Consider the following 144,179-nt stretch of genomic DNA (forward strand, 5'->3'; position numbering starts at 1 on the left):
TATTGGTTGTCTTAGGGAAATAGAAGAAATTCTGCCTTCTGTTTTCTGTCTCATACAGAGGAACTTAAAATCTGGGTGAATCAGCTAGGACCCCCATTTTTAATTCACTATGTCTGTACTTTAGCTGATACTGTATCTACACAAATATAACATATAGCATGTCTGATTCACCAAAGAAAAAAACATTGAAGTCATTTGGTAAGCACGTTAACGTTTATTTTTAATAATGTATGAATTCTTCCTTGTCTGTAATGGTGAACAAGTAATGTTTTTGAAACCTGGATCAGTGTTGACTAACAATCAAAAACTGAAGTGTATTGTAATTTATATGAAAAATTGGCACGTTTTATTTTTTAGAAAAATAAAGTTTAACTGCTGATTATTTGAAAGTCTGTTAAATTATCTGACACTGAAAATAGTCAGCAGCAATTAAACTAAATCTCTATCAGAAGTAACAAAATCATCATCTCCTATTCTTAATACTATGTACACAGATTTCATATATAATATATATAACTGCTTAAAAATCCAAAAGACATAATTTAAAAGGTCATTTATACAAATCTTTTTTTTTTTTTTTTTAATTTTTTTTTAAGGAATGCTTCAAACTTTGCTTCTTCTTCAAAGATTTGTATGAAACAGTTTATTTTAAGCAGCTAATCATCAAAACTAATCTTCTCTCTTGTTTTTCGTGTCTATGGTACACAAAAAGAGGAAAGAAATTAATTGCCTATTATGTACATTTCAGATTCCTTACAAGCTGTCTCTGTAAATAGCTTCACGTACACATAAGGCCTCTTTCTATGCTGTTATGTCAATGTAAAGGAGCATTTTAATGAATAAAAAATTAATTGGCTTCCATGTGAAGGTCCTCCATACTATGTGCATCATACAACTGGATTTCAATGCATGCTATTTATAGTAGGTCTGTTAAGAATGGGATGAAACTACCCCCCCCTACCCCCCCTCACCCCTCCCCCAAAAAATAATAATAATAAAAAAATCCCAACAACAACAACAACAACAAGAACTTGAAAAAAAATGCCCACCAAAAGCCATTTTGATTCAAGTATTTTGAAACTTTTCGAAAATTACTACTTTACAATTTTCTTCCAGACTTATTTATAGCTTTATTTTATCTTTTGTGATTTCTTGTAAACTTTCTAACAGTAGGCAACATATGTTGAGCTGCAACTATTTTGTTTTTTTAATTTCCAAACTCAAAGCAGCCTGCCAGTAGCAGTTACAGGGAAAATTACTGTATCTGTAAAATGTTCAAAAGACTCCAGTCTTTAGCTGTAGGATGACAATTGCCAACACAAGCAAATTTCTCTTTTGCTCCTTCCCCATGAACCTAACAGCAGAGATATTTTGAGATGACAGACCACTGTAAACAATTAACTTGGTAAATTAAAAGATTATATTTTTTTTCAGAATTTGAATAGCAAAGAAGACATTATTTTTTTCTCTATAACCTTGTAAGAACCAAGTAGCCAGAAACAAATTACTGATGTGTTTTTAGTTTGATATGTTGGCAAGAAAAGTACAAAAATGAGAAAATGAAATAAGATTACAGTTACACGTGATCCTCAAGAAAACATAACTTTACTCCTTCTTTTAAAGTAATTCAGTCAGTTGGTTGTGATTCATTTTTTATGGACAAACTTAGCCTTTTTCTTTGCTATTGTTTTCCGCTATTGTTTAGATGAAAAGCAGAACTATATATAATCTTTCAACTATGTTAATGTATGTTCAAATTTTATGACTGTGAAATCAAATAAATCAATATTTAGGAAGCTCAGAACAAAAGCTATCTATAATAACTTGCATTAAGCAATTTACTTTGTGCTTAGTATTGTTTAGATAAGCTAATCATGGAAGATTAACCTTTAAATTTTTATATTCTAAAGTACATTGATCCCATTCTTGGTTCATAATCATTTTAGCTCTGTCAAACAACATTTGACATTTACCAATAGTAATGTCAGAACAAATGTCCTCCATCTCACAGGTAATAAAGATTTGAATAATTATCTGTTGATTTTTGTTGTTGTTGTTGTTGCTGTTGTTGGATTTTTATTATTATTATTATTATTTTTTCCATGAGAACATGTTGAGGATTGGTAGCTATGCAGTCTAACTTTTTCTAATGTTGAATTGAATAATATTACTGTAGAAATCATTACTTGGGAGAAAAATGCTTAACATTGAAACTATTAGATAACCAGTAAGATTTATTTTTTAAATAATGGCTACTGCTCTACTTTATTTAAAAGAAACAAAAACACTGTAAGGAATGAACTTAAGAAAAGACAGTTCTCAGATGTTTTCTGATCCTGAATCATAGAGGAACTCAATTACATGCACAAATATGGAACTCCAAGAAATTCTATTGTTATTGCTGCAATGCCTCTAATATTTATACATACTTCCAATATTTGTCTCTTCATGTGCTCTAATCAAGGTATTCAACACTGAGAATTAAACAAATAACAATAATTCAAAATAGATTTAATGTTTACCATTCAAGTTTTCCAGTACCTTTCTTAGAACAAAGCCTGAGGAAGAAAGAAGTCCTAACTCAGATTTTCGAATATATTTTTGTAATCTATGGGCTGCCCCATCATCCTGCTCAATAAATTTCTTTGAAGAATCTACAAGAGACAATTAAGAAAAAATATTTAAACATATTACTCAACAAATTGCAGACATGAAATTCAGAATAAAACTGGTAACCACTTAACTAGAGGAGAATTTACAGGACAGGTTCTGTAGCAGTACTAACCTTTATTAGTGTTACAGAAGTGCTAGAGATTTTTTATGTGTAATACAAAAGCTAGATGAAATAGCAGAACACTGATTATATATAATGGAGCTGGAATATGTTTCTTCCATTTTCATAAGACATAACAGTTCAACATGTGTACAGTGTTTAGGTGGTATATTCCTTGAAATACAAAACTGTTTCATACTCACCATCCTTAACTCTTCTATCAAAAACATAAACTGCTGGAAAAATCTGAAGAAAGTCACATACAGGGTGAGGTCTTGAGGACACCAAGAAACAAACATGAATAAAGTAAATGACTCCTCAAAAATAGACTTTTTATTTAATTAATTAATTATTTAGTAGAAAGATTAAGGACATTGGCTTTTGAAAGGTTCATATTAAACATAAGTTGATGATTTCAAATACCTAACTCAGTGGAACTTGTAACTATATAATTAAACTTTTCAATCTCTATTTATTTATTTATTTTACTTATTTTCTGTTAGTGTTAAACCCAAAATGAAACTTTGGCCATGGAAGAAAATGATATTAGTTCTATTGCTACATCAAATGTTCCTAACCTGTATGTTCCTGTATGTAAAGACAAGATAGTATTTTCCCTTAGCATCTCATACAAGATTCAAAGGCTTTTTGAAAGTCCAACTGTTCTTCCATCATTCTTCTCTTTATCCATTTTTATGCTGACACCACGAAGAAAAATAGCAAGATCAAATTGCAGCACTTACCCTGGTGATGTCTTCTAAACTGTTATATCACACTAGTCTGAGCAGTTTAGAATCCTGCTTTTAATTTCAGTTGGTTCTTTCATCTCACTTCCTAGTATATGGTAATTTTTATCTAACATTAAACAAAACACAGTATCAAGTTAACATAATAATCAGAAGCTAAATTTAATAATGTGTGGCTAAACTACTTATGAAAAATGTCATATATAAAGCTATTTTTTTCACTGAGGGTTTCCTGCATGAATATGTGCATACCAGAATATTCATACAATATATGTAATTTTATTTATACAAAATATTTATGATATTAAGCATTTCTTTGCTATTGAGATTCGTGGAAACTTACGTTGCCAAACTCCACATGGGAGATTCTCAGAGCATCATTTCATAGATATCTACTGCACAGGGAAAATGTGATGGCTCTGAAAGTTTGGTTCAGAACTTGATGTATTCAGAGAAAGAAACATCAACCAGCTCTGGCTCTTTATTATTATTATTATTATTATTTATTTATTTATTTGTTTGTTTGTTTGTTTTCCTTTTTGTCTTCAGTTTGAACAGGGATTGATTCAACTTTATCAGTAGGCTAATAAACTGTTGTTAAAATCAGGATGACCTACTGTATGCACAATATTCTTAATGAGTCATTAATTTTGTGCTGAAATAAAACAACTTTGTCCATTTCCTTCTTCTAGCAGTTATTTCTGTTTGTCTCTATTAGTTCATAATTTCAGTCTCTATGAAGGCTAAGATTTTTTGTAAAACTGACAACTTATTATTCTGTCAAGCTTATAGTACTGAAGATATGGTGAAGGTAAATTAGATATACACAAATGTGTTACCCTCTTCCAAAGCATTAGTGTGTTACTCTTCGATTCTGCATTACATTTAGTTGCTTTTTTTTCTCCTATGAAACTAATGGGGAAGACTTAGGAATGCTCAAGAATGGGTCCTTATGGACATTCTGAAATAAAATTGTAGGACTGTAAACCATAGACTGGGGAGATACTAAACATAATTTTTACTTTTTCTTAGTTTTACTTCAAAAACTGGATCACACAGCTGACCACTCTGCAGCTGCTTAACTCTGTTGTAAACAGATCATAATAAGCGTATGGTGTACGTGATTGTCTGGGCTGATAAATGGCAGTGTCTGGATTGTTCAGCATCAGTGGAAGGAGGGAACAAGAAAAAAAAAAATCATTCCTGCTTACAGCTGCAAATGGAAGCAATTTTCTTTCCTGCATTAATTAATGCAATACATGTAATGCATATTGCTACAGTCAACAGCAAAATTTTCATGTTCAGTTCACAGACATAAAGTATTTTAATCAAGAATATCAATGAGCAATGACAATTTACTTCCAGAAAAAGCAAAGAAAGATGACTCTTTGGCCATGGAAAAGGAGTTGTTCTGTGAATACAGTTTATCAGTGTAATAAATTCACTCTCCTAACAGTCTTTGATGAAAGAATATCCTTTAAGCCATATTCTGTTTTATTTTTCTGTTTTCCTTTTCTAACCTTACTTTGCATGCAGTATTTGACATCAAGTCTGCATTTTACAGTCTCTAGTGATAAAATCACTTCATTTGCTATAAACATCAGAAATTAAAAGAGCTTTCAGCAACTGAAATCCAGTACAACATACACAAAACTAAAGTAATTCATTGTCTAGAGACCATAACAAATTTTAATGTGCATTTACAGAGAAAACAGAGGGTTGAAAGGTGTCAAACCAGTGGAAGTGAAGGTAGGTATTACAAAATCCACACAGTACAGAATTACAAATTAAAAAGAGATGGATTGTCAAAAAGAAAAGAAAAAAATAGAGATAGAAAGATGTCTGTTGATGGCACAACATACAGATAATATTAAAAACTGGCTTGCAGGAGGACCAAAGTATACCTACTTGGAAGTTATATCACACAGACTGTAAGCAATTTACAGAATTTGAGTTAGTTTTGCATATACATAAGTTGCAAAATAAGAGAAAACACATTGAAGTACAGAACATACACAAAAAGAAAGGTGTATATATATAAACCTCCACACAGTCATCAGGGGTTGGCCTAAGTCAGCAATTACCACCGTTGAACAAGAAAGAAAAAAAAAAAAAAATGATAAAGAAAAACGACAGATGAAAAAGAATAACAACATTAGCAACAAAATATTGACATTTGTTTTCCAGAAAAAAATATCCTCTGGTCTGCATAGATGCAGAATTTCTTTTCTCCTTCCTATTCCTCAGGAAGGGGGAAAGAAAAAGAAAAAAAGAAAAAAAAAAGGAAAAAAATAAAAGAGAAAAAAAGAAAAAATAAAAAAAAAAAAAGAAAAAAGAAAGAGAAAGAAAGTAAAAGGAAAAATAAACACACTTTTTGGCACAACTTGTGGAGTGGGCTTGGGAGTCGATGTTGAATCACTATCTCATTATTTAGCTTCTGCTTGCTTCTAGGCTGGAACTATTCTTTTATCGTAGGAAGCCAAATGTCATCCATGATTAATTCTACAATACTGATGACTCACAGACCAACCCCTGAGAAGTCAAGGATGAGGTTTCTCCTTGCCGAAAGAAAAGGTAACTAGATCTTGCTGTTACGAAACATTTGATTACATCACACCAGTTCTCTTCAAATAAAAGATCAGCGATACGCCAAAGAAAATAAGATATGTCAAGAAAACGTGGTATCCTCTTCCTTTTATAATATGTATGTATGTATTTATTTATTTATTATTTTTGTTTGTACTTCCTGAAGAAGGTGCTCCTTGTGTAGAGATTTAGAGTACATTGGGTGCAGAGTGGTGGTTGGAGGTTAGGGTCAACTTTGCTGTCCGCTCCGTGGATTTTACAGGCGATTTGCTCTTTGCTTTAAGAAGAGAAAGTGATATTGGAAAAAGTCAGCACTTTTAGATTAAAGCAAAGCACCCTTCACAAAGCCACAAACAAGAAGCAGGACAGAAAGTCCATGGCTTGTAGCTATCCTCGCACCTGCGGAAGAAGTTATAAGATATTCGCTCATCTTGCAGATTTCCAATGCTCCTTATAAGGCTGTTTTAAACATACACATTTATATATTTAATTAGCTCGCCAGGTTGGCTCTGGTGCCCATGAATGTCTTGGCATGCACTGCAAATAACAACACATACAAGTATTTCAGTCCCAGGAGGTTTTCTGCTTTGTTTTGTTTTGCTTTTGTTTCTTGTTTACTTTTTTTTTTTTTTTTAAGAGAAAACAATGTTATGCAGAAGAACAATATACCAAGAGGTACAAATCCAAACACCTTCCACTTCAGAGCATTCTTTACAAAGTCATTTATCATTTCCAGCATCAGATCATTGTCTAGTAACAAAAAAAAAAAAAAAAAAAAAAAAACTAATAAATAAATTAAAAAAAAAAATCTACTAGCTATAGAGCATTCCCTTGTAAAACAGAAAAGACAGTGGACAATGGCTGTGTTATTTATAAGGGGAAAGAGAATGCTAAAATATTTGAAGTGTTTATTTTGAGAATCTGTATTTTCCTTGACTATATATATTTTTCAAGAAAGCTATGAAAACGATGTATATTAGTTTTCTAAACTTAGCTTTACATTTTAAGCATGTTACCAAAATAAAAACAAAACAAACAAAAAAATATAGTGTCAGAGCTACTCTAATTGAAATGCTATCACATTAAGTTGAGTTTTATTTCTAGTTTGTGTTTTATTGTGGCATGGCTTTATTCTGACTTTTATTTAAGGCGAAAAATGTGCCATCTGACAGACTTTCTAAAAGCTATTATTTCCCTAATTAGGTTAGTAGAGCATAGTTACAGAATCTTTTTTAGTGTAAGATGGTTTCACATCATATTATTTTCATTCACTTCATTGGCATTCAAATATCTTTTTGATTGAATTAGAGAAATACTCTGCTTAAGACAATTCCAATGCATCTCGTAAGTCTCAAATTAGGGGTCAAATATTGCAGACACATTATAATTTTTTTCTTTATGTTGTTCAATCATTGCATAAATCACGAACTCTCCACAAACTATGACATTCTATATGTATGTTCTTCTGTAAACAAGTTTGTTTTTCTTCATATTGGAAAGAACTTAGAGTACACACAGTAAGTGCAAGCTAAACACAGGTCACAGGAGAAAATGCTGGGGTTATACGAACATTAATTCTGCTTCTAAGTGAAGAAAAGTTAGGACTGTTGAAAAACAATTTAGACATATCTTAAACTGTGTGTTTTGTATGGCTTTGGGAACTAGTTATTGTCACAGCTGAACAGAATTTACTGGTTTAGTAGTTTTCAAAATGTTGTCAAATCCAAACTAATACACATAAGTAGCATATCACCCTCAATGAAATTGATTTGTAATTTCCAGTGACAAATGAGATTGCTAGGTGGACTCTCATCTTTTCAGTGATGTTTTACAGAATGCAACTGGCTTTAAAAATCATAGAATCATAGAAACATAGAAACATTAAGATCAAGAAAGACCTCTAAGATCATACACAGGTTTGATTTATTATTATTTTTTTCACCACAGATGCACAAAATAACTTAATAGGTTCTCTTATGAACACAAGAATTTCTTTAGATTTTGGAAGGGTGGAAGCTCCAAATGTAGAATAATAATATAGCAAAACTCAAAGCAGCCTTTCTAGAATTATTCTTTTTCTAGTCTTTCACATTAGTTCATATTCTATTATTCTGCTTTCCATCTTGATAGAGGATGAGAAAAAAGAAATACTTAGAAATTCCCATTTTGATTGCAAATACATAGTCTTAAAGTAGATAAACCAGAGATTTTATTGCACTATTTTTAAATGTAAGCCATAATAAAATTAAAGATTGAAATCCAAATGTCACAAAAACATATTCAAATTTTGACTTTTCATACAGATCTGCTTTTGGTATACATTTATGACTGGAACCTAAATAGTATCACTGAAAGTGTGAGCACAGTAATATAAGTAAATCTGTATAGATCTAGTTGTGGATTTTCTAAATCAGTTACTCATTTCCATGTCACTTATAACATTATTTTGTAATTAACATAATTAGAACTAAAAGAGATTTTATTGCAGGTCAAGAGCATTGGGCAAAGTTGGACTATAATTATACTACCCCCAAAGACAATAATTTGGAGGAATAATGGTGGTAAATATGCATATTTTATTTCTACATTGTTAGTTAAGTTCTGCTTGATGTGTGAGTAAAGGTTATCCAAGTTTTGGTCTACTGGGAATATTGTTGTGAGAAGCAAATCTTCATGTTTTGTTGTTGTTTTCTGCCACTGGCACAAATGAAAAAGCAAATGTACACAAAATATCTAGCCTACTCTAAATGCTGTGTTGCCAGAGACATATGATAATGAGATAAGGTTCTGTGGAACATTACAAAAGAGTGGTTTATGACATTAGATTATGTGAAACTATGGTTTTACATAATTTATTTTTTATATTATTGGGTTAATTTATTTCTATATTTTTAGGTTTTATTTACATATATGCCAGAAAAACAGAATCTGATTGTTTAAAATAATAAATTTCTTCACCACAAACACTTCATGGCTCATAGTATACAGTACAAGGTTTTAAGCATCAGTTTTGACCTGTTAATGAAATTAATTTTAGAGTGTAGTAGTATAAAATGTTGTATATCAGATGAAGTTATAAATTGTTATTTATCCCTACCTGATCAAAAATCTTGTTCCTCACCACATGTCTGAATGACTACAATGCTTTGCTTTCACTAGGATTCTGATCAGAAAAAATGTGTATAAAAATACATGAAGACCCAAGTAGAGAAAACTAATGATTTCATGATTTTGCCCATTTATGTTTCACAGCTGGAAACAAACAAACAAACAAACAAAAGAAAAACATGCAAACAAATAAACAAATAAGCACTCCAATTTGTAAAGTTTGCAGTTACTTCAGATTCTACAGCTTTATAATTCCTTGTTTATGAAAGCACATTACACAGTTTACCACGTTAGGCATCTCACGCTTTCCATTTATAAAGCTGGAAGTTAAGCAAGTTTAGCAACCTTGTGCTTGATAAGTTCTGTAAAATCATTGGAATGAAACAGCATACTGCATTCAATACCTAAATATTTAATGCCTCTGATGACTAGAATATTTTATTTTGCTTAAAACAAGCAAAGAATTGTCATATAAATAGCAGAGTGAATCTATGAATCTGTGACTTTGTCGACACTGTTTCAATGTCTTACTAAACATGTAAGTTCAATGAGGATATCCTTCAGTTTCTTTTAATTAGTAAGACACTGATCAAAAAGGTAAGATAAACACTTGAATAGCGTCCTCCTTTCTTGCTGTCCAGTACATGAAAAGTACAGCCAGTTACACAAAAGTCCATCCAAGATTTTAAATATGTGTTGCATATTTAACTAAACTAACTCTGCCTATACAGTTTTTTCTATATTTATGCTGAATACCAGATAATTTTGTTCGACTACTGTTTTCTGAAATCATGCAAATGTTAAAACAGCTTTCTGATTTATTTATTTTTTTAATTATTTTTGGGTAGAATTTATGCTGGCATCTTCCATTTTGAAGTGCCTGATTTCCTGTTTCATAACATTCAGATTTGCTGATATTCTGTTAAATTTGAAACAGCCTTCTCGTCAGCACTGTTCAAGTATCATGAAATCATAATTTTCTACTATTTCCACGTAAAGTAAGTAAAAGTTCATGAAACATCTGCATTAATTTTATTGGGAAAATTCATGAGTCATTAGATTTATTGGAAGACATTTGCATTTTTATGTCCAAAATTATTACTGAAACCATGTATGGTTGATTTTATTGGATATTTTATATGAATGTGTCTCACATAGGTTTGAAATAGATTCTTCCTCTCTGGCTTACCAATTGCTACCTTTTTCTGAACTGCAGAAATCATAGTTACCTATAGCTTTTATATATGACTGGAATATATACACACACTGGGGAAGAAAATTTCCCTTCAATAAATGTAAGGTACTCTTCCTTCCGCAGAGGAATTAGTCTTTGTATTTATTTCAAGGATCAGGCAGTTGTGTTTGATTTTGGGGAACCAAATTTTAACAGAACAATAGCAGGCATTACATTCAAGTCTCCTTAAATAGTAGTGTTTTCTATTTAGTCTTCTAGTTCATCTTTCTCCATTGGCTGTTCAGTAGTCAGTTTTCTGCCAATCCAAATAGTGTGTTGTGGATGAATGTACAATATAGGCCAAATAGATTCACCTTATATGCCAGAAGAAAAATTCTGATAGTTTCTAGCATTTTTGAAGAAAATTACTGCTTCTAACCAGTGGTAATATAAAAATTAATATGAATTTTGAATAAGATGGTAATTTATGAAAGGTTATTTATCAATGCAAATTTAGAGTCAGCTATGTGTTAAATTTCCATGAAGTCTATTTACTTAGACTTTACAACCAATGTGTAGCTTTGTTGATTTGCATGTCACTTTTTATGCCTGTGACACTGAGAAAACAAATGGAGAGACTAGCTCCTAGATGGATGATGGATTGTTATTCCTTAGATTTCTCTAGGTTAAGGCACCCAGGTATTCAGTGCCATTATAGCTCAAAAGAAACAGACAACTTTCCATCTCTGAGCAGAACAGAGATTTATGTCATAATAACTCCAGCAGCTCTTTCTGGGCTGGCACATATCACAGTCTTGAACTCACTCATAACTACTCCTACAGACATGTTCTAATGCAAACTTGAGGTAAAAATCCTTGGGAGAGGAAAAACCTTGAGAGACTTCATATGTTGGTAGCATGTCACAAAAAGATGCTTGGCTTCAGGAAATTATCCAGAACTAGTCATAATAAATCTATGGAGAGGCAATAGGTATCAATATGATGAAAGAAAAAGAAATGAAGAGAACTTGAATGGATTCTGAAATTTCACAATATCAGGATGGACAGTAGTAGAATTATGAATACACTGATGTGAACATATGTCAGACTGACAAGAAATTTCTTGACTCAAACAACTAGAGGACAAAAAAAGAATAGGGACTAAACAACTCAAGTCAAAAGCTGTAAGGATTATGAACCTTCACTTTGTGGAGACAGAATGTCAGCTTATCTTCCTTTTATAGACAACAATTGTTTCCCCTTACAGATTGAAAAAAACATCAGTATTAACTAAGCAGGAGGTGTGTGACCACCAAAGACCCTTGTTGAAAACTCCTGAATTGTCTAGACACAACTGGGTTGCTATCCTGAGGGCAATCTCTGACCAACTAAAGTACATAAGAGTAAAAATGTGCATTTGTCTTTGTTGATGCCTCACTCACAGAGAAAGATATGAGACTCAAGACAGCATGTGATCTGAGGAAGTGGTGAAATCTCTCTGAATCTCTCTCTTCTCTTTTTCTTGACCTTTTACTAATTTCTCTTCATTTTCCATTATTTAAATTTGCCTTAGAGTAGTTGATAAGGAAATAACATGTATGTCAGTACCCTTATCCATAATGTTTACTAATTGTTGTTAGGAAGTCCTGCTCTATTTGGGTGATTTCAAAGATTTACCTTCCACTGAGTTAGATGAGACAACATACATCAGATTCTACATTTAGGCTGTTTTATACACTTTTCCTTATATCAATCCATACCCAAGGTAAAATTTATCACATTTTTTCCTCTATAACATATCTGAGGGTTTTGTTTTTCTTTTAAATTCTTCAAGCAATGCTTTGGTTGCTTCTTTTTCTTCAGTTATTCACTAGAACAAGGCTTCTTAACTGGGACATCACTCACTGTGGAGAACTTAAAATCAACTAATATTCTGACAATGTAAGATGAAAAAGAAATCATTGGAATTATTTGATCAAATAATTCCTTTATTTTGAACAGGCAATGGAGAGAGGATAAGATCCCTAAACATATAGCTGAATTGAATGGCAATCAACATTGATAGATTTTCATACTGTTTTGATGAGATCAGTGAAAAATAACTGCTAGATTTGAAGCCATCTTTTTTTCACAAAAATGAACTGTGTGATATTAATGACTTTGCTCTCTCTTATCTCCTTCATCTTCAAATTCACTATTACCATTTCCTTCAGCGCATTTCATTCTGTGTTAATAGTGTAGCTGTATTTAAATTGCATTAATATGTAATTCTGAACAAAAAAATATTTTGCATGGTAGCGTGCTAAAAAATCCTGACACAGTTATGCACTGGCTTCATGAGTGTCATTCATGTCTGTAGGAGTGTTCATATGTTTTGTGAAACTTACCAAGTCTGCATGTGTGCTTAGATTATATTATTAAAAATTCACTTCCTGAAATTTTGGTTTTCCTGGCATTTTTACCTGCTATTCCTGTAAATATGCTTAGAATATGTCAATATATTTGATACTCATTTCAGAAAGTAAAAGTAAATTAAATACTTCATTCAGTAAATGACTCACAGAATTATAGATTGTCTTAGGTTGGAAGATCATCTACTTCAAACCTTCCTGATGATGGCAGGGTTGTCACTCACTAGATCAAATTGCCCAGGGGAATGAAATGGAAATTAATTCTCTGTGACATACAGAAGATAGGCAGAGAGGAGTGTGTCAGAGCCAAAGGATTTTTGAACTTAAGACATACACCTTTAAGCTTAAGATATGTTTGAGTGCATATTCCTTCTTGTAGCAACTTAAACATCTTTAAGTGCTCAACTACCTTACGTTTCATGCGTGCAACCAAGGATATAGTGAGTCTTTCATGTTTTTGAATTATTTAGAGACAGTGAAAACATAACAAATAATTATTCTAATCACCAGGTAATTACTATGTTGCTAAAGATTTTTTGTTTGTGTTTTTTGTTGTTGTTTTTGTAATTATAGTTGAACTTCCCTGAGTATCTTCCTGTTTTTAGGAGAACTGTCTTCTCTGTATCTAGGTCTCTCAGTCACAAATGTTCAGCCGTCAGCCATTTGTAGAGATATTCTAATTCTCATCCTCCATATGCTTAGTGTCTGAGTCTGATATCACATTTTTTTCTTTGCACTGAATATCTCTTCTTCACATGTATAAGTAATACATTGACTTCAGCTGTTTCTATTTGAGGGAGATAGTACTTCTATGGAAAGGGGTTGCTAAGAGAGGTGCTTGCATATAGTTGATGATACATTAATGTCAGCTACTTAACTGAAGCTAGTGAGAGAAGTGGATGAGTACAAAATTCTTATTGTAACAAGTAAAAGATGTGGGGGTTAGGGGTAGAACAATCTCAAGCAAATGTGGGTCAAAATTTGGTTATTTGGTGTTCTTCGCAAACCACTAGCAGCATGCTTTATGTCTGCTCTTATCAGTGCTAGACACCTTTCCCCTTCATACTTTTCCTGAAAACCGTGGATCTAACATTTCTTAGGCATTTTTTATAATGTGTGACAGAAAAATATGTAAGCTGATGCATTTCTATTTATCTGTGTAAAAGTTTGATTCCACAGTCAGTGCACATTCTTTTGAGTCACCTGTGGTATCCCATCCTCATCACTTTACCTGCATATGGTGGTGTGCCACTCACACAAATGTGGGAAATTTATCTGTTAATTAAAATTCTTGAACTGACTCCTGTCAGCAACCACTTACTACTGTTTCAGATAAACATGGCTCTAGCATAAAATGTTGAGTATTTTCTTAATACACACAAATGTGAGGACATTTGACATTTTTTGGTATTGTTTTTAAACTGATAACAGAGTCATTTCTGGAAGACACCATAACATTGCTGTAAAAAGTAAGTTTTATTTGAAGAAAAATATAATTGAATTCATCAATAATTTCCTGCTTTTTGCACCATTCATCCTTTCATCTAAGATGATATTTAATATTACTCTTCAACAATGTTGTCATATGAAGAAAAACACATACAAGAAGGGTTATTTTAACATGCAAGGAAAATTAATATTCTTTGTAAATATTTCGTCATGAGATATTCCATACCTTTGTTGGCCTTTCATGCGCCTGGCATGTTTTAGGCATATGTTTGACATAGAGTCAACCTGATCTCTTTCTATTTATACTATTTCTACGAGAGACATTTTTATGGAACTCATCTGAGCTCCCTTCTTTCTCTGCCCATCTGACTGGATGAATCTGTTTTCTTTCTGAATCCTAGATTTTAAGTGTTTTGAGACAGGCACCATTCTTCTAATCCTTTGTTTGCCTGGTAGATAATGAGGTTCTAGAGATTAGAACAATTCCTTTAACAGACTGTATCTCTGTCTAAGGGCTATGACTCACAAGCTCAAAATTATTTTAAATGGAGTAGTTTAAGATGTTAGTACCCCCATCTCTTTACCTTCTCCTCTTATGGAAATTAAATCCCTAATAGTAGGAGTGACACAAGCAAACCCCATGCCACCTCTTCATCTACATCAATTTAACAAACTAATGTTTTAGTTTATCATTTGTCATAGTCCAGTGATTTTGTTCAATGTTCAAAGCTGTGAATTAGGACAGCTGATGATCTGACATCTATTTCCTTCTGCTATTCTGGTTTGGGGTAATAAATTCTGATTGGAGCAAAATGGAGACTTTGGATTTGGAAAATTTTAAGTTGTAAGAGCTAAATCAAAGGGTACAAGTCAAAGCCTTCACTCTTTCAGTTTCTTTGATATAAATACAAAAATACAAAATGTTATTATCCCTACAGGCACAAAGCATCCATTTATAGTTAGTACAGATCATTAGAATGCAGCTTGAAGGACTGTGCATTATTAATTTCATCTTCTTCACATTTTTAACTACTGATTCTCTTTTAACATTTATTTCAAATTGTTTTAACTTTCCCATAATAGTTCTGAGGTGTGGAGACAGTCATAAATGCAAAATGTTATTATTCATTGTTGTTCAAAGATTTTTCAGGTATAAAGTGATCACTGATCAGAACATGCTGTATACATGTGAAGAATTAAACCAAACACAAAATAAGTATTTTAGATGTTTAGTGGTTAGTGGTTTGTGGTAGCTATAGTAATGGGAGAACGGTTGGACTGGATGATCTTGTAGGTGCTTTCCAACCTTGTGATTCTATGATTCTATGTTTCTATGTTATTTTGACAGAGCTTCAAGCAAGCATGATATTCTGTAACTACATTCTCAAACAGAATTATAGTGTACAGATCAGTATTATTATAATTAAGATCTTTTAACCATCTGGATGTCAAGCTCACTCTGATAACTACTGCTAGTTCATGGCTTTATTTCCAATTTATTCTCGCTCTTAGCCTTTTATCTCTTATTTTCAGTTGCACAGGATAGAGAAGATGGATACACCATAGCACCATAGTCATGCTTCATGGGAGTTTTCCTCCTTTTTCTATTCCTTATTTAGACACAGAGTATATAAACAAAGGGCTAGGAATTTTGGTTGTGACTGATATTTTGCCACTTTTATTCTTTCCATAACATTAGGCAATTTTGCTCCAAGACAACAAGATCTGTCACTAGATAGGGGAAAAAACTTCACTGAGGTGGATCTAGCTGAACACCCACACAGACAGGATAGTGAATTGCACTGCCAAAAGCATGACAGCAATTCCCTTATGATAAGGTAAAATGAAGGGTTTGGGGCAGAGACTTATTTTCACAAGGCCAGGAACCTTCATCAGCTGCTCTTCAAATGACATCCAGCTTTATCATCAGCAGTGTAGGAATAATTAGTTATTACTGTGCCTATAAAGAACATTATGTATCTAGAATATCTTTAAAGCTCATGAACTGTTTAATCAGACTGAAAATTCTTATAGAGAATAAGATAATACTGGGTTTTCTAAATAGTCTAGGCTAAGGTTTCAAAGAGAAAGACTAGGAAAAAAAAAAAAAAAGTTGAACAAAGTTAAGGAAATAACGCAGGGAAATAAATAAATAAATAAATAAATAAAGGGAAACCATTAAGAACTTTCTTTCCTTGAATCTTTATGAGTTGAGAAACCACAGTTTTAATGTATTTTCATACAACTCACTGCACTCTCAGACAGCTGTCCTAAACTATTTTAGGTAGTAGAAGCTGTATAAAGATTGAATTCTTATAATTTACTTTCATTTTATGAGGGGTAGAATTCATCCTCATTCTTATGCAAGGCCCAATTTATTTCTATTGTAAATGAAAGCTGTTCTTTTGGCTTAAGAAAATTTGTACCCATTTCAGCAAGCAGAAAATCCTAGCCATTATTTTAAACTATAAATGATGCAAAGGATTTTCATAATAAAGTAGTACATCATAGGAAGATTCCTGCTTCTCATTTGAAAATAAAAGCAAAAATATTCCTCTGCTTTCCTGTGTATGCATCAAGTAATAAACAGGTTGTGTTCTGAAGCAAGGAAATCCCATCACTTATTTCAAGAACAGGCCCTGTCACATATGCTGCAATCTCTGATGACCCAAAACAAGCTGCCTTATCGTGTAGCAATGAAAAGCAATTTGGGTAAAATGACAAGCAACTCATAAACAGCTTATTTTTTTCTTCCTTTTTTCTTTTTTTATTCTTTCTCTTTTTACTAAACATGTGGTGCATCTGCAATCTTTTACACAGTTAATTACCAAAGTTATATCATACATGCAGTACAGAATAACTTTGCAGTTGTTCTGCCACTCAAGATACTCCTATGGGATCCCCCACCACCTCTGAAACAAAGGTAACATGAGTCTGAAAGGTTTATTTTTAAATATCTAAAAGAAAGTAAGAGATGTGAGTAAGTAGCAATGGCGGGAGTGTAGGCAAATATATTGGTAAGATTACTAAAAAAATAAATAAATAAATAAGAAAGATCTCAGCTTTGGATTAGTTAGTTTATGTTTCATTATAAATACCCCTACTTTTTAGAGGAATACAGATTACAGGGGAGATACCATCTATTTAAAGTCAGAATTCATGATTATCTCAACAAATATTGGAGTAACTACTGATGTAACTAATTTCTCTTATTTCAGAGAGAATATGTTTGAAAATAAGCATACTCAGTACTGTCTGGCATGGGCATATGGTAAGTGATCAACTACTAAAACTTTGAACAGCAGAAAATGAACACAGACTGACTGGGAATAGACATAAGAAGGTGACAGTGGTGTAGTATCAGAGACTGGCAATGTCACTGTTTTAGAAAAAAAAAATAGATACTGATTTATCACTTCTATTTTTAACTTGTGCCAGGAATTAGAATTTCAGATCCACTAAAAATTCTTATTCCTTGGTAAAAGCTAGACAAGAGCTTTGTCTCTTCACTTTAGAAAGATACGTAACTTATAATAATAATAATAATAATAATAATAATAATAATAATAATAATAATAATAATAATAATAATAATGTTTTATATCCCAGAAGTTACCAAATTCAACAACTAAAAATAAAAAAAAAAAGAATAAAATAATTAAAAGAAGAGGATAATAAAGCATCCCTGGATTGCATAGATAAAAATGGAGGCTGGAAGGAACGCTGTCTGTTGGTCAGCATCAACAGACTCAAGAAACAGGTTCTCATCCTCTTCTTTTGCATTCACACCTCATTATTATCTTCTTGGTGGGATTTATAATGAGAAAAAAAAATGGCCTATCTGTCTTAGATTAAGACCTTCTTCTGCTCTGTGCTCATTTTCAAGTCAGTCATTCCAAGATTGCCATCACAGAAATAGTTTTGGTATGTAGCCAGGTCGATAGTTTTATTTCTTACTTCAGGAGAGAACAAAAGGTTGAGCTATATCTGTAAAGTCTAAAATGCAGTCAGAAAATGACATCACTTCTTCACTTGTAGCTATTCCCTATTGAGTTCTGTCAGACTGATCTTCATGAGTCTGAAAAGCAACTAATGGTTTTGAGTGCTTTAACAGGATATTGGTAGAACAGGAAGAATTTGGGGTATGTAGACTTTCCCAGCACCTCAGATTTTGCAGCCCTTTATGTTGGAACAAGTGTTGAGAGACTTGAATATAGCTAGACTAAGATTATACTCCTTTTGCCTGAATTCTTTGCAGTTCCTGAAGCCCAGTTAATTGAAACGTTAACTATAGTTACAAGACCCTGTGATAACTGCATGCTTACCTTTGGTCTTATATACATTATGAATTACACTGGAAAGAAACATCTGTCACTGCCTACACAGGACATCTTCTTAAGGTATGCCTGTCAGATTACCAGATTACTCAATGTATGCCTGTCAGATTACTCAAATTCCTTAATTTACTACAGCACATGAATATAAAACGAAAGGGTCAAGCTGTATTAGCTTTGATTTTTGCTTTCCTGATTCTTTTATTTATTTATTTATTTATTTATTTATTTATTTATTTATTTATTTATTTTTACTTTTTACTTTGAAGTAGATGTTTAATGTTTCTTAGTGTAATTATCTGGAAACTACATGGAACTTGTTTTTTAGCTTTCATTCTATATTAAATTCTAATTGCTCTAATGATAAATATTTTTTCCACTCACATAACATTTTTCAGAGCAGCACAAAATGCTGAATGAACTTCGTACATATGAACACATAGCCTCTCATAGTTTTTTTTAACAGATATTACTTCTGAGTATAAGGGGAAAATAGGAGAAACATTTGCTCAGATGGGAAATGCTAATATTCAGAATTACAGTGACTATCAGCTACTTTCCTGTAGTTATCTCTTAAACATCTATTGCTATAAAAAAATCTTGAATTCTGCAGTATTTTTCAGGATGGAAGGAGTTAAGTACAGTGTCATCTATCTTTCATAAATTAATTCAAAATATCTGAGTGATCAGTGCCAGTCTTTCTTAAATTGTTATACGAGTTTTTAAGAAATAGTTTAATATTTTTTCCCCAGTAATTTCACCGTGTCATATTTTCCCCTGATTTTATTTATTTATTTATTTATTTATTTATTTATTTATTTGCAGTAGTCTCTGAACATGGCAATAAACACTGGACATAAATACAATTGCCTACAATTAGAACTGCTTCTCTATTCAAACAGTATCACTGAAGTCAATGTATTAATCAACATTAATGAACACATCTCAGTGCCGTTATGTTTTTCAAGCACAAACATCTGTCTAACAATGATAAATTTCAATTTAACCTTATTTCTGTGTTCTGTGTTGGATGGATGCATTGCTTACATGTACTCATACAATGATTTTATCCTTAAATTTATGATGCTTCTTCAGCATAATGCTGAAGAAGAGTTTTTAATTTGACAGTATAACGAGATTGTGTTGATTAGACAATATATAAATAAAGACTATTCCTTCCTAACTTAGTCATCTCCTTTTTGTTATTCAGAAGTCTCACAATTGAAGTCCTATGTTCCTCAGCTTCAACATTCCATAAAATTAAGTCCCCCTCTTCCTTATGCTTTTTTTGTTTTCCTATCTGTGTAGAGTAACTGTAAAATGCAGAGAAATGTAGAATGCACCATGGATGGAAAATTAGGGCCACATATAATCAAGAAAAGTAAACTAAATCTTCGTTCTCAAAAGTTAAGCTCATATTCATACAAAAGATCACCAGTAATTACTGTGCAGTAAGTGACTATTAAATTGAAATTAAGTCAAATATGGATTCCTGGTATACCCTTTGTTTCTTCAGTAGATGAGTTTCACCTCTGATGAAAATAGCACTAATCTGAGCTCCATCATAAGACAAATGGATTAATAAATTAAATTGTACTTTAATAAGTTTAATTTTTGAATTATGTATGATTGGGATTGGTTGTACATGATCTACAGAAAACTTTGCTCAAGGAAAAGGTTAGAGCGAATGTTTTTGTTAGGTTTTTACAAGGAACTTTCCAGATAATACTTTACTGGCTTTCAAGTGACAAGTGTCCACTGATTATGCAATACATTTGTTGTGCTACAAGCATAAACAATATCACATATACAACATACAAAAGTATCTGAAGTGATTGAATGGATTAGCTGCTGTGAACACACTTTGACCCCAGAGTGGTGTAATCTTTAGCAATACAATTCATAAACTTGTGACCAATTTAATCAAGTTCATGCAGAACGGTAAACTAGATTTTTCATTTTTGGGACAAGTCTGCTACTTGGAAATGCATGAGTCCAATGGAAAACAAGCACGATACATATTCATATGACAGGAAAGTAGTGGAAGAATGATGATTTTGTATCAATCAAAACATTTATTTGCTTCTAACAGCTAAAATTTTTTTAAAGAGATAAAAAAATAAACTGTCTCAATTTCATGGAAAGGGGACTAGAGGTAAGTTTTCAATCAGTCAATAAAAATATACAATAAATGTATATGTGCATCAACTTTTCTAATAATGATCAGATTGTTCTTCTCTGTAAATTAAATATATTTTCCTTATTTAACTGTTTTGTTTTTTTTTTAAGAATATTCCTGTGAGATGAAACTGATTTCATAATAGATGTGCTGTGATATTTGTTGTATTCCTAGTTTTGACGCTGATGACATATCATTTGCTAGCACTAAAATGATACAATAAAACAAATGAGATTAGCTTCCATCATATATTTTAAACTAAGCTGTGATCTTGTTAAACTGGGCCCTCGGTGTAAACAGAAGTAACCTAGTAAACCTTTAAGCTTCCATATCTTGATTTATAGAAAAACTTTGATTATTTATGATGTCTAAAACCTACTTAGGTTTAGAATTCTAGTTCATTTTCAAAATAGAACTAATAAAAACAGTAGAATATTTACACCAAAAGTAAGAGAATTAAAAGATAAGTGACTAGTCTATGTTGTGCTAGGAAGAAATGTGTTTTATTTCATTTGTAGCATATAGTCATCTTAAAATGAGATGAACTATTCACTGACATGCTCCTCTCTCCATTAACAATAGGGAGCTAAGCTTTGATTAGAGATCTAACGCTAGATGAATGAAGCTGGTAAGGATGAATTCCAAAAATAGGAATTTAGGCTTCTAGTATTTTCTTTCCAGAAGCTGATTTTTCAGCTTTTGGAAACTAAGGAGAAAGTAGGAGAGACAGGGCTGGAAAGATGGAGGAATAAAAGAGCACCAGACTCCTAGTCACAACTCCTGGTTACCTTGTTGAGTTAGTTTCCTTTTACATGCTGGTAAGCAATCAAATGAAATGCTCAAAATGCTTTACCATACCTGATTGTGGACTTTGTTTGGGGATTTTGGCTGCTGCTTCAGGGCTGGAGGTGGCACGCACACGCTGATTGGCAGGGTTATGGATGCTACTGGGAACAGCTGCTGAGATGTTTTTGCGAGGTTTCATGTCTTGCAACCACATTGGAGATGCCTCAAAGGCCTGCATTCGCCGAGAGTGGCTGTTAGCATTGACTTTGAGATATGCCTGGGCCTTGTATTCCTGAAGGTCTCCATAGTTGGCATCGGTCACCCTGCATTCATACAAGCCTTCATCTTTTTTCCTTACTTTTGAAATCTGCAGCTTGTGGGAGATGTCATTCCCCTGTACTTTCACTGTCTACATATTTTCCAGGAAAACAAAAGAAAACAGAAAAAACATGTCATCAGTTATTATTCTTTCACTGTCCAGAGAAGATCACATGCCGAGTTAATCAGTGGTGAAATTGTGCTTACTGCAGGGAAGTTACATCAAAGATGAGTTTGATTATTTATATCTAGAAAGATGTTTGACATCTTCTTTTCCAAATTGTTTAGATGGTTTACACTGAAATGTTAATTAGCCTCAGACAAACAACCTAAAATGCCATACGCATTCCAATTAATTTCTTCAGATCATGAGCATCCTTAATGAGCTTTCTTACATAAGTTCTGTGTATTTTGTTGGTAAAACCTCCCCAGTTAGTTGGCTGTATTGAATAATTCAGCTTTTGAGCTACTGCATACACAATTTTGTTGGAGATATTTGCCTATATTTAAAGTTACTTAAACTTCTTCAGCAACTATTCATTAGATTAGCTTGTATTTCTCACTTCACTGAGACTGCACTTTTGAAATTCAACTTATCTCCTTCAGGTGTGTCCAAACCTTTGGTCTTTATTAACCATAACAAGAAATCTTGTGTCAGGTAGTTCCTTTTGTTTCATTTATTTAACTTGTATACTTAGTGGAAGTCATATATCATTTCCATTACTTAACAAGAGAAAGCAGCATATATTCAAAATCATTTTAAAAGCCATAAGATAAAATCAGACTCCTGATTTTTCTTTAATTGTTTTTAAAATCTGAGGTTAATATAACATACTTTTGTGCCAAATAATTAAAGGATACCTCAGAAAACTGTGCATCCAGGAATGTCTGATAGGTATTAAGATGCACTGAGAAAGGTAGTACAAGTTCTTTTCCATATGCTCACCGCCTCAGAATTTGTTTCATTAATTGGCTCTTCTATCTGGATTAATATCTATTACCCCACTGGAAGCCAGTTAAGAGAGATTCAGTGGGAACAAACACCACTTTAATACCACTCTCATAAAAACATATATCCAAATGTTACTGCTATAATATCAATAACTGGCAGTGGGTAAAAGTCAAGGTAATTAATATGTAACAGATAACAGAAATAGGCAACTGTTAAATTAAAACTAGGCATGTGATATTGGTGATTATTCAACACACAGCTTCTGATAACTTGCTTTATTATGGTCACTAGTGTTGGCAACATACTTATTCTGCCTGCTTGACAAACGGATACTTATAAATACATTATAGCTTTAAGGCCCTGGATAGTCTTCACAACTGGTAGCTGGAAACTGTCATGTTTCCAGCTCTGAATTTATACTTGACTGAGTTGGACATACGGACTGCATTTTTTCAAGTATAACGTGCAATATTAATTACACACGTAGGTCTCTTTGAAAGCAATGCCTCCAATATACTTCCATGGAAACTACAACAATTACAAATAGCACAATAAAACTATTTGATAAAGGAAATTTTCCCCTACAAAATGCTGTTTTGCAACATCACCATTAGCTATGCACATTCACCAGCTATGAACAAGAGCCTACATGCTGCACTCATAAAAATTTGCACCAGCAAAGGTGGCCCACTATTTCACAGCTATTTTGACAGTATGATATAGTTGCCAGGAAATGTTGCCCATGCAATCCACTTTTTCATCAAACAGAACAAATGGAAGTCAGAAGGCACTAAATCCAGACTACATGGTGAGTGGAGTACGACAGTCCAGCCAAAACTAGCAATCTGCTCCATGGTCTTCAAACTGATATGAGGCCTAATATTGTCATAATTCAAGAGAAACATGGTCTTCTCCTCTGATCTGACTCTGGAATTTTGAACCTTCAGCTTAGTCAGCATGGTTTGTCTGGGTTTCAGGAAATCCAGAAGGATCACACTTTTCCTATCACAAAAGAGAGCTCACATGACTTAACTCACCAAAGGCTGAATCCTGAACTTTTTCTTCGATGAATTCACTTATCATCATTCCATGGACTACTGCTTTGACTCCAGCATGCAGTGATGATACTACATCTCTCACCAGTAAGGAAATGATCCAGGAAACTGTCCCCTTCAGCCTTGCATTAGTTCAATAGTTCCTGACAAAGCTGCCCGAGATGTTCTCTCTGTTTGTGCATGAGCAGTGATGGGACCCATCTGGTGTAAACTCTGTGATATTCCAGTGTTGCCACCATCATTTCCATTGCATTAAAGCTAATATCCCCTGGTCATAGTCTGCCGATTTGCAAAGATGAACTGATCAGGACTCTCTTCAGTTTGTGTTGTGACAGCTGTGCATGCCCATCTGAAACATGGCTTGTCTTTCACATCACTGTTACCACTGCTGAAATACACAACCCACCTCCTCACTGTGCTCACATCCACTGTTTGGTCTCCATAAATGGTCAGCAAGTGTCAATGAATGGCATTGATGTTAAGGGTCAACATAATAAAAGAGAAGGCATTACTTTCTGAGCATCTCTGGTAGAAAGTGCTGGATAGTTATTTAAGCCATATTCAGTAAAAATGTATCTCTACTGAACAGCTCATATTCAGCTAAAAGATTAAAAAAATGTCAGATGAGCTACAAGAATGGAAAGAAAATCTGCAGGTCCTAATCCGCCCCTATTTGACTCCATGTAATATCTACAAAGTTAAAAGCAGTGCACAAATAGAAAATAGAAAAAGGTTTTGTGTTTGTGCTTGAAATTTAGAAATTATCTCATTTAAAATAATCTGAAGTGGTGTATTTCAGTACCATTTAAAAAATCAGTACATAGATTTTACCATCTCTTTTAAGAGTTTACTAGATGTACCTGTATAAACACCCCATCCTAAATTACTACCATACATAATAAGAGATTTAACTTGAAAGATGGGGAAAGCTTTACCAGACATACTATGTTGCAGACCTTCCTGATTACTATGCAGATTTTGAATACCTTAGCTACAATAAGGAATAAATTGCATGCTAGCACTAGATAACAGTATCCAAAGGCTGCATGTAGACCTTGTTTGTAAGCTGGTCTACAAATGTAGCTGAAGATACATGATCCGTTACACAAATATTGATTATGATGAGAAGTATCATAGAAAATTTAAGTAACATTGAATATGTATGGTATATATGCAAATGTGTGCTTTCAGTTTTACAAATGCCTCTTAATTGCATCTAGCTACACTTAGACCTAATTACTTAACTCATGGGCACAGAAGAGGAGAAAAATGAAAGATTTAATGGAAATTATTTGACTATATATTTTGCAAGCTTTACTGGCAGTTAGAACCTTGACTACACTACCTAAACAACTGTGCCTGAGAAAGAGAAAAATCCCTTGGGCTCTGAAGAATTATTCTTGTTTCAGTATTTACTAAGTATTTGTGTCTTTCCACTGCAGTGAGCATGACCCCACCAAGGCACATATCTTGGATTGCTATATGAAGATTCTGAACTCCTCTAAGATCAAGGAGCCATTTGTGTGCCTGACTTGGAATCTGTGTGTGTTGAGGAAGGCAGCCTTATCCTGGACAAGGGTTGCAGCAAAGTTGATCACACTGTGACATGGAAACAGGTTCTATCAAAGCTCTACCATCAGGGCCTTTCCTGGAGACACTTTCATGCCCAGGGGTCCCCAGGGAAGCAGACTCTCTAAGACCTGCTGGCAGCACCCAACCCGGCTCTGAATTAGGAAGCAGTCGCCCGGAAGGTGGGCTAGGGGCGCCACTTACGCTTATCTTCGTGCCGTCGCTCTCCAGGTCGCGTTCGGGCAGAAGCTCCACCTGCAGGGAAAGGAGAGTCGCCGTAGGTCTCCGGCCCCCGCCCCGCCGCGGCCGCCCCGCTCCCCGCCGTGGAGCTACCGTGTAGTAGGGCAGCGGCGATGCGCGTCTGCCACCTGCGGGCCGCGGCGGGCAGAGCCCAATCTCCACCACCGCAGCGGCTGAGACTCTCCGGCCACCACTCGCCCGCGCCGTGGCGGCGTCGTTCAGGGTCGGCTGAAGCCCTGAGCTGTGCGGAGGTGGCAATAGGGAGAGTGGATGGTGTTGGAACAATGCTCCTTTCTGTCCTTCTCGGAGGGATGAAATTGCACTGTTGTATGGACTTTTTTGCTTCTCTGTGGCATTATATGGCTTTCACCCACTCTACCCTCTTAATAAATAAATAAATAGATAGATAGATAAAATAAAAAAGAGAGAAAGAGAGAGAGTGGGAGAGAAAAGGTGTTTGCCTTTCTGTGGCAATTCTGTTGCACTGGCTGTAAGTTGGAGAGCCATGAAGGAGTTCGCTATTTGCGAAATAAAAAATTCTCACACAAAGCATACTCTGAACAGCTGCCTTCTGAAGGGAAACTAGAGGGGAAATAAAATGAAATAAGGAGATAATAATAATAATAATAAATAATAATAAATAAAATTATTATTATTATTTAAAAAAAAAAAAAAAAAAAAGACTTTGGAAATCCATGTGGTTTCATGGATGTCCCTAGCTGCGTATTTAGAGTGACAGCCATCCCTTGAGATGGGCATGTTTCTCTGCAGGTTCCTGTACTGTTATTTCACAAACAGAAATTAAGTGCCTGAGAAGACACAGAACCTCCCTCTGCTTCTTCCCCCTTTCTGTCTCTCTGTTGAATCCATTCTTGTGATGTTCTTCCCAGGTGGGTAAGGACCCCATGACAGAGGATCAATACCTGAGTTCCTGTCACCTCAGCTCCAGCTTCTTGGTCCTCAGCAGCCCGCAGAAACCACCACTGGATTTCAAGGTACACCGAAGTGGAGCCACTTTGGAAAGCACAAGACATCTCCACATTCTGCCCTTCAGTTGCAGTGACATTTCGGGGAAACTCAGTGAATTTTGCTGCAAAATAAATGCGTAGTGTGTCAGGATTCTACTATCTGCCCACTGTTTATTCTTTCCTTTTATCGTGCCATTCTCCCTTTGTCTATTAATTTATCCATTTTCCCACACTTCTTCCCTCTCTATTGTGTTTTTCCAGTTTCCCCACACATTATCTTCCTCTGCCTTTCTAAAACTCAAGTAAGCCTTTACTCCCTTATGTACAAATCCATCTTCCTGGCAGTCTAAGTTCTGCTCAAGGGAAATGTTACAGACCGCACTGCTTTCTTGCATGGGCTAGTAAAGTTTCATTTAATTAGGTCCAAATACCCTTGGGCAGAATGCAGTATTTCACCAAAGTCACTGAGGTATTTTGTTCAAAACCAATTTGGAAGTGGAAAAAAAATGCAAGAGGCTGATTTATTGTGTTTTGGAGGGCTGAACTTGAAATGTGTAAACTGTTAAAGCTTCTGTGGCTGCCAGGAGCAACTACTGAAACAGCTTCTCTTCTGAGGGGTGGATTATGAGCACTTGTTAAAGTGCCTACTTCAAAGGTTTTATATCAGTTACTTACTCTTTCTGAGAAACATTGCTTGTGTAATCAAACCAGGAGAAATATATATTTTAATTCTCACTATGGCCATGCACATATTAGAACTAACCTTCACCTCTGTATCTCTGTCCTTTCACAAACAGGATTTGTCCATCTCTACATACCACTCTACATTTAAAAACTAATCCTGATCAACTAGTCCAATATTTATTTATTTATTTATTTATTTATTTATTTATTTAGAATCAGTTTTGACGTTCTTCTCATTCTTTCACAAAATTCACTTTAAAATTGTGCTTCATGGTGAAATGTGATGGTCATGCAAAGGGGGACGGCAGCCAAACAGTGTGATGAAGAAAATGTGTTTCAACAACAGGACATTTTGGAAAGAGACTGTAGCATTGCTTTCTGTTATGGATTTTTGCAGGTCAACTAGAGCAAATTATGATGTGAAGGAAATATTACTGGTACCTCCTCCCCTCTTGGAGTCTCCTTATTGTGTCTTCCTAGCTAACCCGGAATTGATGGGTTAATTTCAAAATGCGCTTAAACGGCTCCCCTCCACCATATAAACATATACGCATTCATGGCTATCAACAACAACTCATGAAGCAAAACTACCAGCTATTTATTTATTTTTATTTTTTTACCATGTCCCTTCTTGTGCTGCCCACACACCCCCCCTCCACTCACTCCCCCACACGCAAGCTCTTCGGGGCTTGCAAGTTTGTTTTTTTCTTTTTGCCTGCTTCCCCCTTCTGGTCAACGCGTGTGAGCGATGAGGGGAGGTGAAAGGGATTGCTACCCCTCCACTTCCCTACCGCAACGCCAGGCACAACCCGGCACGGGTCGCCAACCCCGCGGAGCCGGCTGTGAAGAGCGGCGGGCAGGGGGCGGATGGCAGACAGCGAGCGGACAGCGTGGGGGCGGCCTCGGGTGAGCTGTCCATGGTGCTGACAGAGGCTCCGCAGCCCTCGCGGTCCCAAACAACCGGCACCCGCAGCGCCGGGGCTGCTTAAAATGCAAGGCGCGCCTAACAGCGAGGAGGGAGGAAGACGACCGGAGTGTGTGTGGGGGGGGAGATAGGGAGGGGGGCGTTGGGTTGGATGGAGGGGGTGTGGAGGAAGAGAGAAAGGAAAGGAAAGGAAGGAGGAGATCTTAAAAGAAGTCGATTTTTTCCCTCTTTTTGTTTCTGTGTTTTTTTTTTTTGTTGTTTTTTTTTTTCCTTTCAGAAATACACAGTCACCAAATGGAAATGAAGGTCTGACACTGAGTATTGCAGTATAACAGAAGAAAAGGGATGTAACACGAAAGACGACTGCAATATTTTCAGGGAGGCAGTAGATTTAACCATCCTGTACTTGGTCTGAATGCAATTATTATGCATGCACAGTTATGTGTTCATTTTATGCAGACATGTACATAGAAAAACATGCAGAATGAAAGCACCATTCACCAGCACTCCTTAATTCTTTTGCAAGGTGCCTCTTATTTCCTTCTTCCAATCAAATAAAAGAAGACTGTTTTATTCTCACTTCGGGGAAACTTTTTGCTTCTATCCCTATTTACAAGATTATTTATTTATTTATTTATTTAAGGCAAATTTGATCCTGATGCTTGGTGTCTTCATCTTCTACATTTTGTGTTTGTTTTCCCTGTTTTTTTAATCCTCTTCTTCCTCCCTCCCCACTCCTGTCCTTACTATGTTTTAGCATGGAAACACACACACGTATTTAACAATAAATGATCTTACCTTGGGTAGACAGTCCTTGCTGAATATACATAACTGAAAAAAAAATGAATCCAACATAAGCTAGAAAGATCCCCATCATTCCAAGACGAAGAAGAAGTCACATCAGGGTAACAAAAGAAAAAAAGTGCCCTCAAAAAAAAAAGAAGAATTAATTTCTAGATGAGTGTATTTCTGTATCACTAAATGTATGACCAGAAAGAGATTTTTAAAAATGCTACAAAAAGGCTCTGTATTGTAGCCCTAGCTGCGACACTGGCAGCATTCTGCTACTCAGTGGAGTCTTTTTCTTTGGGTAGAGAGAGTATTGCAATACAGTGAGGTTTAGACAAGCTGTCTCAGGCACTGTGTTGCTTGAAGTCCAGATTCAGACTATTAAAAAAAAAAAAAAAAAAAAAAAAAAAAAAAAAAAGGGAAAAAAAAAAAAAAAAAAAAAAGAACACGTTGAAAAGTGGGTATCAGCTGCCTTCCGTGCCTCTTTTCAGCTACCTGGCAGCTTCATCCAACGTCAGCTCCTGCTGCTCAGGGTGGCGTGATGACTACCGTCCCTACACACTGATCCAGCTTGAGAAGAGCGGAGTGGAGAAAGAAGGGGGGGGAGCAGGTGGGGGGGAGAAGTCTACTGTGCTTGTATTGCTTCAACTTTTCCCTCTAATGGCTGCGATGATGCCTTTAACCCTTCCCACTCTCTCTGCTATGTACACCTCTCTACCTGTTCTGATTTCTACATTTCTACTGGCTGAAGTGCTGGTGAAATGCTTTTTTTTTTTTTTTTTTTTTTTTTTTTTTTTTCTTCCCACATTCTACAGCTTCTCATTGTAGAGAGAGCAGGGAGCCTCTATTGCATTGATATAATCTTCAGTCTTTTATTCCAAAACACTCAGTGGCTAAGAGGGCAATGCAGTGGTTTGATTTTTGGTGAGTTAAGCTGTTTCTGTTTTCTCCTTTATCTCTTCCTCTTACAGAGTCTAAGAAGAAAATAGTTACTCAGTTATGTTATTGCACTAGCTATTTCCTGCTCCAAATTGCTATGCTTTAGCATCTTATATTAAAATATAGCTTTTTTTGTTTTTTTGTTTTTTTGTTTTTTTTTTTTCCAAAGAGACATCAAGAAGATGGTACTAAGAATGTGTTTAGTATGTATTTATATAGATTTCTATAAAAAAAAGAAAAAAAAAAAAAAAAGAAAGAAACATAAAAATGGATTTTGATGTTCTACAGATTACACACAGTAATATATATGTTTACAGGGGAGAAGGTGTTTACAGTGTTTTAAAGAATCCTTCTCTTCTAATGAATATTTCCCTCTCTCATTCCTATTTTCTACTGATGTATACTAATACTATTTAGACTAGACATCAACTTTGACTCTATTAGGTGTTCAGAACAACCTGAAAAGCATCCATGCTGAGGGAAGTTCTCTGACAAAAATCATAATATTGCTTATGGTGAAAAGCCATCTAGAAAGTGCTTATTGCACTAAGCTGGCAACAAATACTTTCACAAGGCAGAGACAAAGATGAATGTGAAAAGAATGCATGTTAATAATTCAGACTGCCAAACAGTTGATTTTAACTGCTAATCATAAAGGGGGAGGTGTGTGGGGGGAAGGGAACCAAATTAAAAATAATTTCATCCACATGGGCAGTGTATTTTTCTATTGGATGGAGAACTGGGCAGGTTCTGTCATTTCTAGCAATAGGAGTGCAGTAGTTCCACAATGCTATGAGATGCAACTTTTTTCTTACTTACTGCAACCTTCCAGGTGATTGCATACATACATGACATTTGACATATCTACAGAGAACTCTTTTACCTAATTAATGCTATCTAAATGGAAAAGAATCCTTCTCTCTGCAATTTAACATTTATTTGTTTTATAATGTCATTGTTCTCATTGTTCTCATCATTATTTCATAGGAAAAAAAAAAAAAAGGCATTTTCCCTTGGTAATGGTCCATTCCACTGATAACATACAATAATCATAGCAATGTTTCTGAGTTAGAAATGACTGCAGTAAATCAAGTATGATTTAAATGATTAAAATGATCTTCTAAATATAAAAACAATTATGTTGCATTAGAGGTTTTCTGTTACTGCAGTTCTAATTGCTTTAAAGGAGATCCTGATGGATGTATTCATAACCAAATAAAACCTCCAAAATAAAAGTAGAAGTCTCTAAAGAAGCTGAATTATTTGAAGTAGCCAATGACTTTGAGCTATTCAATTATAAGATAAACACTATTGGGATCTTTACAGGTTCAGATGGTGAGTGTTTTCAATAATTTTTATGAAGGAAATCAGATCCTTTCCAGATGGCAACCAAAATTCTAAGTCATTCTTGAAAATGAAGGCTGATTATAGGATTCAGTTCAAACCCATGTACGTCATCAGTAATCAGTTGAAATTACAAATTAGAGACATATTATAAGCAGCCAAGTTCAATGTAAATTAGACAAGAGGAAAGAAACTCTAAGAAGCATCACCTGGTTTAAAAGGAAAGAAGAAAACAAAAATAGATCCCTTTTCCTTTCTTTGGATTTTTGATTATTCCAAATTGAAATATTTGATAGGTAGATTAAATGTTATTTAGAAAAATATAATCCTCCAAAATTCCTTGTAATCAAGGAAACTAACTGAATCTTAAAATTATGTCACAAGGAGATACAAAATGATAAATAAAGTTAATAATATAGGAATACATATTTTGTATTTATTAGAGGACTGATCTAAGGACAGACTCCTAAAACTTTTCTAAGTGAAATTTATTTCTGTTTTATTTATTTTCTGCATCAGGCTATATGCTTTTCTCAAATATTAAAACCAGAGTTACAGAATATTAAAACCAGAGTTACAGAAAAGTTCCTCCTTGTGCACTGTTGAATGTGTTTTGCCCGCGATCAAGCACACTGGATAAATCTGAGCAGTGAATGTCTATCATAACTTGATGTGAAATCTATCTTTGCTGCTGTAGAAAGGATTTTCATGTAGCATACCGTACATGAGAAATATTGATTGTAGTTTATTATATGAATTGTACAGTTCATGTGTATTTACTACCTCTTTTTTTCCCCCTTTTCAGTGATTCTAACAGATGGATCATGACTGGATATTTTCTCAGGTCATAGTCAAAATACTCTATGCATAGGGGAATGACTTTTGAAATTTGCTAAAGAAATTTAAAGGAAGACACTTATGCTGTTTTGGACCAGAAATGCTTATCTTATTAATATTGCAGGAAAATTTTCTGATGAAGTCCCCCTTCAGTATCATAAAAGACCATGCAGGTTCATCACTGCTCAATTTACAATCCCCATGACTATGTATCCTTCTCACCTACTAAGGAAAAACATGACTACTGAAATTCTGGTGGTAAGCTCAGTAAAGATGAGAAATAAAAGATGCTGCACTAGCAGTCAACAATAATTTTGGAGTGCTTTGGTCCCATGAAGACTTTGTATATGCACTGGTATATGCTTCTTTGTCCTGCAGGGAGGTGGTCAGCTGGCATCTCTGTGCATGAAGCAATGGTTGAGTGCTACTACCCAGAAATGTCAGTCAAAATGATGAAAACAAGAAAAGAAAGTTACTTGGAGAACAGTTTAAAGTAAATAAATAAATAAATTTGGTGACACCGTCCCATTTGGAAAACTGTCTATGTGTTCATATTTCTGAATTTGAGTTCTCTATTAAAAAGAAAGAATTTTATTCACATTCCTTATCTTATTCACAGCATCTCTCTTGATCTGAAAGAAATTGCTTATGCACCTAAAAAAGCTGTGGAATAGCAAAAGATAAAACTGCAAGGGAGTAAGAACCTAGAACAGCTATTGTGGAATGGCATCAGAATTACAAGAGGTTATTTCTCTGAGACTACTCCAGAAATATGTCAAAAATATCTTCATAAACTATGTAGTCAAAAGGGTCTTTTGTGAAGCTAGTATTGAAAGTCTATTGTACTAGAAGTTAATAACATAGAATGTTAAGCAATAGAATATTATGCAATGTTTTCTCTATGTAAGAAGATAGAAGTTATTTCTGTACAGAGAATCATTTCAGATGAAAGAGAATCTTACTTCTTGTTCTTTTAAATGTATCTTATCCCTTAAATGACTGGAAAAAAAATATATGAATATCAAGGTGTTACTAACTGAAATCTTCTTTAAGTCAGTCAGCTTCAAGCTCATTGTCTCATGGAGCTTTTATTGTTTAGTGAGTTACTTTTCCTCTCTGGCATTTTTTAGTTTTCATTCTGTTAGATGTTTGGACTACTGGATGATTCTAGACCAAGTTGACTGATAGAATGAAGTTTAAAGGGCTCCACTTTCTTTCTTTCATGTAGTTCCATGATGGCTACATTGGTTAGCTGCCTGGAATCACTGGCATGGAAGCATGTTTTGTTGAAAAAAGAAACTTAAATGTATTTAGATACCTTCTGTTTTTATAATAATGTGAATTTCAGTAGTATTACAGTATGTGGCAGCTGTATGACATGTTCATACTTTCTCATAACTTTGTGAAAGCCAGTTCATTGTACTTGCTAGTAGTGTCTTGTATGAGACAAATAATCTTTTCCAATACAGATGAATAACCCAGGATTTCAATTACATTGGTGGCTCGATGCCAAGAAAACTTCTATAAGTGAAATTGGCCTTTAGGATTACTTTTCTAGCAGAGTTTTATTGTCTACATAACTGTTGTAAGAGCTGTTGTCCATAGAGATGTGAGCAAAGCTTATATCTTCCTCTGTCCCACTGCTCTTTTTCTATATCATAGAAATTCAGAGCTTGAATCATTTTTCATCAAGAACATGAGTCATATTCATTTTGAGGGATACTTACCACTTGTTTATGAGTAGCAAAGTATTGCTCCGTTTTTATTTATTTGTTTGTTTGTTTGTTTATTGCTAGCTGCCAAGGCAGGCCAGAGAATATCCTTGTTCATAATTACTACAAGATTTTCGTTCTTATAGCAGTTGGTGTGATCAGGTGCATGGCAGATGCACTCACAAAAACAGCAGCAGTTTCTGTCCCACAGTAGGAATTTATGAAGACACTAGTAAGACTGACCTAATCTTTTGAGGGGATGCAGGATTCCTGAGTAATCAAACTTAAGTATTTATAATCACAGCTATGTGTACCCATTGCCGTGAATAGCATTATATATTCAAGTGAATTTGACAAACTTAAATGTAAGAGATTTTAAGCCTGCATTCATATATACTATAAAACAGTGAAACAGAAAGGAATCTTGTCTGATACTTTCATTTCTTTCATTTGTTTCTGATTTTTCAATGATTAGCTTACTATTTCAACAGGAAGTCTGCATTTTCTGAATAAATATCTGATTTATAAGCAAAAAAGTAAGATTGGATTCTTTACCAAGTATTACAATTTGGCTTTGTTAAACTAAATACTATTATAAGCTTCTTCTAGCATATCACCGTTCTGTCTTTGTGATAGTACCTCTTGAATCAGAATATTTTCAATAGTTAATCAAAATATATAGACGTCTATGAATAAGTTTGATTTATAATGTTCTTTTAGGTTTAGCAGATACAGAACAAATGTAGTTAAAAAAAAAAAAGTTATTTTGATAACAATGCTGAAAAAATACATGGAAGACTTCCTTTCAAACTTAAGAGTATCAGTGAAACTTCTTATGCAGTTATGCATCTATGCATATAAGATTGAATAACGAGCAAATAATTACCAATATTGAGACCAACTAGGACTGTGCCTATTCTCAGAGTGTTTGTAATCCTTGAAAATAGAGTAAAACTTAGTAATTCTGGGTATTTCTGGGTCAACATTTTTCTTATAGCTGCATATGTGCACATGATATCATAGTGGGCTCTAGGAACTGTAACATGGCTGATAGATATTTCACAGTGCAGGGACACTATAACCTTAATCATAACAGAGAATTATGAAAATATAAACTTCTGAAATTAGTAGCATTTAGTACACTTAGTTGCCTAGGCATGTAAATGGCATCCATGCAGCATGAGCAGACAAACAAAGGGACTAGGTACACAAAATAATCTGATTAGAATCCGGAGGAACAGGAAAAACAAGAAGAAAGAAAGAGGTGAGAAGGAGCTGAAACAGCAATGAAGGGGTTGAAAGTTTAAAAATAGTATAATTAAATTTGCCTGTTATATCAATTCATTCATTTCATTCACACAGTTATGAGCAAGCTCTACTTCAGATGAATACATGTTTCTAACCCAAACTCATACTTCTCTCAATAGACAAGATTGTACTACTTTACGGATGTCTTCCTGCTTACGCGTGAGAACAAAAGGATAACATTGTATGTGGTACTTGTACCTTATTTCTTACAAGAATTGGAAGAGGGAAGAATGCCTTTCTCTCAAAGTATCTAAATTCTGGCTTAGAGTAGCAGAGTTCAACTCTGACTTTGCCAGAGTTCTTGTGTAATATTTACCTTACACAAAATATTTCACAGACAGTCAGTAACTGCTTCTCATTTCTGAATGCTCAGCTTGATATTCTGGAAACTAAGATGAAGAAGCACTGAATAGCCACAGCTGCAATTAAAGCGAATGGGTGCTGTGCTTCAGTATGCAAATTGTTATGAGATGTGTCACACATAAAAAAAAAATAAAAAAAAAAATCCAAACCAACACAACTAAGGGCTGAAGTAGCTCAGAGTTGACTGTTGCCTGTATATATGTGTTGCCTGTTAATGAAATGGGATATGTTACCCTGTCACGTCAAAGAGGTTTTGCTAAGACAAATTAACCTTCTCAAAGCTCACAGAGCTTCATGTAATGTGCACTGTAGGGAAGACCATAAGGAAATGAATAATTCTGTATTCAACTCAGGGTTTGAATAGTGTGAATGAGAGAGGCCTAGGGACAAAATAAAAATAGCCAAAATATCAAAGACTTCATCATTACTCAAATTCAATTCTTCATATATGCAGAATGATCCAAGGGAAGGAGCTAGATAAAATCCCTACATCATGATACATTTAAAGAATGAATGATGTTGCATATGAATGGAGATAAGGCTTATTATTGTTTTGTTAAGACAGCAAACTATTTTTAGAGCTGCCTATACCTTGGGATTATGGAAAACATGCGAAGTTCAACATTCAATGTAAAAGTCTTGATGCTGTATTTCTTTTGTTATGAACCTCTCCTCTCTCTCTGTCTCTCGCTCTTTTTTCTTTTCTTTCTTTTTTTTTTTTTTGTTTGTTTGCTTTATTTTATTTCTTCCTCTCTTCTTTTCTTAAACTTTTTATTTTTTTTCTTTTTTTATTTTACATTTTATTCATAACTGGAATAGTTTAGAAGTATATTTACAATATGATAAATGCATACCTATGGCATAAGTAAATCTTGAAAAGAGTTCCTGAATCATATAGTCATAGCATTTTAGCAAGACCAAAACCAGGAGGCAGAAATTTTGTTGTTGGCTTTTATAACATCTTAACCATGGACAGCCACTCCTAATCTTGATCTATAGACCCTTCACCACTTCAGAGCCCTTGTTTGCACTCTCTGTTGGTTGCACATTCTTATATTTTTGATGTCCGAAACTGCAGACAATACTCAAGCTGAGCCCACACCAGCACAGAGTAGAGTGGGATAATCCCTTCCTTCTTTCAGATGGTAGTTCTGTGTTTGATGTGCAGTTGGCCCTTTTGGCTGCCAGCGCACATTGTTAACTCATATTCAGCTCATCTTAACAATTATCCCCAGATTTCTTTGCAGGGGGCTGCTCTCCACTCTTCTGTTCCCCAGTTTCTACATATATCTGGTATTGCCCCACTCAAGATGCAAGTGCCCATGTTGAACTTCTTGTCATTGGTGATTGTCCAGCCCTTTAATTTGTCAAGATTTCCCACCCTCCAGGGAGTCAACAGCTCCTCCTAATTTAATATCATCTGCAAACTTAGTACACATTTAAGTCCTGCATCCAGACAAAATCTTTAAAGAGAACTCACCCTAAAATAATCCCACTACTGTCACAGACATATTGGGTGTAACCACATACTGAAATGGCATACTGAAATGGCAGCAAAGAAAGCAAAATAAGAGTAATGTGTTATTTTTCAGGTTGGGTTTTTGCAATGAATCAGTGGCCTTAGGGAAGAAACAACAACAACAGTTTTTTTCTTGCAAGATAGGCTCTTTATTTAGCACTTCAAAATATTGTTGTTGTTGTTGAAATATGGGCATTATCTGTTTCTTTGTGTCTAAAACAAAGCCTGTTTGTCCAAATAAGTCTTCATGAACCATACCATTCATTTTTGTTAGCTTGCAATTCCTTATTGCCTGTCAGTTATGTCTTATGGGTGTACACAATTTATACAAAATTTAACTATGTCAGACTTATGAATTCCTGCATATGCTAATAGTAGCAATTCAGAAAAATCTCAGTCTGTGTCAAAATCCAGTTATGAAACAAATGTCTATATTAGGTCTTTTTTAGATTTTTTTTTTGTGTTTTTAATCTATACTCTATCTGGTCCCTCTTTTGGACTCTTGTTTAGGGAAGGAAATGGTGAGGAACTATTCATATCTTTTTCTGTCACACTCAGAGAGTTGGTTTAAATTGCAGATGAGGCACACTGCAAAAGGTGCCATCATTGTTTTCAGATAGGTCAAGACCAATGCACCGTATTTGCAACTATTTATCTGGAAAATTATTAAGTACTTTGGAAAGGTTTCATTTTCAGAATTCAGTTTCATTTGATTCTACCAAAAACAAACAAACTAACAAGCACTGAAAACTTCGTGTAATTTTATTTTAAAAACAACAAAGGAAATCTGTCTTAATGAAGCCATATGGTAAACTATGTCTAGCTTGAAAATGAAGTGCTCTATGATTTAATAAAACTGTAAACTTCCATATGCTGATGATGACAGCACATACAAGAACTTCAAAATAGAGCAGAATGTGTCAGCAATAGATATTGTACATCTCTCTGAGATAAGCCAGCTGCAATGAAATATACCTAATATAATGACCTTTTAACACATTGGAAATCTTTGCAGAATAGATGTTGGAAAATACTGGAATAGCTGCAGTACTTTGTGTATTTGCATTTTTTTTAATTTTTTTATTTTTTTAACTCAGTAAGTAAATCCATTTTCATCATTTTAAGTACAGAAGCCTCTTTTTATGTAGATCTTTTGTTGCTGTTGTTGTTGTTTTTGAAACAGATACCATAACAATTTTATGCTGTGAAAGGAACTATTTTCTTGGGACAGAAAAAGTAAGATTTCTAATCTTTGACCCTGAACATTATTTAACCACATACAACCACCTTTGAAATATTAGTTTTCAAGTAGAGTTGTTAACTGTCAAGCTAATTTCACAGTACAAGATGCAAGACCAAGAAGGCACAAGGGACAGAAAAATTTAGAAATGATTGTGAACTCGGAAAGTTTTTGTTTGTTTGTTTGTTTGTTTAAAGAAATTATCTAAGCTTTAAAATATTAACCTGCCTTGTCTATCTTGCCAATCAATAGGCCAGGCTTTCACAGTTTTAAATACATCGTCATTATGAGAATGAAATTATATCCTTTGAATAAAGTGTGAACAAGAATGACAAAATTTACCCTCCTAGCATTCGCCATAATTATTGTACAATTAACTGGTTATTTTCATGGAATCACAGTATACAGTCTAGATTTCAGAAATTATCAATTATTCACTTTCTACAGTGTTCAAAATGAGATTTTAAGAAGTTAAAAATGCTTTCAATTTGTATTGATTAATCCTACTTTTAAAGGATCTGTTCTTTGAAAAACTAGTAAGCTTTTGATTGCTTAAGAATCAAAAATTCATCATCTTTTGCACAGAAAAAAAATAAGGTCTGTTCATGGTTCAGCATTTTGACAACAGAATTATTAAATAAAATCTATAAAATCTTAAATGAGAGATTTTATTAAATAAAATCTTAAACTTCAGTATTCACAGCTAGCATTCACAGCTTCTCTGGCAAGTAAAGGATGATGATGACCAAATAAAAATCCCATCTGCCTCACTGATGTGGACATCATCAATGTGCTATTTCTCAGAATCAGACTCTTCTAAATAATTCTAATAAATAAATAAATAAACAAATAAAACTGCTTATATAAAAATATAATTGCTCGAGTGGTTAGTCAATCTGTCATTGTCTGATGTGTGAGTTCAGGAAGTTCCATGTATTTTAAGAATGATAAAGAAAGCTTTATAGACATATAAAACTTGTTCTGAACTCCCATGCAATTGTGCTGGAATGAAATCTTTGGTATCTTTTAGTTACTGCTTGTTTTTCTTCACTTACTCTTAAGTATCCCATTTCTTTTAGAGTAACACAGTGTTAGGTATCTAAGAAATACCATTTGCAGACAAATAGCTTTTCCAATGATTCTTTCCACATCTCAATTGCTAGTTTGTGATCTTGGCAGGGTAAGAAAAAAATGACCTGAAATAAATCTTCCAAATCTCTGTAGTTCCTTTAGCTTCTTCTATTATTCTCATTCCAACCCCCCCCCCCCCCCCCCCCCCCCCCCCCACTTCCCCGGCCCCCCCCCCCCCCTCTCTCTCTCTCTCTCTCTTTCTTTTGTTTTAACCTGACTCTGACTAATGGGAGAAATTCTTGGATAGAGGAAAAACTAAAAGCTGCACACGAGCCCTAACTTTGTGCAGCAAGCATAGATGAAAGTGCCCTTCTATGATACACTTGTACAGGATATAATTCATTAGCCAGGAGGGGGGACCTGTGAGAAGAGACTGAATTCAGACACAGCATGTCATGTAACCAAACAAAAGAATGCTGCCTTTCATTGCTTAGTATTCCTAGCTGTAAAGTAGTACTACTTATTTAGGCACTAAGCAACACGTGGTGGGGCATATAATTAACTGAAGTCTGAGAATTATTATGCAAGTACAGCACAGCATAATGAGTAACTCTGTATATATATTTCTCATTTTGCCATGAAGTACAAAATTAAAATGTGAAGATAATGTGTCTATTGAAAATGGAGGGAACCTGCATATAGACATTTCAAAGAAAAAGAGTATTTTTAAATTTCTGCTGTGGAATATTACCATTTCATAATTTATTTAAGTAGAATAAAGTTTTATTTATTAAGGACTTGATCTACTTTTGGAAGAAAGAGAGAATTTCCATTGATCTAAATAGAAACTGGATCAGCTTCTCTGTTGAAATATTGATGTTTCTCTATGTTTTCACACAAATCAAATGTCATAATTATTCAGAAAACCGCAGTACATACTAGTTAAAGATAAGGCATACAAAAATAGAGGTAAGATCTTACACCAGCTTTGATCAGCCCTTTCCAGATCATTCAGGACTTGTATTACACATAAGAGTTGACTAATTAAGTGTCTAACTTAATTAGTTTAAATGGCAGTTCACTGAAGATTTCTGAATTGTTGTGGTTAGCTCTTTTAACCAGCTGATCAAGTGACTTCAAAGTTTGATTTCTGACCAAAGCAGTTTTGGCTATTATTCCTTAGCTGCAAGTGCAGGCTATTTTATAGCAGCCTACAAACACTGCAGCTCATATCCCTGACTAGAAACAGGTCAGAAGGGACTGCTGACACCAGCTTAGACCCCTACGGAGCAGAAGAATAATACTGAACTTATTTCCTGTCTTCCTTTTCTCAGAGTCCATGATACCCATCTTGTGGCTCTTTGCCATGTATAGCTATTCCATTCTAAGCAAGAAGACATGGCATTCAAATCAGTTTTGAGAAAGTCAGAGGTAAATTTTGTTGAACTGACAAATGAAAGAAAGAACAATCCAGAAAGAGATTTTCTTTGTAAATTCTTCTGAGATCAAACTGTGTATTGTAACTTTGCTTGACCTATGCTGAGTAGTAGAATCAGGAGGAGAAAGAAAACGGCCTTTCTTTCTGGTGGGAAGAATTAAATTAAAGTCATAATTACAGAGAGTGTTGTTCAAATTAAGGTTCTTGGCTTAGAAGAAGATATTGTAACTTGAGGATTTCAGCATAAGGCTGTTCATGAAGAACAACTAGTGTTGGTGCAAAAGAAGGTGATAATTTGATTAATAAGAGGATTTGAAAGTGTGAAAAGATTTACTGTTCAAGATAATTCTCTAATATTGATATGTATCTTAAGTAGCAATGAGTTTTTCTTCAATGAGGAATATTTGCAGTGGAGACACATTACTTTAACTTCATTCCTGTCTCTGCACTGTTGATACAGGAGTTATGAAAGCACCATCTCCAAGCCATGATTTTCTGATGCTGTTTGAATTTTTCATAGTGCTCAGAAGCAAGGGAGCAATTCAATTGCCACTGCAAATGGTGTCTATTTCTATTATCAGGTTACCTAGACTATCTCATACATTTGCCTGGGACTAGCAAATACACAAAATAATTTAGACTAGTCCTGCACCTTTTAGAGAGTGTAGCCATAGATGAATACTTTACGGTGCCTAAGTTACACTGGATTTTTGTGCATGGGCAACAAATATCCTCATAAGAATTCTACAGTTTCCTCAATTCTTTCACAAAATAACATCTTAAGAGGAATAAATCAACGCTTATCTTTGCTCACATATTCACCTAATTAGATGAAAAAATTTTGTAGTAGAATACAAATATAGGAATCCATGAAAAAACAAACAAAACCCTGTTGGAAAAATTCTATTTTCTGAGAAGTCTCTTGATTCTGTACTTATATTTATGATATCAAGCTTTAGCAACAATTTGGGGAAAAAATGACTCTTCTGATGTTAAGATCAAGTGATCCTGCATCCTGTCTCTTGTAGACAGACAAAAACAGAGATAAGGTCACCAGAGCACTTAGATTTTTATGAGTAGAAAAGTATGTCACATATTGTGGAAAACACGTTGGTTGACCCTGCTGTTCATGTCTGACAACCTCACCCATAAACATTAGAAAGAAGTTACCTGCCAAGAATGTTCAATTTACATTCCTTGCCATATTTTTAGAACTGGAATTGAAAGCTTTTTTTCTTTTCTTTCTTTCATTTTCTTAATAACACGAGAAAAGTCTGCCTTCTCTTGAATCTGAAGTAGGACAGTGAGTCTTTCTAGTTCTTTGTACTGTTGGAGCTGGAGTCATCACAGAGGACACTGTTCTGTTCACTCTATAAAATCCAAGGGAATGTTGCAGGTGTAGTTCTTTTTAGTGCCAGAGTAAGTGCTGCAATGGTAGTTACTGTATAACTCACAGTGCTGCTACACACAGTTGACTCCTGTGGAGCATTTAGTAAACTGTAACAATCTGGGAAAGCACAGAGCGAAGAAAAATGGAATTGCCTTCTAAACTCACTGATTTGGTTACTGCAGATACCTCAAAGATGGTAAGGAGGTTGAAAGGCCTTCTGTTGCCCAAAGTAGCATTACTTCCTGCACTTAGCAGTGCAAGAAGATAAGACTATTTTTCGTCTTGAAAAGCACTAAGTGTTGCTTGCAGAATTACACATTCCCTCAGTAGTGCTTGGGGAGTGTGCAGAGGCAGAAAGAAGGATGACTTCCACTGCGCATTTCTGAAATGATTCAGTTTTCTCTGCTACTCTCTCAAAGACCACATTGACAACACTAATTATCTGTGTGTCTTTCTCAGCACCATTATGTTCCAATTCTATTCCAAAAAGAGTAGACTAAAACTCAAATATTTAAAGAGAACTATCGACACACATAGTAAAGGGCCAGTCTCAGTCCTACATGATACTTTCATACTTTGATCTTATATGTCCACAACTTTTGGGAAAACACCAAATCACCATATGACATTTTCTCTATGTGGATATCAAAATGCAGTTTCATAAACTTACAGTTTATTTAACCTACAGTTAAACCTGCTGGTTAAATGCTACCAGATAAGCATTGGCTGTCACTCAGCTGTGATTTGGTTTCTGGTACTACCTTTTTTTTTTTTTTTTTTTTTTCACTGGGGATATGTACGTAATATGCCCATTATCAATTTTAGTGTTAAGGATGATAACTTTTTCTAAAAAGTTAAAGAATCCACAGATGAAAGCTGATGCATTTACCCTAAGTTGAACTTCTAAGTATTTGGTTACTGTAGAACCAAGTAATTATTTTGATGAGAAGATGAATCTGTAATGCCCATGACATGGTTTGGCTTTCCTGGTGCAGTAGTGACCATTCTGGAAGTTCCATATGTCATGGCAACAGTGAGAAAAGACTAAGTCAAAGACATAGCCCTGTTGGCTTTAGAGGAATTTGAGTATAGAGGAAGACACAGAGTTTGTACCCTGTAGAACTTTGTACTGAAAATACTCAAAGATTAAAAAATTTCAGCAGTATTTTCAATTTATTGTTTTCATTTATTTATTTATTTCAGAACTTCTTCTCTTCCACACTTTGGAAGAATAATGAGCAGGAAAATGTTTTTTCCAAAAAGAAAAGATAAACTCTCATCTATTAAGCATGTTTTTGTTTGGATTAACTTTCAAGCTGGTTTGCAGGCATGACTTTCTCTCAAGCTCTTTTTCCACAGATAAAAAAATCTACCAAGGTTTTTCACAAAGCAAACTCTTTTAAATTATATAATTATTATATATATATATATATTTTTAATCCTAAGAAGAGCAGCCAGGTAAGACCTGTTTAAAAGTAAGGAGTAGAAGCAAAATCAGACAGCAAATGTAGCACATCAAGTCTTTTCTTATAATTTGTTCTTCTCCCTTTCTGGAACTTCTCCCTTCAACACCACAAATAAGAGACTGAGAAAAGGAAGAAAATACTTGCACAGCAGCATTTGCAGTCCTGCCTTTAGTCACACTTCCCTAGCTTAAGGTGGCATGCATTATTAAAGAACATCTAGATTGTTATAAGTAAATATGTGCCACTCAAATAAATAACTACCTACAATACTTCTATGTATGCCAGAGAAATGTTTATAACAATCTACATGCTGCCTAGTTTTCATTTTTCAGCTCTACTTTCTGATTATTAGAAAACAGATTTTAGCAAATTTGTCAGAAAAGCAAAAAATAATAAGAATGAGGTAATAAATGGCACTAATTGTTGAACCGTGAGAGCAGACTGAAGATAAATATTCAGATATATATAACTACTTTCAAGTATGGGATCGGTTAAGTAGCAGATACCATTAGATTTTGAGAGTCTACTTTCAGGCATACAGCTTAAATTATTGTGTTCATGTTGCATAAAGCCATAGTTATTAACTAGGACTTGATTACCCAGTATAAATTAATTTAGGAAAATTTTCCTTTTATTGCAACCTGACATGAGAAATCTGCAACAATATTTAGTAAATTATAACTTGAGTAATTCCCTATTAACTGCACAATTTCTCACATATATTCTTCCCTAAGTTCCCGCCATACATTTTACTGCTTACAAATGATGTTTATTATCATGGACTGAACAGCGTTTGAAAAAAAGAAAGATTTTGGGGATGATACATAGTTTCTCCTCCTCTCCATGACTACCTGATAATGGTCAAGCATTTGTAATTTCCTTAAATTCTGGTTCATCTAGATGGTATCTGCTTGCATGTTTTTTGTTGCACTGTTACTAATCTGACCTACTTGCAAGATTTTCCAAAGATATGCTGTCAAAATTCACTAACCATATAAGCTGAATAATGCCTCACTGTTTTCCTAAATCATTTAAATTTTGATATTATAGCAAATTTCATGGACTCTGGTAAGGAATTTAAAATGAAATGCTCAACATAGAACCATGTTGAAAAAAAGACATTTGGCATAACTTCAGAAAGAATCTTTTTTTTATTGTTTTAACGATTTTTAATGTTTTCAAAATTTCTTTCAGAAGAAAAATCATTCTTGCTTTAGTCTAAAAATGTCTGTGACATTTTTGCATGTACTTGTATATACATGTATATGAGGAGAAAGTAGATATGCAGATACTAGAGCAGAATATGCAGAAACCGGAGCATAGGAAGTTCCACATGAATGTGTGCAAGAACTTCTTTACAGTGAGGGTGACAGAGCACTGGAACAGGATGCCCAAGGGGGTTGTGGAGTCTCCTTCTCTGGAGATATTCAAGACCCTCCTGGATGCCTACATGTGCGACACTCCTTAAGCAACCTCTGCTAACCACTGTAAGACATGATGGTTGGTGAGTTTTGGTCTGCTCCAGCACAATCCCCTCTGTGTTCTCAATGATAGAGCCCTGTGCTCTTTTATATCACAGGACCTCAGTCTCTGAGAGGGTGGGCTGAATTCTGGGAACAAAATGTCTTAGAGGAAGAAGGGGGCTTTTTCTTCAGGGCACTCTTCCTCTGTAGTTCAGAAGCTGAAACTCATGCCCCAAAAGAAGTAACACTACCAAGGTTATCTCACAGCTAGGTCACTAGAAGGCCAGTTAGGGGTGCTTTGTTTGTTTAATCTTCACACTTTCTAAGTCTTGTCTTGTAACACCTCCCTAGTATTTTAAAATAGAAATGAACAGTGTTTTTTACTTTTGTAGCCTTTGGGAGAAGCAGATTGATTATTATGAGGGGTAAAGTGTAGGGGATATTGGATTTACATGTGTGAAGAATTGATGGAAGAAAGCTCAGCTGAAGAAGAAGAATGATTCTTATATTTAGTGCTGAAAGCAATAAAGGGTCATTTCTCAGCTAAGTATCTGTGAAAATTCTGTATCCCAGGTTCACAAACTTCCTTTTACAGCACAGCAAATTTATTTATTCCAGCGAAAAGTTATTATTGCTGGAATCTTGTGGTCACAATGTGAGGACTGATCTCTGGCAATTTGATCTGATCACTCAGAGGCCTGTACAGACTACTAGATTGACTTTATACTGAAAACAGCCTGAATTCTAGATGCTGGAATTACAGAAGACTAATAAGGAAATAAGTTAATGTTTAATTAATGAATTTATTTCTAAGGTGTTTTTTTTGTTGTTGTTGTTGTTTTGTGTTTTTTTTTTGTTGTTTTTCCCAAATGTCTATTACTTTTTTTTTTTTTTGCATTCTTTATTTTTCTTCTGCTGTTTAAATTTGACACAGAAGTTTTTAAGACTGAATTAAAATACTGAATTAAAATTGTGAGAAAGTGTATGCTTTTTCTGACGAAACATAGGGAAAAGAAAGTCATTACCTTATGTAGCTTTCCAGCCTCATTTCATAGTAACTCAGTTAGTAGATTGGTGATGTAGAAGTTGGAAGAAAAAAGTCCTTGGGTCTCAGCCTTGGCTTGGACTAGAAGGGGGAAATAGGTTGTGCTTTATCATTTTAAAGTGCATCTAAAAGTTGATTGCATGCACATTTTTTGAATTTGTTACTATAATGAATTGTCATGGTTTCTGATAATGCCATGGTTCCTGACAACTCTGATGAAGACATAAAGGCTATCTTAGTGCACAGAGCTATGAAGTCCAGACTCTCAAATAAAAAAGGACAAAAGCCAGCATGAAGTACATCAAAGCATCAGATTTAGAGAACATCTGTGGCAAGCGAGTCATGGGCTCCATTGCCGGTGCAGAATGAAGACCTTTATCCTAGATGCTCACAACTTTTTATACCCCTATAACTACCCCTGGTCACATGTACCTACTAGGTGCCTCCTGCGTGTTTATGTCTGGTGGAAGTACCTGTTGAGCCTGTCAACTCATTTGCGAGGTCTTATGTTCATAATGTGTTTGTTTGTCCCACAACCCTATAGCAATATACATGGAGACTTACATCACCCAGGAGGCCAGAGCAGACTTAGAAGTAGTTACAGATTCAGTACACATCATGCATGTCCTTTAACTGGCTCTGGTATGAACCATGCACCAAAAACCATGGAAAAGGAAATAGCAACAGACAGTTCTATCTCCAATACAAGTATTTGTACTATGCTAATATGCTTTTGCTTGGTATAAATTCTAGGTAGGAACTGCAGATTACAAATAGATAGTTAAGTAGGTAGATAATTAATTAAATAATTTGTGCTTCCAACTTAAACAAAATAAATCAATTCAGAAACTAAAGATATTAAGTAAATTACAAAAGCATCAAAAAACGTTTTTTTGTTGTTGTTGTTGTTTTTTGTTTTTTTTTTGTTTCTTTTTATTATTTTTAATTATAAATATGTAGGTACAAAATTTAACTCATATGCATTCATAAAGGTGCATCTACTTCAGAACTGACTATCCTGAAGTGATGGGGATTATCATATTAGTGCAAATTCACCTCACAATAATTTTAAGCTGCTTTAAATATCTAACTTGAAATCTTATGTACCAAAAAACACACATATTTCCCATTTCTCACTGACTGGCAGATGGCTTCAGCTACCCACGTTTATTCATCCAAATGACACTGAAATTTAAGAGAAAAAAAATAGCTGGAATAAATGTTTTCCTTTTCCCCTCTCCTCTCCTCTCCTCTCCTCTCCTCTCCTCTCCTCTCCTCTCCTCTCCTCTCCTCTCCTCTCCTCTCCTCTCCTCTCCTCTCCTCTCCTCTCCTCTCCTCTCCTCTCCTCTCCTCTCCTCTCCTCTCCTCTCCTCTCCTCTCCTCTCCTCTCCTCTCCTCTCCTCTCCTCTTCTCACCATGTTGCCTTCCCTTTCCTTTCTGTGTCTAAATTTTATTCTTATTCTTATTATTATTAACTTTCTGTGTAAATTCAGCTTGGAATCCCCATTGTTACATCATCATTGTTAACAAATAATATTCTGCAGCTGGAATTAAACTGACAGTTTTGCTGCTTATAAAGCTATAAGGATTTAGCCAGAGTAAAATTCTGTACAATTCTTCAATGTTTTCTTATTTTTGCAGTGCTAGCAGTCAAAACATTTGTTTTAGTCAGTAATGTAAGTACATTAAGTGAATATGAGGATTACATCAGTTGGGTAAGAATATGGTGTATTTCATACTCATTTTTCAAGCTGAAATTGCACTTTAAAGTTCTGAAAATGATGACATAGCAGTTTGACACCATCACTGCTCCAAGCCTTTTAACACCACTGCAGTACACATTAACACACTGGAACTTGCCACGAAATGGGGAATCACATTCAAACCCTGAAGTATCGAATTAAGTGGTTCAAAAAACATCGTCAGCAGCTAATCACCCTCTCTCTGCCTCAGGCAAGCATCTCTAGCTACTGAACTACAGTCAACCTTCTCCTTAATTAAGGAATAAATATATACATATTTAAAAAAGAAAAAAAATAAGTTAAAAGAGCAGTTTCATGTAATAATAGTTCTTAATATACAAATAGCATATTGTAACACATCAATATAAAGAAAAACAAAAAACAAAAACAAGCACTCTGGAACTTCAGAAGCATACCACAGCTCAGTGTATTTTATTACAACACTAATTCATATCAAAACATACTTTATTTTTCTCTTAGCCTTTTTTTTCAGATTTACTTTTTGGAGTAGAATAGATATTTTTATATCTTGAGTTGGCTTAAACAGAGGATCATATGTACATATTTATGATCATTTTGTCTGTATTAATTTGCTCATGAAAATGTTACGTGAATACATTTGTAACTGAATTATGCTTTGAATGTAACAATTTACTGTGAAGTACAATTTCAGTGAGTATAATCTTAAGAATTCACCAAAAGCACAAGTACTTTTGATGTAAAATATCATGTTCATATATGATTATAAACAGTATGGAATTCAGGCAGAGTAACATAGCATTTGCAGTGATTCATTTTCATAATTCAAAAGAACATATATTTCCTAGTAAAGTAGTGTGGATTTTACTTTAGAAGGGACTTTATGAATGTTTACAATCATATAATCATCTTCTTACAAAGTGCCACGATTGTATGTGTTCTTATAGTCCTGTTGCTATATGGTCATTCTGCAGAGCTATAGTGAGGAATCTCAGAGTGTAGTACCTTTGTGTGCCATCATTTAATTCCTGCTTTGTTCCTGATACAGCAGGAACAGTCTTTTGTTGAGGTGAATATATTATTTTACAACGGAAAATGTTGATATAGTTCTTTATAGGCATCACCAGCATATTTTACTTTTTGGTTCAGAATTCTTCATGTTTTTATTGTAGTGGGCCATCACATTTCCAGCGTTTCATCTTCCCACTTCTTTATATGTGGAATTATATGGAATTGAATTATAGATCATAAAAGTGGAAAGATTCCAAAATATTTCTAAGTCCAGTTGTTATCTCCACAGAGGAGATAACTGTGGACCATGGACTCTTATTTTTAGTCCAATATACTCTGGACTCTTGTTCCATTCAAGAATAGGACAACAACAACCTTCCTGAGAAACTGATTCCAAAGCTTCCCAACATACATAAGGAAAATTGTATATGTAAAAATATATTACTTATATATTATTTATACATATGAATCTAAAGCAAGCTTCATTTTATTTAAGTGAGCCCTGTTATGTTTTATTCTAACTGTAATGGCGTAAGAAATCATTTATTCTATCCCTTTTGTATGTGAAAATATTTGAGTTCCATGTCTTTCCCCTCATATTTTCCTATCCCATTTTATCCAAACTCAGCTCTTTCATCTGTAACTGTATTTACTTAAAATACTGATCTGAGCTCCTGATCTTCTCTTACTCATGCATGGCTCTTTATTTTCTTATTGAAAATTGTTGTTTTATAACTCCTCCTTAAATGAGTTTTCCTTACAAATGGCCTTAACACTGCAGTATAAGTCAAACAGTTATTTGAAGTAGTTCTTTCATGTATGTATATTTAAAGAAATTGCAAACTTTTAGTGAAAAAAAAAAATCATTATTTCTATTGCAATTTGTAGATGATTGAAGTTGGTCTGCAAGCACTGGAGTTGTGGACTGCTGAAAAAAGAGCACAAAGTAGAGCATATTAGCAAACATAAAATCACCCCAAATAATTCCTGCAATGAGGGAGAAGAAATTTTTGGTATCAGGAATCATATTTCTCCCAGCACAGTGTATGGAATGCTTGTCATCTTGCTCCTGGTTAAGGCAAGTGGAAAGGTGAGTATAAAAGCAGAGAAGCTTGTTAGGCACTGCAAGACTTCTGTGTGTGTCATTTTAACTGTAATTAAGTTGAAGTTTTAGAATAACCATAAGGGGACTATTAGTGGTTCTTTGTTTTGTCTGTTAAAATTTAATTAGAATAACTATATAATTCTTGGATATGTTCCATTTGCCAATAAAAATATTTTCAACCTAATAAACTGATAAGAATGAAAGCATCCTTTGTAACTTGGGTGTGAGAAACTGATATCAAAATACAGATCAGACTGGGACTTCCTAACTTGTCTACAGGTTAACACACTGTAACTCACCTCTTTAACTTCAGAAGTCTTTACTGTAGACATTCTGTCAAAACTGCAAATTGAAGTTTGTAGTCGCTTATAATCACCTGAAATACAGAGCATAATTTAAATATTTGCTTTGACTTAAATTACAAATTTGACTCCACTGATCAACTTGACTGACTTTAAAATCACTTTATTGGCTCTAAAAGATAATTAAGGTGAGTGATTCAGATGGAGATTTCCACTCATTATTTGTACATCATTCAGATGGTCTGTTATATACTTATACTGATGAACATGAAACACAATTTATTGGAAAGCCAGGAATTTATTTTTACTTTAATTGAATTCTTAAAAGTCTAAGTAAATAACTGTTACTAAAGACCTCATTAGTACATGGGGGCATAGGATGGGAGGCATTTACAGAGAGAGATTAAAAAAGCAAAACAAAACAAAACAAAAACAATGAAAAGGATAATATTCAGGAAAATGGCTTAACAAGTTAGCACAATATAGTTCAAAATGTTATGTCAACATATTTTACCACTTACTCCCTTTGTCTAGAGTAATGCTCACTTAATGAAATCCCTTCTGAGTCCTAACATTAGCAGCTTCAGCCTGGCTGGGCATTCAGCAGAGGATTTGTGGGAAGTTGACAGTGTCACAGATTCTTGACCAGAATGATACTGGTGCTAATGATGGAAATGTTGTCTCTCCACTATCAGAATTTGAAACTGATCCAAATGACATTAATTTTATATAGTTTTGTGATGAGCTTTATGCCTTATTCTTGTTTTAGTATATTTATCTGTAAGTCCAGGTCACATCTATATTTCCTATGTAAAGTTTTAGATATCATAGTATCATCATCATAGTATTGTGCGAGTTGGAAGGGACCTTAGAGATCATCAAGTCCAACTCCCGGGATTCGAGCCCTCTGTGTAGCAGAGCGGCACTTCTACCCCCTGCTCCACAGGGGGGATTCGAACCCGGGCCCCCTGGTGTTGCAGATGGGAATTCTACCGCTGCGCCACCGGGGCACACAATATACACACATATACTGAACACTTGCTCATTGTTCTCTTTTTGTCATTGAAAAATGTTTTGCCTAAACCATTGGAGAGATATTTCTAGCTCTGGAGTCTTCAGAAATGATCTCTTATAAGCATATGCCTTCATCCCTCTACATTCTGTCCTGAGTCCTCCCTTTCAAGGCTTCTGCTGTTATATGAGGTCTGTTTATCTGTATTGTATCATTATGTTGGAACTATGAATATTTCATAGAATAGAATCATAGAATCACAAAACATTTTGATCTGGAAGGGATATTTAAAGTTCACCTAACCCAGTTCCCCTGCAAAGTAGAGGGACACCTACAGCTAGATAAGTCAGAGCCCTGTCAAGCCTGACCCTCCAAAGATAGTGAGTGATTCCGCCACCTCTCTGGGCAACTTGTTCCTTAGCTACACTACCCTTACTGTAAAAAAAAAAAAAATAAATAAAAATCTTTCCATCCAATCTGAATTTTCTCTCTTTTACACAGAGTCAGAGAATCACATAATCATAGGGACTGGAAGGGACCTCAAGAGATCACCGAGTTCAGCACCCCTGCTAAAGAAGATTTCCTACAGTAGGTTTCATAGGTAGGTATCCAGAAAGAAGTCTCAGACATCTCCAGAGGAAGAGATGTAGCAATCTCTCTCAGCAACCTGTTCCAGTTCTCCATCATCCTTACTGTAAAGCAGTTCTTCTTCATGTTAGTATGAAGCTTCCTATTTCCAAGTTTTTGGCCATTGCTCCTTTCCAGACAGTTTTCCCATTTTTTACAATTTATTTTTTTTCCTACCAAGAATTTTAATTGACAAGAATACTTTATGTTCACAGAAGCCTACAGATATAGGTAATATTCTGACTAATAACCACCTGCATGGTTATTATGATTCGAAAAAGTAATTCCAGATGAAATGCAATTAGGCAGCATCATGCACAGCAATATTTATGAATTTATGAGTTAAGTATCATAGTCTCATAGTATCGTGCGAGTTGGAAGGGACCTTAGAGATCATCGAGTCCAACTCTCGGGTTTCGAGCCCCCTGTGTAGCGAAGCGGCACTTCTACCCCTGCGCCACAGGGGGGATTCGAACCCGAGCCCTCCGGTGCCGCAAGCAGCAGCTTATACCACTGCGCCACTGGGGGCACACGAAAATTTGAAACCATTGCTCTTTGTTCTATCACAACAAACTGTGAAAAAGTCTGTTCCCTTCTTTCTCATGGAGGTACTTTACATGGAGGTACTGGAGTAGGTTCAGAGAAGGGCAACAAGGCTTGGAAAATCAGCCCTGTGAGGAAAGGCTGAGGGAGCTGGGGCTGTTTAGTCTGCGGATAAGGAGGCTGAGGGGTTCTCTTCCAGTATCTGAAAGGTGCTTACAGTGAGAGAGGGGCAAGTCTCTTCTCACTGGTGACAGGTGACAGGACGAGGGGAAATGGCCTCAAGTTGTGCCAAGGTAAGTTTAGGTTGGACGTTAGGAAACACTTCTTTACAGAAAGGGTAGTTAGACACTGGAATAGGCTCCTCAGGAAGGTGGTTGAGTCATCATCCCTGGATGTGTTTAAGAATCATTTGGGTGTGGTACTCAGAGACATGATTTAGCAGCGGGTTGTTGGAGTTAGGGTACCATGGTTAGGCTGCAGTTGGACTTGATGATTTTTGAGGTCTTTTCCAACCTGAGTAATTCTATGATTCTCAGAGTCCTCCTTCAAAAAATGACAGGCTGCTATCAGGCTGAACAGCCCCAGCTTTCTCATCCTGTCCTCATGGAGTGGGGGTGGGGTGGGGGTATTATATCCCTTGGATCATTTCTGTGACCCTCCATTGGATACACTTCAACAGGTCTATGTATCTCCAGTACTGATAACTCTGCATCTGGATGCAGTTCTCCAGATGAGATCTCACCAGCATTTCATTTTATACAGAATAGTTGCTGTTTACTATCATGTATATTAAAAATATACTTATATATATATATTATATATATATATATATATATATAAGAAATTAAATATAGAATGTATAACTATCTGGTCACTGGATAAATTGATGCTGTAACTATACATTGTAAAGTTTAAGTAACAACTAAATGTGTTTCATCCAAATGTTTCTGACATGCTTTTGTTCTAAGGACTTGTGGGCCCCTTGATCTCTTATCCACCCACCAGTTGCTACCCATAGATGCAGTAGCAGGAAGGACAGGAGTCTCAGCAGCAGAACATTATTTGGCTACTCAGATTGCTTAGATTACTGATGTCTAGAATAGTGAGGATATTGAGCTTCTATCTGCAGGCTCCAGAAATGGATTTGATGAATGCATAAATATTGAGGATATTGCACTGAACTATTACAAGTAGTAATAGTTTCAGTTGTCTTTTTTAATTGCTGAGGTTCTCTTTATTGCTCATTATAAGCTCAATTCATCCACACTACTCAGCAAATGAGACCACCTGATTATAGACAATAGCTCAAATATGAATTACTTCTTACCTGTGAAGTTGTGATGAAAAGACGGAGCTGTAGAGACTATTATGTTGAAAAACAGTTGGGATTTATAAGAATGCCTCAGCTACTTTAAGTGTGTATTCATTTGTTTCATGAATTAAAAAAAAAAATAAAATCTGATTTTGAGCTCCAAAGAGAAAAACAGTTCTTTATTTTGACATGTAGTCTCTTACAAAGTGAACTCGGGAAGAATCAGGTACAACAATACAGAGGTTGTGGTGAGCTGGGGGTCGGCCTCTTCTCTTGTGTAATTAGTGATAGAACTAGAGGAAATGGTTTCAAGCTGCGACAGGGAAGGCTCAGGCTGGACATTAGGAAGTATTACTTCTCAGAAAGGGTAGTCAGGCATTGGAATGCACTGCCCAAGGAGGTGGTAGAGTCACCGACCATGGGAGTGATCAAAAAAAGTTTGGATGTTGCGTTGAGCAATATGATTTAGCTGGGAAGTATTGGTGATGGTTGGACTAGATGATCTTCTAGGTCTTTTCCAACCTTGAAAGATTCTGTGATTCTGTGATTCTGTGAAATTAGGAAATAAGATTATTTCTTTCCCCTTTTCTTGAATGTTGACTGATCAAGCAAGATTTTGTGAAAAGAGTGTCAAAACAAATGTGAAAAATAAAGAGTTAGAGTGGATATTTATTAGTGGAAAAGATACAGCAGTGAGGGTAAGTCAAGAGATATTAGCAAGATGCAGCATGCACTGCAAGTGAAGGAAGGGTAGACATCTCTGTTAGTATCTACCTGGCTTCTTCAGCAAGGATATTGCATTGCCTGATGTGTTTTACAGCTAGCAGTTGCTGTGGGATGCTGGTGGTAGGTCTTAAGGAACATTTCAAAATGTTAAGACCCAGAGAATATGCACCAAAATGATTTTGATCTCAAATATATATTTTGTGGCTTCCTTTTCTCTTAGAAATTTTATTTATTCCCAGTTAGAAATAAATACACCCTTCCAGATACAATTGACAGTAGGCTATAGAAAAACATTAAAACCTTACATCTGTGATAATTAGTCTATACACTATAGCAAATGAAATGTCAAATATCAAGTTTTGACTTAACAGAAAGAGAGCAACATGCAACCTTGAGTTATGCAGTCAGGGCTACCCTTGTATTGTTTAACTCTCTTTTGTGTGCTAATGCTTGCTTCCAGGTCTTTTCTAAGGAGTAAGAGCATTTGCAGAGGAGTGATTACTTGAAGCTGGTGCAATCTGGAAATCTTTATCACTTTTTAAGGAAAAAAAATTAAAAAGACAGCACAGAATAACGATGATGCTTCTACTGGCCACCTACATAAGCAATCAAAATCCAAAGTGTCTTTGAAGTAATTTAAATCCTTCAATTGAAGTTCTTATCTACTCTCTAGTTAGAACTACTCTGGTAACAATAAACTACCTTCTTTATTACAGTTGATATGATTTTTACTGTAAATAAAAATCCAGTTTGGTAGACCTATGTGCAGTACTACCTAGTTCTCTTTCAATGCTGTTTTTCTAGAAATAGAAATATATGAACTCATTCTGAAGATGTTTACACATGAAAACAGCCAAATATACAAGTAAATGTCTGTCCTGTGGATTTCTTGCATTAAAATTTAAGTGCAGCAGTGAAAAATAAATACACCCAGGGTTAATGAACTTTGTTAAATATTACTAAAATGGCAATGCACTGGCTCAGTTACAGTTAAATCTGTGAGTAGCCATTATGCTAATGAAATCATTAGAGCTGTGTTCATTGACATGTTACTTGAAAAGCTGTTTCACAAAGCTCTTCACGTTTTGAGAATAAAACAGAGCTTGGAAATAATCATCTTTGAACATGAAGAGCCAGAAAATAGATAATGCAAGAGACAGATATCAAAACTGTTTACATCTGAAGGTCTAGATTCAAGTGGTGTTAAGTGGTCAGCAAAAATATTTAGAATGTTTTCATTATAAAATACAAATGAAGCATTAACACATTTCCAAATTATTTTTTTTCTCCTCCTGAATTAATGAATCTAACATTTGACTCTGAGGAAATGTGACCTAATCCCAGTAACTTCCATTCTTTCTCTTCATTTCCTTCAGCTACTTTAAGAATTTAATTACTGTTAAAACAAACAAACAAAAAGCAATAATAACAGAACAACCACTGTGATTCCATAACAATATTGTGAATATAACCATAATATTTCAATCTGGCACTTCTATTCACAAAAATCACAGGTGCTTGGCTTCAGAGGTATACAGAAATTTTTCACAGAAAGGTGTTTATTTTTGCCATGATAACCCTCAATATGACTGCTATATGTGATTCCTTCACTACCATAATAATAAGAAATCTCAGATGTTGGAGATAAAAACACAGTCAGAACACTTTCCCATCAAAGTAAAGAAAAATATTTGAAGATGTGGGATTTTAAAACTGAGAATGCTACTTCACATTTTTAGTGTTTTCTCCTTACCAGTTTGATACATTTGCCCTTACTCTTCAGTCTTAAACAGCTTTCTCATATTGAGCATCATAACTGGTTTGCCAAGGGCTCAATAAAAACAGAATGGTTTACTATGGCTGCCAAGTGAAGTCCACAGTGACTGGAAGATGGGAACCATCACTACTGCTTTTAAGAAAATTAGAAAGGAAAATTCAGGAAACAAAAGACTTAGTGAGCTTCACGTCTGTGCTGCGGAAGACCATGGAACAGATCCTCCTGGAAGAGATGTTAAGCCACATTCAAGAAGAGGTGATACAAAACAGACAGCATGGCTTTACCAAGGGCAGGTTTACCAGAATAATCTGGTGGACTTCTGTGATGGAGTGATGGCATCAGTGGACAAAGGAAGAGCAAATGGTATCATCTACCTGGACTTCTGCAAGGTCTTTTACATGGTTTGAAATTACATTCCCATCTCTAAACTGTAAAGGTTGGACTTTTCAGTGGATAAATAATTGGTTGGATGGTCACAGTCAGAGGGTTGTAGTCAATTACTTTGTCTCCAAGTGGAGACCAATGATGACAAGTGGTGTTCCTCAGGAGTCTATTTTGGGACCAGCACTCTCTAACATCTCTATCAATAACCTGGAGTGTGGGACTGAACATAATCTCATCAAGTTTGCTGATGACACCAAGCTGAATAGTGCAGTTGACACAACAGAAAGAAAAGATGTCATCTAAAGGCACCTGAAGGAGCTTGAAAAGTGTGCTCATGTGAACCCAATGGAATCAGGGCAATCCCAGGTAAGTATACAGACTAGGAGAACTCCTTGAGAATAGCCCTGCAGAGAAGGAGTTTGAGGGTTTTAAAAAATGAAAAGCTGGGCATAAGACAACAGTTTGCTTGCAGTCCAGAAAGACAACTGCTTCCTGGGTTGCATCAAAAGAGGAGTGACCAGTCCTAGTGAAGCCCAACTTGGAGTACTACATCCAGATCTGTGGACACTATTCCAAAAAAGACACGGAACTGCTACAGAGAGTCCAGAAGAGGACTACATGGATGATCAGAGGTCTGGAGCACCTCTCCTATGAAGAAAATCTGAGGGAGATGGTCTTCTTCAGTTTGGAAAAGGCAAAGGTACAGAGAGACCTCACAGCCTTCAAGTACTTTAATGGAGCTTACAAGTTGGAGGAGCACAGGCTTATTACAGTGACTATTACAGTGATAGAACGTGGAGGAATAGCTTTAAACTAAAAGGTGGTAGATTTTGATTAGATATCAGGAAGAATCTGTTTATTCAAAGGGTAGAGAGACCCTGGAATAGGTCATCCAGGAAAGATGAAGATGTCTAATTCCTGGAAGAGTTCAAGGCCAAGTAGGATGAGGTCCTGGACAACCTGATCTAGTCGATGTGAAGTCTGTACATGCATAGGGGTTGGAACTAGATGATCTTTAAGGTCCCCTTTGACCCAAGACATTCTGTGTTTATGATATTACTGATCAAGTGTCCGCCAACTGAATTTAAAAAAAAAAAAAAGTGCATAACATAGTCATTAGTAACAGTATGTTCTTGTTAGTGTAATGTAAATAATTTTGCTGTTAAAGAAAGGCTGTAAAAACCTACGCAAAAATTGTGTTGGACAACTGTGACTTTTCCCACCTCCACACCAAGCTGTTTCTAAGAAGGCAAGAGAGGAATAATGACAGAGTAATAGAATTTATTCTCTTGAAGGCCTGAGGGCACTTTTAAAAAACTTTGTAGTTCCACAGTGTCAGAAATATTTTCTTAATCAGCATAGCTACCTGATCTTTTTCCATTACAAGGTCATTAAAGCAATTTAATAAGATACTCAGTCTTCACTGCACCAACTGAATGCAAAATGTTAATTAACCATTAAAGTTTTTGATTACAATCTTGTTACTAATCTTATTCAGACAGATTTTTGATCCTAGATAGTAGAAGTTTATATTTTTTACTGCAAGGATTTTAGCATCTTAGTGACTCCTTGGTGTTCCTTCAATTTTTCACCTGTCTCTGAGGTATGGAGAACTTACTCATACCTGCCATACTATTTCTCACTGTCTTCATTAAAGCCTCAGAGAATCTGATGCATTGTAAATATGACTAGATTGTTATATGTGCTATGTACAATTACTCTGTCTCCCTTTGTGTGCTACATAGTAGAATCTGCATACCCACACTTGGAGGTAAGCTATTTTACATGATTTCAAGGACATAAGGTTGTCAGATAGCTGAGCAAAGCAATGAATTATTAAATTTTCAGAATTTGTATAGTTGCATCTAAGAGCATGGGTCCTGATGGAATCCACTCAGGGATTCTGTAGGAGCTGGTGGGGGTGACTTCCAAGATGCTTTGAACCATCTATCAGCATTTTTGATTAACCAGACAAGTCCCAGAGTTCTGTTAGCATGACTCTCATTTGCAAGAAGTGTCATAAGAAGGATCTGGGGAGCTACAGACAATCAACCTGACCTTGGAGCCAGGAAAGATTATGGAGAAGATCAAACTGAGAGAGATGGAACATGAGGGCCATCTGGGGGTCAGGCCTAGCAAGCAAGGGTTCATGAGAGGCAAGTTCTGCTTGACCAATCTGACCTCTTTCTGTGATTGAGTTATTCACAGGGCAGATAAGGGAAAGGCTGTTGACACAGTCTACCTTGATTTCAGCAAAGCCTTTGAGAGTGTCTTCCTCAGTATTCTCCTGGAAAAGCTGTTGGCCCATGGCTTAGGTGGGTACCCTCTTAGTTGGGTAAAGAACTGGCTGCATGGTCAGGCCCAGAGAGTGGTGGGTGGTGAATAAAGATAAATCCCGATGGTGACCTGTCATGAGTGGTGTTCCCGGAGGGTTGATGCTGGGGCCTGTCCTATTCCATACCTTTACTGAAGACCTGGAAAAGGGAGTTGAGTGCCCAGGTGGACAAGTAGGCTTCTATCAAACATAGTGTTGCCAGCAGGAGCAAGGAAGTAATCATCCCTCTATACTCAGTACAGGTGAGGCCACACCTCACCTGTAGGTGAGGAGGATGATGAAGTAAGAAGTATGCACAGAATGGAAGAAAAAGGAGAGTGCAGGAAAGATCCTGCTCAAAAGATTGCAGAGTATACAATACAGCAATAAATTGGTTAAAGATAGGTCCTCTTGTGAGATGTCTTGTACTTTCCACTTTATACTGAGCTGGAAATACCCTGTTGAAGTTTTTGTCATTTCTGTATCTGGTAGTCAGAAAGGGAAATATACAGCAACAAAGTGGCATGATGGCTGCAGATGGAAGTAGTCTGTCTCCAAGGGGTAAGAGGATTCTAGCCAAGAAACTGGCTGAACTTGTTGAAAGGTCTTTAAGCTATGAAGGGGGAAGGGGACAAAATGAGAGCCACTGGGGTTGAGTGGGTAGTTCGAGGCTCAAAACAGACCTTGATGGGTGAAGAGGGTGGAGTTCAAAAGGATGGAGAGGGGCGGAGTGATGCTGCTTCCCTAAAGTGTCTGTACACTAATGAGCATAGCGTGGGAAATAAACAGGAAGAGTTGGAGATCTATGTGCGGCCAAAGGGCATGATCTCATTGCGATCATGGAGATATGGTGGGACAGTTCGCATGACTGGAATGTTGTCATGGAGTGCTGTGTGCTTTTTAGGAAAGATCGGATGGCAAGTCAGGGTGGTGGAGCTGCTCTTTATGTGAGCGAACAGCCAGAACGTATTGAACTCCACCTGGGGGAGAGTGATGTAGTAGTGGAGAGCTTGTGGGTGAGGATCAAGGGTCAGGCTGGTAAGGGTGACACTGTTGTGGGTGTGTACTACAGGCCTGATCAGGAGGAAGAGGTTGATGAGACCTTCCGTAAGCAACTGAAAGTAGTGTCACAATCCCAGGTGCTGGTGCTTATGGGGGACTTCAATTATCCAGATATTTACTGGATGCGAGCATGGCCAGGCACATGCTGTACAGATGGTTCTTGCAATGTGTTGAAGACAACTTTCTGATGCAAGTGGTGGAGGACCCAACAGGGGAGGGGTGTTACTGGACCTTATTCTCACTAGCAAGGAAGAACTTGCTAAGGAAGTAAAGGTCGGGGGCAGCTTGGATTGCAGTGACTACAAGATGGTGGAGTTCAAGATCCTGAGTGGAAGAAGCAAAGCAAAAAGTAGGATTGCTACCCTGGACTTTAGGAGGGCCATCTTTGACATCTTCTGGGACCTACTTGGAGCTATCCCATGGGCTAGGCTTTTAGAAGGTAAGGGGGCCTGTGAGAACTGGTCAGCATTTAAACAGATCTTCTTCCAAGCTCAGGATCAGGACATTCCTCTGAGCAAGAAATCAGGAAAGGGTGGCAGGAGACCTGTATGGATGAGCAAGGAGCTCATGCACAAACTCAAAAGAAAGAAGAAGGCCCATGAAATGTGGAAAAAGGGTCTGACCACTTGGGAAGAATATAGAAATGTTGTCAAGGCCTGCAGGGATGCGACAAGAAAGGCTAAAGCCCACCTGGAATTGAATCTGCCAAAAGTGATAAACGATAATAAAAATGTTTTTTTAAAGTATGCTAACAGTAAAAGGAAGACTAGGGAGAATATGGGTCCCCTGCTAAGTGACGGTGGTGTTCTGGTAACAGGAGAAGGCGGAGATACTGAATGCCTTCTTTGCTTCTGTCTTCAGTGAAAAAGCTCTCCCTCAGGAATCTCAGACCCTGGAGGTTAGTGAGAGGGCCTGGAGAATGGAAGACTTCCCTTTAGTCAGGGAAGAGGTGGTCTGTGAGCACCTAGGCAATACCAATGTTCATAAATCCATGGGACCCAATGGGATGCATTCACAGGTGCTGAGGGAGCTGTCAGAGGTGACTGCTGAACCACTTTCTGTCATCTTTGAGAGGTCTTGGAGAATGGGGTAGGTGCCTGAAGACTGGAGGATAGCCAGTGTCACTCCGGTCTTCAAAAAGGGCAAGAAGGAAAATCCAGGAAATTACAGGCCAGTCAGCCTCACCTCTGTCTCTGAAAAGGTGATGGAACAGCTCATACTGGACGCCATCTCTAGACAACTGGAAGAAAAGGGGGTTATCAGGAGTAGTCAGCATGGGTTCACCAAGGGGAGGTCATGCTTGACCAACCTGGTAGCCTTCTATGATGTTGTCACTGGCTGGGTGGATGGGGGGAGAGCGGTGGATGTAGTCTACCTTGATTTCAGCAAGGCATTTGATACTGTCTCCCACAGCATCCTTATAACAAAGCTGAGGAAGTCTGGGATAGATGAGTGGACAATGAGGTGGTTTGAGAACTGGCTGACTGGCAGAGCACAAAGGGTTGTCACTGGTGGTGCAGAGTCTGGTTGGAGTCCTGTTAACTAGTGATGTCCCCAGGGGTCTGTGCTGGATCCAATCTTGTTCAGCATCTTCATCAATGACTTTGACGAGGGCATAATGCCCAGCAAGTTGGCTGATGATACGAAGTTGGGAGGATTGTCTGACACACCTGAAGGCTGTGCTGCCATTCAGCAAGACCTGGACAGGCTGGAGAGCTGGGCCAGATAAAGTTTAACAAAAACAAGTGTAGAATCTTGCACCTGGGGAAGAATAATTGCATGCACCAGTACAGGTTGGGGGATGACCTGCTGGAGAGGAGCTCTGCAGAGAGGCACCTGGGTGTCCTGGTGGACGACAGGTTGGCCAAGAGCCAGCAGTGTACCCTGGTGGCCAAAAAGGCCAATAGCATTCTGGGGTGCATTAAAAAGAGTGTGGCCAGCAGGTCAAAGGAGGTGATCCTCCCCCCCTACTCTGCCCTGGTGAGGCCTCATCTGGAGTACTGTGTCCAGTTCTGGGCTCCCCAGTACAAAAAAAGAGATCTCTTGTAAAGAGTCCAGCGCAGGGCCACAAAGATGGTGAAGGGACTGGAGCATCTCCCTTGTGAAGAAAGGCTAAATAAACTGGGTCTGTTTAGCCTTGAGAAAAGAAGACTGAGAGGGGACCTGATCCACGTCTATAAATATCTGAGGTGTGGGGTGCAAAGTGGTGATGCCAGACTCTTTCCAGCAGTGTGTGGAGACAGGACAAGGGGAAAATGACAGAAACTGGAGCATAGGAAGTTCTGCATGAATGTGCGCAAGAATTTCCTTATGGTGAGGGTGATGGAGCACTGGAACAGGCTGCCCAGGGAGTCTGTGGAGTCTCCTTCTCTGGAGATATTCAAGACCCCCCTGGACGCCTACCTGTGCAACCTGGTGTAAGGAACCTGCTTTGGCAGAGGAGTTGGACTCAATGACCTCTGGAGGTCCCTTTCAACCCCTATGATTCTGTGATTCTGTGATTCTGTGAAAGTAATCATTACAGATTCAAAACAACAATAGCGGTAATAATAAAGAATTCCTGTAGCAAAGATCTCTTGTTATGACCATTTTATATTAGTAACTGTAACACCACAAACAAACTGCAAATGTTACAGTGTTGTGTTCTATTGTCACTATACTTTATGTCTCAGAAAGTCCAAGCCACTGAAGTACACTGGTCATCGGCTTATTTATTAGTATAACATCTTTTCCTGTAATCTGAATTTCTAAATTATGCTCAAAGAATGCTTCCAGGGGTGTAGATAATACAGATGTATTATTTCTGTTTATACAGAGAAAAGACTAATACTTGGATTGACATTAATAATACAGCCCTTACAGAAAATAAAAGTTAGTAATGTGGATTCCCATTAGCTGACAGAAATAAAACATACGAAGACTGTCACCAGCACATTTCATAGGATGCATGCGAACAATCTCTTCAGGGCTTTTTCAAATGTTCACAGAGAGTTCTTGTACTTGTGGAAGGAACTTTCAGATGAGGCCATAACCCCCACATCTTGTCCTGCACCAGGCTATGCACACTCACTGTAGCTCAGCATAAGGGAAGTAAATAGAACACTTTGAAGGTAATGCCTCTTATTGTTTCAATTGAAAATACAACAAATTCAAAGAGCACAGTTACACTATTTGATAGAGAAAATTCTTAGCTACATAACCTTATTTTTCAACTTATTTACCACCATCAAAATCTGCACCAGCAGAGGTGACCCACTGCCAATGTCTCCACTGCTGAAACAGAACACCCATCAGTAAACTGTGCTCATCCACTTGGTCTTCACATTTATCAGTCACTGAGGAATATCAGTGGGTGCTATTTTTTTCCACATGGAGGTGTTTATTCACATACCATTGCTTCATATGCTCTTCCATGTCAGATGCCACTCTGTCAGATTGCTCCTCTGCTGCCATGTATCACACTGTAACAAAATATAATGGAATATTTATTGTTTGGAATGTTCAATCTCTACTGCCATACCACCAAAATCCACCTTTGACTTAACGAGCCAACATAATAAAATAGGAAGCACTATTTTCAGAGCAGTCCTTGTAGACAAAGGGAGAATTATCATCCACAATTTAGAACAGTGAAGAAATCTGAGAGCATCTGAGGTGCACTGAGATCATATAGAAAGGTTGAGGGATGGTTGGAAATCCAGAGAAATCTTGTCTCCATCACCAGGCTTGTTATTTCTCCTATTGCATCTCCTGTGGTCTGACACCTCATGAACCTGACAGATTCAAAGAGTCAATAGACTGCTTACAAGGGGTTCATGAAAGATACTTAAGTGGGAATATAGCTTAAATAAAGAGTAAACTTGTTAAATAAATAAATAAATAAATAAGAGCAGGCCAAACAGGCTTTGCATCACATATGAATGTGTGTGTTCTGTTGTAGTTCCATGAATTACAATGTGAATTTACAATTCATTTGACCCACTGATGCCTTGAAACTCTGCTTAGCATATAAAGCAGGAGTACCTAAGTGATACTCTGCTACCACTGAATATTTCTGCCTACTAAGAGGCAGCTTTATAAAGAGCAAGTATATAATTTCAGATTATTTTTTCACTCCTGAGGACACTGTAGATCTCTTGTGATCTACGAGTGACCTTTATTATTTCATCCACATGTAGGCAGACAACAATATGATACCACCCTGTCACAGAGAATAGAAATGAGTTACTGTCAACATGTAGTATGTAAATTGATCCAGGAGACTATATATATATATATAGTCATATACATATATATATAATCATATATATATATATGTATGTATGTATATATGTATGTATATATGCTTTAATGTCATCAGATCATCCCCCTTCAGTCCTGAACAGTAAAATTTGGTCCAGACAAAAATGAAATTATCCACAAGGTTTTATTTTTCCATTTTGAATGCTCTTTCATTTCTTTCCAACTCATTATTCTATCTCAGATTATGGTCTCTTTGTTTGTTTGTTTGTTTTGTTTTCAGATGAGAATGTTATCAAGAGTGGTGCACAATTTTCTGTGTTTTTATATTGAGGTGACAAAACAGTAGATTCAGCAGTATCAGTGCTTATCTACTACTATTGTACTGATCTCTTCCTCAGTAAGAATTAGTAGCCTGAAAGACACAATGCTAAATGCTTAGGGATTCCCATTTAATATATGTTTGATTCTTGGTTTTGTTCAGTCAATGATAATTTGGTGGTAACATGACAAATATATATATATTTTATATATATATATTTTGGATGGGTACACTCTCGGCTGGGTAAGGAGCTGGCTGGAGGGCCGGGCTCAGAGAGTGGTGGTAAATGGAGTTAAATCCAGCTGGCGACCGGTCACAAGTGGTGTTCCCCAGGGGTCGGTGCTGGGGCCTGTCCTCTTCAACATCTTTATTGATGACCTCGATGGGGGCATTGAGTGCGCTCTCAGTAAGTTCGCAGATGACACTAAATTGGCTGGGAGTGTGGATCTGCCTGGGGGTAGCGAGGCCCTACAGAGGGATCTGGACAGGCTGGAGAGCTGGGCTGAAGCCAATGGAATGAGGTTTAACAAGGCCAAATGCCGAGTCCTGCACTTCGGCCACAACAACCCCAGGCAGCGCTATAGGCTTGGGGCGGAGTGGCTGGAGGACTGTGTGGAGGAAATGGACCTGGGGGTACTGATTGATGCACGGCTGAACATGAGCCGACAGTGTGCCCGGGTGGCCAAGAAGGCCAACGGCATCCTGGCTTGTATCAAGAATGGTGTGCTGAGCAGGACTAAGGAAGTCATCCTGCCCCTGTACTCGGCATTGGTGAGGCCTCACCTCGAGTACTGTGTCCAGTTTTGGGCACCTCAGCACAAGAAAGATATGGAGGTACTGGAGCAGGTCCAGAGAAGGGCAACGAGGCTCGTGAAGGGCTTGGAGAATCAGCCCTATGAGGTGAGGCTAAGGAAGCTGGGGCTGTTTAGCCTGAGGAAGAGGAGACTGAGGGGAGACCTTATTGCCGTCTTCCAGTACCTGAAAGGTTCTTACAGTGAGAGTGGGGCAGGTCTCTTCTCACTAGTGACAAGTGACAGGACGAGGGGAAATGGCCTCAAGTTGCGCCAGGGCAAGTTTAGGTTGGATATTAGGAAGAACTTCTTTACAGAAAGGGTGGTTAGGTACTGGAATGGGCTCCCCAGGGAGGTGGTTGAATCGCCATCCCTGGATGTGTTTAAGAGCCGTTTGGATGTGGTACTCAGGGATATGATTTAGCAGAGGTTGGTTTTTTTTTTTTTTTTTCTTAGAGATGGGGTACTGGTTAGGCTGCGGTTGGACTTGATGATCTTCAAGGTCTTTTCCAACCTGGATAATTCTATGATTCTATGATTCTATATACATACATAAATATATATGTAAGTATATAAATTTTAGTGAAATACAGTATTTTACTATGCAACAGCTTGCATAGTAAAAGGTTTTATTTTTGAAACTGGAAAGTAATTTTTCATTCTCTTTTGTAAGAATAGCTTTCTGATCAGCAATCAGAGGGATGAACAGAAGTGGGGGAGTGGGGTAGTCATAGTTTAACTTTTTGTCTACCCCCTCCTATTCTTTCCTTGTCATGTTGCTCTACCTAGCATACCAGGTTCACTTAACATTTCTCACAGAAAGAGAAAATAGCTCATATTTTTCTCAAAAAGTTGAGTTTCTCAACATAGTATTTGTTTATATAATAGTATCAGCTTTTGTATCTGTCCATTATAGACTGCTCTGTAAGAGAAAACGTGGAAGTTCCAAGAATTCCTATTCCATTGTGGAATGGTATATGTGTGTTTATGATGGTGCCAAACATGGTTTCAGCATATTTCACTGAAACGTCTGATATGAAAAGCAATTTAGTATTGCGCATTTGCTTAAATTATTATTTCAAGGAAAGCATATGGAATAACCTATTCACGTGATACATTTATGGATTTCAGATTTATTTTTCATCTCTGACAATGGTTTACCCTGGTGACATTGAAGACTGTGATCCCTGACCACCTTCACTACCTTTAGCCCTCTGTAATTTGGACATGCTTAAATTAGAAAACAAATGTGCTTAATTCTCTATCAGAGAACATCTACCTAAAACTGAACTATGTTCAGATGTGCAGAGACAGGATCAGGAAGGCTAAAGCACAGGCTGAATTAAACTTAACAAAGAATGTGAAAAATGACAAGAAGGGATTATTTAGGTACATTGGACATAAGAGATGATAGATAAACGAGAGTGTTCCACATCAGATAGATGAGAAGGAAGAACTGGCTTACTCAGACTTGGAGAAGGCTGAGGTATTTAAGTAGTCAAAGGGAGTTCAGAGAAGGGCCATGAGGATGAACAAAGGTATTTGCAGTATTTGAAGGGAGCTTATAAGCAGGAGGGGAACTGTTTCTTAAAAGATCTGATAGTGACAGGACAAGGGGAAATGGCTTTAAACTAAAAGAGTGTAGAATTAGACTAGATATTAGGAAAAAATTCTTTATTCAGAGGGTGGTGAGTCACTGGAACAGGTTACACAGAGAAGTTTTGGATGACCCATTCTTGGAGGTATTCAAGGCCAGTTTGGATGGGACACTGGGCAACTTGATCTAGCTGACTGCAACCCTGCTAGTGGCAGGGGCACTGAAACTAGGTGATCTTTAAAGTCCCTTCCAATCTATCATTCTATGACTCTATGATTCAGAGATTCTGAGCCTGTATACTAAGTATTTACTTACATAGTTTACTCAGGAGGGATGGAACCCTTTAACTACAGCTAAAGTCCATAAAAGTGTGAGTGATGACAGATGACTTCCACTTTAACCTGATCCTTAATATAAATAAATAAATAAATGAATGCTATTAATCATGGGTTTATAAATGTGGTTAAGAATATTTCTAAAGTAGCCAAATAAACATGAATCACTTTGTTCATTGGTGACTGAGGAAGTTTTTGCTGTTGCTGACATGAAATAGTGTGCTTCTACCACCGTCAGTATTTCACACAACTGGATCAGAAACTATGGCTGCAAAAAGTTTTGAATTATATATCTGTACTTTTCAAAAACCAAGGTGATATTTTGGAGATGTTGGCCACCTGATCCTAAGAGAAGGACATTTAATCAATTTTTTGCACAAGGGATTTAATAGATGAAAAAACACCTTCATACTGCTCAAATTTCAGAGGCTAAGTAGCCCTTTAATAAGCCCTCCAAACCATAACAGTTCTCTCACCTTAGATTATTAGTATTGTCATTCAGAAGGAAAAAATGAGGATTCTGAAGATGAGCTTTCAAATGTTCTATTTGTTGAAGAGCAAAATAATTCAGGCATTCAAACATGTATTGATAATATTTATTTTGGAAGTAGACTATCTGAAGCAAAGTTAAAAGATCAGACAGGGCTAATGCAGAGAAGATACTGAGTAATCTACTCAAGAAAAGAAAAGAAGGAAAAATATTTTAAAAAGAAAATAATATAGGCAGTGTATCCTACAAACATTTAGCAAAACACATAACAAGAGTTATAGCTTTTGTAGAATGGGAAGCTGAGTGATATCTAATTAATAAATACTTTCATACAGGTATTTAGTATGGATGTGGAAATACAAAATAATAATAATAATAATAATAATAATAAATAGAAAGGTGTCTTTCTATACAAGTATTAGGAATCCTTTGGACACTGAAGTATCCATACTACTTGACTTAGATCTAGGCATCTTTGTTGCTTCTTCTGCTTGGCCACTCATGCTCTAGTGGTTTTGACATGTTCCAAGAAGTTGAAAACCATTTTTTTTTTTTTTTTACTAGGCAACGCTCCTTCCAGAGGACTCAGTTATTCAGTCTGAAGCACAATACTTTCCAGGAAACATTTTAATGTTTTGTTTGTTTGTTTGTTTGTTTTATTATTATTATTATTTTAGTTTCCCTTCCTTCCTTCCTTCCTTCCTTCCTTCCTTCCTTCCTTCCTTCCTTCCTTCCTTCCTTCCTTCCTTCCTTCCTTCCTTCCTTCCTTCCTTCCTTCCTTCCTTCCTTCCTTCCTTCCTTCCTTCCTTCCTTCCTTCCTTCCTTCCTTCCTTCCTTCCTTCCTTCCTTCCTTCCTTCCTTCCTTCCTTTCCCCCTCCCCCCAAATAGTGATATAAAACTACCTGACCTATCTTCAAATGTTTTGTCAAACAAATTTCTACAAAATGTCAGTAATAGTTTAAAAAATAAGAATAGATTGACTGTGGAAATAATCAATATTTTTGTGAGAAATTTCCCATTGAAAACATCCATTTTCATGACAAGTTTCAGAGAAAAAAAAAAACAAAAAAAAAAACAACCTCAACAAACAAACAAACAAACAAACAAAGAACCAACACATCTAATCTATCCATCTGTCTATCTCCACAGTTATCTAGCAAGGTGCTGAGTAAAAGCTTAGGGTGTGTACATTTCAGTCTGGTCTTCCCTGGTTGGCACATGGGTTGATGAGTGAGTGAGTGTATGATTGATTGGGTGCGTGTATACTTGCACAATGTGAATGTAAATGTAAGTGAACCTGGATATTTCTTCCACTATAGAAATCCTTCTCTCCCTAGTTCTTAACACCCTCAACCTATTGTAATAGCCCTTTCTTGTAGCATTAGGGATTTACAGTATTCCAGAGGAACACTGTGGTTTTGTTCCCAGTGTGGCAAGGTAAACTGCCTGATAAATCTGCCTGTTAGCCTGTCTAAATACCCACTACCCACACTTGTCATGTGTCTCCTGGTATAGGAGAAGAGCTGTGAGCACATCTAGGTGAAATCCCAGTTTTTATCTGCAGCCCAGACCATTTGCCAGGATAAGCCCTTATACAGAGCCAGTGTGTACGCTTACTTTTCTGTCAGGACAAACACACCTCAACATAGCCACAAAGTTAGAAAAGATGATTGAACACTATGAGATTTTTTTTTTTTTCCCTTTTCAGAATTCATAACCACACCATTCTGCAATATATTTTCCAGTATCAAAAATAAAAGTATTTGGTTATTTTCTTGATTACTATGTTGAGATAGAAACAGACATATATATATAGAGAGAGCTTAACTTACAAAATTCCATCAAAATATTTTATTTTCTGTTTACTTTGTCAAGGAACATAAACTTTTACTAAATTCTAGTATGATTAATTATATATTGTGGGCAAAATAAAATTCAAAGTAAAGAACAGAAATCTATGAACTTTTCCTCCAGAAATGTGTTTATGGGTGGGCATGCAAACATTTTCCTGGTATTTATCCTACAGAGAATTTCAACTCATTGCTTTATGTATAAACACTTATACTTGTATAATGGTCACTGGGACAGTAATTATACCTTTTGCTAGGCTTTGTAAAAGTCTCTAAGGGAAATTAATCTGCAAATAACACAGAAATTCAATGGGAAATGGGCATCAACTATTTTAGATAACACTGAAAGTAGAATTGGCACAGATGCATGTGCACTTTAACATTAAATATAGATACAGCAGGAATTCCAGTGTCAATGAGTGAAAAAGGGTACATTACATTATGATGATTTTACAATACAGAAGATTTATGCAAGGGAGTTGTATGTAATGTAACCATATTTTCTGCACTATTTTGCTAGAGAGGAAATTTTTGCTGCTATGCCATCTGAGGAATACCACAAAGACCCTTTCCCGAAGACGGTAATGAGAATGGGTTATTCTTCTACCAAGTTCCAGATTCTCATTACAAGCTTTTTAATGAGATGGGATTAATTTTCTGCCATTTTCCATTCTCATTACTACTCAGTCAAGGGAACGAGGTATCAGGAGTTTAATGCCTAATTTATATTCAATGAATCTTAGTAGTGTGCTGCACTCTTTTGACCTTTTCAATATTTTATACTTAGACTGAGTGGTCATTTGACTCCTGCATTGTTTATAGCCTTATTATCAGAGTGTATAGAGGAAAAAATTGACTAGTTATACCATCAAAAATACAAAACAACAGAAAGGTCAATTTAATATTACACATATGTATCAGTTCAAAAATGTACATGATATTAAACTTTGAAAATTTTTATGTGGTCAGATTTACAGAAATGAAAATAACACTCCAGTCCATGTGATCAACTAGAATTGTGGAGTAGAAGAAGGCAGAAGTATCCTGTTTTCACTGGGATTGCATTCAGTTTCTCCTCATGGACGCACATCTGTGAGAAATAGGACAAATATTTCCCAAAATTCAGTACTTAAAAGTACTTTACATAAGGACCAATACCTACAGAATGAATAAGATGATGAAGAATCAGGTCCACTTTCTTGCCAGTGGTTAATGTTTCTTGAAAAACTCATTAAATATCTATGTGAAATATTTTAACTGATTTTTATAGGACTTGTACAGTGAAAGTGGGATGATTGATGGGACAGATGAGAAATTCTAAGCCTTTGAAAAATTGCACATTGGTACCTAAGTATTACTAAAAAGAAAACAACAAAAAATACTAAAACAAAATTATGTATTCCTGGCACATCATTTAGGTTGACTTGGATAAACATCCAAACCTTTGGAATCACATTTTCTCTACTTTTCATACCTTAAAAAATCACAAGAATATGGTTTCTTAGCTGTTAGGATTTTTTTTCAGCTAAACTGTAGTGCAAAAGTAGAAAAGGCATGCACCACGAAAAGAACTATAATTCAGAAACATAATACTCATTTTATACATTTCTTAAAGTAGACTGTGTACAATTTATGGCTAAAATGTTATTTGACATTATTTAATTCAGAGGCACATGCAGAAATGATGAGATTCAAAATTACCAGAAGAAAAACATTCTGAAAAAAAGTTAGTAAAAAAATCCACTTTGTGTGCTCTGTGTGTGCAAAGCCTTCTACTTTGTTTTTATTTTAATTAACAGAGTTTGTTTACAGAGCTCAGACAATTATTCTTTCAAATCTGACCAAATAAATAACTAATGTCAAATAAACATTACTTTATTTCTGGAAAATAATATAATTTTATAACCTTGCACGTAAAATACATGCTATTCATTCCTTAATTATTATTTCTCAAAATACACTCAACAGTAAGGTAGAATTAATTTGCCATACATCACATGTCTTATTAAATGTAAATTTAATCCAGTTTGAGACCTATTCTTCAAAGCGTTACTCAGGATGTCACTGCTGCACTCCCCCATTGAACCATCATTTACTATAGCTTGTGAGACCAGAGGGAGAAATAACTGTTTGGGTAATGAAGGTACAATCAGTCCTGTGCCATTTTAACTGAAAGAAAAATTAATATATGAGAGTCTTGCAAGACAGATTAAAAAGAAGAAAGTGACAAAAGCAATCATGTGAATACTAAAGGGGAATCTTCATATTAAGTGAGCCTGGTCAAATATATTTTTAGTCTCACTGATATAAAGAGAAATATGAAAAACCAAATATTCAGTAAAGCCAAATCACAAGTCATTACTGAAGAATGTGGTGGAGTAAAGGTTATCACTGCAAATGATTATGATTATATCTCTCCTTTATGAACCAATGCAACTTCAGATGTTAAGAAGTTATTTTCAGAAAAGAATTATTCTATGTAGTAATCAAGTAGTCTAGAAAATAAATAAAAAAATAAATAAATAAGAAATCACTAAGAAGGAACTATGGATGCACAGTACATATTATGTGTGTGAAGCTTAGAAAAAAAAAAAAAAAGTTTCTGGGCAGGAGGTAAAACAAAATAGGTCATAACAGTTCTCACAAATTGCCTTGCACTTCACTAAGGCTTGCTAATATATTTCAGGACATCAAAGCTTGCTTTCTTCCTTGCAAGGTTTTTTACTTTTCCATTATTGAAAGTTTGTATAATTGAAATGATGCTTTCAGTATATGAAAGATAGTTTCTTCAGGATATAGGACAGGACATAGTAGTTACCATAAATTTAAAGGAAAAATTCTTAACACAATTCTTACAAAGGATTGCTGTGGGTTAATACTGAAACATACAATAGGTATTCTTGCTGTGAAAATTCTTACATATTCAGAGCACAACAAACACAGTGTACCTATCATATGGCTTTGTTCTTTTTCTAATAAGCTTGCAGCTGTATCAACAGCTATATTCCTCTGGTCTGATCAGTTTGGTCATTGAACTAGTTGAACTAGCTGACTGTAGATTTCATTTCTGTTGCACATAAAATCAGCATGGTAAATTTTATTTATTTTTTATTATTTTACTTATTTCATTTTTTAGGTGCTTTATTCATGTTACAAAGGAAGCTGCAGTGACAGAAGGAGTAACAACAAATTAAAGATGGATGGCTCTTGAAGGTCTAAAATAGAAATTTCTGATGAACAATTAAAAGACAGACTACTACCAGCTGACCTAGCAGAGCACTCATTCTAGCTCCCTAGCTATTGGGAAAAATTCCATGTCCTTGCAGCAGCATGGTATCGCACAAAGCTCTTAGTTGTACATAAAAAATTTGACCCCTCTATCTTTCAGAAAATATTTTGCTACTTCTTCTTGTTCCAGCCCCAAACTTCTTAAATAAATAAATAAAGCTTGTTTTTATCTTCTTCCCACAGCAACAAAAAACAAAAACAAGCAAACAAATAAACAAACAGAAGGCAAATCTGGGATTCATTCACATTAATGACAAAAAAGTTTTCTTGTGTCTTCCTTGTGTTATTTTCTGGACTATTACCTATTCCCTCTATCAGCTATATTTCAGCACTTTGCATAAGCTCTAATTTGGAATGAGCAGATTGTCTGAATCTCAACTTTAATTTTTCGTTATCTTTACAGTTTCTGAGATTAACTCTAGAACATGAGATTAAAAAAAAAAAAATAAAAAAAAACATTCCTGCTTTAAGAAAAATATTCTTTTTGCAAACAGACTTTTGACTGTGTAGCTTGTTGGACAGTGGAATTTCTGACTTGTCAATAATTTTTTGTATTGAGTTAATCCTTTCTTTTTACCTTTGTTCATCATGTCTCTCATAGTTTTAGAATGCCATGCTGACTTGTCACATAATGTGTCATTTGTTTCTCTCCCCTCTTATTTTCATCAGCTTCAAACTTGTTAACTTCTGAAGTGGCAGGAGGTATATCAACAAGTAAGGTTAGCAACAGATCAGCTGCTACGTTAGGGAAACTATTTTTTCCTCCATAGCTCTGATGAATCATACACTGGTTGTACATTAATTTTAATGATGTTTTCATCTTGCTAGCTAGTTCTTTCTCTGTTTTCATTTTCCCAAAATCTAGGGAGAAAAATACGTTCCTCTCTTCCTTCTCATTCCATGAGGAATTAACCTAGATCATTAAGCTATAGTATTATTTTCAATATCTCATGGAATTTTAGTTCTAGACTCTTCTTCTGTTCCAGTACTGATTCAGGATCACTGCTTTCTAGGTAGGCTACACCTCCTGTAGTTCTGCAGAGTTTCATCTTTTCTTTGATTTGTGTGATGAATAATTATCTGATTAAGAATAAAAATATTCATATATATATATATATATAACTTATGAAATAAGTTTTGTTATGAAATAATAAAAATATGGATTCTTTCTACAGTTTGTTTTTGAAAAGAAAAATACAGAAGGAAAATGGAGACAGCCTTCAACAAGTAGCCATTCATTTTTAAATAACTTCTTCCAATTAGATGTGCTCTTCCAGTCAGTTTCATTTTATGGAAAGTTAGATGAGTATTTTATTCCCATGTAGCAAACTACTGAATACATTTTTAATGGAAATTTTAGAATCTGGGGAATCTTAGATGGGCAAATAATACAATAATTAATAATGCAATTGTGTTTTGTAATGACAACTGCAAAACACTGAAGATTTGATGGAGCTTGATAATTCTTGAGGTCCTTTCCAGCCCAAGCCATTCTATGATTCTATGATTTGTCACGTTGCAAATTATTGATTTGACATTGGAATTAGTCCCTTGATGTGGTCCAAAATAATATATAGTCATTTAATTATATTTGCACTCCTACAGAAATTTGCACAAACTACACAGCATACCTTTCAGTGCTCTAAGAATATATCTTCTGTCCTTGGTCCTATCTGATTCTTCCCTGTTGATTTGTTTTCTATATAGAGTTAAAACTTTGAAAGAGGCCTAAGAGATGTAAAGGAGCTCTTTAATAAACTCTATGGTCTCATGATCTGGGATTCCAATATTTCTTGTTCCTTAATGCAGTAAAGAATGTATCCATTAATTCTGACATACAAGACATTTTGAAAGCTATCTTGAGTAGGTAATGGAAAAAATTAGGATTCCTATTATTATTGCAGCTGTTTGGTGTAGAAGCAACTGTATGCCTTCATTGCCTCTTAAAAGCTACTACTTATTACTCCAGACTTGTGTTCTTTGTCTTTCTCTCTTGCCTTGTAGACAGAGAGCTATGCACTCTGTCAAAATTAAATTGTGTTCTCTCTCTTTGTTACGTGATATAGCCAAGGGAAATTATTTGGTGCATCTGCAATCAGTGTTCTGTGATGCTCCAAATACTTTTTTTCCATAGAAGCACTGGTTAATCTCCTGTCTTATCACCTTGCTCCATCTCCACAAATGAACACAAATAGTGTTCCAAAAGTAATGCCCTCTAATTTATTATGTTCGTCCACAATATCAGAGGGAGATGTTGGTGGTTTGGCAGTAGTGGCTGAGCCTTCCTGACTATGTTCCTTTAAATTTTGTTGCTGTGCAATAGACAGCAGCAATAGAGCAATCTTATAGAATGGTGTCTGACATAGAAGTGCAGAGAAAGAAAATGCATATCACTATACTCATCCCTGTGGAAAAAATTGCAGTCACTGACATTCAATGACACTTGTTGAACATTTATAGAGACCAAACAGTGGATGTGAGCACAGTGAGGTGATGAGTTTCATCAGTTACAACAGTGATGGGAAAGACAAGCCAGATTCCGGCTGACTATGCACATTTGTTACATCATAAAATGAAGAACAACTCAATCAGCTCTTTTTTGCAAATTGGAAAATGATGATGACTATATTGAAAAATAGTGTTTTGTTGCTGAGAATTTGTTTTATCAAATAGAGTTATTATGTTTTGTCTATTATAGTTTCCATGGAAATAATTAGAAGACATTACTTTAGGAGTGACTTAGTATAAAAGATGGTCTTCCATTTGGCTGTCAACAAAGAGAAATAAACCTGTTGGAAAGCAAACACCAAACATTAACATTTCCAGGAGGACAGTGAGAGCAATTCCATTTCCCACTCAGAAGTCACCCTTTCTGAAGTACAGTGCCTTGGTAACATGCTATTCTTTGTTTCTGTATCATCTTCCTCACCTAAAATAACATATTTTGAAAGCAGAAGTCATCCAGGATTCCCATTACCTTTTTCCCATTTTTAAAAATATTTCTTCTTATAAAAATATGTAATTTTCAGCATCTTATTAATGCTCAGATTCATAATCATTAGAATAACAACTGAAAGAAAAAAAAATGAAAGGGGACAAATCACTGACTGACTTCAGAAGGTTTGGATAAAGAAGTAGAAAGCAGTCAGTCATGGAAATACAAGGTTAATAAACAATTGGGCATAGATGGCAGGATAAAGCAGCCAGTAGAGATGGGGAAAAAAAAAAAAAAAAAAAAAAAAAAAAAAAAAAAAAAAAAAAAAAGTTAGTAACTTAAGATGCAAGAAGATATAATAGACATCTAGCAGAAAGTGAGTGTCAGGTTCCATTTAACTAAACTTGGAACCTACTTAGCCCTCCAAGGAGCACAAAACATCCTTGAATATAGATTATATAGGAAGCTCAAGAGGCCAACTTAGCTGGAGTAAATAACCACTCACCTATTCATTTTCATTTAAAAATGTGTTTGCAAATGTTCATAGAAAAATGAATATTAAAGAAGGTGGTCATGTCTTTATGTTTTACTTTGTTTGAATGAAGAATTGAATAAGCTTCTTGCTTGTAAATTTACTTAAGTTGCAAATAAAGAAAGAACATCAGAGCATCATAAGATCTGAGGACAGAAAAAGAACCCATGGAATACATAGAAGTAGTAATGGCATGCACACATGCATATCTTTTGCACTCATGGACCATGAACGGCATTTTACAAGGAGGAATGTAAGAACTGTCAGTGCTCTGCTTAATAGGTTTCATTTCACCTGCAATTTAATAGTTTTTACATTGGGGGAAAAAAAATCCATATAAAACTGACAGAATCCAAACCAAATATACATTAATGTAAAACATTCAGCACTTTCTTCATATCCAGACAAAGAAATGCCATTTTCTAACATATATCCTAGAACGTGAAGTCTGAATTTCAGAAAGAAAATATGTTATAGGATTTTGTGATAAATTTTTTGTAACCTTAGGAGTGAAGTTCTGAGAAAGTAACACTTTGATTCAAATATCTTTGAAAATCATGAAGGTTTTTTCCTGTATTTGATTACAGTTTAGGCCTGTTGTTCATTTTAGACCTCTACTGTAAGTATCCTCCTGATTTTTAGATGAAGTATCAGGTCTCCTCACAGAAACCTTGGCTGTGACTAATCAGTTGATGCAGCTAAGTGAAGAAGGCATTGAAGTGCTCTTTGTGACCCATGACTCTAAGGTAATTCAAATCAAATATAGCTTCAGGTATACTTTAGAGCAGCCATAAAGATACCTTAAGCTGAAGGAGCTGTCATGTCTCAAGGACAAACAGCATTTGATTTGTACGTAATTTAACCCTCATGAATGAGTGACACAGCAAATAATTATAATTTTTTAATTTTCATTTTTTATTATTATTTATTTTTTTAAGACCATTGCAGGTCTTCAGGTCAGTTTGTCACAACACAGAGCAAGAGAAGGTCAGGATATTATAAACAATTTCCCGTTGCTTCTTTACACTCTTCACAAAATATCTTGAAGCAGGCTCTGATTCATATAAAATGTATGCAATTTATGATTTCCTCTGTGGTAGGCTGTGAGAACTGTAAGCAAATGTATTATATTAATTGCAAAATCCTAAATATTTTGAAATGAACCACAGTGACTGTATGCTGTTTCTTTTGGTTCTATTCCAGTCTAGTGCTGGAACAAAAATAGTTTTAACCCTCCCACCATTCCACAATGTAGAGCATTAAAACTTCTAATCTTATCCCTACAAGCTCACGTTATCTGCTGCGAAATGCCATCTAGTAATGAGAAAACTTTAGCAGCTTTGTTTCTTAACTTTAGGATAATGACAAATAAGCTTTCCAAAACTACTGACAACTGTATAGATTCTCCATTTACATTACCTGTATTTTAAAAGATGTGTCACTGGGAATCAGCTCAAAGTTTTCTTCCCAGCTGTGAGGTGATGCTGCATTGACAATGCCTGGTTTGCTTCCCAGTCTGCTTCTCTGAAAGATACTAGTCTTCTCAAGAGTATAAAATGCAGGGTCTCTTGAAGAAAGTAAAAGGATAAATCAGTCAAATAAAACCATGCTTCTGTTCTTTTATATTTCAGGGACTACTGAATTAAGCTTCTATGCTCTCTAAATTTCAGTTTTCACTAAGATAGTTTAGAATCAGTAAATATCTAAATGCCAGAACTACGTTATTCAAGTTTTCTTGTGGGTATTCACCTCAATGTCATCCACATTATGCATTTGAAAGTAAGCCTGATTGCTGCATTCTGAGTGGTTTCTTTTTCTTCTGTACCTTCCAGGTTTTGTCCTGTGAAATACTAGGATACCAAGAAAAGTGTGAAGCACGTAGTTTTGTTCAATCAGGTATCGTCTGATTCTAACCTGAATGCTCTCCTTCAATTGTGCTGACGACATTTAGTATAGATAGAATCCTGACTGAGAAACAACGGTTAATCATGAATATATTACTCCTCAAATCTTATACATACTTTTTCATTAACTACTATTCATAGCAACAAAGGTGGTTCTTTTCAGTCACAGAAAGTCTTTCACTGACCCCACAGATTCAAGAGACAAAGTCAAGAAAGATTTATCTGTAACAACCAAGATGAGGTTCCAGTAATAATGAAAGTACTACTTTGACTGTCTAATTTGAAATTTCCTTATATACGGTATCCCTCTCCTATCCTCAACCTCATCCACTTTTTCTTCAAGAAAAAAATATATGAATAAGTGTGATTTTGTTCCCTTTTCACACTGCAAATATTAGAGCTACCATTAAAAACTTTTCCTTCTGACTGGACAATGGAGTAAAAAGCACCAGCCAGTGATAAGTTCACAAAGATCATGGAGCAAAGTAGGATGGTGTCCAAACCCAGAGTTTCAATAGCAAAGATTTCATAGAATCATAGCTTTCATTGCACAATGTGAGCTGCAAGGAACAATAAGGATCATCCAGTTACAACTGCCCTTCTGTGTACAGATTTTCCACCCACTAGATAAGGTTACTCAAGGCCCATCCAGTCTAGTTTTGAATGACTCCAGGGACAGAGCATCCAACACTTCTCTGGGCAACATGTTCCAGAGCCTGATTATCCACTGAGAGAAAACTTTTTCACGGTCATCTAAACTAGATCACCCTTCTTTAGTTGAAAACTAATCTCCCTGGTCCTGTCACTATCAGATTGTGTAAAGTCTGTATCCCTCCTATTTATAAGCACACTTTAAGTATTAGAAAGACAAGTGAGGTCTCTCTGGAGCCTTCTTTTCTCCAGGATGAACAATTCCAACTCCCTCAGCCTTCCTCTGTAAGAGGGGTGCTTCAGCCCTCTATCACCTTTGTAGCATTCCTCTGGACTTGCTCCAACAGCTCTGTCTTCCTTGGGCTGGGACCCTATGCCACGGCATATTACTCCAGATGTAGTTTCAAAGGGAGAAAATCACATGTATAGCTGTATAGTATACATATATATATAGTACACATATAGTATACAAACTAGTATATATAGTATATATACATGTATGCATAGTCTTAAGCTAAGCATGTGGTTACTTCCTCGAATCCACCCAGCTCCCCAGGCAGGTTTTTCAGTGGGCAATGAACTAGACATGAAGGACAAGAATTCTGAAGGATCCTATTGAATGCAAACAGGAAAAATCTCAAGGAATGTCAGTGACATAGCAACAGTCTAAGTAGGCATTTCACAGCTGGAAAACTCTTACTCCTGCCCACTGTAATTAATATTTTTTATTTTTATTGTGTGTAGTCTGAGAATCCTAAATTCTTCTATTCTAAAACAACTTGCATTAGATACCATTTCAGGAAAAAAAGTAATTCCTCTCTCCATTTTTGTTGAGATGTGAGTAAGTCCTCAGTTGGTGTATGCCAGATGAACATAATCTGTGTCTTAGTTTAATGAGGGTTTATTTTGGGGTGGGACTTTCAGCTGGAATTGCAGATGGGTACTGGCCACTGTTGGGCTTACTGCCAATAGTAACAAGGAAATTAATGATAAATGACAAGAACAACTTAATAAGAACTCTAGCTAACTTTTCTCACAGTCTAAAAATGTCCAATATGATGGGGTGCTAGATGAACTTGCAATTCTGAAGAACAGATGGGACTACAAAATCAAGGCTCAGTAAAGCATGCCAGAGGTGGGGCTAGCTCTCATTTTGATCCTCTGTTAACAAGTGTGGGTGGGAATTGTTTCCCCATTCTGGAATGGTTTACATCAGTGTGAAATTTCAGTGTTTACACAGCAAAGTCTCATCCCACCACCTGCAGTATGCTCATAATTTCTTCAGGAGCATGTGTCATCACATACAGTATAATTGCTGATATGGTGGGAGGTGATATTAGATAACAGTTTTCTAGTTGGTTCTTACATATTGGCACAATACAGTAAAGTTACATGAAAATGTTCTTAGCTTTAAAGTTGTTTAATGTATTGCTAATAATTAGTTTTGGAGAGAAAGGCAAACTTTTCTTTGTAAAAAGGGCTAAGATGATCTTTTCAACAAGGACTAAGAGGTAGGAGCTGAAATATGTTACCAATGCATGAAGAAGCTGAATAAGTACCCTACAGAATCAACACGTTTGGTAACAGTTTGGGTCTCACCCATCTAAGCCATGGTAAATGATAATTAACTCCAGTGTTCACAAGCTCACTGCCTTTTTGCTGAAGTGAACTAGCCGTGCAATTACAGTTATTTGGCTATTGGGGTGGTAGCCTTTACAGAAAGTGTAGAAGTGAGCAGCTCATAGGCAGCAAAAGAGATCTGTGGTTTTCTTAGTATAATGTGACAAAACCCTCCATGAAAATCTGTTAATCAGAACACATAGGGTTGATCATAAAAGAAGTTAACAACCGAAAGAGAGGTCATTTCATTAAAAAAATTAAAAATCAAGATTGTAGAGATTACTGTTATCAGAAATGTGAGTCCCTATTTTGAATAATTCTGGTCTGCCTGAGCTTTGATTTTTATGTGGGCATCTCGGAAGTTTTCTACTTGCACTTTAGGGCACTGGAAAGTATATCTGTCCCTATATTCTGATAAATTTCTGAAGCAGCTCTTGTCCCTTTATAATTACCTTTATTTATTGAAATATTTTAGAAGGAAAACAGGTTTGTGATTGTTGTAGATGCTAACGAGGCTGAACCTTGTAGTACAAGCATATAGGCGGTAGCGGGGCTTTTTCGGGATGTGACGGTGATAGTAAACCAGCCTCTTCCGTCCCCTATCTAGTGATGTACTTTGGGCGCGCGCATTTCAAACGTGCCCTAGGGGGCGTAGACGAAGTAGTAAGGTATATAAGGTATTGATTACTCCTAATAAACGCCATTTTGCCACCTTTCTTGATGAGTCACGGTGGTCCTTTTGGCCCTAGCGAGGGTTTCGCTAGCACCTGGGCAAGTATGGGGTTTGGATTATAATTGTGCACGGCAACAGTGATGTACAGAAGATTGCTTGGTGGCTGAAATTCAGTTTTATGTGGATCGTATATTCCAGTGTTTTAAATATCAGAATTTTACCTAAAAAATAGCCCACTCAAAAAAACCAACAAAACAAAACAAACAAACAAACAAACAAAGCACACACAAAAACAAAAACAACAACAAACAACAACAACAACAACAAAAAACAGCAACAACAAAAAACCCTTGGGATAACAGGTACAGTACTCTTTCCTGAAAGTGAATGTTCAACCAGAGTAAATCACCAACTGCCTCCTGATTTTGCAAAACATGTCTGAATCTACATCCTCATTTTCACGTCTCACCTGGACAATAGAATGATCTTGCTAGAGCATAACTATCAATATGGGATAAGAAATAAGAAGAATGAGTGGTTGGATTAGTTATGGACTGATAATTCCATGAACTTTTCTTTGTGCAAGGGGAAGAATGGACAGCTTTTAGTGTATTGGATAAACATATAGTATTTGTTAGTCTTCAGGGGCTATGGTCTTAATGTAATCATGTCCTGTTCACAGAACTTAGTGGTTATTTTCCAACACAAACATCACTGTATTGTACATAAGAGATAAAAGCCCCTTGTCATTTTTCAAGGTCAAACATTTCCAGAAGAGATTCTAAGAGCCATGATCCCCACAAAAAACAAAGTATAATACTATGCAAGCTGGCATAAAGAGCTGGGTGAGGTAGATTTACCACTAGGAGTATAGTCAGTAACGTGTCCTTTATTCCGGAAAGCACATATTTGGATACAAGATAAACCAACAGTCATGAAAGCAAACACAGTTTAAAATTCCAACTTCTAACACTGAGAGTCTTCAAGATATTTTCATTGGGGAAAAAAAAAATAAAAATAAAAAAAAAATCATATTTGTTAAATATCTTACTCACTTAACTCTTAATCACTTAACTCTTTATATCTTAATCACTTAACTCTTTATTGACCTTGTACATTCCTTCTAAAAACTCCAACATGTAAATTCAAAGAGAAATATACCAGCTCATACAAATTCCCTACTACTAAACACTTTCGTGATTATTCAGTCTTCTTTATTGAAAAATAATTTTGTCAAAACTATAGAATTGTTTGGTTTTTTGTTTGTTTGTTTGTTTTTTATGTTAACTCTTTATCCATTGATATTCTATCCCGTTCAGTGTATGACTGTTCCCTAGATGACTTGGTTATCCCCTGTCAGTTTGTCTCTGAGTTACTCACAGTTTCTTCATCTCATAAGAATGCCTGTCTTTGCAAGTAAAATAAGAAAAATGGAACTATCAAGACTAGATATGGACCTCTGCTGGGCTGCTGGTGATAGGCTTGTTAATATGTTTTCCACACTGTTTCTAAATGATAATTCAGATGAAGAATTTAGTTTTTTTCTCAGTTTTTTTGATGAAATTCTGCTACTAATGGAAAAAAAAAAAAAAAAAAAACACTTTTATGTGGAACAGGCGTGTTGTAGGCATTAATGAGGATTCTAGTGGGGGTTATGCTAGAATCTGGGCAAGGGGGGTTTGAACCATGGGTGCACACGGCAACACAGGCGACACCTGAAAAATTAATAAAGACATATTTGTAAATCTGGAAATGGAAAAACTGGCCAGTCATTATCAGCATTCTTTCCTATTTCCCTGTATAATAAAAATGTACTTTAGTAATGGGTACACACTTAATATAATGTTGTGGAACAAGGTCAACCGGAGGATGGACCTGAGTTCTTGTGTGATCACACAAGAATTGCTAGATAACAGCAGTCAAAGCAACTGAAGTGGAACCATGGAACGGGATGTGATAAGGCACCTTGCTGAGTGCCCCATGATGATGTTATTTTCAAGGGAGGACTCTGGGAGTGGGAAGGGTCATGCACGTGTGGGGTTGCATAATGCACGTGTGGGGTTGCATAATGCACATGTGGGACGCACATGCATGGAAGCCATGCTGATATATAAACTGTGTAACTCAGAAGTAAAGTGAGAGCAGACTCCGTGGCATCCATGACCATGTCTCTCTCCAGGTGGGGTTCATTTCATATGGGGTCTGGCCTGGGGTAAGTAGTTGCTAATGACAATATCAGTACAACTTAATAGATAGACCCTTGTAAAAGATATAGGTAAGAATCTACTACAGCAGAAAGCAACAGCTTTTTCATGAAAAATGGGAGAAACAACAATCAGTTAAATGTTCATCCCTGTAAATTAAAAACAAAAGATATTTTGAAGGCACAGAAATGTGAGCTTTGTAATGGTAAATTTAGTAAGATAAAACAGGTGATCGGGTAGATGAATTTTCTCTCATGACATGAAGATTTCCACTTGGAGCTTTTGTTTAGCTCATGTGTCTTTTCTCCAGGAAAAATAAATAAATAAATAAATAAATAAATAAATAATTATAGCCACTTAAAAAACACTTTATAAAAAGATGTAATTGAGGGGATACATATGGTGGTTGGGCTCACACTGGTAACAGACACTTAAAGTTCATTTTTTTTTTTCAGTCAAAGAGGTATATTTGGTAATGGAGAAAATATAATTTTGTTTACTCTTACCCACATAAGTTTATGAGCAAAATCTATTGAAGACTTCTTTCTGAAAATTTGTTTTTTTTTTTTGTTTTTTTTTTGTTTTTTTTTGTTGTTGTTGTTTTTCTGTTTTTTCTGTTTGTTTCTGTTTCTTTTATTTTATTTTGTTTTGGTTGGTTGGTTTGGTCTTCCTTTGAGAAGCTGTTTTATGTTCTGCTGTGTACTACAATAACCCTTCTGCATCCAATTTCCCCACTAATCTCAATTCTCTTATATGGCATTGAACTCTATAAAATGGCTTCTGACTACATAATGGAGTATCCTCATTTACACATTATAACTTTTCTCATAGCTCATTTATGAGAGGCTCCCACAGTTTTTATTTTCAGAACAGTTTGAAATGTGCTTTTCTTACTCAAACTATTCATTTATTACTGAATAATTCATATTATTCTTTCCCCCTAAGCTAAATATGTGGAGGCATTAGGCTCTTCTATAAATACTTTCAATAGCTTGTTTTCCCCCATAACAAGAAGATATCAGATGAAATTAAAATTTGCCATTTAAATGTCTCAGTCCGAAGGCTTCTCTCTCTCAGCTTAGATTCAGAAGTGTCTGAAAAAACTTAAAAGGTCTAACCCATCTGCTTGCTGATCAAATTATTAAAATAGTTAGACATAAGCTATATCAGGGAATGGAAAACAGCATTTGAACACTTCAAAGTATTTTGGAAGATTAAGAATTTATGATGGCAGTGTAATTTCTGCAGGTTAACACAGTCATAATGCTGGCTGAGAAGTTGATGTATCTGGTTGAGAACTTGCCTTGTACTCCATTTTATTGTCTGCATCCTTGATGTTTTATGTACTCACTTCACTACATATTTTGCATAATTTTTTCTCCCATTTTACATAGGTTTCCTCCTATCCCACATACATAGGATCAGTGCCATTGCAGAGACTGTAGTATCACATGTGAACAATGATTAAACTGAAAATGTCATTTTAAAAATGTTTATATCATTTTATGTCCAACAAAGACTTTTATTTCTTTGCTATTCTGTCAAACCTTTAGATCAATGCAGAAAATATACAGTATGAGGTCTTCTACTTTATCCTGTACTAATGGAGATAATTTAAGTATTCTTTTTTATTAATTCTGAAAATTTTGATCAGCACTGAGAGCACAGCTAAAAGGAAACAAAAGCATTTTCCATGACTTGGTGAAATATCCAGGTGCAACTTGATGCCAAAGGTGAAAACAACACAGTTGATTTAGAAATTACTAAGTAAAGCTCAAAGGTAACATATTCAGTCACTTGTCAAAACAACACACACTTTAAGCAGGGAAAACTGGTTTTGAAAGACAGATGTTTAAAAATTGTCTTGTGAAAGCAGAACAGGATAATACCAATTGATATTCAGAATAATTGCATCAGTAATTTACATTGCATATATACAGAAAACTATTAAATTGATCCCTGCTTAAAGATGGCATAGATAACTACAACTTTATGTTCAGAAATATCCTAGTCCAGGTTATTCCCAGGTGATTATGGCATGGCAAAACGTTAATCTCTTGTGATAGTTTTCCAATACTCGTTGCCTTATCTTAGGATGAATACTTTGGTAGTCATGCTTTTATTATACTCCATACACTATTCCAAGAATTGTTTTTGATGTTAATAGACAATATAATCAAGCCTCACCTAGATTCAAGTCGCTTTCAGTTCTAATTGTTGAACAACTCACCTCCTGCTGGTAGGAATAACTTCTAATTTTATATCTGAGTTTGCACTCTAAGGGTGTTTTGTTTTGACTCTGTACTTTTTACAGTCTGAAATATTGGAATTTCTAGTACTGTTTAAGGGAGGTTTATCAACAGCATAAAGACCAGTTACCTTGAGCTGCCAATAAAAAATTGCTCTGTCAGTACAGAACAAGAAAACCAGACCACCAGACAGAGTATAATCTAATATTTAAACTCTCCTACTGGTCAAGAGATTTTATTTTGATTTGACCTCAGTAAATCCTAAATCATGTTTATCTTGAAACTTGCAAAGAAGAAGATAAGGAAGTATGAATGAGAGAGGTTGCGTCCCCAGAAATTTAACATGGGAAGATATTTTTTGTTTGTGTTTATTTTGGAGAATTTAATAATGTTAGATTCTGACTGCGAATTTAAGTGGGATAGGTCTGCTAATACTTATGGGGAAAGAGTAATGTTGTATGGGAAATTGGTAATCACAGCCTGAACCTCTGATTAATCGGCTGAGGCAAGTGTCAGGTCAGCTGTGGGAGCACAGCTGAGAATAATTTAGCTGTGCTCCCGGAAGGAGTGGAATTTGACTCCACCTCCTCCAGACCTCATTTAAGTGTTGCATGCTCCAGCTTTGACATTAAAAACAAAACAAAAATAAAACAAAACAAAACAAAAAAAGCAAAAAAACCCCACCTTTTAAACAGATTGCCTGTGGAATTAAAATTGTGAATTCTCCTTCCTTGGAGGTATTCAAAAGATATTTGTACATGGTCCTGGGCAACTTACCCTAGGTGGCCTTACTTTAAAAGGGGCATTGGCTCAGATGACCTCCCGAAGTCTCTTCCAGAATCAAGCGTTCATTGATTCTTTGATTTTATGGATATGGACAAATATACAAATATAAGACAGCAGAGAAACCAGAAATCTTAATTCTGAGAATACTGTATTCAACCAATGACTGAAGCATCTTAAGGTTAAGAAAAGAACTAAAAATATTATATATATGTATATTTTTAATAACTGCTTTTATACCACTATTTCTGCTATTACTGCAGGTTTTTTCTGTGGACCTAGAATTTTATTAAAAAGATAGGACTGCAAGTAGACTTCAGTGTATGTATCAAAATTTAGATTATGGCATAAACAGAAATTGTGATTTTGCCTGGATATATTTGCAATGATATGATATAAAGAGGCTGTAGCATTACTCTAGGCTTCTTTTTATTTTATGCAACAAGTCACCTTCATAAATATCAGAGTCCTTGTTAGACGTACACTTTTTTTTTTTTTTTTTTTTTTTTTTTTTTTTTTTTTTTTGTCATGGGCTTTTGAATAAATGAATCATCACCAAACAGAATGCTTGATTGCTTCCTTCTCTTTACTTCAAACTCTGAAAACTCCTACACTCACAAAAGCAAAAAGCTTAAAATAAAGAATAATGAAGACACGTGCATTTTCTCCAAACCCATAATTGCTTAGTTTTCTTCCTATTGATATCAGGGAATAATTAGAAGACTACACAAATGGTTGGATGTTTACTTGAAACTTACATACATTTTGAGCTCAGCAAACCTACAGTAACAGAATAATGAGTTCTGTCATATATAAAGGCTAAATTAACAAACAAACAAACAAACAAAGAAACCAAAACAACAACATGTTTGTAACCATTTTCTTCAGATCTGCCTCAGCTTGAGCTTAAATGATCACCCTGAGAGGTAAAAAAAAACTTCTCATTTGTGCTGACAAAATACAAATCATGATAATCCTGTGGTTTTCACAGTACTCAAAGTAAAAAACAAAACAAAAAAACTACAGTAAGCAGATACATTAGGGATTCTAAGAAATAATAGAACTACTTTTCACTTGCAGATTAATTTCGTTTTGCAGGATTCACAGGATTTCCTTTCAAAAATTAGAAGAGATCCCTCGTGTAGAATTTTAAGTATGGTTTAGAACTATTAAGAATTTCTGGTGTGTTTCAAGTACTATATTATTGTGAGGAGTATGAAAGAAACCTCCTGTACACATGAGAAATAATTGTAATTTACAGTGACTTGTCAACTCAAAGCGGAAAGAACCCAACAGTTCAGTATGAACAGTACAGTGTGAACAGGAAGATATAGAAGAGAAATATGTTTAAAGTGAGGAAGTAAAAAGCATATTGTAGTACTCATAGGGCTGCATTAGGTTGTATGCATAGTCATAGATACAACAGCTTATCAGAATTATGGACATGTCTATAATAGAATTCAATATATGAAAGAGTAGATCTAATATCAGATTAATAATCTCTTAAAACCCTATGAAACAAGTCAGCATCTAAATCTGATAGGTGTGATACTCCCTTATTTACACTACTTTTCTAGTAATTTACCTCCACTCGCTTCAACCAAGCAGTTGTACATGGCTTGCTGGGACTGTGTTAGAAGTGGTGTCAAAGAGTGCTTAATCAGTTCATAACGATTTCCACCACCAAAACTTTCTCTGACAATTTTCTAGGTTAAATTCCCGACTGCTCCAAAGTACACAATTAAAATCAAAGCCTGTCCTTAGTTACACACTCAGGAAACATGACTTTGGCCTATAATACACAACAAAAGACTATACTGATTTTGATGAGGATATCTCATATGATACTGTTTTGTGTTTTTCATTAAAAGAGTGCTGATACCAAATTGACATTTTAGCAGTTGCAGAGCAGTACTTTCTCACAGAAGATTTTTCAGCTTCTCGTGTTTTCTTGCTAGTGAGGGGATTAGGAGTGCATAAGCAGCTGGGGGGACAAGCATCCAGGATAACTGACCTAAACTGGCCAGGCTCCATGGTGTCATGCTCAGCAACAAAAGGTAAAGAAAGAGGATGAAGGTGGGAGGTTCGGAGGAATGTCATTTTCTCCTACGAAAACTGTTACATGTGATGAGCTCTGCTTTCCTGAGTGTGGCCAAACATATGTCTGCCAATATGAAGTACTGAGAAGATCCCTTGTTTTGCTTTATTTGTGCTAACAGGTTCTGCTTTACCTAGTAAACTGACTTTATATCAGTCTGAATTCTATCACTTTTACCTTTCTGATTCACCACCGTCTCCCATCTCGGGAGAGTAAATGAGTGGCTGTGTGGCTCTTAGATGCTTACCAGGGTTATCCACAACAAAAACACTGAAAAGAATCAATCTGTACAGCCATATGTCATCAAATTAAAACACACACTTACAACAGTGAGTTAACTGACAGCAAATTCAGTAAGCCAAACAAATGCAGTCCACTCTGATTTTGTTTTGCAAAGCTTCTCAATACAGTATTAACTTCAGCAAATGATGAACTGTGCCAAGCATTACTCAGATTATGCAGGGTTGCTTGTAAAATTTGTATGGATAAAGCAGAATCATATTCAGTGTGACTAAGTTTCCGTTTTGTTCTGAAAACAAATAAAAAATAAATAAATAAATAAAACAGCCCCATTGACAAAGAACAGAAACAAAGATAATAGAAAAAGAGCAAACAGTGATGGTTCACAAACATTTGAGAGATATCAGCCAGGTCATACAACAAACCTTAGCCAATTAGAAGTGACAGAGAAGGTGCCCCAGTTGTGGTTTAGCACTGAAAGTTGTACTCTTCCAGTGTGCTCTGCTGAATCTTGCTGATTTAGGCATACCAAGATCCTGGGACCCTGGGTGCCTGGGTGATGGTTTGCAGATTGCAGATTACGTTGAAGGGTGAGAGAAGGACCCCACAGTAATCGAGAGAAAGAAACTGTCACAGAAACTGGGACAGGGGGAGTGAAAAGACACTGGGTCTAGAATAACAAGGGGGGATGAAGGCCATGAAGGAAAGGGCAGAAAATCCTGAGAACAGTGTGGTGATTAGATGTCCACAGGGCAAGCTGGAATCAATTTGGGCGGTGCCCCTCCCACAGGGTTGAAAGTTTACAGTGAGGAAGATGATGAGCCTTCATCCCAGGTCCACCCCCAAGACTACCTATGAACTCACAAGGGGGGAGGGGCTGCATTCTAATGGAGTCTCAGGAGCATCTCTCTCCTAGCATCTGACCAAAATCTCCCCTCCTTTAGTTTAAAGCCATTCTCTCCTGTTCATTCACTGTGAAATGAAGTAAAAACTTGGTCCCCCACCTGCTTGTAAGCTCTCTTTGAGTACTGTCACAGTAAGATCTCCTCAAAGCCTTCTCTTTTCTAATCTGAACAGTCCCAGATCCCTCGGCCTTTCTTCATGTAGAGCTCTGAACAGTAACTGAGATCACATCATAGTCACAATGGAAATAATAAATAATATTAAATCAAAATTTTGAGTTTCACTGACCAAAACGTTTTACTCCATGCATATAAAACAAGTATTATATAAAGACATTTGTTTTCCTTTTTCTTTCCCATTTTTACTTCTTGTACTGTTCAGAATGCTTTTTATCAGACTTCTTCACTTTTGTGTCAATCTTTGTTAAGTAGGCAGGCTCACAAAATGAGTGGGAATGATCACAAAAGCTTCTTTATCATTCTGAATCATTTTTTCTTGACGATCTTGATCATCCTACACTTTGAGGTAGCACTTGCACAAAGACTGCATGCTTATTTGCCAGTAGTAAATATATTGATTCCCTTTTATATGGATCAACTCAGACAACCTTCTCCTGTATCACTGTACTCCACCACTTATCTGGAGTGTGTTTATTTCAGAGATCTCATCAAATGTGTCATACAGATGCAAATACTATCATTTTCAAATGAAGCCCCGAGTTTGTTACTAGTTCAGTCTTTTGCTGAAACAAAGAAAACAGAAATGTTAATAAAATAGTCAAACTAAACAAAACAATAATGGAACAGGCTTGCAAGTAAGGGAACATGAATGAGAATTATTTGCATTGTTCATAGTTCTGTTTTAGAATTGGTTATTATCTTCTTTTCTAATTCATCAGTTTCTTCCTTATGCTGCATTTTGTTTCTCAATGGGGAGGATGATGTAGTTCTTAATAATAACACAGTATTGATTTTACCTGAAAATGTATTATATGAATCTATTAATATAATATTAAACATTGTTGGCTTTTTGTTTAGCTGGTTTTGTTGTTTTGTTGTTGTTGCTGTTGTTTTTGTTGTTTCTTTTTTTTTTGCTTTGACATGTTTAAAAAGCTTGTAAAGTAAAAAAATTCAAATAATATCGATATTTCTATGACTATTTGTTTAAATAGTATCTTAGTATCTGCCACAGGTGTCTTCATTTTACTACTTTCACAGCTAACTAATCTCTTCTGAGATTAAAATAATCTTCCACTGTATTTGGAAAGTTGCCTTGCATGGCATTATCACTGTTACTTTAATTTTACGCTGATCTATAGTCACTGATGGAGACATTTTAAACTAGAATAGCAAACCGGGAAATTAAGCCTGTTGTTTGAGATCATGTAGTCAAGGTTGTTGCCAGAGGAGTAGCATTCACAGAATCTTTGAGATTGGAAGGGACCTCTGAAGATCAGCTAGCCTAAACTCACTGTTCAAGCAGAGTCATCTAGAACATGTAACTCAGGACTGTGCAGTCGGGTTTAGAGTATCTGCAAGGAAAGAGACTCCATAAATTTTCTGGGAAACCTGCTTCAGTGTTCAATCACCCTCAAATTATTTTTCATCAGTTTTTCTAAAAGGAATTTATTGTGTTTCATTTTATGTCTCTTGCCTTTTTTTCTGTTGTTTGGCACAGAATTGGTCTGTCTCCCTCCTCTCCATTGCCCCGATTTAAACACGCTAAGATTCTCCCCAGCTTTCCTTTCTCCAGGTTGAGCAGACCCAGTTTTCAGCCTCAGCTTGAGTTCATTAATCATCTTGTTGCTCCTTATTTGAAATTGTGTCATTATTGTACTGGTGAGGCCACAATACTCCAAGTGTGTAAAGGAGCACAAAAATATATCTGTTGTATAAGACACTTCTCTCAATTTTGTGTCATCTGTGAAAGGTGCACTCTTTCCCATCATCCAGGTTATTAATTATGCCAAATAGTATTTGTCCCATTACTGATCCTGGGGTACACTGCTGGAGATTAGTCTTCATCTGGATTTTTTGCGACCACGTATGAGCCTATCTACTGCTGAATCTGCCACAGCCTAAATTCTAAACTCTGACTTGGAGAATTTGCTTCATTTTTGTACATGTTAGATTCTCAAATCATCTTTGGAAAAATAAAATAAAATAAATAAATAAATAAAAATGCTGTGTATGAGCAAATTACTGTTACTTCCAGCCAGGTATTCTACAATTTTTTTAACACTATATAAGTTGTAAGTTTCAATTCTCTCTTTAAAAAGTTGCAATAAATATTTTTTATCACAGAAGAAAACAACTTTCTTATTTCAGTCTGAACAAATCTGAGAAAAACTTTGCAAGAACTCAGATTTAATTTCACTAGCAAAAGTCATTCAACTACAAAGAAACAACAAGTTCAATTATTTTTATTTTATTAAAAAATATGGATTAAAACATACAAATGAATTCAAATGATCATTGGTTTTGTACAGGCTAAGTTATGTATCTTTTTTAGGTTTTTTTTTTAACTAAATTTAAAAGATTTTAGAGATAGAATCATCAACTTAGTATGGTGTAGTAATACTGGAAACTTGTTTAAGCATAAGTATAAAATATCTAATGTGACATGCCCTTCATTTTGTTAAAAATACAGTGTAATTAAGAATAAGTGTTTTCTGCATAGAGCAAATTGAGACATGACAAAGAGTTAAGAATTCCATAAATGCTTCTGGCACCCTATAAATCATCAGCTAAAGAAAATGCTGACAACTATCAACATCAATGGAGTATTGATCTACCAAATGCACTTCAGCCTCTCACTAAATAGTTTTCCTTAAGCATACAAATTAAACGGAGGGGAATGGAAAATCAGATACTTTGCACTACTAACACCTTCAACTGTTTTGCAGGGATTTTTGTAATTCCCTCCTTTTGCTGGTCTTAGTTGACCTCATTTGGGATGACAGAGATCTCTGTATTATGACATTTCATGTGTTTCAATAAATAAAATATGAAAATAGACATTTAGTAACACACCACTTTGTGAGCATTTAGCATTTACTATAAGTTTGTTTGGTGATTATGAAGAGTGGAAAATTGTAATACAAGCACTCTATTATATCAGTTTTCTTACTGAATTATAGCACCTTGATTGTGACTCAGCTTTTTATCAGTTTGTGTAGTGTCACTGATTTTACCAGGATTCCCTATGGGAAGGGCTTTTTGGTGTAGTGCTATGTGAATCTTCTTGTAGTTTACTTTTAAAGAACATCTAAAGCTAATGTCATAAGCGAATATGTATTTTTCCACTGAAAAAATATGCCTGACTGGTAAATGCTGTCAATAATATATTATTAATATCATTGGGGTAACCTAAGAGAGAGTGAGGCATACACTTTTTTTTTTTTTTTTTTTTGGGGGGGGGGGGGGGGAGGGGTAGGTGGTGGGGTATCCTTTTATATATATAATATATATGTATTTATATATTAAATATATACACATATATATATAAGTTCCCGTGATGAAATTGGTCATCAAGAGAAAATGAATTCAAACATAATCACTAAATACTTGGGAACAATATTTTAATCACTGAAATCTAGAGGACCTCTTTTTTCCATTACTCTGTGCCCTTGTAGCCTAGAAAACCAACTGCATCCTGGGCAGCATCAAAACAAGTATGGTCAGTAGATCAAGGGAATTGATTCTCTTCACTAGTGAGACCTCACTTGTAGTACTCCAGATGTGGGGTTCTCAGTACAGGAGAGACAAGCAACTGCTGGGGATCATCCAGACAAGGGCCACAAAAATGATCCAAGAGATGGACAACCTCTCCCACAAGGACAGGTTGAGACAGATAGGGATGCTTATCCTGGAGATAAGAAGCCCTCAGGGAGACCCGATATAGGTCTTTCAGTATCTAAGAAAATAATAGGACAGACTATTTATCAGAATCTGTTTTGATAGGACATGGAGAGATGGCTTCAAACTAAAAGAGAGGAGATTTAGATTGGATGTATGGAAAATGTTTATGGTAAGGGTGGTGAGGTACAGGAACAGGTTGCCCAGAGAGGTAGTGAAAGCCTCACCCCTGAAGATATTCAAGGTCAGTTTGTACAGGGCTCTGAGCACCTTGATCTGCTGAAGATGTCCCTGTTCATTGCGGAGGTGTTGGACTAGATGATCTTTAAGGGTCCCTTCCAACTCAAATGATTATATGATCTTATGATTCTATAATTCTGTTAATTAATTCAGTTGTGGGTTTCTGGTTTTCACTGAATTAAAGCAACAATAAAACAAACTCAGTTTTTGGGTGGGTTTTTGTTTTTTTTTTCTCTTTTTCATTATTTTCTGAAGAATTCTTTAAATTGTGAAAAAGTAGTGAATAAAAACAAAAGCAGGAATTGTGAATCTCCATTTTGAACCAGCCAAGCAACTGTAGTGCAGTAATGATTGGTTTTGTCAGTGTTTGAATTCTGAATTTTAAAATGGAGCCTTTATATTTGTTTTGTGAACATGCTTTTTGTAAAGATGTATACATATCTATACTCCTGTGTAGAATTCTTTTTTAAATAATAAATAAAATCAGTTCTTCCAAATTCTTTATCTTCCAAAAGCAATAGCAAGTTCCAAATCAGGAATTCAGTACACCCCGTGTCTCCTGTGTTGTCACCTTCTGTGTCTTTTTCCAAGTCCCCCTTCAGTTCTGTAGAAATCCTTCCTGTCTACTTCTGCTAAACTGGAATTTCTAGCTGTAGCTTCTGTCTGCAAGAATTTGCATGTTACACTTGGTCAATGTTCTGTTGAGGATAGCAAACTCAAAAACTTGTGTAAATTTGCATCTCATTTCTGAAAACAGTCTGAATCTTATTTATAAAAGTGAATTGCATTAACAATTGAGCTAATGACATCAGATGCAGAACAACAAAGGTTATTATATATTCTGAGTGAAAGGGATGACTCATGAGAAATATTGCAGGCATTTATTATATAAATAGGTTAGCTGCATTTAAAGGTTAGCAAGTTCCTCCCTCTCGTTCATCTTCATTTATGTTTTACAAGTCACATGATGTATTAATTATTGTATTTCAATCATGTAATTTGTTAGATAATGCACAATCATTTTCTCTCAGATCTCAGCTGAAATGTTAAATGCATACTGAAACACGTCTGCAAAGCAGTTAGATCCTTGGAATATGCTTCTAACACTGAATACCATTGATCAGCCATTTAAATTCTAAGACTGTAGAATATAATGGATTTTTTTGTTTGTTTGTTTTTAAATAAACTTACACACATATAGAATCTGTAATCTAGATGGCACACCATCACCACCCTTTTTGTCAGTAAGCACAATCTTATTGTATTAATTACTACGTTACCATTATTTAATAGCAAGTGGCTTTCTATGCAAAGTTATTGTTTAACAAATTATAAAAATTGCAACTTCCTGTGGACCAGATGATGAAAGGTATGTATAGTCAGAAATAATGAAGATTGTGACATACAGAAAACAAGATCATTTCTTTTCTGAAGTGAATGAGTTGTTTTTTTATTTTCAGTGCTGTGTTCTTGCTGTGTCTAGATTTTAGCTTCATGTTAGTTGAATTATTTACCTGGAGCTTAATAGAAGTTCTTTCTGTCACAGTGTCTCCTCTCTAGGGCTCACCAATACTCCTATTAAAAATCTAAGGAGAATTTTCCTAAGAGTTACACTGGAACTAATCATCCAGCTTAACTGACTATCAAAATTGACTTAAACCCTGCCATAAGATAATCTAAAGGAAACTATATTCTTATCTAACTTTGATGTAAGTTCTTCCCCTTCCTATCAATGTAATCATCTCTAAAAATTTAAGATAATTCATAGTTATAAATGAGATAAACAAAAAAGGCTGCTTTGATGGCTAAACCGCACATTTTTCAGCTTCTCAAAACTAATTTTGCCAATGTTGAACTTATTCAGGATTATTATGTATTTATGATTCAAAGATACCACACTACAGTGGTCTTAAAAAAAAACAAAAAAAAACAAAAAAAAAAAAAACTTAACTATGATATCAATGAAGATAGGAAATCTAAACATTCAATCACACTGATTGCAGCACGCATGTGCTATGACACTGTCAATTGGCACTAAGATGCAGTTGAGACTTGTAGGCAGATCTGAAGAAAGGCAACATGACAGCTCATAAATAGAGAACTCCTCCCTCTGCAGTATTAAACTTCTTTGTAGACAAAAGAGTACAAGACAGATTCTTTCCCACATGAAATCTCTGAGTGAGTAGGGGCTGCCTTCTGTGATCAAACATTTTGCTACAATACTGTGACAGTGGAAGAAAACAGCATGAGACTGTTTAGAGGAGATGAAACCATATCAAAATTTTATTAAAATAAATAAATAAATAAAAAGGAGAGAGAGAAAAATGAACTTGTAACTATCTTATATCCTCATGAAAATAGAAACCACAGCAATTGCACAAATCTCTGTGTGGAAAGTAGGAATCCATCCTGACACCTGCAGATAATCAACTTATACCCTGAAGCATGATATTTGGTTTACCTTTATTATTTACTTTGGCATGCATAGCAGCAAATGCTGTTAGTGTTCATAAAATTAACCCACTTCTTTTTAATATTCATCCAGAGTATTTGGCTTGATGGCCTCCTATGAGGGGGAATTTCACAGGTTGATTATACGCTGCATAAAGGAGCATTTGCTTTTACTGGTTCTAAATTTACTGCTTTTTAATGGCAGAGAAGAAAACTGAAGAGTAGAAAGACATTTTAATGGCAAAATTTGTTAGACTGCACAGATGAAAACTAGCTAACATGCTGTTGCTGTAAAAGTGAAAAAAAAAAAAAAATCCCAGTGAACACTAAAAATGATGTTTTTGTAGTTTGTGTATGAGGAAAAGAAAAAATGGAAAATGAAGTATTAATTACACAAAGCTCCAGGAGAAATATGAATAACGACATTAAAGAGAACTAAAGTGCACCAGAGGGAATAATGAAACATATTTGAGTATATTGTATAGAGTTAGCATTATGACCTATATGTTATATCTTAGAGGAAACTAACTTAAAACAGTGCAGGTTGACTTTAAAGGAAAGGATCAATGACAAAAATGCCAAACAGGATTAGAATGATATTGATCACACGTACATTAGCAATAGGGCTGAAACAAGATTAAACAAAGTTGAAGACTTTGCATTTTGTTAAAGAAAAACCTTTGAAGGTGCAAGAAACTTTGAATTTAATTATGTCGTATTAAGCTATAAAAGTCATCACATATTCAAGCCACTCAGCTGTAATGGACTGTTTTCAAAATTTCTATATATGGCTTATAATTGTTGTAATGAAAGCAGAAAAATAAATAAATAAATAAATAAATAAATAAATAAATAAATAAGGAAAAAAGAGAGAGAGAGAGAGAGAGAGAAATAAATAAGTTATTCAAAGCTCATTAAATAAGCTGAATAATATAAGCTATAACTATAGATTATGAGATATAGAGAAAGGGAAGAGGAAAAAAAAATAAAATGAAAGAAATAGAGAAAAAGTAAAACTTAGATTTGTGAGCTTACTACTTCTTTGTCTCATAATAGTACCTGTATGTAGCAAATAGTACCTCGTCCAAATCATATGATAACTAAGCTATCCCTCCCTGCTAGAGAAAATTTGGCTAACTTCATTTTAGGTAGCTGGAAAATAGATTTATCTTTGAGCCAACTGCTTATAATTTGTGTTTTAATAAATAGAAAAAAAAGTTCCAGTTCAACCATCCAATTTTAGATAGCTACTTTATTATAAATTGAACTATGCTATAGAAACACCTCATTTTTTCTTCCTTCCCAAACAATAATGCTGAACAAAGAGATCAGTTTTAGGCAGAGCTCTCATGGGAAGTGCCCATGAGATAAGGTTCACATTAAAGTCAGCTCCAGAACTCTTAAATTAATCTGAAGATTATTTTGTATATTTGAAAATGTAAGGAAAATACTTCACTAAACAAATACTGTGCTGTATAATGGAGAACTGTGCATAGTTCTTAAGACACAGAACAAGCCACCTATACATTATATCTCCCATTGTATGTCATGTTCTGTAGGTATCAGTACACTAATGATGAAGGGTAGCAGCCTAACAGATGAATTGCAAACTTCTGTAAACTATGCCAAAGACAGTCTGATTGATACCAAAGACAGTCTGATTGATAAGTAAGCTCAACTGGACCAATAAAAGGCAATCATAGAATCATAGAATTACTCAGGTTGGAAAAGACCTCAAAGATCATCAAGTCCAGCTGCAGCCTAACCATAGTACACTAACTCCAACAACCTTCTGTTAAATTGTATCTCTGAGTACCACATCCAAATGGCTCTTAAACACATTCAGGGACAGTGACTCAACCACCTCCCTGGGGAGCCTATTCCAGTGTCCAACTGACCTTTCTGTGAAGAAGTGTTTCCTACCATCCAACCTAAACTTACCTTGGCACAACTTGAGGCCATTTCCCCTCATCCTGTCACTTGTCACCAGTGAGAAGAGACTTACCCTGCTCTCCCTGTAAGCACCTTTCAGATACTGGAAGAGAGCAATAAGGTCTCCCCTCAGCCTCCTTTTCTGCAGACTAGACAGCCCCAGCTCCCTCAGCCTCCTCATAGGGCTGATTCTCCAAGCCCTTCACAAGCCTCTTTGTCCTTCTCTGGACCTGCTCCAGTACCTCCACGTCCTTTTTGTACTAAGGTCCCCAAAACCAAACACAGTACTCAAGTCGAGGCTTCACCATGCCAAGTACAGGGGCAGGATTACTTCCCTAGTCCTGCTCACCACACCATTCCAGATAAAAGCCAGGATGCCATTAGCCTTCTTGGCCACCTGGGCACACTGCTGGCTCATATTCAGCTGACTGTCCATCAGAACACCAAAGTCCCTTTCCATCTGGAAGATTTCCAGAAACACCTCCCCAAGCCTGTAGGGTTGACTGTGGTTTCTGTGACCAAAATGCAGGACCTGACACTTGGCCCTACTGAAACTCATGGTGTTAACCTTGGCCCATCAATCCAGTCTATCCAGGTCCCTCTGTAGTGCCCTTCTTCCCTCAGGCAGATCAACACTCCCTCCCAGCTTAGTGTCGTCTGCGAACTTACTGAGGGTGCACTCAATTCCCTCATCAAGATCATCAATGAAGATGTTAAACAGAAGCGGCCCCAGCACTGAGCCTTGGGGGATGCTGCTTGTGACCAGCCACCAACTGGATTCTACTCCATTGACCACAACTCTTTGGGCCCGGCCATCCAGCCAGTGCTTCAACCAGCAGAGCGTACACCCATCCAGACCATGGGCAGACAGCTTCTCCACGAGAATGTTGTGGGGGACAATGGTAGAAACAAGTAATTAATTTCCGAGCAGGACTTACTTTTATAAATATGACTCCTTATTAGCATGGCTATTTACCTTATAAATAAGGTTGATTCATGCAGTTCCAACTCAGCGGAATGTTCTTATCTGGCATGTCCCAGAAAAGTAGGAATTACTGTCACGACAGAAATACATTGTTGCCCTAAGGAGCTACAGACTTCCAAATACAAATAGGCCAAAAGAAAAAAAGGAACATGGCTATGGAAGGAACACTGTGGAAATTGAAATTTAACAGAGAATAGTAGATGATACTGAGAGCATGATCAATAAATTACAAATTTTTGCAAAAATGAGTGAAAATGAGGAAAATGATAGGAATTGCATCTGTGTGCAGAATCTTCCCAAATATCTGAAATTATTCTCTATGTTCACGTTACTGGTTTTCAAAGGACAGTCATTCACGAAAACCTAATAAATAAAGATTCAACAGTCTGTGATGATCGATGGTTATTACATGAATCCTATGCCATTAACCACATAAGATGTACTTACATACCTTTCCATGCATCTCAACAATATGTGTGATGATTCTTCCAAAAAGAACTTGAGAAGATATAAGTGATCAGATAAGATATTAAAGTACAGTACAGAGAGCCATGAATTTGATAATCTAACTTCTAGTGAGGAAATGGATTACAGAAAAAAATGGACTCGGTCTCTATGTAGAGATCTTTTCCCTCATTTTTTAGATGAACTTTTTTTCTGTAAACATCAAGATAAATTTATTACCTATTTGAGTTAAAACACTGGTCAGAACCCCATGATTCTTATGAAGACCTTAAAAGAAAAAATCTAGAGTTTACTGAGACATGAAAAGAACGGAGAAAACTTGCAGGCTGAGTGCTAGGTGAAAACATAGCCCTAGTTTTAATATGGTGATGTACAGTCACTTAATGACAATTATAATTCATAATATAAGGAACCTTCCTGGTGGAAAAGCAGAGTTAAACACTCCTGGAAATACTTAACTATTCTAATGTCATTCATTCCTTTCTTTTACCTTCAGTTTATGTAGACAATAAAATATAATTCCTGAATTATCTACAGTAGGCAATGTATATTTATATAATACAACATTGTGTTACTTTGTGGTTTGATGTCCTGGTTTCAGCAGAGACAGGGTTGATGTGTCTGGTATGACACAGACACTCCACTATATAAGAAACTATAGGAGAATGAGAAGCAGTATGTCTATTTCAGTGATGGATTTTGTCTAACTGTGGGAAAGTATCAGAGGTGGAAGTCTGCTATATGGACTCCAATACATCAAGTTGTAGAAACCACTGAAGGAGGAATCGAGCCAATTTGAAGAAGTGTAAGACATCCAGTTGGCTTTAGATATTTGTGTATTAGATGAGTGGTCAGAGTTCTTATCTCTATACTGACTCATGAATGGTGGCAAATGTCCTATAATTGTAGTTATAACAGTGAAAGCGAAATGACTGCAGTATAGAGGCAAACCCATCTGGGCCATTGCAATATAGAAAGTTATTGCTGCTTGAATAGAGAGTATAGTTATAAAAGTTCATGACATAGATGCCCATGTACCCAAGGTTCTTACCACTGAAAAACATCAAAACAACCAGCAAGTAAATTAAGCTGCTAGGATTAAAGGGGATTGGATTGGTCTGAGCCAGTAATGTAAGTATGAATCATTTCTAGCTTGATGAGGCCATGATACCTCATGCCACCAAGGGAAAATGGGCTTGGGATTGAGAGGTGGACATGACCATGGACATTACTTCTCAGGTTTTCCATGAATGTGAAATGTACTGCAATTAAATAAGCCAGATGGATAAACATCTTTGGTATATAGGAAAGCCTGGCAGGTTGTTTATATCACTGGATGGTATAACCAGCATATGGCTGGTAACACTTCCTGTGATGTATGCCACCACAAAAAATACTGTGTCAGGCCTTGAAAAGTAAGTCTTGTGGTAACATGTGATTCTAGAAAGAACTGAGTTGAAAGAGCTGAGTCAGATAACAGGACAGTGCTGCACAGAGCCAAGGACTTTTCATTCCCCCTGTACTCGGCATTGGTGCGGCCGCACCTTGAGTACTGTGTTCAGTTTTGGGCCCCTCACTGCAAGAAAGACATTGAGGCCCTGGAACGTGTTCAGAGGAGGGCTACGAAGCTGGTGAGGGGTCTGGAGCACAGGCCTTATGAGGAGCGGCTGAGGGAACTGGGATTGTTCAGCCTGGAGAAGAGGAGGCTCAGGGGAGACCTTATAGCTCTCTATAACTTCCTGAAGGGAGGTTGTGGTGAGCTGGGGGTTGGCCTTTTCTCTTGTGTAGACAGTGATAGAACTAGAGGGAATGGTTTCAAGCTGCGACAGGGGAGGTTCAGGCTGGACATTAGGAAGTATTTCTTCTCAGAAAGGGTAGTCAGGCATTGGAATGCACTGCCCAGGGAGGTGGTAGAGTCACCGACCATGGGAGTGTTCAAGAAACGTTTGGATGTTGCGTTGAGGAATATGGTTTAGCTGGGAAGTATTGGTAATGGTTGGACTAGATGATCTTCTAGGTCTTTTCCAACCTGAAAAAATTCTGTGATTCTGTGATTCTGTGATTTCCTCATGTCATCTTGCCAGTGAGGGGGCTGGGAGTGCACAAGGATCTGGGAGGGAACAGAAGAAGGACAACTGATCTAAACTGGACAAAAAAATATTCTATACCACAAGATATCATGTGAAAATAATAAAAGTATGGATAGTTGACCAAGGGGGCAAACATTGTTTGGGAACCAAATAAGCATCAGGTATCAAGTGGTGCACAAGTTTGCTGTGCATCACATGTTTTATAAATACATGTATAACATATGTAAATAAGCCAAGGGTGCTCCAAAAGTAACACTTCTTGTTCAATTAAGATGGCCCACAACATCAGAATTAGAATTTGGTGGCATAGCAGTAGAGGCTGAACCTTCCTGTCAATACTCCATTACATCTTGTTGCTGTGCAACAGATGGCAGCAGAGAGGCAGTCTTTCAAAATGGCATCTGACATGGGAATGCAGATGAAGAAAAGGTGAATCACTGAATTTCTCCACACAGAAAAAAATTGCATCCATTGACATTCAATGACACTTACTGAAGGTTTATGGAGACCAAACAGCAAATGTGAGCACAGTGAAGTGGTGGGTGGTGGGTTTTAGTGTTTCCTCAAGTTGAGTATTAGCATTTTCTTTGCTATTGTCATTTCTTTGAAAAATGCTAGTATCACAAAACAATCTGTAACAACTGTATGTATACAGAAAGCTTTTTCAATTGTCTTTTTAAGTAAAACACTATGCAGAAAAAAAAAAAAAAAGTGAGAATATGTATGATTATGTTCTTTTTGAAATACAGTGAAATACACTGCTGTCTTTAGTAGCCTTGGGAATTTATCATTTGTCTTACTGAAAAACAGATAAATATTAGGGAAGACAGTTGGTCTCAAGCAAGTTGCCTGAGAGTGCAGCTGAATATATGTTGCATTCTTCTTCAACAGCAGCTGTTGCTGAACATCAGCATAATGCAGAAGTTTATCAGCTTCTACTTCCATAATTATTCATTTATATACTAGGTTCAAACGTTTTCTTCTTTCTCACCATTGATTTTCAGTTTTGGTTCATAGCGATGTTTTCTTTATCTTCTCCAGACTTCTTGCTGTTAAAGTTTTGCTGATGATGTAGGTATGTCAGAGATCATCTCTCCTTGAAAATTTTCTGTTACTTTTGCTCTGCTTTGTACAGAAAGCAAGAATCATTCATCAAGGAAAACTACTGTCAAAGTAATTCTTCCAACTTCCCACAATCCATTTAAACTAGAAGTAATCATGATTCAGTGCCACTCGAAAGCAGATCTTCTACCACATTTATTTCTGAATGTACTGCATAGCCTGAGCTGTACAGATGTTTTAACGTGTTTTACTAGATGAACAAATACTTGATATGTTAACTGTGCAGACTAGCGTGTTAACAAAGTAACTTAGTAAAATACATTTTCAAATGAAAATTGTATTTATTGAATAAGTAATTCTGTAATTGAACCTCTTTATTCATGCAGTAGTCAATCACAGAAGATACTAAAAAAACTGAGATAATTTGTATAATATTACAAAGCATCAGAACAATACCACGCCTGGGTGACTGATATAAACTAAATCATGTACCGAGGTCCAAAATGAAAGACAGTTTTCTAAGGCTATGCTAATTCATTCAGAATTCAGAATCTGGTGTTTGAATGTTACTTTCTCAGTTCTTAACTAGTTCTTCTTTTATTAACTTTCTCCTGTCTATCACTGCGCACCTCATTAAGCTGCATATAACACAGTGGTTTCAGCCTATGTTAGAAAGTTTAATGCTCTTCTACATAGCAGTAACTATGCATCCATCTTCATTACAAATTTGTCCCTGTCTGTTCATAAGGTCTCTCACTCACTTCTGTATAAAGCAGTGATATAAAGAGAAAATTAGGAAGAAATAGGCGAAAAAGATGTTCAAACAAAATAAAAAATGTGTATTTGATTGCAGAGATTTTGATTTTCAACTGACAGATCCAGACAAGTCTGTAAAACAAGAAATGAATGTAAGGAAAATAAACATAAATGTTGTTTTTTACTTTTTCATTCTACATTCTAGGAGAAGCAGTAACTGAAGGAACACCTACCAAACAACTAGATACATCTTTTTTTTATTTTAACACGTTGTGGTCAAGGAAAAACATAAAAACAAAAACCACAAAATTTTTGAAGATAATTTTGGCAAACAGAAAAATATAATAACCAGTTCTAATATATTTTGAATTTGTTAGATTTCTGTGTATATAAAATTTTCAGATGAGAGAACCTGCAACAATCATTGTTTACTTAGATTAGGATGGTCTTGTCATGTGATATAATATGTTATTGTAAATTTTAACTTGAACTACTGGAATTTTGTTCTTCTAATTACATTTAATTTCATTACAATTCTAGATGTGAGCAACTTGGTGACAGACAGATTGCCTAATCAGGAAAAAAAATGGTTTAGGCTGTATTGATTTGAGCTCTTGCAAAGTCTTTTAGAGTGAAAGAATAATTACATTCCATTCTTCCAGAAATCATTAGATATAATTCTAATTTATTTCATTTCTGAAAATGTGAATTGGCAAAGACCCACTAACTATACAAATACCTTTATCTTTCCTTTAGAGGGAGGATAGATTTAACCCTCTGGAGCTAGAATTAAAATAAACTCTAGGAAAACCATTCAGATCATATCCTTTTTATTCCCCCTTTAGTTCCATTTATATAGTTACAATTCATTTATACATCCCATATACACCAAATAGCAATTTCTAGCAAGAAAACTTGTTTTTCCTATCCAATGGAAAAGTACAGCTCACAGGTTAAATAAAAAATGTGTTGACATGGCATAGACACAATACAATTTTTTTTATTTTTTTTTTTACCAAAAATTGAAATCTCCCATAGAAAGACAGTAATGTAAAATATATATTAACATGAATAGCATGATCTCCTAATTTTCCATGTCCAAAAAGAATTGATTGCAGGTGGCAAATAGTGATAGATACGTTTACAATTTTATATTAATATCTTATTAATATATAATAAACATATTGAAGTATAGCAATAAATGTACTTTTGTGTACCAGCATATTTTGAAGTATATTAAAAATGAGAGGTATGTGTATATACCTTTGAAGAATTTCAAGTGTGGAAATGGATTTCTCTAAAATGATGAATCAAATTTATTAGAAACTTCCTTTCTATTGTACGGAAGGAACATTGGAATAACACATTAAAAGTAAAAATAAGCTTCGTGTTTTCTCTGTATTAGAAAACAAACCAGTTGTTCTAACTGTAACATGTACAAGCAGAAGATATGAATTCACTGTTACTGAACTACCTAAAATTGAAATTGCACTTTTCTCTGTGTAAATTGAGTTCCTTCCTGCAATAAATCATCAGCACAACACCAATTTAATTTCCTTTCTAAGTACATCCTAATGAGAAAGTTGAAGACTAAAAGGAATGGTTTGAGGATTTCCCTCCTACTTGTACCAGATGACTGCACATTTACGAAAGAAAAGCTATAGATAGCTCAATTATACACTTACAAAGCAGCAGGTAAAAGATGAAATATGGTGGGCCAAACTCTGCCATAGGTCATGTAGTTTTTAGTAGGAATGGCAAAAAATCCAGAAAATGATGCATCAACAGGTAAATATTTCTCCCAGTATGGCTGTGGGAGCTGCAAGAGCAGCTTCACTGTGTTTTGGTTACAGGTTCCAGACATAACTGACTGTAGACAATTCAAACTAGCAGCAAAGAGACCTAGTAAGTCATACATTTTGCAGTATATAAGTCAGAGATGATTATAACGGCACAATTATTTCAAGCTAAATATCTGCATTAAATAATTAATGAATCAAGTCATTTATATCGACAAAATGTAATTAAAATGTCTTCTATATTTAAGAAGATATTCTGACAAAAGTGTTTTATAATAAATATACATCACTCAGCCTTGCAAGCTGAATTACTTTCTTAGCTACATTAGTTCATGAATTCATCGTAGTCTATCTCTTTTTATTTATTTATTTATTTATTTAACTTAACTAGTGATTTAACATTGCAAAGAAAGAGACTGATGAACTTACACAAGAGATCAGGTAGATGGGTCCTGACAGTTTACTAGTAAATGCTTAAAAAGTGTTGGAAGAATGAAAATGAAATGCAGTGGTTCCCAAAGAAAAGGTACATTTTATAAGGGTGAATGTGAGTCAGAATCAAGAAGAGAAGGAAACAGAATTATATGCCCCCACCTACTGCATGTAATTTAACCAATTTTCAGCACTTAGCACAACATTTTTGCAAGCATATTTTTAGAGAATTTTCTCCTAAGACATCTCCCTAAGCTTTCCTTGTTGCAAATCTGAACTAGAATCTTTAAGTCACTGTAAAATGTGCCAGGAAAAGAGTCATGTAACCTTTAATGAAAACATGTTTTTACAAGAGTGCAAGAATTTCTTACAGGAGTGTCTAAGTTATTGTGACAGTGGACCAAGAATGATATAGTGAGTTACCTTATTTTCCTCTAAGCTTAGGTAACAGGCTATCTGTTTATCTGTTGTCAACAGATAACAGATAACAGGCTCAATCACTAAATACTAAAAAAAGCGCTCATCTAATACACACTGAGTATAGTGCTCTGACTAAATATTCTGAAGCAGAAAACTCAAGCCCCCCCAAAATGGACTAATGAACCACTGATTGTATTCATTACTATTATACACACTAGCATCCAAAACTGGGAAGAACTCACAGCCACTGACAACAGTAACAATCCTTACTCTGGTTAATAAAGTAAAACTACAGACAGGATTGCACTGGAAAAAAATGGTCTATGGAAAAATCCTTTGGAATATGTGTCCACTTCTAAGGAAACAGGTATACATTTCCAGTGCTCTTGGGCTTGCTTCTGACTTTCTTTGTAAGCTGATATTCATGTACAAAATTACAACAAAATAGTGAAAGAAGAGTTGGTATATTGCACTTATTTTCTCATTTTGCTCTTTTGCTTGTCTTTTTATACAGCAAAATTTTGACACATAATTTTACTAGTCCTCCCACAATGTCTTTTTTTTCCTTTTTTTTTCTTTTCATCTTTTTTTTTTCTTTCATCTTTTTTTCCCTTATATTCTTTTCTTCCTTTTTTTTCTCTCTCTCTCTCTCTTCTTTTTTTCTTCCCCCTCCCCCCCCCCCCCCTTTTTTTTTTTTCTTCCTTCCTTCCTTCCTTCCTTCCTTCCTTCCTTCCTTCCTTCCTTCCTTCCTTCCTTCCTTCCTTCCTTCCTTCCTTCCTTCCTTCCTTCCTTCCTTCCTTCCTTCCTTCCTTCCTTCCTTCCTTCCTTCCTTCCTTCCTTCCTTCCTTCCTTCCTTCCTTCCTTCCTTCCTTCCTTCCTTCCTTCCTTCCTTCCTTCCTTCTTCTCAGTAAACAACAAATGGAATTAGGTGACATGAGCTATGAAATAAATACCTTGAGATCAGTATATATGAGGAAAATAATTCAGTTTGTTTTATGTCTCTTATTCTCTTTTGAGGAAAACAGTTCTCATTTCCGTCTGAGCTGGAAATATTTAAATTTGGTGGCAAATAGAATTTATATGGTGAAATGTTTGAGAAGCTGTCATGAGCAAGCAAGAATGGCAGTCTAAATACATCTAGGCATTAGTGGCCAAGGTTCCTGGTTATTCTCTGGCATTTATTGCAACTCAATACCTTGCTCTCCAGGATCTTCCTCCACTTCTGGTGTCTTATCTTCAGATAGTGAATATCTCTCTGACAGTATTTCCTTTTATTCAGTTTTGATCTTTGTTTCACATCTGTTTTTTTGTTCCAGAACCTAAGTCCCTAGTTTCTCAATTTAAATATCTCTTGAGCAGAAATACAACGCATGAGTGGCAATGAGTGGCAGTCTTATCTCATGTTTCTTTATTAATGGGAAAATTCAGAACATGTCATTTTACTTTAGTTCAGATACACTTGCACAGAATTATTTGCAGCCTGTTTCCATTCTCATTTTATAATATTTTTCTGCCTGAAACAGAAAACAGAAACTTTATTGTTTCTAAAGGGGGAGGAAAAAAAAAAAAAAAAAAAAAAAAAAAGAGAGAGAAAAAAGAGAGAGAGGAAAAAAGAGGTACAAATTTTTTATGCAGAATAATCATCCTAACCACTGAAGCATTTTTCCTATACTTGATATGATCATTGCTTGAGCTATGAAATTACTAGAAGAACATTTTTTCATGTCTGCGTATGTAGATTTTCCTTGAAAAATGAAATAGATATATCTATCTGAAGCTTGTCTGTGTAGATTTGGTACATATGTTTGTGTTATGTTATTGCAGTGCCATATCTTTGAAAGGTAGTCATAAAGAAGACAAAAGAATAATCTCATATCAACAATTTTATCAGTGAGAGGAGTGGACCATGAAGACTGCATCAAAACAACCATACCTTTATCCCTAGAGAATATTTTGAAGTGGAATAAATATGAATTGGCTGTAAAAAATTAAAATCACTAGTATGAAAAATGTTATTTTTCTGCTACAAATGTCACTTCAAAGTAAGATTCTCCACTTCTTGGAAAAACAAACTGAGGAGTCTGTAGCAGAGAAACTAGATGCTGAAAATTGGAAGGTGTAAGTTGATTTTGTACCACAATTAATTTCCACCTTGAATTCCTCCTCATGTAAATTACAGCTTCTTAGAATCCTCTAGACTTTAGTTGTGTGCTAATAAGAGAACTGTATAGGAATATTACTCTGACAGTCTTCAAAAGAAATCAAGACTGTTAAAACAGCTATACATTGAAGGGTCGAACAAGCTATGTGAATGTCATCTCAGCTTTGCAGTTAAGATGGATGAGTTATTTTCAAGTATAATATCTCCTCATGGGTTAATAAGATTGCTCTGTCTAATGGGTACAATGTGTCTCTAGACTTTTCTTTGCATAATTCTTTAATAAAATTAACAAAGAATTAGTTTGTTGACTATTAGTTGACTTTTCTTGCTTATTTATTTAAACTTGTAGAAAATGTAGAAAAATTCATTGTGTTTATGCATTTATGTGCAGCATTGGATATTTTTAGAAGAGGTCATAGGAAATCCAGAGTCAATGGCTATTACTTTGGGAACACCACGGTGGTTAGAAACTGAAGCTGTCACTGCCATAGGGAATATTGTCAGGGCGTTTGTTTATTTGATTTTTTTTCTGGGCACATTACTGAAGGGAATGAAAGTAGCGTCCTGGTGAATAATGTGGTTAATAAAGTTATATTTCGGTAGGAAAGTACATTTACATCATTCTGTACTTTATTATTTTCAAGTATCTAATAATTTCTGATATCATTTTTTTTTTCTTTTTAATTTATTATTTTTAAACTAGCCCATGCCACACTTGGTTTAGCAAATAAATACTTAATGATTTTACCAAAGCAGACCTCTAACTCTTTAACCAGAAGAAAAGGATACAAGTAAAAATATCATTAAAGTTAAATAAGAAAGAAAGCAAAGAAAAATATACTTAACACGTGAAATTTGCTGTATTTCTGCTGGTCCTTAGTATAAGAATGTAGCAATAGCAATGCAACCACAACAGTTTCTTGATCAATTTTGGCAAAAATACGTAGCTAATGGTGTTGTCTTTGTTGAAAAACAATGCTTGGTAACTGAGATTTTTTTTTTTTTTTTTTCTATCATACATAGTTATTGTGCTCTCTGTTGTAGTTTCCATGGAGATAAATAGAAGGCATTACTTTCAGAGTTACCTCCATATGTATGTAATTGTCATGTATCTGTAATATGTCTTGCCTGAAGTCATTCTTGTGAGTGGGTTGTAAAGACGCATGAATTAGTTTTAAGCTGGTAGTACTGCAATTGTTCCAAAACATTACCTCAAGGAGGGGGGGGAGGGAAGTGCTAAATTTTTTATCTTAATTACAATTGTTTTGTAATTCCCTAGACAAATATTCAGAGCTCAAATATCTCCAGTGGTTTAACTGCTTTCATTTTCTTAAATGCCAAGATATCACCTTTGGGTTAGGGAATCCCTGAGCTATGAGCCCTTGGAGGCTGTGACAATATAATGGAACAGTACTGCTATAAACTAGTTCTGTTCTGCTGTTCCTTAGACATGATATCAGTCCTTGCTGGAGACACTGGCCTAAATGGATTTTTGGTCTGATTTAGTACAGCCATTCTTACATTCTTTCTCTTCCTGCATGCTTATAACTCCTTGTGCCTTCCACCTGTGCATCTTCACTTCTGCTTTTAACCTACATTGGAAACAAGTTTAACTAGCTGTCTCTGGAGCCTGGAAAGGTAGCAGCTCATTCAGAGGCACATCATAGCAAAATCACTTTGCAGGAAAAGAAGTCTTATGTGCAATGCTGAGGGCCAAGAGTGGGTTTGAAGGTTCTGGTTATACTTATAAAGGATATTATTTATCCAGAAGTCAATTGTTTAAATCTACAGTTTTGCTCATTATGATGTGTTTTTGCTTTTTTACAATTTCACAGAATCACAGAATCATAGGATCTGGGAGGGATCTCTGGATATCATTTAGTCAACTCTTCTGCTAAAGCAGGTTCCCTAGAGTGCCACACTATGGTAGCTTATGATGCATTTGAGTGTGTGAAACATTTCTGACCTCACAATGGAATGCGCAATTCCATAATTTCAGTAATAGCTATATGCAGCTGGTAATTTCATATCAAAATTTCTTCTTCATGAAAAATGCATCAGTTTCGTAAAGAAATGGCACCAATGTTATCTATAAAGAGAAATATCTCTGGAAGATAGCTGTCCTTCTTCCTTTTTATATGCTTTTTTTTTTTTTTATTTGCTATGATGATAGATTTTGTTTATTTTGGGTGACAGGCTGCTGAAAAAGTGAAATTATCCTTCACACACACTGCTGTAAACATGAACTAACAAAATTTTCTTATGTTTCATATGATTCAAAAACTGATTCTTAGTGTGCCACCAAATTTTAATTGGTTGGAGTTGGGCCCAGGTGCTGTAAAATAATTGCACAAAAAGTTCAAAGATCAGGGGTAACATTTTCCCCATAAGTTTTCAATCAAAAGTGACTACAATATAATTAATTGAAGAAATCAATGGATGCTTAATTAATATTACATCTAAACCTGAGTTAGAGTATTTTGAGTTAAAATAGAAAAGGAAAAATTCAATTAATTACACTTAGACTAATTCAGATATAAATGCACCCATGGACACTTTTATCTCTCATTAAATTGAACAGGTATTTTCACATTTGTTGTGTCACTTTTGTACAGATATCAGCCTTAGAAACCTGACGTTCACATCCACATACCTTAACTTTTTCATGCTTGATGCATGTGAACATTAATTCAGAATTTCACAAACCGAAAATCTTTTTGCACAAGACAAAATTTACAGTTTTAAACCATAGATCATGAAAAGGACATATATATCATCAGTAAATGTAGGCCTTAATTCGTAAAGATATTTAAGCATTTAAATACTGTAAAGTGATTTTAATCTATTCAGCAAGAACTACTCATGTGCTTAAAATCATTTAAGTATTTAATCATAAATTTGAAATAAAAATAATTTGACAATAGTTTAGAGTTTTCAAAGATCGTTAAATGTTCTTAACTCAGCTCCCAAGCTGTTGCCATGTCAAATAAACTGAACTTAAAGATTCATTTGTACAATAGTGGGACATAACCAGAAAATACATGTTGTGTCCCTTTTAAGACCTTTTAAGTCCCTGAAGTCATTCTGAAAAAATGTCACAAGACATTTACATACACAATATGTAGCTGATTCTCAAGGCAATTTTGGTTCACTTATAGACTTCTGCTCTGCATACAAGGACACTCAGTGAGGGCAAAATTAAAAGATGGTTTGAATACTAATATTTGTAATAGTATCCAGCAAGCCTTCTGGAAATGGGACCTGTGAAAAAAATTTTCAGTGAAACAACAGAAAAACAATGACATTTCATTCATTCTTGCGGCAACATTCATAGGGAGAAAGAAGAGATAAAGATAACAGTTTATAAATTAACATATCCTGAAATAATGGTCATTATATTTATTATAATTATTTATCTTATTTTATTTATTTATTTATTTATTTTCTGATAGAGGTGGAGGACCTCTTTAACTAAGAAATATGTGGTAAAAACCTTAGAAAATTCTAGGCATCTAGATTATTGTGTCTTGTGAAGTCCTCAATAAATCAGGTGATTTGTGATACAAGATTTAAAGATGGTTTTAAAAACAAAGTTTGAAAACAGTTATGTTGGTAGATTCAAAGCTGATGGAAAGGACTTAAAAATAATTAGGAACATGGCCAAAATCAGATGAGTAGTGTGATCAGGCAAACATAATTATCAGTCTTAACTTTGCTTATTCATCCATTTTCTATCATTATAAAACTTACCCATGTCTAAAAGATTTGCACCCTTCTGGAGACCTCAGCACATTGCCTTAGTATAAATAAAGGCATGTAATCAGCTATATTATATTTCTTTCCAAAGCTTTCTTTTGTATTCTTTCAGAGTGCAAAGTCAGATTTTGGCTATGAAGACTGCTGGCACTACTTCAAATGAGTTTCATCCTGATTATAAAATCAAACCTTTCATTCCTGATAAGAAAATCGTTAAATATCTTCAATAATATTTTCACCTAAATTTTGAAAATACTGACAGTAAGTCTGGCAATAAGCACATTTGTACAAATGACCACACCTATTATCTCCCTAGAAGACATTGCTCATTGCCAAATAGAAATGCTGCAATTGATATTTGTGCACTTTGATTACAAAATGACAACACTGTTCAGTGGTATGTGACAGCTGTTGAACACCCACAGCAGCCACGAGCCACAGAAAAACTGTCACTGGTCTGAAAGTGCATATATCAGATTTTTTCTCCAGTGCCTCTTCCAGCAGTGTGGTAGTGCCTGGTGTGTTGTACTGCCACAGTGATTGCTACCACTGCTCCACTATGGTTTTGTAAACATCATCAGAATAATAGCATATATTGCATAACAAAGTGGATATTACTGCAAAGTAGTGCAAAGCTGCAACGTGGCTCAAAGTTCTGGCAGTTATGACTGGAAGTGAAGAGATTCACTTGCTATCTTAAAAACAACATTATTTATGGCTACAATGGTGAAATGAAGAAAATGTAAACAAAACTAAACAAAAAATAATTATTCTACAATGACCAAAGAAATTCTGCTCCCTCATTTCAACTATGTCTCACTGTGGCTGTATTGTAATGCAGAAATGCTCCTAATTTAAAGCCATTTGACAAATCAAAGCAGTCACAGTAGAGTTAAGTTCTATCTATTGTAAAATGTTGTTGAGCAGCTTCACTCAATACTCTTGTCTCTGCTTCTGTTCTGCAATACTCCTTTCCCAGTCTAGAGTTAATTGAGAGAAAAATAAATTACAACTTCATATCAGCAAAGATTCCCAGCACCAAGGCAGAATACTCTCTACTTCTTCAGAGAAAAATGTTCCTGTCACACTGACACCTTTCCCATTAGTTAAGAACAAGGAGAGATAGAGATCATTGTACACTGCTTAGCTAGTTTAGATGATTATAAGTAAGACATTGCTTTAAAAAAACAAAACAAAACAAAACAAAAAAAAGCAATCACTGTATAATACATTAGTCAAGTGAAAAATAGGGGATGATATGGAGAAAGGGAAATTTTTCTCCTTTTCAAATGCATGAATTTATTCTATTTGGTTTATTTATTTATTCATTTAAGATTTTTTTCTCCTGCTTCTAGTTAGCTCTGTGACTTTGTACCATGGCTAAGACATTTTCTTTGTCTGGAAAACTTTGTTGAGTGGGGAACTTGAAGTGATTTCTTTAGTCATTGAGAAAAACTTGGCCAATTTTTTTTCTTGGTCCTGGACAAAGATCATCAAGACTGCCATACACAGACAGTGAAATTGATCTTTTATGTCCGGAAAAGTCAAAAGCATTTCACTGGAAATTTTTGTCTAGCTCTTGTTTCTATTAATATATTTCTCTTCATACGCAAATTTTAAATATATTATAATATTCTTTTCAGATTAGCAGGTGTGGATGTTAATTCTTTCTCAAGGGATTTGATTTATTTAGTTCTACATTTCTGACAGTTCTGTGTGAGTGAGTATCATTAAATGAATAACTGTTTCTAAATGCAAAGAAGAGAACACAGATCTGTTCGTTTTGATGGACTCTTCTATGCTCAGCTTTAGTTGAATATACTATCATGCTTGCTCCTTCTCTGTACAAGGGGTGCAAATGTTCATTTTGCGTGTCAGTTTTTGCAGTTGATCTGAAAAGTCATCTAGTTTTGTGTGTCATTTTGACCAAATTCCAATATGCCAATCACTCTCTGTTTTAATTCATATTACAGTAATATAAATAATTACTCTCTAACCTTTGTAAGCTACAAATGTAAGCTTTCAAAATGATTCTCATCTTGGTATCTCAGATCTTCACCAGCCTTTCAATAATACTTGAGGATGTTATTGGACAAGAGCTGTGTTATGGTTGTTTGTTTGTTTGTTTGTTTGTTTTTTGTTTGTTTGCTTGCTTTTTTGCAGTTTAGGTATCCTTTAAACATTTGATCTTGTTCAACTAAACCTAAAATTTATCGTTTTGAATATATATGCATAGAGAGTATTTCAACCACAGAATTTAGTCTGAAATAGATTGACAGCTGCAGAAAAAGTAAAATAGATGAATTTGATGAAGTAAATCCTTGCTTTCTCAAAACTTGAGAATTTAGGATTACCTTTGCACTAAAATAATGACAAGGGATAACAGTCACATAGTCTGATCAGAGATAAACTTTCTATTTCGTCTGTATACTATAATGTTCACTGTTAAAAATATATAAGCCATGAAGAAAAGTTAAAAAGAGATAAAAAGTGATTATGGCCAGAAGACAACTCCTGTTCTACATAGAGAATTTTTCATATACCCCTGAGGTGAAAATGAGCAGCCACACATTTGCAGCTGTTACATGTTTGGAGTTGTCCCCTTTGCAGAAGTCCTAAAAAGTGTCAACTTAAAGGTTTGTTCCTTCTCATTTTGGCATTAATTTTTTAGAACTGTGTTTAGTTAGAGACCACTTCAAAGTGTATGAGAAAAAGAAAGTAAGTAAGAAAAAAAAAAAAAAAAGTATTGAGATTATTTTCCCTTGTGATATTTTAATGCCTCTTCCCCACAGTAATGGCGATCAAGTTGTCTCCACTCTTCAAGTGGAGGTTTGTTTTCTTTTATTATTTTTAAAATTATTTTAGAAGGCCCTTATGATTACAATACAAAATGACTGATCTGTGTGACAGCTCCTGAAATGTTAAAACTAAGTGAGACTTGCTTTGTTGTAATATTCAGGGTATTAATTCATGATGCTGCACTCAACAAACCATCAATCATTTTGAGCAGTATGTAATTATGCCTTGCTTAAGAAAAGAAAGTTTTTTCTAACCTAAAGGTAACATAAAATACTCAAAAGTAATTCCTAGGGAAATGACATTTTAAATAGAGCTGTTGTCTCGGATGCAAACAATACAACTGTGAACTAAGTAGATGATAATAATAAAACAAAGCAAAAGCAATACTAAGTAGCATAACATTGCTTTCTGGTAAAGATACAAAAATGTTGCCTTAATAGAAATCTTTAATAAATGCGAGGTTGTGTCATGTTACAATTTCAAAGTCTGTGTTTAAAAATTTGATGACACATTTTATAGTAACTTTTGAAGGATTAGCTGTGAATCTTCCTTCAGTAGCACCAAAGGTTATGTTTAATACTTCTACAAGCAGAGTGTCATGAGGTGAACAAAGCACAACGGAGTACATTTATCACTTTTCCCACAGGAACAAGAATATGATAAGAAGTTGACATTACACTGTTCTAATACTGTAGGTGGTACAACTCTTTCTGTCACTCTAGCAGTGGAAGTTAGGCATAAAGTAGTTCAGCAAGATGTCTATTTAAGTCTAGAAAATGTTTGTTCTAGAGCTGTGTTTCCTGCTCTGACACTGGCCTAGACTCTGGTTTTTACTGTGGGCCAGGGTGAGGGAGAGACTCAAGAATTAGCAGTGCAGAATATTCTGCCTCTTTTTCGGAAATACTGGTGATCATAGAAATCTACTGTAATTCAAAACAATTCAAAGAAGCTCTAGGATTCAAGAAAAAGATTAAAGAATGTTTTCCTCAGAGCTGGAGTTTGGTGTCTAAAGAGTAATTGTGTTTATCTCATCTCCAGTCTAACCAAATTGTTGAGAAGCAATTAAAAGACAATCTAGATTTGGAATTGAAACATGAAGAACCAGCCATGTGAGCTAGAATACAGCTTTTTATTTCTTTTTGTTTTTTATTTTTATCTATTTATTTATTTATTTATTTATTTATTTTCCTGAGGCATTTCCTCTATGAAGATGCCTATTTGAGCAATGCACATCTCTACATTAAGATGAGACAAATTGTTCTCTAGATACCACTGACTGGGTCTCAGTTCTTCAAAGAGGTCTTGGGTGACATAAAATGCAGAAATCTGAAATCCAGACACCTTCATTCAGTATGATGAATGGTACTTTTGTCATCTGATTATCATGCAAAGGGTGGTAGAAGAGAACTGGAACAATCTCCACTATAGTCCAAGTTGTGCTTGCGGTTGTACTGTGTTCAATCCTAACTTACCACATACTTGTTCACTGTGCTTTCAAGGCACTGGTCCCTTGCTTTGCTCTTGTACTCTGCTTGCTTGCCAGCTTTGAATGCTCCCAAAGGTCACATGTCCAGCTAGTGAAGCTCAGGCTTTAGTCATCCTCCTGTTTATTGTTCAACTTCCCATAGCATAGATCTACAATGTAAGTGGAAGAAATATCCATTTTTACGATATGTTGTCCCTACAACAAAGAATGCTATGCTAGCAGGTGTAAGTAAGTACTCAGAATGAAGTGATGCTCCCGACTTCTGTTTTCCAGGCAAACGAACACTGAAGTGTACACAAAATTCTCACTTAGCATTTAAGCTCAACTCTTATTGTCTGTAAGCCACCGCCTACAAATAGAAATTCTTGATTGGGTGAATGCTCTAACTTGGTTGCTTGCAAGCAACCCCTGAGAAGTGCTGAATGCCAAAGGGTACATATTTTCAGTAAAATAATTAATGTAGTTCATCTATGCCAAAGAAGTCATCTTTATTTGAATTCACTACTTTGTTAAGGGAAAGAAACAAGACATCTTACAAAGTGCAGTCAACATACTTTCCTCTAATGTTTTGTTAATCTACACTGACTTGGGAAAGAGCAGTTCTTAGAACCTGCTGATATGAATATAAGGATAAAAATACTGATTGAACTTGGCCATGAGTAAATTGTCTTAGTGAGGACGATCTTACAACTGAATCTCTTGTCTTGCCCAGAAAGATAGAAACTCCTCAGAGTTTTGTCTGAAAAACAGAACAAAGACCCTGCTTCATTATATATATAATATATATATTTTATATATATATATATATATGTTTGCACACATATATATATATATTCAATTTTAAATAACTTCCCTATTTAGAAATCTATTAGGACAATATTTATTTATTTATTTATTTATTTTTAATATACTAATTAGCATACTATTCCATACCAGTTAATATCCATCCCTACAGGTTCTGAAGCTACATATGTGCTGACACTTTTCTAAATCATTTAGCTGTTGTGTTTCTTTGCTGTTCTTTCTCTTACATTCTTATTTCCTTTCCTCCCCCAGTCTTACTACTTCTATTTGAATTATAGTGGCTGAGGGATATAAACTTATGATAAGGAAGAGTGATAAAGTAAGAACCGCAAAATGTGCTGAAGGCTATGAAAAGCAAACCAAACTATTCTTACTCACTGAAAGACATTTTGAGTTTAACATCTATTCTTTTATAGAGAAGAATTCATGAACTATTCCTCTTCTTCAGCAGACAAACCTATAACTGTTATCAACAGAAACTAAATTAACACAGAATTGGCCTCTAGTCATCAAGTCTTCAGTGAGTAAATAATTCTGAAATCTGAAATCACTCAAAATATTCACCTACCTCTAGTTGTGTTTTTTGTTTGTTTGTTTGTTTCTTGTTTTTTGTTTTTTGTTTTTTTTTCTAATTTGGTTAGTGTGGAATTATCTCATTCAAATTCAAAAGCTGTTATATTTCTTTTCCTATCATACATCAGAGAGAGCTTTAACAAAACAGAGTGAACAGAATGAGAACTTCTCTCACTTTCCTTCCGCTATCCTCCCTGCTTCTCAACTTGACTGACGTGTCTACATCTCACCATTAGCATAAGTTCTTTTTTCAGACAATCTCTTTTTCATTATATCTGATTTGGTCAATCCCAATTCTAATTATATTGCATTATACTGCCTTACGTTGTTTGTTTGTTTTTTGTTTTTGGTTTTTTTTGTTTGTTTATTTGTTTTGTTGATGATTTTTTTTTTCGATGCTCTATTTAATAAATTAGTTCATTTTTCATCACTTTGTTGCTGTTTTTGTTCAAATACTTTGGGGTCCCCTTCTTTTCCTATCTCCAGAGATGTGGATTCTGAGAAATCCCTCCGCCATGCTGTCTCACTCCAATTTATAGGAGAGAGGCAAGGTTCTTATATATACCTGGTGTGAGATTAAGAAACAACGTTTCAAATGTTGGTCTGACCAGTTTATTACAAGTTCTAGCCATTTAGGGAGATGGGGAAGGGAAGATGGGTGATAGAAAAGACAGTAAATATAAGCAAGGAGAGAATGTTTCTGAAACTGAAAAAGCCTGCTTGAATGAAGGCAAGAAGCTTGGAAACACACATACACCCACTGCCAGCCATCAAGAGAGAGAGTGATCCCATGACTTCCATGACATATCTTCCTTCTCTGACTGTGAGGTCCCCTGGGATATGTAGTTTTTCTTCTCTTTTGAGAAGCAAGTATCTGGAAAGTTGTCAATCCATGAAACTGGATTATTAACTCTTTAATTATCCATGCTGTATGTAATGTCATGATGTGGAATACCAATAGCAAAATTACAAAACCATGACACTATAAAGCAAGTACAGTAACCTGTAAACAGGGGAAAAATAATCCAAAGCATACTGTTGATTAAAGAAATTTATATGCTTATACGCTTTTTGTTTGTTTGTTTGTTTGTTTGTTTTTGTGTGAGCGCTCTAAGAGGTAAAATTTCATGCTATAACAAAATGGCTGTGTTTTATATGATTTTCTACTTCCCTGGTCTTAGTTTTCCAATTTAATTGAATTTGCATTCAACAGTGCTCTAACCAGAAAACATATTTAATGACAACTGTGCATTTTGTAGAGTGGCCTGGTGTGTTTTGAAACAGTGTCACCAAAGTAAGTGATATTCCCAGAATATCACTTACTTCCTCTTTACTGTTTTTGTGAGCTTTTTTCCTTCTTGATCCCTCAAAAAGAAATAATAATAATAATAATCTGCTTGTTACTTTACCAGAAAGTAGATTGACTCACTTTCTGTATATCAGTGAATGATTTATATTAAAAATTAATTTAAGGAACTAACGATGAACAATTAATAACATATCTATGCTGTCATACTGCATCTTTATATAGTACATATATGCAGTATATATACAGGCAGTATACCTAAAATGGCTTGGATGACCTGTGACAAAAAGGAGGTAAAGGTAGATGTGAGAAGCTGTAACAATTTTTGGCTCAAAGCTTCTTCAGTGGCACTCAATTGAAACAACTTTTTTGGCAAGCTTTTGGAGATAATGATTACCATCACAGAAATAGAAGAGGCACATGCACCTGGGCAACCAGGAGAAATCATTTTTGTCTGTTGCTCCTTTTGGGTATTCAAGCTGAGTTATGGGGTTATCTTAGAGGATAGGACTCCCATGCAGTCAATGTGCTTACCTAGCAGCCCATCATGCAACAATTGTTTGATCAACGGCTGATTACTAAACATTAGAGACATGCAAAATGGACATGATGTTGCAGCTGACAAACAAAACATAAATGCACCTGACAACAGAAGCAAGCTCTGACGAAACAAACAGAAGTGCCCCTGACAATTAACTGCTGCCCCTGGCAACCAAAAGGATGATTTAAAGAGGATTAAAACCCAAGGAGTTCCAGTGTTGAACAGGTACCCCCTCCACTGTACTGCAGCCATACAGGTCAAGTTATCACTGACTAACTTTCTGAACCCCGTGAAGCAATGAGATGTTACTGGAACTCTGATGGTGACTATCCCCACTTACTTAATAAAATATTCAGTAGGATTTCTTTCTTTACTATTGCTAACTTCCCCTTCTTCCCCACATTCCTTAGTTGTTTAGAGTTTGTAATAAATGTTGGACAGTATTTGGCCTCGTTTGCTGCTTTTGTGTCTCTCCAGGTGTATATATGTCAAAACACTTCCACTAATAATCAGAGGGAAACAGCAAGCAGCTGTGCTTTGCATTTACCTTAGATACTAGGTTTGATGCTAGGAATCTCATTGATTCTGAAATTTTTTTTATACTTTCATTGATATCCTCACTCATTGTAGCGCCATAAGCCTAAGGATTTTTTTCATTCTTTCTATGCACATATAAGTGACAGTTCCTTTAATAAGAAGATTATAAGTTGGATTTTGCTTGGTTTTGTTTGACAACAAGACATTTTGTTTCCTCTTGTTTCAGTTTTAATCTTCCTTTTGCCTATGGGTGATTAAGTCCTTTTCATAAATTTGTTAAATACGTATTTAGCTAATTTAGAAATGATTGATGGAAGTTAATTATATTAACATGTGATCTATTATTTACCAGATACATCTATTATCCTATAAATACATATTTACTAAACACAGACTGTTTCCTGAATAATAGTAATTCTCTGGATGAACAGTAGATAGCCTTCATTTCCTCATTTGAGGATCTCAGATTGTCTTTTATATGAAGAGGTGCATATGATCTATCAAAATCTTTTAAAATTATTATTACTGTGAAGATATGGTTTATTATTAGTGTAGCAAAACAATGAAAAATATTAATTTAATATAGATTATATATATATATATATATGTATCCATAATTTCTGGGGAAAAAATGTATATATAACATGTTCATTGCTAAATCCCAAGACTTTCCCCTGATTTCTCCGAAAAGAACAGAGACATTGTGTGACTTCTCATATGTGTCAAGCATTTATTTGACCACAGTACTCTGTTCCTCATAGTTCTCTTCACAGTCAAGTGATAGTTCCTGTATGTTTTCTCCACGTTTAACAAATGTAATTCAAATAATTGTGTCATGTCCAGGAAGACGTAGGTAGTCAAAATGTTTTAAAGAGACTGACTAAGCTGACTTGATAATAATAATCAGATATACACATTCTGTAATATTTTCATTACCATCTTTCTGTTCCGCTCTTTTGCTTTTTCTAACCAAGAGATGGGTAGCTTTCTTCAGCAGAATGCCTCAGACTGTGGAGAAGTTTTTTTTCACATCAACTCTCAAAGTAGCTTTACCCTTAACATTGGTAAATTTGCCTTCTTGGCTTTTTTTTTTTTTTTTTTTTTTTTTTTTTTCTTTCTTCATCCTGCACTTCCCTGCTCTGTACTGAACTGAAATGGAATATGTTATTGGTAACATCCTGAAAAATATTTCCCATCAACATGGATCCTTCCTTTTTCATGTGGCCCTTAATCTAAGGCTGCCAGTGTTACTCATAGAGTGATACATTTCAGTGTAATATACACTTCATTCAATTAAAGACAAACAGAAATCACATACATCAGACTTTATTCTCTTTTTTCTGCCCTCTTCTTCAACTATCACAGCCTTCAAATAGTATTTCTTTTCCTTATCAAGCACAAAAATTCTTCCTTAGAATGATTAGATATATCTAAAGCCTAACAATATTATATTTTGTTACTTTATGTGGTACAGATCATTAATAATGTAATTAGTTATATATTTTTATATCCTGGAAAGATATACCAATTATTTTCATTATTATAATTTTCATTATTATTTTCCATTTTAGAAAATATACCAGTTAACAGATAGTCATGAGGCCACAAGAAAATACCATTGCACATATTCAGAATTTACTTGTTCATTCATTCTGCTGGATGAGTAGCTTATACACATTTGAGTCTGCTAGGAATAGTAACAATTTAGCAAATAAATAAAGCTATTTATTTCCAAATACATTTCAGCAAATATTGGTATCATCTAAATCCTCCAGATACAATAGGAATTACTATTTCCAGCCAACCTAATGTTTCATCAAGTAGCATTTTTGCTGTACTCTAATGAAGAGTGAGAACTGCACCCAATGGGGTTTGAAAAATCCCCATAACCTATCTAAAACATAATTCTAAAATGTCTTCCCTCAGATTTTGGGTCAAAATCTTGACTGTAACTTTTTTTGTTGTTGTTCTTGTTTGTTTCTTTGTTTTCTTTGCTGTATAAGGGAGATGTTTACTGTATAAGCATTTAAAAACTACCTGGAATATCTAATGTTCTCCTGCAGAAGCTGGCAGCCTGTGGCTTGGATGGGTACACTCTTGGCTGGGTAAGGCTGGAGGGCTGGGATCAGAGGGTGGTGGTGAATGGAGTTAAATCCAGCTGGCAACCGGTCACAACTGGTGTTCCCCAGGTGTTGGTTCTGGGGCCTGTCCTCTTCAATATCTTTATTGATGACCTGGATGAGGGCATTGAGTGCGCCCTCAGTAAGTTTGCGGATGACACCAAATTGTCTGGGAGTGTGGATCTGCCTGAGGGTAGCGAGGCCCTACAGAGGGATCTGGACAGGCTGGAGATCTGGGCTGAAGCCAATGGGATGAGGTTCAATAAGACCAAATGCTGGGTCCTGCACTTCGTCTACAACAACCCCGGTTGATGCTACAGGGGCGGAGTGGCTGGAAGACTGAGTAGAGGACATGGACCTGGGGGTATTGATTGATGCTTGGCTGAACATGAGCCGACAGTGTGCCCGGGTGGCCAAGAAGGCATCCTGGCTTGCATCAGAAACTGTGTTACTAGCAGGAACAGGGAGGTAATTGTCCCCCTGTACTCAGCACTGGTGAGACTGCACCTCGAGTACTGCGTCCAGTTTTGGGCCCCTCACTGCAAGAAAGACATTGAGGCCCTGGAACATGTTCAGTAGAGGGCAACAAAGTTGGTGAGGGGTCTGAAGCACAGGCCATATGAGGAGAGGCTGTAGGAGCTGGGAATGTTCAGCCTGGAGAAGAGGAGGCTCAGTGGAGACCTTATAGCTCTCTATAACTTCCTGAAGGGAGGTTGTAGTGAGCTGGGGATCCACCTCTTCTCTCGTGTGATAGGACCAGAGGGAACGGTTTCAAGCTACAGCACAGGAGATTCAGGCTGGACATTAGGAAGTATTACTTCTCAGAAGGGGTGGTCAGGCACTGGAATGGACTGCCCAGTCACAGACCCTGGGGGTGTTCAAGGAAAGACTGGATGTTGTGTTGAGGGACATGGTTTAGTGGGAGCTATTAGTAATAGGTGAACGATTGGACTGGATGATCTTTTAGGTCTTTTCCAACCTTGATAATTCTAGGATTCTATGATTCTAATGGAAAGAACTTTAAATAATAATGATGTTTTCTTCTTAACTGTAAAATACTATATCCTCAGAAACCTCAGTTGTGATCTATGATTGAAAGGACAGATACTAGAGAATAGATTGTAGAAAACTCAGTACATAGTTTGCTCCAAAAGTAATGACTCCTATTTGTTTCTGTGGAAAATATAACAGACACAAAGAACACAATATCACTGTTTGACAGAATAAATTCTCAGCTCTAATACACTGCTTTTCTACATGGTCATCACCATTAGCTATTCATTTTCATAAGCAACACACAAGAGCCTACAGGCCACAAACACAAAAATCTGCATGGCCATCCATAAGATGACTTGTTTTTCATGTTGGTAACACCACTGCTGAAATACATAACCTTTTGCCTCACTTCTCATATCCATTCTTTGGTGTCCATAAATGTTCAATAAGCGTCAATGAATATTAATGTGAACAATTTTTTCCATCTATAGGAATTCAATTACACACATTTTCTTTGTTCACACTTCCATGTCAGATGTCATTTTACCCAACTTGCCCTCTGCTGCCATCTGTCACATGGCAACAAAGCAGATGTAGTACTCCAGGTGAGTTCTCACCAGAATAGAGTAGAGGGGCAGGATTACCTCTCTCTGTTGGCCACATCTTTATTTATTTATTTATTTATTTATTTAAATACAGCCCAGGATACAGCTGGCTTTCCAGTCTGAGAGGGTATATTGCTGGATCATGTCCACCTCGCCACCCACCATTTCCTCCAAGTTTTTTTAAGCAGGGCTGTGCTCTATACTCTATACTTCATCTCCCAGTGTGTACTGATAGTGGAGGTTGCCATGATCCATGTGAAATACAGTGCACTTGACGTTTTTGAACCTCATTATGTTCATCTGGGCACACTGCACAAGTCTGTCTAGGTTGCTCTGGTAAGATGATCTTTTCCAGGTATCTGACAGTGTATTTTCAGTATTATGTAGGCATATACACAGTGATAACATAAAAGGCAAAAGAGAAGTAGCAGACTTTGAAATGGAAAACCAAGACTTTGAAGAATAGTGTAAATTAAAAGGAAAGGTATGTTCTATAAATTTGGGACCAGATGACATTTTGCATACAGCCACACCACAAGTTGACTGATGTCTATCAATTCTGACTGGCACCTGAGATTTATAAATTTATTTCTTCATCTCAGAATGAGTTTGTATCCATCCAGTAGAGGCAGATGATATTCAGACCCAACTGCAAAGGAGAACTGAGTTGGAAAATGTGAATAAGACTACAAAGAAAGTCAGAGAAAGATATCAGTGATGACTGTGAGGTGGTTGTGTAGACCCGAAAGATTACTAATTAAATAGTATTACATTTATTAAATAATCTTTCTGGGTAAGATTGCCAAAGCAATACTTAAAGACATCATAGATTAAGAGCTGGATTGGGCCCATAGCCCCATGAAAAATTATATAAGAGAGAGTTTTCCTGTATATCACACCTGAAGCTGTAATTCCAAGTACTTATAAAAATCACGTATGCACACAGACAGACAACAACAAAAACAACTTAAAAAATAAAGCTGTTACTTACAGTAATGTGTGTATCAGTTGATTTATTTATTCAGTTGTTAATTATCTTTGCCTCCCAGGAATGTGCCCATTGAGATAGATATTTTCTTCAAGACATCCTGAGGCTAACAAGACACAAAGTACATATTATTCCATCAAAGCATTCGTCAGTATATTTTCTTAATAAAATGAAAAGACACATTTCCTGAAGAATTATTAACCTCTAGGGGCTAAAGAAATCCTTGTAGAAAAATAACCAAAGCTAAATTACACATCAAATATCATGATCATTCTTTGTATAGTAATTTTAATGCCAAAACAGTATTAGTTCAGGCTTATATGTATTGTTAGACTTTTCAATACCGTTTGAAGTAGATGGAGCTAGCAAATCACAGAGATGTAATGAGTAAAAGACATTAACCTCTGTTTAATGAATCCCACCATAACCTTTAGAAAAGTTCACAGTATTGAGTTATTTTGTCATTATTAGTTACATGGCTAATAAATATTGGTATACTACTGAAGGTTGAGTTAGAAAGAAGGCAAATCCTGCAATAGTTAGGGTCATGCTGAGTACGTTTCTTTGTGATCTTCATTAGTGCAGAGTACAGCAGGATTCATAAGTACAACTAAATGTTTTAAGCCATCTTTTGGGAACTTCATATTCTTAGAGTTTCCTCATGCCTTTTTTGTCCATGCTGAAAGATCATGAGCACAAAACATAGCTGCAGAAGTTAGAGTTCTAGAAGTTAGTTACATGCCTTTGCAGAAGAAATTTTTGCATATTGATGTTGTTCTCCATTGACTATTTTAGCAAGCAAAAATGAAGGAAAGTTCTCTTCATGGGCTGGAGGAAGTGACCATATAGACAACTTGTGTTTCATTATTTACATAATTACAATTTTGCAACTTACCTACTTCAGTTAGATTTCATAAAGGTGAAAAAGACCGGATACAGATATTCTTACCAGATAGATTTAAGTCCTGGTAAATGCTTGTAGCAAGACCTTTATAATATAAACTTGATTGAAACATCCTATATGAGTCACATTCTCACATTCTCATTTTGTGGGTTTTAGGGCAGAAATGAATAAAGGGGCAAGACTTTATACTTGGTTCACTAGAGTAGATTTGCCCCTTTGCACTTCATGTCACCTGGGTGTATGTCTGCTATGCTAAGTACTTCAACAGATCTGTTGGGATGAATTGTAAATGTGATGAAGAACACTTTTTTTTCCTAAGATTTAACAGATTTGACAGAAAAAGATAACTTTATCTTTTCATTGCTAACTAATTGAGGTTATATCCTTTAAACAATGTTCAGATGAAGGTCAATAACAATTGAAGTGTTCCTCATCTAGTGATTGCCTCATTGATTTTCTTGATTATTCCTGAAGGATCCAGTATTTTGACACTGGTGATATTTTTCTTATTTTATCAGAGAAAATCCATATGTATAAAAGAACAGATTGTTTTCTTTAGCTATTTTAAGACAAGCACTATACAAATAAAATTGCTATAAATAAACACAAATAAACAGAAAAAAAACAAACAAACAAAAAAACCAAGTTCTTAATACTACTAAAAATTCCTTTTATGCCTTAATTTTGGAAAGTGATAAATAAAAAAGTGATTTCGCACTCAGCCTTGGTGATGCCAAAACTTGAGTACTACAGTCAGTTTTGGGTCCCTCGCTGCAAGAAGAGGCCCTGGAGTGTATTCAGAGAAGGGCAACAAAGATGATGAGGGATTGGAGCACAAGTCTTACGAGGAGTAGCTGAGAGAGATGGCATTGTTCAGTCTGGAGGTTCAGGGGAGGGGAGGGAAGAGAGATGGGAAGGGAAGGGACAGGAAGGAAAGGGAAAATGAGATAGAAAATGAAAGGGAGAAGAAGAGAAAGAGGGAGAGGGAGAGGGAGAAGGGGAGTGAGGGGGGGAGGGGGAGGGAGAGAGAGAGGGGGAGGGAAGAGAAAGGGAAGGGGAAGTGGAAGAAGGAAGGGAAGGGAAGGAGGAAGGGAAGGGAAGGGAAGGGAAGGGAAGGGAAGGGAAGGGAAGGGAAGGGAAGGGAAGGGAAGGGAAGGGAAGGGAAGGGAAGGGAAGGGAAGGGAAGGGAAGGGAAGGGAAGGGAAGGGAAGGGAAGGGAAGGGAAGGGAAGGGAAGGGAAGGGAAGGGAAGGGAAGGGAAGGGAAGGGAAGGGAAGGGAAGGGAAGGGAAGAAAATCTTTTCAGAGAAAGGAAAGATAATCCCTGTCAATCTTCTATTTGTACACATACTGTATTTTTTCTAAATCCTTTTGTGATTCTGACATTAAGCTACAAAATGGCTTGAATGAAATTTGCATTCAAGCAAGTAAATTCAAGAAAATTGCAAACATTCAGTGATTTGAAAGTCATGTTTTCCAAATGCATTGTTCTACTAACTCAAAAGCTATCATAATCCAAAAGATACTGAAAACAAGGTAAGAACTTTGGGAAGCTTTCCTAGTCAGTGTTTCCTCAATGCTACTGTATCATTTAACGAGTTTGGAGCATGATAGGTGAGGTTCAGGTAATGTGCTAAATATAACTGTAATGTCTTGAGAGTGCTGCTAGATAATCCATTTTCAGCGTTAAGAGCCTGTTCAGAAAAAGAAAAAGGAGCCCTTTGTCTTTCAGACAAAGATCAGGCAGAGAGGTGGAGCTGTAAACTCCAGGAAGTATGGTGAGTTCATTACTACTATTTGTGTATTGTTACAGTAGCATTATAATTGGTATAGTTTTGTTAAACATATAGAGAACACTGGAAACAGAACGTCAGCTGCCACTGAGGGCATTACCAGAATACTCAAAATTCTCATTTCAAGATCATACAATACCATCAACTGTCAACCCTATTTTGTCAAGGAATAATATATTCATATACATTTCTTTTTGCTAACTTTCCATTATACCTGTTATACAAGGAAGTAGCATACAGGTCCCCAGAATCCAAAGATGCAGTAAAACCTAACCAAAAATGAAACTGCAAACAATATTTTAAGATGTTGATCGGAACAGGGTAACAGAGCAGATTACTCTTCAGCTTGATCACAGATAAAGAACAACTGCTTTAAAAAAGGAAAATTCCAGAAAATTGAAATAAATGTCAACAGCAAAGACTACATAAATATATACATGACATCTTCATAACCTGGCCCAGAAATAATATTCTCCTCTTTCTCAGACTCCATATGTCTAAAAGCAAAATTCAGAAATGAAAATATAGTCTTTCATGTAAATTAGTGTTTTTTAAACCAGATGTACACATTTAGATTGGAGATATACAAGACTTGTCTGGATGCCTATTTGTGCAACCTGTTGTAGGAAACATGATTTAGAAGGGGAGTAGGACTCAGAGATCCTGTGATTCTGTGATTCTGTGATTCTGTGATTCTGTGATTCTGTGATGGAGAAAGAAAGAATATAAATGCTATTATGTTTTGTATTACTAAACTGAATTATGCAGTTCATTGAAATAAATGCTACAAATAAATGCGTACAAATAAATGCTTTCACCAGACGGGTACTTTAGTAAACGTGTTAGAATTGGATGGGTTACAAATAACTTTATTTAATGTACTGGGGCATTTACACAGTCAAATGTTATGTAGAGGTTTAATATCAAATCTGCTGCTGCTTATTTTAACCTTTAACCTTTTTACAGCTTAAACTAGACACTGAAATCTAAACTCCACTATGAATCCCAAAGGCTATTATTCCAATTGATATGTAACACCTTCAAAGTTAACACCATATTACTGAATACTCATTCTGTTGTGATATACTCTATAGACTAATTTGGTCTTCATACAAGTAAAGTAGCATTTTTGACCTAGGGCAGATCTGTCCATCTCCCTGTTTCATGGGATACACTTGTCACTCTTTCCATTCTTTGCTATGGATCAAAGTGAACATTGTTGTCATTTTCAACTGGAAGAAAGAAAGAAGGTAAAGGAGATATTACTTCCTAATGGAGTAAGTCATTTTCTAATCAGCCTGATTAGGATTTTTTTATTATTTTTGGCAAACTGGTCTTGCAGTGAATAAATGGCCCAAGAGCTCCTAGCAAATAGTAGAAATCAGACCAGGCTTTGTATTTCTAACGTGCTGGAGGATCATCCTGATGAACACATTAGCATGTAAATCTAATTTTAGACTCAGAACACATGAAAACTTTGTGTGTTCCTGGATGTTAATCATGAGAATCAGACATGTCTGAAAAAGAGATAGTACAGGTTACTGGAAAGATTTCATTGACAGTGTATTTCAAATTTAGTAAAACCAAAATCTTGTAGAAATTGAAATCAATTTCATAGGCTATTAATAATTAGATTAAAATCACTTCAGGAAATTATTTTTAAATATTGAGAAAGTCTGACAAACCAACTTCTTTAATAATAAGTTTTGTCTGCTTCAATTTTGTTTTTCATTTTTGTTTGTGACCAGCTTTCATATAGCTTTTCATTTTTAAAGTTTATTTACCAAAATTAGTTTGCCAATTTTTTTTCTAGGTCCTATCTACAAAGGAAGAAGCGAGACTAATTGAGGGCAGTCTTGAGATTCCTGTCACTAGGGGGCAAGTGGAGAGGAACTGTGCTGGAAGACAGGTGCTCTACAGGGATGACTGCAATTCCTGTGGATGGACAGCATCCAGAAGCTCAGCTGCATGCTGTAAGCTTCCTGTGCCAAACCGAGTGTTAAAAGGAGATTATTCCAAAAACTATCTTCCCTTGACTCATTGAATAAAATCTGAACCTGAGACAAAATTATAATCTGTTCTTTTTTTTTTTTTTTTTTAACATGTTTAAAATGCATATTTCACTTGATGAACAGGATTGTACTAGATATGTTCTCCGAAGATGCTTGCAGTTTGATTCTGAAACTACTGTAGCACTAAGGTATTTTTAAATGCAAGTGAAGACATCCTATAAGGACCTGGGGATTTTCTTCCCTAGGAAGTATCTTCAACTTACTTGCCAATTGCCGCAATCAGCAGCAATTGCTTTGCCCATTTATTGCTATGAAGCAGAGGGATAAACCAGCTCTGGCAGGGATGATGGAGCATTCTCTAGAGAGGGTATAAAGCAGAAAAATCTGCTCAAATCTAGCCCACTATTCCCTTTCAGTTCATCTTCAGAAACTCCCTAGAGCACTGTAGACCAATTCTATACTGCTTCCTCAGCATCAGTGCCAAGTTCAAATCCAGTTTTGCCAGCTAATCAGCTTGAGACAATCACATCTGTGCTGCCTTAGCTTGTCTCTAGCTCTTATTACCTGTGCTTCCTCTGTGCTTCAGCTGAAGCAGATCTGACCTTTTTAAATATCCTACACTCCATGTCCCCTACTTGTCTGACACAATATCCTAGTGGATATGTGGCACATTCTGACTTGTTACAGGGCCTTGCCTGCCTCAGCCACACAATATAGGCTGTCCAGGAAGCCTGATGCTGGCAGAAATGTGAAAGAGATCTCTGACAGATGTTTTACAGCACTTGGTTGCTCTTGTTTTCAGATCTGGAGTTGGAGGTCCACGTGCCATAGGAGATCTCTTTTTGTGGCCTTGGTTCTTAAGGTGGATTATCCTGAATTTCTCTTATGTCTGTATTATCGCTATCTGTGTCTTGACCACCTGTTCCTTTCCAAATTACCCTCAAGATTTTTCATGAGAACTGCAGCGCTTTTGTGCCTAAGATATCTATCCAGATTATGTAAAACTAGTAGGATCATTCCAAACCTATAGGCTGAACCTAGAAGATCAAAGACGATGAAACGAGCAAGCAGTGGAGAAAGACTCAGACGGTCTAAGAGAATATCCATCTTGTATCATCATATCATAGTATCATAGTATCATGCTAGTTGGAAGGGACCTTAGAGATCATCGAGTCCAACTCCCGGGATTCGAGCCCTCTAGTGTAGCAGAGCAGCAGTTCACATCATGTATCCACATCATGTTTTGATTTTCATTGTGATCAGGTCTCAGAGCAGAGGAATTGTCACCCAAGCCAACATTCCCAGCTATAGTTTACTCAGGATGTCACATGGTACAGAATATCCCTTTGTCTAGTTTAGGTCAGTTGTCCTGGTTCTGTTCCCTCTCAGATCCTTGTGCACCATCAACTCCCCTCGCTGACAGGACAGAAAAAAGTAGCTGAAATGCCCTTGACTTTCTACAGTACTGCTCAGTAAAAAATAAAACATTGGTATTTTCTCAACACTGTTTTTCTCTTAAAGCCAAAAAAGCAAAATTGGTCCCAGCTGAAACTAACACAACATTTTTCTACAACACGGTATTTCCAGGCTGTTAATTCCCTCTCTTATGTATATATAAACTAAACAACATCTATTCGCTTACTCAATGAAGTCACACTAAAATAAATTGAAAGAGGAGGCTTCCATTCACTTCCTTTATAATATGTACCACACCTCTGTGAACAATGCGTGCACACAGGAGGTTAGGAAATACAGGTATTAGGGAATCTATATTATTGTTTAAATGATGCCTCATGATCAACACTGTAGGAAAGAGACACTGCTGAAGGATTTTTTTTTTCTGCACAAGAAATGCACTTTTCTGTAAAACGATAGCATTGTGTAACATATACGTCACAATGGATCAATATTCTCATTATGTTCCCCATGTCTGTACAGGAAATATCTGTATTCCACCAAATAGACTATTATTTGCTAAATAAATGTCTCTTTTTAATACGGTATCACCTGGAGTTCTCCATTATCTCTATTGTGTTACACACTGTACATGTTTATCATAAAACAATTACTATCTTTAATGCTTTAAAGGAAGATTATCAAACATCTTTTATGTTGCCTTAAGTTTTCTTCAACTCAAGATGGAAGGCAAAAAGGCAGAACTAAATTAAATGTTTTTGGAAATCTGACTTTGTCCTTTTTCTAGGGGGAAGAAAGCGCAAAATTAAAAAAGAGATCCAATACGAAAGCAGAAAGTCCTGTGTCCTGTCTCATAGTAATAATACTACAGCCATCAGCTCTGAGTAGGGTATTTCACAATAAGAAAAACTGCACGAATACTCTGTAGGAAGACATTCTCTGAGAAGGCTTTTCAGAGCTTTTTGTTTGTTTGTTTGTTTGTTTCATTTTATACAGTTATTAGCTTTTCTGGATAGAAAGAAACGTATTTTACATACTTTACAGAAGCTTTTAATGAATTGCAATGGCATTTCATTACTAGAAAAGACAACTGAGTAATGTCCAAAGAGATGGTAACTAGATGTGAGAAATATCCCTTATTCTGTCTGGAATAGCATGAAGTTGTGTTCAAAGAGTACATAGAAACCCCTGAAACTACTGCTTCTGTGGTGAAACAGCGGTACCAAAAGAAACCAAAACAAGCTGCCCACAGGAAAAAACACTAAAGTTAAATATGTTAATACATAATGAAATGTATGGTGAGTACTTCCTGACTATCTAAAGAAGAAAGAAAAAACATCCGCAGATGCAGATGATGATGAACCTACAAAGAACAATTTTAAATCACTGTTGTTTGTACTGGACTCATTGCTAACTTCAAATTAAGCTCTTTTCTTATCCCAGTTTCTGTTTCTTATTTAAACTCATTTTAAAAACCTATTTCATTAAGACACTTTCTCCACTCTAATCCCATTGCCCACTTTGTCTGTAGTCCTCGCTGTAAGCTTCCTTCCCTCTGCCAGGGGTTATGTGGTCCATGCCACTCAGAGAACACAGCCATGAAATGGGAAGATGGAGTTACTCTAGCATGGTTTCTAGTGACTGCTGATGCCATAAGGCATATTTCTCAGCACAATGGGAGTTTCTTCACTGTCAAGAGATTGGCTCTGTGTGGCAAGTCCAGGTCTGGGGACAGAAAAAGGATTGGACCTTTTATTAGCAAGTGATGCAAGATAAGCTTTTCATGCTTTAGGGCACCTTAATTTTAGTCAGAAGGAAAAGCATAAGAAATGGTTTCTGCTACATTGACTCAAATCCCCTTTTCAATGAAGTTCGCACTCCTCCTCAGAAATTTTTGTCCTAGGTTAAATAAAATTCTGATTTCAAAGGGCTTTAATCCATTAGTAATGCAGGCAGCCTTTCTTGGCCTGTGTTTTTGAGCAGTATTGTCCCTAGTGACTTCAGTCAGAATTCTTCCTTTAGTCTCCAATTCTGTCCTAGAAGTCATAGAAGTTAGGAAAAATAAATAAATAAAAGGGATACCTTTCCTCCTTTCACAGAAAGACACTGTTTAAAATCTTCTGACAAAAATATAAACACACATATTTTTATAAGAAAGTCTTTGCTTTCTTTCCTCTTACTGAAAGTATTTTTCTTAAGTCAAAATTAAAAAAGGAAAGAGCTGGATCACAACACTAAAGATAGAGGATGCAAATATGAATGATTTATGCCTAGAACTTTACAAAGTGTGTACACTTCTAAGCCCTTACTTGGAGAGTCTGAGGTGAAACTTGGAGATTCAGGCCAACAAAACTTTCCACACAGGAGAAAAGAAAAAAAACAGAAATTGCTGAAAGTCAGAAAGAGGAAAGGTTAGTCATTATGACAAACTGTTAAAGATGATATGAATATGAGAATATGAGACGAGCAATTAACACACTCTACACATGAATTAAATTCTCAGCCAGGGTAACTCAATATACAACAGAGTTGATTTCAACAGAATTATGGTAGGTTATGATAGCTGTAAAGTCAGCTTTGCAGGTTTCCAATTCAGAGAAAATGATAACCTTATCAGAATTATGATAATGCATTTAGAGAAATACAATAATCTCTTAGAGAGGTGGTCCTTCTCTCTTCCAGTGAAGGAAGCTTTCTGAAGTAAAGCTTCAGCATGAAGAGACAGTGTGACAGAAAGAAGCAAAGGGATATTCAGGGATTAAAATTTTATACTAGTTTGCATTAAAAAAAATAATTGTCAGTAAGCATGTCAAGGCTTGAGTAGACCGCTCAGAACTGTGCCTTTACATTATTCATTGCATTTGTCAGATAACTGTTATAGGAAAAAGAGGAAACACAATGATGGGCAAATGCAACACTAGAATAGCATGGGTAAAGTATCTTAGAAGTTTATATGTATGTATTTATACATCTCTTATCTTTGATATATAGCTGCAAACAAGTAAGACAGTGATATGTGTTCACTTTTGGGCTCCTCACTGTAACAAAGACATTGAGGCCCTGGAATGTGTCCAGAAAAGGGCAACTAAACTGGTGAGGGGTCTGGAGCACAAGTCTTATGAGGAGTGGCTCAGGGAGCTGGGATTGTTTAACCTGGAGGAGGCTCAGGGGAGACCTCATCACACTCTACAACTTCCTGAAGGGAGGTTGTGATGAGGAAGGTCTTGGCCTCTTCTCCCAGGCAACAAACAGGACCTGAGGAAATGGACACAAGTTGTACAAGAAGAGGTTTAGACTAGACGTAAGAAAGAACCTTTTCTCTCAGAGAGTGGTCAGGCACTGGAATGGCTGCCCAGGGAGGTGGTGGAGTCACTGTCCTTTGCAGAGTTCAAGAGGCATCTGGATGAGGAGCTACATGATATGGTTTAGTGGCTTGTGGTAGCAATGGTAGTGGGAGGATGGTTGGACTAGATGATCTTGTAGGTCCCTTCCAACCTTGTGATTCTATGATTCTACGATTCTAGTTGGTATCATAGCAGCACAAGAGAAGAGAGTTCAGTAAGGCTGCAATTTGATGACTTAGGAAGAGAACATTTGTGTTTCATTCACACAGCTGACAGAGAAGAATGGCAGACCTTAGCCAAAGTCTGAAGATGAGACCAAGCAGGTCAGTATGTTGTAATCTGAGCACAGTGCAAACAGGCATTCTTTGAATTATTCAGAAGTGGCAGATGTTTTTTGTCTAGGTTCAGTACATACCACTAGTGTAACAAGAGACTTGAAGGAAAAAAGACAAAATTTATCCCTGTTTTATAGTTTACATGCTACTTTGTTTCATATCTTTTTTTCTGCAGCTCAATATTCACTCATTCTTTGTTTTGTTTTGTTTTGTTTTTTACTATATCAAATACCTCATGCACATCACAATGCTTCCTTATCTTTATGTTTAATTTTGTGATCTAAATTATTGCTGGATGCAGTCTTTCAGCGATAAAAAATGGGAAATTATAAAAATGAAAAACAAATAAAAATTGCTTCAGATAGAAAACATCCAGAAATAAAAATAAAGAGAGACTGAAAGAATTTACATTAATCTTGTAGTTATCATATTCTGAGACATCATCTTCACTCTAATAAGTAATCAGTGGTGTATGCTGCGACACTGTTACTCCTGTATAGTTGCAAATGATGATGCCTTACTAAAAAATCCCTCCCAATCTACTCTAACTCTTCTATACATCCTCAAAAATAGTAATAATAAAATAATAATAATAATAACAATAATAATAAAGCTTAAGAATGCATTTTGTGACATTGTTGCATTGAATGTAGGACTTCTTCTTGGTGAAATATTTGAACTGTGATGTATGACACTTGCAGCTACCATGGAGAACAAAACCTCTATGACTAAAAAGGAAAATGATCAAAGGGCTACCATAAATTTTTGAGGATATGCAGCAAAATATTCTGTTCCAACTTGTTTTGAAGACCTGACTAGGATTTCTTCCAAGGAAGAAAATTCAAAATGAGCACTGAAATGACCAAGTCAAGACAGTGTTATAAACAGGAAAATAAATTTTAAAATCTTGCACATACTATGGGATGCACATATTATTTCCTAGAGTTGTCTGAACAGATACCCAGGACCTAATGAGCATGTAGGTGGATTTTGGCCAAATTTACCAGAAAAAAACAAAAACAAAACAAAACAAAAAAACTTCTTTCTCCTTTCCTCCAAAATAGCAGTGACAAGGGAGATTTTGGGGAAAAAAAAACCTCAGAATTCCAAAAATAACAATAGATTATAGTTTCATACTGATATCTTTGAAGAATTTCCTTAAGATTTCAGTTTATGCTAAATTTGTTTGAACAATAAATTATAGCTTACTCTTGGAAATATTTAAGCATCTGAATACATCTACCTGAATAACTGAAAGAAGAATTATACTCAAAAGGACTATGCAGATGATGAATTATACCATGACACTGATGAATTAACTGGTACTAATTTGAATCAGATCATAGAATTTGCACTCTCATATTCACTTGTCACTTCTACAGAGTGGTAAAGGTCAACAAGAAAGCAAAATTGAAATTTGTGCCATCAATATTGGCAGCTAAGGAACATGCCAGAAGTAAATCTACTGTGCTGAAAATCAAAGTGCTACAGCTGAAAATATTTTACAAAATGCAGAGTAAGTTGAACCCCCTTTAAAAGCAAACAAGCCAACACATACATGAGTTATCTACATTCATTCTTTCTTTAACCATTACTAATGTTCTTAACTATTATTATAATATTTTATATTTCTGACATAATGGCAGAAAAAAAAAAAAAAAAAAAAAAAAAAAAAAAAAAAAAAAAAAAAAAAAGCCATATGGCAGTGAATACTGCTGTTACCTGCCATGGCACTTCGAATTAACATGCCACCAGGTGGTGTAGGACAAACACAACTAGAGGTGTGAGTCTGACAGATTTGTTTGCAAAACCCAAGATAGGCAGTGCACAAACTTTTTCCATTTTCAAACACTTTGGTGAACTTCAGAGTTTGCTAGAACACTGGAAAACAGTTTTACTTTGCTTTCTATAGCTGTAAAGGCACTAATCTCAATCCAGTTCCGCTGGTGAAATTATTATAAAAACCCTTCAACAACAAACTAAAAGACTTGCCTCTGCAAAGAAAATCATCCACTTTGTTAAAACTGAATCTCCAAATGTTCTGAGTCTATTGCTTCTCTGTTTCTCTTACAGAGGGATGAATGAAGCACACAAGTACTGATGATTGGCTGGACTTGTTTGCAACAGCTGCATGAGGAGTTGCCAAATATGTTTTCATGTAAGATAGTCTAAGTGCCTGATAAGCATTAAAATTCACTTCTATTCTCTAGCAGAAATAAAAGTACACTATTGCTACAAAAAATATGTCCCAATCCTTAAATATAGTGTTCTTGTCTTGGTCGGCTTGCTTCATGCTGTCGCTAGAAGTAGAGGTGTAATTGGAGAAAGTGGCCTCCTTCGTGGCACACTCAAACTTACTATCAGATATTTTCCATGAACAATGCTCAATATATATCTATTTTAAATAATATGCTGCTATAAATCCTTCAAAAACTCAGTGGCAAATACATCTACACGTGTAAAGTAGCTGAATAATACCTTCATTTGAAAACCATCTTAGAACTATAATGGAAATATATATGTATATATACAAAAACAAAACAAAACAAATGCTCAGCTAAAAGAAAGTTTCTCTCTCGGTTGCTGCTTCTCTGATTTATTCACCATTGCTTTTCTCTTCTTAGCTGACTGCTCTCTTTAGCTTAGAAAAATCTACCATTCATAGTTGATCATTTCTGTCTTTGAAACTGTAGGCCAAACAACAGCACTTAACCCCTTTACAAGAATCCTGTGAGCTGCTGTCTATTAAGACACACAAGTCAGAGCTATTGTCTTCTATTCTTTCTCTATAAAAAGAAAAAAATAAAATAAAATAAACAGGCTGTATAACACTTTGCATGATGCAGCCTTCTCCCACCTAAGTGCCAGTAGAATTTGTCATACAGCAAATAAACTTTTTATCTCCTATTCTGATTCTTTCATTGTATTTGTCATTGTAGCATCTCAATGTTTCCAGTAATGTATAAGGAGATACGATTAACCTTTTTGTACTCTTTAAGCAGTGTACAGAGTATTCCAGATTGTTCTTTAAACAAGATGTGCACATGAATCTACACATACCTGCATGCACAATATCAGGGATAATAAACTTTGCCCTTAAATAAGACTATAGCCTTCAAATACCCCTATTTCTTGCAGATGACCTTATTAACCTCCACAAAGAGAAATTCCTGCTGTAGAAAGTTTTGTTCTTCTAGAGGAAATGTAATTGTCACCGAGGTTGAGTATCCCATGCAATTACTCAATTGCTTTAGTTGTTAGGCAATCTACACTCAAGTGTTTGAGTGTTCTGAATGTAAGGACTGAACACAATCTGATGTGTTGTAGGATGCTGTCCTGGAAGTCAGAAGACAAAACCTCTGCATCTGTGTTTCTGAGAAGAGCTGCACGTTTCCTACATACTGGGCTTCCTACCCAGGAATAGATCTGTACTCTTGCTAAAATGTCATTAATTCAGAGATAACTTCTTTTTTTTTTTTTTTTTTTTTTTTTTTTTTTCCTATTTCTCTATCATCAGCTCCCTGGATATTTCCATGAAATTTGAACTGCCGTTGCTAAGGAGATAATCCATTTCTGCTGATTAGTCATCCTCTGCTGTCACAAGTGGCTTTACAGCAGAACTGTTCATATAGTCACTGGTTCTGATGTCCAAAGACTGGGGTTCCACAGCAGAGCAAGTAGAAGGCAAGTATAATAATTCTTTCCATTAAACCAGAAAGCAAAATTGCATAATTATAGTAAATTCTTCAGGAAAAATCAATGACAAAATGCAGAAGTGGATGTCTAAAAAATCTGTAAGTTATTTAACAACTCCTTAAACTAAATGAAACCTTTAGTGACATTTGAAAGCACTAAGGAATGAATTAATTTTTTGGATGAGTAGAATCATTTCTATGGCATAAACTATTTTTCAAACTGATTTTCTATTAAGACAGTCTCATAAAATGAATTTCTAGCTTTATTTGAAAATCTATTCAGTTTTGAATGAGTCACTCAGTGCCTACACATAAGGGGATCTTGCAGTTCAAATACTATTTAGGATTCAAAATGAAACCATGTTTTATGTCTGAATAGTGTACTATAATTACCTCAGTTTATAACTGTCATAAAAAAAAAAAAAATAAAAATAATAAAAAAAAAAAAAGCAAAACCAATGCAGATGACTGTATTCATCTACAGCAAACACTATTTTGTCATTATTTGGAAATCTATGAGCTGACCTCCAAAACAAAACAGGAGATACTGAGTTTTGAGTTTCCCTAGTCAGGAATGACAAGACAGCAGGAAATGGAAACACATTCAGCTTCCCACATGTTCCATCATTCACGATTAAATAAACTCATTTAAAAAGTTCTGCTATAGGATAAATGTCACTTTCTTTGTTAGACGGCATATCTTGACCTCTGTCTAATTCAGATAGACAGAATGAGATGACTTGTAAATAATAATTTTTGTTCAAACCAGACAGTTTAATTTTAATAATCTCAAAGAAATATGTTTACATAGAATTGTACTACATAAGAATGTAAATGCACACAGTAAGTAGAAGGTAACCTGCAACTTAATAAATTAGAGCATAATTTTTTGGTGGAGCATGTGGATGGAAAAAAAGTATTTTTTGCCTTTTTTGTAACTGTGAATTTTCAATTCAAATCAATTTTACAAACAAAAAGCATGTTCTTATTACAAATTTGTTTATTATCTCATGGTAAAACTGTTCTCCTTGCTCTTCTAAGAACATAGGCCTTCTGGTAAAGATGCTATTATATTAAACAGAATTATCATATTGCAGTGTTAAGGGCAGTGTTCTTAACAGTACAACAGTACTGAAAATACTGCCAAAAGATTTCTGGATTTGCCTCTTTTATCAGCTTTTAGTATTTAAGGACAATCTCACAGGTATCAAATTCTAGCCAGTATGTAAATTGTTTAGGAATTTTCTGGCTATGCTTTAATGCCATCTCACAGTCCCTTGAAAGCAGTATGCATATCACTTTCTGCGTCAATCTGATGTTGAACTCCTTTGTATATGATAGGAATAGCTATAGAAATATCTGTTCTTCTTTCTTCAAGGTGTTCTTGCCTTGCCATTTAATCTTAATCAGTCAAATGCGTTAAGGAAAAACTTCATTTGGATGAGGATTATGACAATTGCTCCACAATGAGGTTGAAGCAAAACAGATGACACATTTTTCAAGTAATGCATAATGCCATGTTTTATGATAATCCCTTTTGCAAAAGAAGACAGTCAGTGAAAGATTTTGTTTTCACAAGTAATGATATGAACTGAAAGACTTAATTTTTTAATCTCTTTACACTGTATCTATGTATACTGGCAGAAGCATATTTTCTAGTTTTGGATAAAATAATAATTAAGCAAAAGAGAAAATGGGTCTGTGTATCCAGTGCCTGGTCTGAGAAAGCCAATTAAATGGCATCAGTATTTAAAGCTTTAGTAAGTGTACATGTGAAATATCAGCCACAGTTTTGCTAAAGGGCATGTCAGTTTACGAAGTAAGTAATGATTACAGTATTCTTTTAGAGAGAAAAAAAATAATAAAAGGAAAAGAGAACATTTGATTAAAAATAGAGAAGGAAAAAGCTCTGTAAAGTGATAAGAGTACAAATAAGAATGGGTTAATTCCAAACAAAAACAAATAGAGACTTTCTACCCACACATCCTTGCAGTTCTGTTAAGAAAATGGTGGAATTGTTTCTTAACCATTTGCCTATGTCTGGCATTTCATATTTCAGGTATGTGACCAGCTAGAGGAATGATCTAGAATATTTCCATATGTTTTGCAAGACCACATCAAATTTGAAATTATTACTTGAAGCAGAAGAAGCAGAAAGAAATACCCACTATTTGAATATTAAATGATATTTTTCTGACTAATACAACAACAACAACAAAAACAAATAAACAAACAAACCAAAACCAGAGAAAGGCTGCAAATAAAAACATATTGAAGTAATGCATTTATTTTCTGTTTTATTAACTCAAACAGCTCCACATTTTAAACAGCCTGACACAGGAGATCAAGGTAAAAAGTAAACATTTCCTGGGCTGCCAGGGTGAATGATTCTTACTATCAATTGTGTCAAATTCTCACCTTGCTTTGTTTATCTGACCCATTAATAAACCATAAAGTTCGTCAGGGATCACCTGTCTCTCTGTGCCCTAACTGTAAGGGGAATCCTAGTCTGAATGAGAGACAATATATCCTACCAGAATACAAATGACACTAATTCAATTAAAAAAAACATCTGAGGAACAAAAGGGAAGAACATGACTGGGAACAGATTATTCAGTATGTTATTAGAACAAATGTCACCTAAAATAGGCTATACTTTGCATAAATTTTAGCAGATAGTATCAAACAACTACTGGGGAAAAAGAAAAAAAAAAAAGAAAAACAACAACAATAACAACAACGACAGAAAAAAACACCTCTACAATTTTTTTGAAGTATTGGAAAGCCTACATATACTGGGAAAGCCATCAGAGTTTTCTGTGTCTCCATCAAATTTCTGTGTCTTTCATAAACCAGGTAGCAATTCATATTTTTCACTAATCTGTGAAATCACAGTGGATGTGGGAGGATCCAGTTCCTATATGCACATATATAGAGCAGAACAGTATATTTAACCATGAACATTAGCATCGTATGAAGTAGTAGAAAGTCCATCATGATGTTGCCAGTGGTATGAATCTGCACATGTGCTCTTATGATGAAAAACTTTAAAATAAAAAATTGTAAAGTTATATTTTTGTCGTTGTTATTGTTTTTCAGGAAAACTAGTAAAGCTCTAAGAACAAAAATTTTAATAAAATCTTTTCTTCTCACAAATTAAAAATATTTATATATATTTATAGAAATATTTTTTAAATACGTTAAAATTTGATTTTAAGTGCTGGTGGATGATTTTTGCTCTTTTAATGGAAGTCAGATACTCCTTTGGATTTTCATATAACTTTGGAAAGTAAAGACAGTGACAATTTAGATTGATTTTATTTCCTGTTTTATAATGGACTTTGCCTGAATTTTCTTATGATCATTCCACTTTAGAATCACAGAATAATCTGGTTTGAAAGGGACCCATGAGGATCACTGAGCCCAACTCCTGGCCCCACACAGGATCAATCACCCAAAAATCAGATCATATGGCTTCCTGAACTCCAGAAGATTGGGACCGTGATCACTGCCCTAGGGAGCCTGTTGCCTAAACATTTTTCAGTGAAGAATCTTCTTCGGAGATCCAACCTGACCCTTCTCTGTTGCAGCTGCATGTCATTACCTTAGATTCTATCACTGTCACCAGAGAGGACAGATCAGCACTTCCCCTCCACTTCCCTTGTGAGAAGCCGTAGGCTATTGTAAGGCTTTCCTTCAGTCTCCTTGTCTCTGGGCTGAACAAACCAAAGGACTTCACCTTCTCCTCATACATCTTTCCCCTCTAAGTCCTACATCATCTAGTGATTGATTCAAATACTTAAAATTTGGTTTGGTTTGCATATAAATTGATCCCAAATTGGAAACAGAAATGTCCATGATGAAAACACTCTAGTTAAATTACACATAGAAAAAGTTTGGAACAACAACAAAAAAAATATTCCTTGTAGCATTTTTACCTCTATAAACACTAGCAAGTTATAAGCTCACCCATGTAATATGAAGGTAGTCTTAACTAAATAGTCTATTACGTCATCTTGACCTTTTGCCCATGTTCTCAGGCATGCACTGAAAAAAATCGGGGAGTGACACAATGTAGACTTTACCTGCTTAAATAAGTACCTGTTTGAAAGATCACTTGTAGCCAAAATAATGGCTGCCAGAATATGATATCATACCAGCCTCTGTTTTAGATACAAAACAGATTTTTTTGCTTTTAAGGATATTGCCACATCACAGAAAAAGCTATGTGAAAGCATTTTGAATTTGCCTGTAATTAGCTACAGGATACAGAGGACACAGAAGAATAACTACATGTGCTTTTATTTATTTATTTATTTATTTAATATCTAGTAATAAAGTGGACGAAAGCAGCGGTTTCTAGCAAGAAAATAATTTACTCATTAATCGTTACCCCAGTAACTTAAGTCACAGCATTTAGATCAAATTGCAAAAAAGACAAAAGTACTGGAAGTGTCTTATTTCACATACTGATATCCAAACTCCATCTATTTTTCTGCATAATGTCCTTTCTAATCTCACAGGGGCCTTAGTACAGGAGAAGAGGGTCACAAAGACAGAATTCATTGCAAGGACATACAGGAAAGGTATACACGGATACACTGAGGTTAAAAGAGAGGGAAAATGAAATAGAATTCACAGTCTTGTTAGAATCTATAAGAGAAATTTTACTTATCTGCTTTCTGTTTTACCTTTTTATTTTTTTTCATGGCAATGCTAAACCTTATGTTTCAGCTATGCCCTACTTTCCTACTTTTAATTTAGGAGTCAAATTCTTAGCCTCATGAAATTCTCATATGCTTTTATTCTTTCTATAAAAAGAAATACTGGAGCATTAACTGTGATATATGTGTGTATAGACTATATTGTGTCACAGTAATAGTCAGTTAGATGGTAAATGACTGAAATTAAGAGACTTGCATCAGCATGAAGCTGCTATAATGTACAGGGAATCAGCCCCATCCTGGATGCATTTTAATGTACAAAATGAAAAAGAGATACAAAGAAAGGCATGCTTATGACTTTCTGATATAACCAGCACCCCCCACTGCATGTAACTTTATTTTAGAAAATGCAAATGATTTATTCAGATACAGTACCTACATCTTTCTAGCAAATTCTTTTACAGTAATTCCATTTGAATACAGACATCTGCTGACATACTATGAAGTACCAATTAAGCTTTCTATATGTGTCATTTAACTGGAGTGTTTTCATCATGAACATGACCACTGCCTAATTTAGGATCAATTTGTATGCAAACCAAACCAATTTTTAAGTATCAATCACTAGAATACTGAAAGTTCCACATATTTGAAATATTGAATTTATCCATTCATTGTGCTCCATTTAAGCTGTGCACTGAATAAGGCAGGAGGTTTGTGTGGAAAAAAAAAAAAAAAAAAAAAAAAAAAAAAAGGTCGTGTGATTATGTAATTAATTCCAATGCAGATGTACAAAAAGAGCACTGGTAATCTTCATTACAGCTTTTCCTTACTCTGAGCAGCTGTCTCTGCAAACATACCTTTCATTTAGCAAATGAGTGCTGTGAGTTAAATGTAATTGCCTATGGTTTCTTTTTTTGTTTTTTGTTTGTTTTTTGTTTGTTTTTTTTAACAAGAAAAATAATAACTGATAATTCCAGTAGTTGAATATATATTATCTCCCATATTGATTAACAACAAGATCTATGATAGAACTAATTGAAAACCTTATTGCACCCTTACTTTTCCTGTGCAAT

General features: G+C 35.6%; 1 protein-coding gene and 1 long non-coding RNA gene across 6 annotated transcripts; one reads left to right on the forward strand and one right to left on the reverse strand.

The window, feature by feature from the left end:
* Positions 1-1,764: 1,764 nt before the first annotated feature.
* On the reverse strand, positions 1,765-29,662 carry VSTM2A (V-set and transmembrane domain containing 2A). 5 transcript variants are annotated; one of them, XM_072327670.1, is made up of 5 exons: positions 29,056-29,439; positions 26,604-26,770; positions 25,645-25,695; positions 21,619-21,955; positions 1,765-2,654 (listed from the first exon to the last, which is right to left on the reverse strand). In XM_072327670.1, the coding sequence occupies exons 1-5, from the start codon at positions 29,132-29,134 to the stop codon at positions 2,512-2,514; spliced, it is 777 nt and encodes a 258-aa protein (XP_072183771.1). In that variant the 5' UTR covers positions 29,135-29,439; the 3' UTR covers positions 1,765-2,511. The 5 variants fall into 5 exon arrangements, with proteins under 5 accessions (XP_072183771.1, XP_072183775.1, XP_072183772.1 ...); XM_072327674.1 differs by lacking the exon at positions 1,765-2,654 and adding an exon at positions 2,705-6,504 and having other exon boundaries at positions 29,056-29,662; XM_072327671.1 differs by lacking the exon at positions 1,765-2,654 and adding an exon at positions 2,705-6,382.
* A 194-nt stretch (positions 29,663-29,856) lies between these two features.
* Positions 29,857-81,436, forward strand: LOC140247773 (uncharacterized). The gene is made up of 4 exons (XR_011902771.1): positions 29,857-29,970; positions 49,802-50,003; positions 51,834-51,933; positions 78,289-81,436. It is a non-coding gene; the product is annotated as an uncharacterized lncRNA (long non-coding RNA).
* The last annotated feature ends 62,743 nt before the right edge of the window (positions 81,437-144,179 follow it).

Source organism: Excalfactoria chinensis, chromosome 2, assembly GCF_039878825.1.
Source record: "Excalfactoria chinensis isolate bCotChi1 chromosome 2, bCotChi1.hap2, whole genome shotgun sequence".
Taxonomy (NCBI): Eukaryota; Metazoa; Chordata; class Aves; order Galliformes; family Phasianidae; genus Excalfactoria; species Excalfactoria chinensis.

Excerpts from the sequence above, each read along its gene's own strand:
- VSTM2A (XM_072327670.1), bottom strand. The coding sequence starts at position 29,134 with ATGATGGGGATCTTTCTAGCTTATGTTGGATTCATTTTTTTTTCAGTT. Across the intron at positions 26,771-29,055 it reads GCAAGGACTGTCTACCCAAG|CAAAATTCACTGAGTTTCCC; the intron begins GTAAGATCATTT and ends TTTATTTTGCAG. Across the intron at positions 21,956-25,644 it reads GCGACGGCACGAAGATAAGC|ACAGTGAAAGTACAGGGGAA; the intron begins GTAAGTGGCGCC and ends GAAAATATGTAG.